Raw genomic sequence first — 144,179 nt, 5'->3', positions numbered from 1 at the left:
TTAAAAGCCCCATTCTCACCTCCACCAATACTGTACTATCCCTTTAAGTTTGTTTGTGGTGGACCTGGGGGTGCATTCCGGGAAGGGGGGGTCTCAATATTTGTCTGTCCATTGTGTACATTCCCCACTAAGTCTAAAACTGGTGTAAAACACAGTGTTCAATAGAATTTCAGTGCTGTTGTTATCATTTCTAATCAATATTAGGCCATTCAGCTGAAAAACAAATTTCCAATAAATACCGGTACTAATTATTTTACCTTCATATAAGTTAGTACATAGATGTTTGTCCAGTGTTTAATGTTGTATATTATCCTAATAATTTAAATTTTGCAAAAATTCTAATAGATTGCTTCTTTGAATCAATTTTGGGGCAAAGTTATATCTCATAAAACTGTTCTAAAGGATTGTATTGTACAGTGAAATCCCGTTATAACGAGTTCGGTTATAACAAGGAACCGCTTATATCGAGGTGATTGCGTTGGTCCCGTTTTCCTTTGTGTGTAAACCTATGGCAGAATGAATCGGTTATAACGAGTTCAATTATAACAAGATTCCGGTTATAACGAGGACAATTTCAGTGCATCATGATAAAGAAAAACATGTATTTGATAGGATATAGCGAGGTTCCATTTCTTGACTTGCTGCTTTCAAACACGGGACAAACGAAACATTGAAAACCAAATTCACGCTATCCATATCTCTTTCCCGTTTAGCAGAGTGCCGTTCCTTCCATGTTTTCTTCCAACCCACACAATAAGACACAGGAATACCTTCCGATATTCCGACTAAGTTATTGAGTATTATTATTTCATTTTCTTTTTTCGCGAGATACACGTGCGTGATAGAAGGTCAATCAGACCACACCGCGACGATAGAGAGAGAGAGAGAGAGAAAAAAAAAATGCATTCAAAAACTTTTCATGTAGTGTCACTCGTGACCAAAAATGGACATATGGAATGCGTGTGTAACTCATCATTATATCCTTTCCATTTTTCGTTCCGAATTACACGTTTTGCTGGTTAGTACATATGAGTGTGTATGATTAAAGCCGAAATTAATGAAATTATCGCGATCCCGCCGGGTGACAGTAGCGTAAAATACTTGAATAACGCATGTTAATCTACTTGAGTCGGTGTTCAGAAAAAGAAACAAACGCATTCAGCGGTTTGAATAGATTTAGGTTTGTTCATTATCATTTAACAAATGATAATGTATATGATTGTGTATGATTAAAGCCGAAATAATTAATGAAATCAATGTGATCCCGCCGGATGACCGTAGCGTAAAAATACTCGAATGATGCATGTTAATCTGCATGAGTCGGCGTTCAGAAAAAGAAACAAATGCATTCAGTGGTGTGAATAGATCTGGGTTTGTTCATTATCATTCAATACTGCATTTCACACAACGAAGATTTTTCTTTCTTTCAGAATGGTCTACGAGGTACAGATTTGCGTAAAAAGGATCACAACCTTCCAAATTCCCTGTCGCATATTTTTCAAGAAGGGATGTACAAAACGCGAAGAGATTTTTGGAAGAAAATAAAGAATGCATTTTTAATCCCTTCAGGTGCAACGATCATACATTGTATATGATTACAGCTGAAATGATTCATGAAATCATCGCGTTCCCGCAGGGCACCAACAGCGTAGAATACCTCGAAAGTTACGGTAAACAACACATGTATGTTACTCTATTTGCGCTGGTGTTTAGAAAAACTTAACAAACGCATATTATACAATCTGATTTTGTTCATTAATCATTTTACATTGTATTTCACAAACGAAAAATATACTTTCAGAATGGATCAATACAAGAGGAAGAGATAGGTTTAGAAAGAATCACAAATACATGTATAATATAGGCCTACTTGTCAAGAACATAATGTGTAACTATTTAATGCATAGAGATTTTCAGAAGAAAAATGAAGAATTAACACATTTTCAACCACTACTTTTTTCCGTCTTTTTTGTATCAATTCACAAATAATTTCCCTTTATTCTCTCAATGATAATGATCCCTAATTGTGTAGAAACAATGCAAAGGATGTTCTTAAGTTTGATTGATGGGTATATGACGTCGTGCGTATGTTTTTCTTTGTTTTTGATGCGTACGGTTATAACGAGGTCATATCGCTGGTCCCACGGACCTCGTTTTAACGGGGTTTCACTGTATTTGGGGTAATGCCCATTCATTGGAAACAAAAAACAACCCCACATGATGATGATGATGAAACAGCATTTACATATAGCACCATTTATACCATTTATCTGTTGAAACATTGAAAGGCGCCTGGCTCCCACAATGTGGCACGCATCATTCATGAAATTGCTTTAAAAGGTAAGTCATCCCTGAAATGTCCCCCTTTACCTTGGAAATACCCATGTAGCAGGGACTGTATGCAGAATAATCACATGTCATGCTTGCGTTGAAAAGTAGTCCAGAGTATACTCGGGCAGGTGTCTATGGGGAATTGCATGTTATAGCAACAACAGTTTTACAGATCAAACTTTGTATTGCTATATATTTTTCATCTTCATTGTTCTCTTTCTCACAGAGCATTGAGCAGATGGAAGAGGCCAAGCTGAAGGCAAAGTTTGGGGGACTTCAAAAGCCAGGAGGTTCACAGTTTCTGCAGAAGAGGCTAAATAAAGGGGTCAGTATTTTGTTGCTTTGCTATTTCTTTTTTTTTTGTCAGTGTAAGTTTGTTAGCAAATAGCTTTACATCTTAGATGAATCTGCTTATAGAGATTTCTTCATGAAAAAAAAAATATGTATATTTACATCACGAACTTATGAGCATTTAAAAGCCATTGATTTCCAATTTTAGATATCCGTAACATTTCTTTTATTTTTGTTCTTAAAAAAGTGAGTTTGATTTGTTGCTTGAAAGATAGATATATATACCAGTTTCTCTTATGGGCAATAAATGTGTTCTGAGCCAGGGAACTTGAATCTCCAATCCAGTGCAATCTTCATTACAAGGCTTCAACAACAGAACAATTTAGACCAAAAAAAAATCAGATTTTTCCTTATTATTTCATTTCATAATATATGATAACCATAACAAAACAATAATTTTTTGAAGGATTCTTTATCTTTGGCAAATACACAAATTGCCAACAGACAGGTCATTCAATTGTATTTGAGGTGCGCGTACACAACTGAACGTTGATGTTGTGTCTGTGGGTTTTAAATGAGCTGCTTGTTGTAAGTCTGTGCGCTGTAAGTGCTTTTCAAGTTTTGATATTGAAGTTGAATTGAATGTTGAGGGGTGTTGCACTTTAAAGAGAACTTTACATACAAGATCTTAGTCAGTGATTGGATGCAGTCCAACGTGCAAGAGTTCTGACCTCCCTATCTTCTACGAACAAAGCAAGCTTTGTAAATATTGTGTCTTCTTGGCAGGAATTAGGTATGACTGTTTATCTTAGGGTATTTAAAGGGCCTAGAGCTTAACATGGGAATATTCTGTGGTTGAGATGCGAAGCAGTCTATTCCGATGTCTGGTCTGGACGAGTGTACATAATTGTATTCATGTTTGGTTGTTTATATATCTTGAACGTCATTGTAAAATGAGGGGTTCATTATTTTAGCACTTTCTGTTGAACAGTTTTATGTTTATCAGACATTACTCTTAAATCTACATGTACATGGCATGTGTACAGTAAAATCTTGTCAGGTCATGTTGAAGCCACAGAAAGGGTCCATTTATCAATGTTTTTATACCCCTGTGGGGTTGGGCTTCTGATTTTTAACAGTTTGAGAGCACTGCCTTGTATTTACACCGGAAATGCACATGTGGAATTTTGATAAACTGCATCATGAAACCCTCTCATTTGTATGAAGCTTCTTCCATATCATATTTGTTTGTGTGTGTGTGTGTGTGTGAGTGTGTTTGTCTGAGACCCCGTTTACAGTGAGTGAAAAGGCCGGGTTTGGCCGCTTCCGAGCCCAGCCTTCATTTCATTGTAAACGCGCAAAAGGCCAAATGCGGTACCAAAATCGGCCTCGCATTTGGCCAAGCTCTGGAGGTAGTCTGAGCCAGCCTCGGCCGCTGCCGGCCGCGGCCGAGCCCGGCCTTTTCTCACTGTAAACGCAAACTGGGCCAAATGCGGTACCAAATTTAGTCTAGGTTCCAGACCCTCTGCCCGTACTATTTCGCTATTCAGAATATTAACACCCTCAACGTCGAAAACTTGTATAGTTTAAGGTGGCTTTGTCCTGCAGAGGTCTTTGCCTTTGGCAAAGGCGGCGACTTTGTGGCCGCAGAGTCCAGTTGGCAAAGGGTCTGGAAACCAGACTTTACCACATTGCCCTCCCAATAATAGTGTTTGTTTGCAAGCAGAGCGCCACTACGACAAAATATTGAAAGGTTTGAATTAAAAGCGCGGGCCAAGCCCGGCACTGTAAACGGACAGAATTGCGGGGCTCGGCCCCGCAATTGAGGCCGGGCTCGACCGCGGCTCAGCCACGGCTTGACCCAGCCCCGCACTGTAAACGGGGTCCTTGTTTGAGTGTAGGCATCAGCAAATCTAAAAATCAGAAAAAAAAAAGATAAAAACCTAGCAGGCCTTGTTGAATAATTAATGCATGTAGATGTACACTGTATGTGGAGTGGTTGGATTCTTGCCAATTACCAATACATTTTACAAATAAACAGTAAACCCTGATTTCTTGGAAAAAAGATATTAGATCAAAGGAGTGTGAAAACTCTTTGGCCAGTCATTAGCAAGGTTTTCCATAGAGTCGCTGAGACAAACACATTAGGTTGCAATTGACATGCACACTACCAGTCCCAGCATAGTGAGAAAACACATGTATGTTGAATGGGCAGACATGTATTGTAACAGCTGGCTTTGTGAGCAAATGTCACGTGAGTCACAAGAGAGCGGCTGCATCGTTGTCAGCAGACCCCCACAGTCATATTTGTGGTGCAGGAAATTGTACTTTCTTCACAAACACTGCTGTTGTCAAATGTGAAGTGACTATCATGTGGCCATGTCATGTGATTTTGGTTGTTCCATTCCTTTCTAATTCTTGTGTTCCCTTCCTCTCTGTACTGTTTTCATGTTATCCCTTCTGCCATGTTTAGTTCTGTGTCGCTGCTTTCTTTCTCTTGAAGAGGTGTCCCAGCAGTAAACAATGAGCTTCATTGTGTGTATTATCTAAAATGTGTCTCATTTCTCTTTGACTTGCCAACATCCAGCAGATGAAGTACTTCGACTCTGGTGACTACATGATGGCCAAGCAGTCCGGGAAGCTGAAGATTCGGCCGGCCAGCGGCAAGCCAGGCATCCCACAGGCCCAGCAACCTAAGCCAACGGGGGAGGCCATCCCCACCGTAGATTCCATCCACCACAGAAAGCCCTCCTCGGAGATCAGCAAGCTTGCCGTGTAAAGGAAGGAGGGGGGTGGGGGGAGGGGGTAACAGGTGCAATCATCTGAGAAGTTCCAATCCCATGAGAAGTTTCAATCCCTTGTCGAGTCTCCCTCCTACCGGTGTCTCTTAAAGGACTTCCTGAGATTAGAGGGATTGTTTAGTTCGCAACCAGTTATCTTGTCTGCTACGTTACTCGCGTGCATGCTCAAAGTTGATCGGGTGCGGAACATTTCTTTCACAGCCAAGTATGGAGGTGACTTGGGTCCATGTAGAAAATTGTATTGTCCCACGCAACGCGTAAATGCTCTTGTATATGTGTGTATACATTTCCATCTGTTTTGTCTCTCCCTCTATCTTGCTCTTCTACTATTCTCTCCTGGCCTTGGTGTTTGTCTTTTTGAATATCCCCCACATTTTTTGCTGTGTGCTACAGACTTCCATTAAAGCCAGTGATATGCACTTCTGCCATCAGTAGGAAAAAAACAACAACTGTGTTTTATGTATCCACTAGTTGCTACCAAAGAAAAGAGATACAACTATCTGTCATCTGATCAAATAATCCTGACTGCAAAAACAAACAAAACTCAAAAGAAAACTGACTGATAGAGTTATGAAAGTTCAAAACCTACTGGTCTGAACATAGAGGTAGAGCCAGGAAGAAAACAACTACCAGTAAAGAATAGGAGCAAAAAAAAAAAAAGAAGAAAAGAAGAAGATGGGGAGTGGTGGGAAGGGGGAATTCTGTCATACATTAAGTAAGCTGTTGTCTACAACTCTTGCATGTATATTGTGATGATATATGGAGACAATGGTAAACTTTCACAGATTGCATGCAGACTGATGTCTTACAACAAGCATAGCTGTGCCACATTGATCTGAATCATTTTCTGTTGGAAGTCTTCAATGAAATATATGTGGAAAGAAAGAAAATATATTATACAAGGAGTATTGAAATTCACTGATTAATGTACTCTCATACTTTCATATTTCTTTATGATCAATTCCAAGTGTTTATATTTTGTAGCTTCATGCCAAGCAAGTCATGAACTAAGGGTAAGCCAGTATGGTAGAAGTACATGTAGCTGCCACTTGATTTTGCCCAGGACAGTAGGCACTGATTCATCCATATATTCACACTATTGGTATATTGGTATGCTTTGAATGTTTAATGCCTTGCTTTTCTTATCTCTTTTTTACAAATAGAATTTGATATGGTATGTCACTCTCACACAATCCTGTGAACTTTAACTTGCATATTGTCAGTCAAATTGAAACAACTTAACAAAGACATGTAAGAATGAGGAAAATTTTGTTGTAAGTTACGTTATAAGTTTCAAAACTTTGTTATATTAATGCCAATAATCTCAGTAGGAAATTTCATTAACTTTTAGCCACTGGGAGGTGGGAATTGCCAACAGATGCACAACAGCCAACTGTGCTAATCCACTTGTCGAATGTAGAGACTGCACATTATATCTGTACCACCGCATCAATATTTGGATGTTATACCTCACATGTAGTGCGTCGAGAGTTCTGTGTGTGTCACACTGTCTTGGATGAGTATAAAGGCTGATGAACAGGATTCACTTATAATTAGAAATGATACTTACACACATACTTTCCATTGACCCCCTGTCTGATGCACAAGTGAGCATTGATGTAAAGTTATGTGAACCCCCCCCCCCCCCCCCCACGCTAACTCCTTCATTAACTACTTAACCCTGCTGTTACCATCAGCCACTTGTTTCTATGTCTTGTCAATAGCATTGTGACATGGCGGTGCTGAGGAAGTTAAGGATAAGTGAGTACTCTTGGGGAATTGTCCAGAGATCGTGTATATGCATCTTATTTTGTACCACATGGGATTGAGACCGCAAGAGGAAGTGCGCTTGATAGGTAAGGGGGCTTGCTACACAGTATGCTTGTTAATTGTGTTTTGGGCAAATTATGGTTGGTACATATGCTTGCCATCAGTGTCATGGTAGAAATCAATGACAGAGGATATCATATACCCCGCCGTATGGTGTATCGTGATCGGGTGCACACAGTGCCAAGGATCCTGCTGGGCCAATTTTGTCACTCTCGTACTACCACGTACGATACATATCCATTATCAGAGATTTACCCAGTCATATAGGTTGTGCGACAGAAGTGGGGAGGGTGTGCATTCTTCCTCTGTCTTGCATCTTATCTATTACACAGGTAAACCATATTTTCATTCATTTCTAGTATAAGACTTACCAAAGGACCAGCAGGATCCACTCTTAGACACAACAAACATCCATACTGTGAGGCAGGCCAATCACCTCCTGCCTGCATTCCCCGATACATGATGCAGAAAGGTTTGTGTAAAAATGTTGTATGTGTAATTCAATACAATAGGTTGTATGGCAGTGCAACTTCCCCCAACAGTCAAAATGATGTTGTGGCTTTGCTTTTGCCACCTTCTTCCCCCTTTTTTAACTTCAATGGAATGTTCCAGTCTGTCTGTAGTTGAGATAATTACATGATTTCCATTGTGGAAATGTGATTGATAATTCTTTGATACTTCGCCCAGCTATGGTCTCAGCGCCTTCGGTATTTTGGCACTGTCACGTTTCTTTCTTGGACTGTTTAGTGGGATGGAAACTGGGAGCCTTGTCATTGACAAGCTAGCAAAAAGTAAAAACAAAGACTGTATATCTGTTTAGACTTGTACATTTACATTAAAGGAGAAAATGGATATAACTTCTATAGCATTCTGAATGTTTATATTTTACTAACAGAGATGAGTGGATCTAGTGTGATGCAATTGTCGAGATTATTTTTAGCAGAATGAGAGAAAACCGAAGTGTACAAATTGGATGTTGTGTGGAACTTGTCACATTTTGATATATCACTGTCTAGGCAAACACTGTCTTTTCAGCCGTGCTTTGTGTTCATGTGTTCAAACGGTCGTCATTGGCTAAACTTGAATGTTGTAGAATCCAATTTTCTGCCAGCATGCTGATCGTCAATACTAGCCTTTCACCCACTGTATAAACTTGTTTATTTTTGTCAAATTTTACCCAATGCCGTGACTGTAAAAGACCAGGGAGCTTATTTGATTATGTACAATGACTCTATAGGTGCAAATGTACATGCAATCAACCTCGCCTCAGTCAAATTCAAAGAGACTTGCATGAATTTTGACATACACTGTACAATTAAGACATGTGTACATTGCATATCCATCTGGGGAAGACTGTCCCTTCGACTAGGCCGAGTTATTTACTTGTGCTTGGTCGACTGAAGCGAGGCTGACTTAGGCGAGGTTGACAGTATTTCCTTAGACTACCGGTACTCGTATCTGTGATGGAAAATGTAACGATTCCAGTCTTGGAAGTCCAGGCTCTTGATTTGATACGTAGAGACTATGACTGCCCCACTGGGGCTTGTCTGATGTTGGGCTGTCATGGCTTGGTGGATAAGACCATGAGCTCTTAATCTTGAGGTTCCTGGTTCAAGTCTGCCGACTTAGGTGAATGTGCCCCTGGGCCAAAACATGTTATCCACTCTACTTTTAATAGTCCTTCAGAATGGACTTAATAGTCAGCAGTCCCATGGTACATAGCTTGCTCATAAGCATTGAAGGATTATCGTAGTGGCCGCATAGAATTACGGGCTAGGTGACCCAAACATCCAATTCAAGCAGAACACGCGTGAGATAGGTCGTCTTGCCGAATTTCAGAAGCAGGCCTCTGCATTCTGTAGTACATTGTAACTTGCTTGCACTTGCTGCCTCACTGAGTGCAGCAAATGGGGCAGCTGTCCCGGGACGCCTTTACGAGAATCGGTCAAAGACAAGTGGCCTTGACACCATGGCAACTGTAAAAGGAAATTGTTGATCGTCTCTGGACAGTAATGTGGGCATGGTTTGCAGACACGGCAAATTTTGAAGTGCAGGTCTGTGATGAAGCGAGACACATGTTCAACGTCTTCTCACATATGCACATTTTCATATCACAAGCCCCAATATACAGACGTTTAAACTTCCATTAATAGGGCTGTTCATTTGGTGCTGTCTCTGAAAAATATCAGTTTTGATTCCATGTGATTTAGGTACATTGTATTATATGTTGGTAAGAATCCAGCAGAAAAAAAAAATATGCTTGGATGCTGTATACTCTTATTTTCTTTCTTTTTAAAGAAAAAATAATAATGTTGCTGAAACATACCAAATGACAGGTGGTCTTGGCATGAAGCAGTAGTCTCCTTAAAATGCAATGTGTATTGTATCATATTAGAAGTGTAAATATAGTATATTCCTGTTCATGATTTGTGGAAAGGCGTTAAAACACTCATTGTTTTGTAAGTAAGATGAATCCAGCAGGCTTGTGGTAAAATGTCTTGTTAAAGGTTGATTGAAAGTGCACAATTAGATCCTGCACTTAATATCTGGCCATGTTGACATCTTTTTGTTGTAAATGCTACTCCATTTTCTCAACATGTGAATTATATATAAGACATTTGCATCGTATCCTTTAATTTCAACAAAGCATCATGAAGATGTTACTGTACACGATAAGCCAGAAATACAAATTGTAAGACATGCCTTCAGTGTATCATGCATGATACAATATGGATGGTGGTTATATATACAAATATACAGTGTATATAAAAGAAGAATGCTTGTTGAAGGAAAGTTTACTTCCAGGAAAATATTATTTTGAATGAATTAAGTAAAATCAGAACAGTGGACCAGAGAGGCTAGAGACAAACAAACAAACAAACAAAGATATTGAGGAATAAAAAGCTGTCTGAACATGGGGAGATTGTCCACCATGGTGTCTTGGAAGAAAGTGTTTGCTCACATGATCCTGATGGAGCATTGCACTGAAATTTGAGTAACTTCTGGGTTGTTTGTATGTTTGTTTGCATTTTTTTTTTTTAAGATTGAATCATCTTTTTTTTCCCCTGAAATCTGTATCGTCATATCTTAGTAGAGTCTAGAACATAATATTTTATGTCATTTTAGAAATATTAGTGTATTGACATGTGTATGAATGAATGAGGGGCAAGACATGACTTCAAGACACCCTCTCTGCCCCGTGATAAATGATGTACCAGAATGTACAATAACTCCCCCAATCTTATTTTGCCCTTGGCTTGTACTGATCTCTTCCCTCTGCTTCACTGATTTCCTGGGAGTAAGTTTTCGTTGAAAGCTGTACAGACTTTGCTCATTTTCCACAGAATTTGTGTGTTAATTATATCACCACATATGCCACCGTGTATGATCATTTCAAATGTGTGTGCATGCACAGATGATTATAATTGTATGTTGTAAAATAAGTTTGAAGAAAAAAAAGCTTCAGTTATGTTCAGTCAGCAGATGATGAAAACAAAAAGAAACAAACAAAAATGAAAGGACACTTTTCTTTTCAGCGTCATTATGTTTGTGTCTGTTTTGTGTGCAGGTCAAATTGTGTACATTTTCTCCTGATTGTATACTGTATAAGAAGGTGAGAAAGAGGAGGAAGAGGAGCATGAGATGGGAGGATGAGGAGAGAGTTGATGCAGTAAGGAAAACTAGAATTATCACTGAAGGTGATTAATACCCCCGCCCCTAGTGTTGCTTTATACTGTACGAGCTGACATTTCCGCAATGGTTTTATTTTCGCGAATTTCGCGAATCGCCTTTGAACCACGAAAATAACAACGCGCGTATAAGTGAGTTCAGCTGGACCCTCGCAACCGCGAAATTAACAACACGCGAAAATGTCCTCCAAGTATCAATTTGCGAAAATATCTGTACGCGAAAATTTCAGCTCGTACAGTGGTATGTGATGTCATGAGGGTAATCATACAACAAAATGTGACCACAGTTGCTTGAGTGCTATGGTAACAGTTGTTTCCACAAGGTTTCGGTAAAAGGTGTGGTTACCATGGCAACGCATTGTCTGATACAAACACAAGGGACATTTTGCATACTAGTAACTACACTTAAAGACCATCATACACACCAAATTTGACCTTCATAGCTTGAATGGTTCAATTTGATACAAAAATGAGTGGTTACCATGGCAACACATTTTCCTTGTGCTAACACATTGGTGTCTTGCATAACTACACCTCCCGATCATCATATATACTGAATTTGACCTTAATTGCTTGAATGATGTGGAAGTTATTCAATCCATAAGGTTTTGGTAGAATTATGGTTACCGTGGCAACGCTTTGTCTGACAAACACAAAAATTATGTGTTCTACATCTATGCCTCAAGGCCATAATGCCTACCAAATTCGATTTCAATTGCTTCAAAACTGTGGAAGTTGTTCACTCCACAGAATTTCGAAGAAAACATGCCGTTACCATGGCAACGCTTTGTCAAATACAAACGCAAAGAGTGTCTTGCATAACTGCACCTATAGATCATCATAGATACCAATTTTGAAATTGATTGCTTAAATACTATGGAAGTACAAGTTCCCTCCATAAGGTTTTGGTAAAATTGTGGTTACCATGGCAACGCATTGTCCGACAAACACAAAAAACATGTCTTGCACATCTATACCTCAATATCATCATTTACCCTAAGTTTCATTTAAATTGCTTCAAAACTGTAGAAGGAGTTCGCGACGCAAGATTTTGCAACAGACCGACCGACCGCCCGACCGACCGCCCGACCAACATCACGGTGATTCCTATTTACCCCCTTCACACTAAGTGTGGCGGGGGTATAATGAATACCCAACATATCAAATCATTTGTGACCATAATTTACATTGCATAATTACACAGTATAAATTGCAGTCATCAAGATACTTTGTGAGGTGTGCGTAGACAAGAGCGTATAGCTCACAAAGAGAGATTCGGAGAAGTCCTGACATTAGTTAGAAGACCAATAACGAAACAGAAAGTAGAGAGGGAGAAAATTTAATACACTGTATCTATATTAAAATTTCAATAAATTTTGTGTTTATTCAATCACAGAAAATGTTAATAAGTAATTCCTTTGATGAATGTAAACAATGTATGTATGTGTTCAGAACCTTGGCATTTGCAAATAACAGGAGTGTCCAGGAGCAGTGTACCGTGCACTCCCGTTATAACGAACACGTTTATAACAAAATTCCGGTTTCAACGAAGTAAAAATTCAGGCCGCAATACTATGCACTCTATATGTATTTTTATTGTTTATTTGTTCGGTTATAACGAAATTTCGAATTTCGAATTCGAAAACTGCCGGTCCCGAGGACCTCATTATAACGGGAGTCTACTGTATTTCAAAAATGATTATTTGTATTGAAGTCAACTTATGTAACAAAATTCGTTATCTTTTTGGTCCATATTTACAATTTACTTAATTTATTAACAGTTCACAGGCTGTGCCAAAGAGACAGGTGAGTTGGTGCGGTCGTTTTTGTCTTCCAATCGGGTACACCGTCCGACAGTATAAACCCGTTTTTGCGGAGACTACTGTACTAAGGACAACCTTTATTATCAGCTCAGGAGGCTCAAAGTCCGCTTCCTCGCTCAGACTGGTCCCATTCCATAGGTCTACCTGGTCCAGCTAAGAGACCACAAAACCAGAAATGGGAATTTTTGAGGAACCATGATGTAATGCAATCAAACAATGGAAAATGTCGACATCTCCGGGATATTGTGTGACAAATATGCACAGGACGCAATGCGGGTCAACACGACTTGCGATATTCTTTGCCCAGTTCGCACAAGGAATGCAAAAACTGCCTGTAACCTGGCAATATACTGTTCTCACTTCAATTGCACCTCTTGTGTTTCTCGTCACATACAACTGTAATTCTTCTATTTGATACAAGATGGTGCGTCTGAAGGAACTAGTATACTCGGCAACGTGCATTCTAGGATTCTTAATAAGTTCTTCGATTGCTGCAAGAAACGGTAACGACATTATTATTTCTGTAATTAGTTCCCTCTGCGTGATGTTGTTGGCCAGTTATAGCAAGGTCGTATGTAATTATGTCATTGTGCTATCATATATATATATATATATATATATATATATATATATATATATATACATATGTTTCACTTTTTGATATAAATCAAATGCCATTGCAGAGGAAAGAGATCAAAATCGTGTTTAATATACTAGTAATAGAAGAATCAACATAAAATTTGTACGGCTATTAGTAAGTTGTTTTAATAACCGCTTTAAAAGGAAGTTAACCACCGAGACGACGAGATTAAAAGTTCATCGCCTTTTCGACCCTTTCGGGTCCGAGAAGGCGAGATCCGAGATCTCGGCTTCTCAACTTATCGGGTCGGAGAAGGCAGTAAGGCGAGATAGTTATGAGATCTCGTCGTCTCGACCTTTTGGGTCCGAGAAGGCGAGTTGTGAGATTTCGTCTTGTCGTCTTTTCTTCTCCGGAGAATTTCAGGCAAGGTGATTTATATCTTCGTGTTGGTCGAGAAGGCAAGAGTTATCTCGTCTGCACAGTGAGCGGCACAGAGCTTTCGTGACCATGGTGACTGATCAATAACAATATAATACATGTATCATGAGTAAAAATATGTGGCAGCAGCGAGCTGTGTCCCTAGGAGACAAAGCATTCATCCTCTTTGCCTACGTTCTGCAGAAGGATGACGAGGCTCAAAGGACACTTTAACAACAACAAGGAAATGAACATTTTTTGTTGTAGTTAAAACAAAACGAAACAAAAACAAAAACATCAACAAATCGTTGTCATCAAGAGAATCACTGGAACTTGCAGAAAACCGGATATGAGGAAATTAAAGCTTTTAAAAATCTAGCGACAAATCAGACTACAGCAATCAAATTTGCGACATTATGTCACTGTATGAAGGATGATAATACAGTTGGAGCCTTTTTATGCACCTTTATATCAAATCTATTGCTTGTCATTTTTTTTTTCAACCCAAGATTGTAGAAATGTATTGCTTTTCAATTTTTATGATAGGTAAAAAATACATAAAGTGTTGCTCGTGATGAATTTGATGTGAAAAATAAATCTTTTTTTTTTTTTTTTTTGGGGGGGGGTTTAGTTTGATCATGGACTTCCATGGTTTGATGTGAGGACTAGGATTAGGGATAAGGGGTATGGTTATGCGTGTGGGTATGTTTTATGTTTGGCTTGGCGTGCAGATATTTCATGGGAGCAATTGTCGCCGGAGCAAATTTTGTGGAACCTGCTCCTACAGCATTTCCCCTTTTTACCCATAATCAAGAGGGCAAATTCTTCCATATCTCTGACATCCACTATGACCCGCAATATGGACAAGGAGTTTATCCGCAAGCTTCCTCGTGCGCGGTGCAGGTTGACGTGGCGGAATTCCCCCTCGGAAATTACGACTGCGACTCCCCTTGGTCCCTGGTCGAAGCGACTCTAAAGACAATGGCTGACTCCGAGAGTGCCGCGGACTTCATAGTTTGGACAGGGTACGTACAAACTGCTGGCCTTTTCAATTCACTTTCTATTCTTCTTCCGACATGTCCGTCCGAGGTAGGGGTAAAACATAGAGAGAGAGAGATTGATAGGAAGTTTAGGTCTCTACCTTTTCGAGGAAAATGATATTGGTCAGCTGAAGCAAAACAGCTTTTCTGCACTTTTAGATTATCTATTAGTCCATTCGACTAATATCTATTAGTCGAATGGACCACTAGACCGCCCCCAATAAATCTCCTGCTGCTTCTCGTCTCGTATCATGGGTTGATCTTTGGCCTTGTTTTAATCCATCCTCGTATTGCATTTATAAAAAATCAAGAAAATAAACGTTCTTTGGAAAGAATTTGTAATTTGTAATCAATGCACCAAGCGATTGGATTCCACCACGATGTGCTGCCATGGCATTAAGATGATTATATAATGAAATAGTCGACCATAAGTCGAAGGTCTTTTCAAGACCTTTTTTCTCTTTATATTTTATTGAATTTAATCCCTCATAAGTCGAATTTTCTCTAAGTCAAAATAGATTCAGCCAATGCAAGAATGACTGATTGCTCAGCGCGATGCGCAAAGCGATTACAATCTTAGAACCCGTTTCTTTCAATAATTATATATTTTCCTGTCAATCTGCAGCGACACACCTGGGGCGTTGGCACAAGACCTCTTGCCCAACACCACAGTCCTCGAAATCATCCAGAACGCCTCCAGGGCCATCGAAGACCGCTTTCCGAACCTCCCAGTCTTTCCCGCCATCGGTAACCATGACAACTGGCCGCGGCATCTTCTGGAGCCCCAGCCAAATGCTTTCCGCGATGCCCTGGGCCAGGTGTGGGCCTCGTGGTTGGCGGACTACTCCGGCGCGTTGGACACATTCAGCCAAGGTAGGCGATTATCATCTTTACTATGTCTTACCATTATCGTTATCATCATCATCATAACATTATCCTAGAATAATGTAATAACCTTCAAAGAGAAATCTACGCAGAGAGAATTTCCTCAATCTTCGTTTATTTTGCACGCATTCTTTTTGCTATTGGCCCCTCATTAGCCAGGTATCACCAGCGAAATGTATATAATTTTAGTACACGATAGTTATTCGTCTCCGCAAGTGAAGGCTTTTGGGCGCTCATATAATTTACGGTAAGTGCATTTCAATATGTTTAGTCTCGAGGTTCTAAACACAATGCGTAAACATCATCGTATGCAAGATTGAATGTGATGTGTATGCCTATCTTTTGTGTTTAATTTTAGAGTGTATGCACGTGTGCCATCATTTTACATTTTGCCCTTTCACAATATCAATATTAATTGCCTATACGCAGGGGGATATTACGTGACTGCAATTAACGCCAACTTGTCTGTCATCTCGCTGAACACTGCATTCTACTACTACAAGGACACGCGCGTCGAAGGACTCGACGACCCGGCGGGACAATTCGTGTGGCTGGAAGAGAAGCTAGAAGACGCGGAGAATGATGGCGTGGTGGTATGTCCTCCACAACCAACTGCCGAACAAACATGTTCTTAGGCATTGTATGATATATTAAGAGAGAGAGAGAGAGGGGGGGGGGGGCTGAGAATAGGATTTTTTTTGATACACAAAAATGCTATAAAATCTTGAGTACAAGGCCTAAATATTTAAGCTTTGATGTACCGGAAATTAAAGCATGACATGAATCGGTATATCATTAAAACAAATCCATTCATTCATTCATTTTCATTCATTTAAGCCTGATTGCATCGTATATCAAAATAGATGATTTTTCCTCTCAACACACAGCGTGTTTACACTTTTGAAAAGATCGTGAGGTATATGTATAACTATTAGAAAATCCTTAACCCTATAATTACTCGATACATGTATATGATAAAAAGTAAAATTCCGAACTCTCTCACTGGAGGAACCAGCCACGACTGAGAACACACAAAAAAAGGACAAAAAGACAAACAAAAAATAGCTTGCACTCTCAACAACAAGGCGACTCCGAGACGTCTTCTCTGACTCCGCGACGTCTCCATTGGTCCTCGCAAGGTCGTGGAGACGTCGTGGAGACGTCTCCTGGACCAGCTGGAGACTGAAAAAAAAAAGGTCCAAAAAAAAAAAAAATATCGAACGTGTTTGATTTCCTCGCGACTCCCCTGAGACCATAGCCGGCTCGTCTCAAGGAGGCGTCACAGGCGACGTTGTGGAGACGTCGCGTCGCGCAGACGTCTCGGCGACCAGAGAGATTTGAGTGTCCACTACGCATGCTAGGTGGACACAATATATTAGCTATGGTCTCTTTGAAGCCAGAGAGATACCCACTTTTTAGTGTCTTGAATATCAAACTATAATGGATTTGTCCTCTCTGCATGCAAGGTCTACATCGTTGCACATATCCTACCGGGCTCCTTGGAAGGGGAAACGCTGAAGTCGTTCCAGCCCAGATTCAACGAGAGATACCTCGACATACTTAGACGCTTCAGTCACGTGATCAAGGGACAGTTCTACGGCCATCACCACTACGATAGCTTCCGGGTTCTGTATGCTGAGGACGGTAGGTGATGGATCAGAGTAACCATTGTTGTGATGCTTCTCAAACAGATTTGCTGTTGATGCAAGTTTATAAGTCTGCGTTCGTTTCATGCAGTTGCCATGATTATGATTTTATGCCACAGAGTTGGAGGTGAGAGGGGTCAATGTTACCATGGGAGTTAGTTCCATGATCTTACTATCAATCACGTTTTATGATAAGAGGCCCGGGTAATACTAGCATGTCATGAAACTTAAAATACCATAAAATAAAAAAACTTGAATGCAAATGATTATTCTTCTCTTGAGCCATCATGTTGCCCTTCAGTGATTGCAGTACATTCATCCCATAACTTACTACTGACTACTGACTTGACTGATTGGAGTTACGTTTTCCGGCATGGTAACATGTAAATGTAATTATGATATAATCAGATACCGTCAGGAAGCATACGGCTATGTAAAATGCGTAATGTATATCCTGCCATTAAGAACACACATACAAGGACATGCACTCACACTCATTCACCCATAGATATTATAATACATTAATGCACTAATACGCACAAGTTCACACACAGCAAAATTAACTCCATCATTTTATTACGAGGAAAGCTCGTGATGAACACTCTAATGACTGAGTTGGTTTGTTTTTTCTCCCAAGAACCTTGAAATGAAGCCGCACTTTTTCGTACTTATTGACAAACCATATTCATGGCACCGGACTCCTTGTTGACGTGCAGGGAACAGTTTAACCTGATCGCTATTCTGCGCAAAGTTATAAGTAGGCTACTTTTTTTTTTGAATGATGGCAAACTTTACTTTCAGAAATAAACAAATTCGGGTTTTGTTGATTTCCCAATTACTATGATACGAAACAACTACACATCGCAAAAAGGATTATTCTGTCCTATTCCATAAACTACAATAACGCTTTTGCCTTCGAAAATAGTTCTGTCCTCATTTGTATCATGGGTTGATAATCTCAATAGTCTTTCAGTTACTTCAAACACGTCAGACCAGCGATTAAAACTCAGCAATGTAACAATAAAAGTGGGGGGGGGGGGGGGGGGGGGGTGAAGATGAAAATGACAGTCATGACAAGACAAATTGAACTTTTGGGCGCTTTATTTAGGTTGCCCTCATCGCTGGATTTCAAAAACCCTAACAATGCTGTAAATCAAAGTAGACGATCCTTTGATAACCATTCATGTGCCTATCAGTGGAGAGGAAGAACAGACAACCAAAATGACATTTGTCACGAATTATGACCTTTTTTTTTCTTTTTTTCTTTTTACCAAACAGGCACTCCGGTTAATGCGTTGTATGTACAGCCATCTTTGACGCCGCGAAACGCCACTGCTCTGGGTCCGAGAAATCCGAGTTTCCGTGTTGTTAGCTACGATCGCGCCACCGGCGACGTACTCGATATCGAACAGTACTACCTCGACCTCGCGAACAGCCAACTGACGTGGGAGCTCGAATATCGCGCCACCACCTCGTACGGCGTAAGCGATCTCAGTCCCGCCTCCCTCGACGCGCTCATCGAGAAATTCTCCGAAGGCGAAGCGGCGTCTAACGAAATCTTTCGCCGTTACCATGGCCACAGCACCGCACTGGCGGACGTGAAAGAGTGCGATGATGATTGCAGACGATATCACTTTTGCGCCATCACCAACCTCGACTACGACAAATACGACGATTGCCTCAGTGGACATGCTGTGAGGAAAGGCGGACAGATCGGCAGCCTTGGAGCTACAATCTTTGTTCTTCTCTATAACTTGCTTTCTTGAACTGTGTGAGTTCACACACGCGATGGACTCGATTAGTATTTTATTGCAATGTATGATCATTATTTCCACTTCAGCTGTACGAGAATCTGACGACTTGTCATCCCAAATTTTCGACGCAATCGAGATCACTCCTCTCAAATGTCATCTCTGTAAGTTAATGTGTCCAGCCTGCATATCATAAAGGTCACATTGGTCAAATCGACTTTGGTTCACTTTAAAGTGCCATCAAACCCCTCATAGTAATAATCGTTGTGAAATACTATCACAGCTATGATTTTCACTAATATCTTAGTTTTTTGTTGTTGTTTTTTGGTGCTCCATTTAAAAGACAAAGAATAAAAGTTTGAATAAACATTTAAATAGATGAATTTAGAAGTAAAGAGAGAAGAAAGATAAAAGAGGAGGAATAAGAAAGAATGAAAGAAAAAGAGGAATTAGAAAAGAAAGAGAGAGGGAGAGAGAAATAAAAAGACATCTACTAAAACTAGTTTTACCGCACCAAATCAGGAGAATCGGGTATGAGGGGTGATGACGTTGCACAGACCCGAAGCTCCGTGAAGAATTTATGTTATCTAAATTTCATTTGCGTTTCAGCATATTTTGATTTTATTTCACCAGTAAATAAGTTTAAAAGTGGAGTAAATTTGAAGCTAATTAGCACTATCTAGATTTCTTTATTTTGTTTGAATTTCAGATTATTTGTGCCAACTTCTTCATCATTTCAACTAATTATTTTTGATTTGTCAGGATCAAACAATAAAATGTAGAAAGGAGAACATTCATCACGCTATATGTATTTTTATCTTACACAGTGCCAATCATCTTGAGTGCTCAGGTCAAACGTTTTTGATAATTTATGTGGTGAAATGATTGTCATTTTTCATTTCTTTAAAAAGCTTAGACAAAATGTAATACAATGTACTTAGTACATGATATGTTGCATGCTTTGATCTTTCACAATATGTCTCACATCCGGAAATGTACAATGATATATGATTTCTTTAGTAGCAAAAACATGAAATACATGGGTAGGGTAATTTTCATTTGTAAGTAGTGAAGCCAAGACAAACAGCATGGTGAAAATGCGAGTGAAATCAGATAAAGAAACCTATGACGAGTTATTGCCACTACGTCATCGTTGTTTGTTGCCACGGATATCTGCAATCTTATTCATGTGATTACACAGTATTATTTGAAATAATACCTTTTTTGTTGCTCATCTTGTCACTTTATCAAATGTCCTTCAAACTTGTTGTAAATGATGTCAAAAATAAATCTCTGCAAGACACGAAAAAGCATTAATTCTCACAAGTGCAAATTACCCAACTGTTAAGGTTTTGTTTGCAATGTTGTTACTTGTTTGCATTTTTGAAACCAACAACCCGTGTGTGAAGAGTTATATGATGAGGATTTATATTTCAGGTGGCTATGGTGTGCGGTATCACTTTCTACTGTTTTTTATCCAAGACTTTTCAACATTTGCATCTCCTGATTTTGCTCAAATAGCTTAATAGTAATACTGTAGAATTGCCCATTTTCCTAGTCCATTATATCAACAAAAACATTCTCAAATAATTAACATACTACTTAATAACACCGCTATGTCAGTATTGACTGATACTCTCCATAGAAACACCATGTAATCTTCTGTACCATTTCATGTTTCCCACACATGTACAGTCAATTCAATTCAATCTAATCCAATCCAATCCAATCCAATCCAGTCCAGTCCAATCCAATCCAATCCAATCCAATCCAACCCAACCCAATCCAATTCAATCCAATTCAATTCAATTCAATCCAATCCAATCCAATCCAATCCAATCCAATCCAATCCAATCCAATCCAATTCAATTAAATTTCACATTGATTAACTGTGTCCGGGCAGGGATTCGTACTGTCAATATATACATGTATGAACCCTTGTACGTTACAGAAACACTGGCACACACAAACACAAACACACAAATGTAATTTCCAATCATAATTAAGCATAGACATTCCTCAAACTCAATCCTTCTTTTGTTACAAATGTTTATCCCTTCCCACTCCTTATAAGAGAGTTCAACTCAGGGGATATAACAGTGATGATGTTTTACCAATCTATAACCACAACTCATCAACACACAACCTGCTCAAACTATACCATGAACACTGAATATACGAGTTAGGCACACTTTTGAACATTAATGATTCACGTAAATGAGAAATATATATTTTATTGAACTACCTAAAAAACAAGGTATTCTCAATATACAAATATCATGTTCAGAATTTTAGAGTTGTCATTTTTTTAATGAATTTGCTGAACAACTTCAGTGCATCGTCTTCAAAGGTGTAGAAAATGAATACTGGCACATGAGGACTGTTACGTATATTTTCTCAGTAAAGATCCAAGACAACTCACTTTCTAGTTCAATGAGTGTGCTATTTCAAGTAAAACAGCAAGGTTTGGTCACTGCACCAGTCCAATAAAATGGGCATATAGGTCTAATGACCACTTTCCCAGACAAGTGTTTTTCTACAATGCCTCATGATATCTTAATTGGCATCAGCTGTTAAGTTGGACCACATTTGAGGAACATGTATCCCTGGTATTTTTTGCAAAACTGCAAGAATTTGTAAAACAAACAAACAAACAAACAAACAAACAAAACCTTCACTGTGAAGGCCTGTACCGTTCAGTAGCAAATAATGGGTTAAATCAGCATTCTAGTATGAGCTTCTGCAACACCAAAGGGCATGTAACTGTCCATAGATACCGGTTTATCCATTTTATAACATACCAAGTGAAACAGAACATTCAGGGGAGTCCCCTTTATGAAAATCACCAGGTTAATTGTCACGTCCCAACTAATCTTTCCTTGTTCAACTCAGGGAATTTGAAGTTTCTTTTACTGCAAGATAAATTTCAGGCCAAAAATCACGGAAAGATATAGGAGAATACAGTATGTCCACATGAAACAAGGAAGATTTTTGGTCTCATACCAAACAACGGCAAAGTCACATACCCAGTCCAAACCAACAAAATACTGTTGAATGACTACTCTTGATACTTGCCAGAATTATCGCTGCATGGTCGAATTTTCCCAGTGACGAGTGCCACATACATGTGTTCTTTGTATACACCAGTTCGCAGATCAACTTCGCGCAGGAGTAGAAAAAAGGTCATTCCTACCGACAGGCATGTTGGTATTTAAATTCACTGGGATAAACATCTGTGATGTAACAATTATTGATGTAATCCTTACATGCTGCTTGCCAGCACATCCACCTGAAAGCAAAAGTGGTATTTGGCATTTGGCAATATCAATAGAAAGAGATTTTTAAGACATGTACATTCAATGCAAAATAATGAAAACGGATGCTTTCCCAGGTGTTAACTGAATGATCATTCTGGTCATTTGGTCTATGCAAGTTCATTCTTTGTTTGAACAAGATTGATGATGAACCCCATAAATTGTTATGTAAAACTTATGCATTATGTCACTCTGAAAATGAGTGAAGTGCCCCTCACTGACTGAAAAAAAAAGAAAGGTAATATGTACCACTGTGCCCGTAAGCTAACTCTGAAATGGCTTATCACTTGATCTCAGTATAGTATAGTGGATAACAATCTAACAACACGCAGATCCCAGATCTGCATCATGATTACTGTCAAATCTAAAATATTTGACAAGAGGTAAGAGTAATGTTTTTCCTGCACGAATACTCTCAACACTTTTCCAATTTATTTCCTGTTTTTGTGTTCAACAGTGCTGCATCATACTATAATGTAACCCTAACATAGAAGAAGATGTTTGCATTCACACATTTGTGGGTATGTTTAAAGAGTCCGGAGGCAACACGTGAGGGTCCTCTGTAACAAGTTTGATTAGCTGGGCCCAACGCCCTCCTTATGACAGGATACCCCTGTTCCAAACTTGGATTTGAAGCTGTCATTGTCTCATTTGCCAGGCAGCAGCTCTGCCAAGTAAGCTCAAAGGGTGTGTACAGTTCTGGTCGAGGTGAGGATTTAGCTTTTACTGTTTTGCGAGATATTCAGAAACCACTCTATAGAATGTCCAGGAGCATGCAATTCTAAGGGGTATCAAAAGTTTATTTGATGAAAATCGGTTTTGAAATGGCTGAGATATCCAAAAACAAGGTGAAACAAAGAGATCCTAATAAAGTTGTGGCATGTCGCCTTTTATTATTATCACTTTTTTGGATATCTCAGCCATTTGAAAACCAATTTTCATCAAATAAACGTTGAATCCTTCTTAAAATTACATGCTCTTTCATATTTTATAAGAGGTTTCTCATTATCTCCCTTAAGAATGTTCAAAACATGAATCCCCACCTCAACCAGTACTGTACAGTCCCTTCAAGCCATTTGGTGGCAGTGACACAATAACTTTGGCACACATAACCAACATCTCCACATATTAATAGAATACAAAAATCTGCATGTGCTTTAAAAAGACATCGGATATCAGATATAAACTGAAAGTCAAGGTTTAGGAAAGCAATATACAAATGAAGACACACTATTTGGATGCTAGTGATTTCGCATTCATCTAATGATATGATATAAAACATAATATATCGACTTGATACACATACAAGTTGTATGTCATTGTCTTTAGTATTGAGTAAATGTATACTGGTGACATAACACTCATCCAGTGCTATAATATAAAACAGGATAAAACATGATACTCTGTATATTCATCTTATCTTCTTTAGTACTGACTATTTGTATACTAGCGACATAACTTTTGTCCAATTCTATAATAATACAAAGCATAATAAATCAACATGATACACATATATTATCATCTTTAGTAATTGTGTATTAGTGACAACATATGATAATTAAAGCATCTTAATATAATAAATCAACATCGTACAAGGATCTACATAAAAAAGTATATTCCATTGATGTTAAAGCTGTCCACATATTACATTTTGATAAAAGTAGTTGCACAAAGAAAATACATAAAATAGACAAATTGTGTATGTACTGTATCAAAAGTTTATATCCCCACAAAAAGTCATTGGCTGTTGCTATGGCATTTACCACAGTAAGTTCTTCATGCACCTATTCTTTCCTGTCTTTATTTTTCTGAAAGACATACCTGTACCTATGACTGGTACAAATTTCTTTCACCTCTGCAGCACTTCATTGCTATTATGCTACAGTTGTATATTCAAGGCTGCATCAAACTCATTCTTTGGCATCCCAAGCAGCATCTGCACCTGTTTCCCCGCCCTATCGACCGCCTCCATGATGTACTCGTTGGTTGGGTCTTCATCCCGTGCTTCATGAGAGAGGATGACATGCTGGGCATTGCGGGCCACGATGCAGTAGAAGAGGGCCTTCAGCTCCACTGCAGGAACCTCGGCGGCGGACATGTAGCCCGAGATGATTTGAGCGGCGGCCGCCAGCTTGTCGCCGGGCGTGGTCTGGGACAGCATCAACTCGGCGACGGTGATGGCCAAGTCGTAGATGAGACAGGACACGGCCACCTCTCCGAAGTCGATGATACCCGACACTGCATAGCGGTCCTTGGAGAGGAAGGTGGAAGGATCACATGCCTCTGAGTCCCGCCCGGATACAATGATGTTATCCTCGTTGAAGTCTCCATGGATGACACCTGCAAGATGGCAGTCGGGAGAAGTAGTGGGGAAGGATGAGTTATATCATTCCTGCACTTCAAAGACCTTGCACTAAGTAAAATCAATGATGAATACACTTTACATAATGCATGGCCACAAATGAGAGACTGAGTATTGACAGGGTTGGTCTTTACATTTTGCGAAGGGAGGAAATGAATTGGTAATTTTGACAAAGCTATCAATCAACATACATTTACACAGAAAAAAATATTCTCAAAATGAGAGGTTAGTCTGAAGGAAGAAAGTAAAAAGAAAGCTCGTTGAAAAATGTGCACAATTGACTGATGATATCATACTGGATAGATGCCGACATCCCACAGGTCTTATCTTTCTCATCACTTTTCCACTCATATAACTTGGATTGCCACATGATCTGTAACGATGTGTGAAAAGATTTTTTCCTTTTCTTTGATAAATAAAAAACAACCTTTTAAAGGGGTTTATTGCTCATGAGCATAATTTTCAAGGTTATCCCTCGATCAAATTTACTGGCCCATTAATCAACAAGCAGAGCAAAGGTATCATCTCTTTCTTCATCCTTCAGTAATCTGAGATACCAGTCTACTTTTCAATAATATACTTGTAATTTGTTCATAGTTTATCTTTTGCCTGTCAGAAATAGAATTATGCAATCTTGGTCATGGCTCTCCATCCCTACGAGTGCAAATTGCAGGTGGTGTCTCCTTGGTTAGATCACTCCAAGAGTATTAAAGGGATTGTATAGCTTTGGTTGAGATGGGGATTCAGATTTTAACTTTTAGTGCAATGTCTAGAAACAACATACATTCAATATTAAATAACATAAACATCTGAAAGAGGAATTGAAATCTATTTGATGAAAAAATGGCCGAGATATTCAGAAACGAAGAGGTCCTAATAAAAGGTAGGACCTACCTTTTATTAGGACAACTTTGTTTTACTTTGTTTTTGGATATCTCTGCCATTTCAAAACCCAATTTTTATAAAATAAACTTTTAATTCCCCGTAGAATTGTATGTTCTGTAATATTTCACATAAGTGGTTTCTAGTTATCTTGCAAAAAGTTAAAATCTGAATCCCCATCTCAAACAAAACTCTGCCATCCCTTAAAAGTTGAAAATTTAACAAAGAATACCTCTGCGGAACTGTGGGATGACAGGCACCACGTGCTGGTCAAACAGGTCAATGGTCTTCTCGAAATCCATCCTCAGCTGGCTGTCCTCTACCAGGCTGATCAGATGGCGCTGACCGCTCAGCTTATCCGGTGACCACTGGCCACTGCAGTAGGTGGACGGGTGTTGACTGTCGTATTCCTCAAAGTCCTACAAATGGCACCAAGAAAGGAATTAGCAAACAAATCAGCCTCACTCAACTGCATACACATCCACACACATACACACAAAACGATATGGCAGCTTTATAATACAATGTAGCAGCAATTAAAACCATTCCAGTAGTCCATTATTTTTCAGGACATGCGGTTACTGCTACATTCGTAACAACTAATGTGAGCAGGGGCGGATCCAGGGAGGACCGCAACCGGCGCACGCCCCCCCTTTATTTTTTGTTGAAACAAAAGAAATAAAAAGAAAAAATGGGGGGAGGGGTGCGTGCGCCCCCTCTTTACGGAATTCCTGGATCCGCCCCTGGTGAGTGCATGTCTTTAATGCAACAAGTAATTTATATCTCGTTATATAACTTTCATATACTTTTGTTGACTTGCTATGGTTAAAAGCTACAGTTTACTCAATTGTATCATGCTACAGTTAACTCAAGGTACACCTTACCAATATCTAATTGTTTCAACTGTTTTGTGTTAGTGAACTATATATGAACATATGCATTTCTAAGACCTGAATATTATCAGCATTTCTAAGAACTGAATATTATAATCATTGTTGTTTACAATACCAGTCAAGAGGCCTCCTAACTGGGAAGGGTTGTTAAAAGTGTTTCCGTAGACTCATGCACACCACCCTACTCAAAACCCAGTGTGTACATTATACCAAACCATGTAAAATCATCCTACAAATTAAACATTCAAAACAACAGGTGATACACACATGCTAAAACACTTCCGAGACAAACCAGGAAATTAAAGGAAAAAAGTGCATGTGTGCATAGAAGATGCAGCACTCGATAACAAGACCAGAACAGTGCGATCCACTTTTGTAATCAAGCAAACTACAACTAACTGGCAATGTTTTGGCTGCACAATCAGAAGAATCTATCTGGGGCTGGTTCAAAATCAACAGTTTTGGAAGGGAAATGAGATCCCTGTGATTACTTCTGGTGATTTAGATGTCATTTTTAGGCAATGTTTATGGATGCTAGAAGGGTTTCAGCCAAAACACATTCCAGGTAAGCAGGCTGTGGTTCTGGTTAGTGTATAGACCCTATTTTTTCATGGGGCGTTTATTTTTGTGAATTCTGCAAGTTGGATGCTACATTGATACTGTGAATTCAACAACAGGCAAAAATAATAACTCTGATCCTGGCATGACTGCGATGTGCACACATGCACTTCTCAATGCATTACTGTACTACACATATGCAAATTTTAACCACTTGTGAAACTGTCAGAAAGTCCTGATTCACGAAAAAATAGACTTGCTAGATATACTGCTTATACAGTAAGTGGTGAAAATAACACATACACAGTGAATTTTGTTACAATTAAAGGGATCGTACAGTTCTGGTTGAGACCTAATTTCAGGTTTCTAACATTTTTAGATGAGATAATGAGAAATCTCTTATGAAATATGAAAGAGCATGTAATTATATGAGGAATTCAACGTTTATTTGATAAAAATTGGGTTTGAAATGGCTGAGATATCCAAAAAAGAGCTATTCTAATAAAGTGTGGGACCCACACTTTGTAAAGATCGCTTTGTTTTACTTTGTTTTTGGATGTTTCAGTTATTCCACACCCGATTTTCATCAAATAAATTTTGAATTCCTCTTAAAATGGTATGCTCTGTGCTATATTATAAGTGTTTTCTTGGCATCTCGCAACAATTTAAAAGCTCAATTCTCATCTCCACCAATACTGTACTATCCCTTTAAGCAGTGCTCCTGCTAAGAAGTTTCCAATTATCAGGTCAGCACTGTATTCGATGTATCTCTTTTCTTTTGAATACCTTTATCACCAAGTTGCACTAAAGAGTTTCTATCAGTGGAGATGGACACTTTTTTAAAGCAAAATCTAGTTTTACAAGGCAATATGACATAAATATATGACAAAAATACCTGTGTCTTTGAGTACCTTGCTTTAATTAAAAAGAAAAAAGAAGAAGACACAAACAAAGAAAAAAATACAAACTGAGCTGTTATCTCGATATTTTCTTAAACATTGTCCCACCAAAGAACCTCTGTTGCACATTCTGGCAAAGTACATCAATCTCTACCCTTCTGTTGATGGAGGCAAATATAACAGGGCAATATAATGAATTGAATGTAAAAGAGGAAGTGCCTATCTGAAAGGGTAATAGATCATGTTGAATGCTTGATCTGGTACTTACCATGCCTCAACTTAAAAATTCATATAATATATGCACACAGGAATAGGAGGAGGTTGTGGGAACATGAAAGGTGTGTACAAAATGCACATACATGTCTATGTACCAATATCTTCCAAGAATCCGAAGCCACTAGGGGGGAAAAAAAATGAAATCACCTAACCACACCCTTTTTGAGCCTACAGTACATGTGCACTGTACTATCAGGAAAATATAAGTAATAATTCAGTTGGTTGCTGACTTTACAAATACCGATATTGCATCCTATTGTGCTGAACTGTTTATTTATGTGTACTTTGGCTTACAAAACAAAACAAAAAAAAAAAGCAGAAGAGCAAAACAAAGTCCTTGAGTTCTCTTAATTTCAAGCAATTTGATTTTGTAGTTGCTTTTATGAACAATTTTTGCCTTTAAAGTATTTAACACAAGTACTCACCAAAGAAATGCATGTGATTGCCTTGTTTTTTTGGTACAAATTTGAAAGTTTAAATAGATGGTTTTTGTGGTATGCCAAGCATATTACAGCAAAACAAAACAAAACAATACAAAACAAACAAAATGATTACGAAAGGTCAATTAGAGGGAAACAATGAGTGATTCACAAAGTGTTGGTGAAGTTAGTTGGAAGCAATGTAAAATTACTAGCCCATATGATATGGTAGTTAAATTGTTATGAATGTAAGAAGATAGACAAAAAGAGAGAAAGGAAAGAGAGAGATACATATAAAATATAAACATGTATATCTGTCACAGAATACCAAACAGGCAAGCACTGCACGTGAATTCTCAGCATACAATAAGATATGAATATGCATGCATTCTATTTTTATAAAGAACAATATCCACAGCTTTCAGAAATCTTCAGCTAAGAATTTCCTAGCTGCACGAAAACTAGAAATGTCGCTATGGCGACTGACGTCTCCGCCATAATGCATGATTCTCCCAATAGGTGTATAGTACAATGTCTTCACAATGTGTGATGACAGTTTCACATAACTGGCAAAATACTGATATGACAGGTTTGTCAGAAATGTCTTGAATGTTCACTTTCCTCAAACTGGGTTTGCTATAATTGTCTAAGAGTGCAGGTACACATATTTGGGGAATTGAGGATTTTTACTTGACTTCTGACTGACCCTGTTACAAGTTTATGCACAAAGACTCCAACTCTCTCGCCGAAAACCAATTTTTGCAAAATCTCCTGTTCTCCCGCTGGAGATTTAATTTCTCCCGCCCTGGCTCTGTGTCTCCCGTTGGAAAGGATTTCTTACTTATTGCTTTTGTATGTTGAAAAAAAAGCCTTTAATAGCACCAGAGAGCATCAAGAACCCTAGGAACTTCGCGCTTAGCACACATCAACTTGGAGTCTCCCGTTTGCAAGGGGTTTCAGGCGGGAGAATCTCCAGATCAGAAGGTGCTTTGGGTTGGAATCTCTGTATGCATTAAGTAATTTTCAAGGTATGAAGAAAGAGTGTAATTACAGTATGAAATAGATTTTTTTTTTTAAAATCAAAATCTGACCTTTGACCCTTAACTTTTGACCTTTGACCTTCTGGCTGGAAATTTCCCAGGGAATCTCCATTAGGCAATACATGTATATATTAAGTTTTAAAACTAATAATGCAAGCATTGCATATACTAGTATATGAGGGAAACAGTAAAATTTTGAGGAGTTGACCTTGACCTTTGACCCCTGAATATTGACCCATGACCCCTAAATTCCCTAGATAATCCCTGCCAGTCAGTACCTGTATGCATATGTACCAAGTTCCATGAAGATACATTGAACCATTTGAGAGAAAAGTGAAATTGCAACATTTTCACCTAACCTTTGACCTTTTGACCTTTGGCCTTATGACATGAAACTCTCTCTGGAGAATCTTTCAGAGTAGTACATGTCTACACTAAGTTTCAATAAAATACCTTCGGGGATTGCATAGATTTGGGGGAAATAGCAATATTTTTAGCATTTGACCTTGACCTTTTGACCTTTGATCTCTTGCCAATGTCACTAAAATCTCCTCAACTAATAACCCCATCATACATCATCCTTGGACCAAGTTTGGCGAAAGCTGCTTCATCCAGTTTTGAGTTATCACGTAATAAGATACATTTTAGGATTTGACCTTGATCTTTGACCTTTGACCTCTGTCCGATTACAATAAAAAACTAATCATGTAATTGTCCTATCATACATCATCGTCGGACAAAGTTTGGTGAAATTTGCTCGATCCAGACTTGAGTTATCGCGTAAATGGATACGATTTCATGATTTGACCTTGACCTTTGACCTTTGGCCGATTTCACCCAAAATCTAATTAAGTAATTGCCCCATCATACTTTATACTTGCACCAAGTTTGGTAAAATTCCAGTCAATATTTCTCAAGTTATCGCGTAAACGAATGCGGACGGACGTGCTACGGACGTACAACCCGAAAACATAATGCCTCTGGCACCACTTCGTGGCAGAGGCATAATAACTCCATGTTGCTGTATAAGCTGTTATTTTCACGATCGGAGGGTAAAATTTTCGTGAATTTCGCAAATCACAGCTGAACTGCAAATTTATCAACATGCGAAAATGTCAAGATGTGCTAAGGTTAAAGTGCGCTTATGAAGGCCTCTGTGTCAAGTCACGTAAACAACATCTCGCGAAAATGTCTGAAACCTCCTCATTCGCAAAGATATCTGTACGCGAAAATAACAGCGTATACAGTATTCACAGAGTGATGTACAAGTGCTATCTACAAGATTCAAAACATGCAAAGTGGACAAAGCATTCACTCATCAGCACACAATCATCTTTGACAATGAATGCATGGTCAATTTATGTTTCTCTTTGATATACAGTAGAAAAGAATTCGCCGATACCTTTACCAACCTTATGAGCTCTGCATCAGCATTTGGTCCTTTTATAGCTGCCTGCTTGACAGGGGAAAAAAAAATGACGAAATAATTCTCTAAAGACCTGGGAATGAATATTGAATTGAAGCACATCAAAGAAACCTCACAAACTGGAGAGACAGAGAGTATTACATGGTATGCATAAGAGGGTAGGGGAGAGACAGTGATTACGAAAACAAACTAAACTAAACACACTGGAGGAAGGGGAACTGCTCCTGAAAGGGCTAGCAAGATTATGAAGTGTAGAAGTCAGCATGATATATTACATGGAGTTTTGGATTACCAGCATTTACTTGCTGATTAGTTGTCAAAGTTAATTTGCAGGATCTGGGTATGCTTTAAATCACCTCACTGTTTTACCAGGAGCAGCCGAGAGAGAAGTACAACAAGCCCTGATTGATCTCACGTTGGACTTCGGTCTTCACCAAATCCATGACCAACCAACCAGGCAGGAATATATGCTGGACCTTGTCTTCACCAACAACCCTTCCCTTGTGAAGAGTTCAAACAGCACACCAGGCATCAGTGACCATGCTATGGTTGTCACAGACTTTGAGATCCTGCCCCACATCGTTAGACAAAACCGGAGAAAATGCTATATGTTCCAGAAAGCCAAATGACCTGAAGTCAAGCAGGATATTACAGAGCTATCTTCAATGATCCAAACTAAAACTCAAAACAAGGAGGACATTGAACATGTATGGTCTTTCTTCAAATCATCACTGTTCAAGATTCTGGACGAAAATGTACCCTCAAGGATTATGAAGGGAAGGAAATCTCTACCTTGGTTTTCCCATAATTTGAAACGCATGGTCAGGAGGAAGAAGAGACTCTACAGAAGGACAAAGATAACACAAAGCCCTGAAGGCAAGAAGAGTGCTTGGAAAAAGTACACAGAGTTCCAGAAAAAGTGTAAGAAATCATTCAAGGAGGCAGAAGAGAACTTCATCCTTTCCTCAGTACTTCAGGGGCTGGAAGAAAACAACCCAAAGCCATTTTGGAGATACGTGTCATCTAAAAGGCAAGATCGCACCGGAATACCTGCGTTGAAACAAGCAGGAAACCTTGTACATGATAGCAGACTTAAGGCCCAACTTTTCCTCCATCAGTTAAAGTCAGTCTTCAGCCACTAGACATTCACCCCTCCTGAAACGCCAAATGTCTCTAGGCCCCGAAAGATCCAAGACCTACACATCACGGTTGCAGGTGTTGAAAAGCTGCTTAACAATCTTAACATCAACAAAGCAGCCGGTCCTGATCTGATACCAAACACCGTATTGAAGGAGTGTGCAGCTGAACTTGCTCCTGGCCTCACTGCAATCTACAGGTCATCATTAAGCACTGGGTCGTTACCATCTGACTGGAGAGATGCACTTATTTCGCCAGTCTTCAAAAAAGGTGACATTCATCAACCCTGTAACTACCGCCCAGTCTCCCTTACATCAGTTATATGTAAGCAACTAGAACACATTATTTGCCGCCATATTTGTAAGCACCTTGAAGATAACAACATTCTATCCACATTAAATCATGGCTTCAGATCTGGCCACTCCACTGAAACTCAACTCCTCACTGTAGCGCATGATCTCTTGCTGGCCCACGATAAAAAGACCCAGATGGACATCATCATACTGGATTTTGAGAAAGCCTTTGACACCGTGCCTCATTCCCTCCTTCTTCACAAACTTCGCCTTTATGGTATAGAAGGCCCTATCCACCAATGGCTCTCATCATTCCTCACCAAAAGACAGATGAAGGTAGTAGTAGAAGGGGAACTCTCCGGCTCAGCAGCAGTCTCCTCTGGGGTACCACAGGGAACGGTATTGGGCCCTCTACTCTTCCTATGTCACATCAATGACTTACCAAATGTTGTCAAATCCCAGATCCGTTTGTTCGCAGACGACTGTGTCCTGTACAGGCCAATCACATCTCAACGCGACCATGTCAGATTACAAGATGACCTGTCCAGACTCCATGACTGGGCACGTACATGGGGGATGAGATTTAACACTGCAAAGTGCCAAGTGATGAGTATTGACCAGAAATCGTCACACTTCTACAGCATGGACGGTCACATCCTAAAGCAAACACCCCAAGAGAAATATCTAGGAGTTACATTATGTGATGATCTGAAATGGACCCCACACATAAACAGTACCACCAAGAAAGCAAATGCAGTTCTAGGACTACTCCGTCGCAATCTCCAATTTTGTCCAGAGCAATGCAAACGAACAGCATACATTGCCCTAACACGCTCGGTTTTGGAGTATGGAGCATGTGTGTGGGACCCACATCTTCAAAAGGACATCGACAACCTTGAACAGGTACAACGCAGGGCTCTCCGTTTCATCACAGGAGACTACACATCTAGGACCCCTGGCTGCATCACCAGCATGAGGCAGAGGCTAAACCTACCCACCCTAGCATCAAGGCAGGTACTTAAACTATCATCCTTCTTCAAAGCGGTCGAGGGGTTGGTCCCGGGTCTACCCATTGAAAATTTTCTGACCAGAACAAGACCTAAAAGAAATATCAAAATTAAACAGTTCAAAGATCACAAAACTCAGAATATTCTTGAAAGACAAGTGATAAACCACGATAAAGGGTTTACAGTTCATCATTGTAACACAGAGCAATATAAACATTCATTTTTTGTGAGCACCCCCCTCGCTTGGAATCACCTCCCAGCAACAGTGATCAACAGCCCATCTCCAGAAGTCTTCAGAAGCAAGATAGAAAAAAGCCACCTTCGTTACGATTAATTTAGTTCGCGCCCTCTCTCCCCGCTGCACTATACCACACGGTCCGGCAGCGTATTGATCCAGATCCAGATCCAGAAGATGTGGGATGGACGGACAGACAGACACACAGATAAACTTTATCATAATGCCGCCAACACCCTTCGGGGGTGAGGCTCAATCTGGTTGAGCCGAAAAGTAATTGCTGTCACTGCTTGACAATATTTACAGCTGCATTACACAGCGCCTGTAAATGTATCAAACGTTTTTTCGTCTGTCATTCACTATTGTACATGACATTTATTGGTATGTATTCCACGTATATCACAATCTTCAAACAGGAGACTTTCAAAGTCAAAGTGCTCTCTGAATAAGCATGCCTTTGTCATGCACATAAACTTGTCCAGTATACTATCAATTTCATAAACTATTGATTAAATCTGGCTTGGGAAGAACTAAAATCTGCAGTTTTACACATCTTTTCAAATTGCATATTAATGTTCATAATTCATATTCATATGGTTATCTCTAGAGTCTGTAACCTTATATTTAGAAGCGTTGTATTTAGGATGCCATTCATTTATAGCACACATCACTAATCATTGTGCTAAGTGTGTTGTTATTACCTCCGCCAAGGGAGGAGGTTATGTTTTCGTTACCGTTGGTTTGTGTGTTTCTGTGTTTATTAGTTAGTTAGTTTGTCCGTGTGCAAAATAACTCAAAAGTAGTAAACGGATTTTGATGAAACCTGCAGGAAAGGTTTAGAATGATACAAGTAACAAATTATTAAATTTTGGTAGTGATCCGGCAATTTTGGGGGAATTTCTGAAGGATTTTTGATATTTTGGCAGGTAGGGTCAATGAACTTGGGAGTTCAGGTTGTGCGTATTTGAGGTTTGCATGCTCGCACTGAAGTGCGTGCTCTAGTTTCTGCTAGGGTGAGGCGCGCCTTGAAGCTGAGGGTTTATGACGTAACAAAGGCTTCTATATTGGGAAATCGGGCGACTTTCAGTACACAATGCTATAAATACGTATGGGTGGAAATCACTGATATCTCTATGGAAGAACTAGATCAGTGGTGGAAAATGAGCTGCATGCTTGGCGGAGGTCTGCGCTCTCATAGTGCTTCTCTAGTTATCAATACTTTCAAGCTTATTGACCGATTCTGTGACGCGCTATGTGTATTTTTGGCATGGGCAGCGCCATTACTGCGGTGTCTCAGCTGACCCCCCCCCCCTCTCTCCCCCACCCCCTCCCTACATTAGCACCGCAAGGAATGAAAGACTGATGTATGGTTGTTTTAGCCAATGGGCGTCTCGTACTGAGCACGCGAATGCTTGCTTAGTGCGCGAACCTTTGTTACAAGTGCGGGATAAACATGTTGCCCGTGGGGTGGGGGAAGAGGAGGGGGGTCGGCTTGGACACCGCAAAATGAGCTAATGGCTGCGCCCAGTGCCACAAATTGTCTGCTGCCCTCAACGAACCCGAATCGGTCAATACATCTGCCTGGTTGCATCTATACCATTTTCATAGCTTCCAGGGTGGTATTGTTTCACAACTGTCTATTTATCCCTCCTTTGCTTCTCTACACCTGTCTTTACCAGTTACCTACCAATAATCTAATTCTTTTAGATTTAATTACTGAAACTTTGTTATATCATTGTTTCATCTTTAACCCTATTCTAACTGGGCTATTTGTTTTTACTGAGGGGGGGTCAATTTGACCCCCCCTTCAGATCTCGGCCGCCGATCGCGCGATCTCCGCGAAATTTTGCCTGAAGATAGAGCTGGATGTCAACTACAAGATTACATGGTCATACAATAGAAAAATATTGCCTTTCTATTTTTAATGAATTAATTATGCAAATTTGTGCATGAAATCATATTTTCACCTATAACTCCATTAAAAAGACTGGAGGATTGCTAAATTTTTGTGTCAGAATTCCTCAAGACACATCAAACAATTTTTGTGTAAGAAAATAACACAATCGAAATCAATTTCTTTTGTTTTTTATTGTTTTGTTAATTTCTTATGTATTTTACTGTTTTTTGGACCTTTTGTTTTCTATTATTTTTTGCCAAAATTTGTTGCAGGCACTTTTTCAGGCTTATCTACACTAGAATTGATTAATTTCAATGGTTAAAAGTTGAAATAATCTAATTTATATCAATTTAACCATAAAACACAATTTGCATTGGATTTGCACACGTTATCATGAATTTGAGCTGTTTTTTGGTTGACATGCATATGCAAAACATTACGTAACTTCAAAACGGTGTACCTGGACGTCGCAAATTTGGTCTCAAAATATGCGGGAGACTTCAATGAAAAAAGTCGTGAAACGACGCGGCAAAATCTTTGCGCTGCAAAATCGTGGCGCGAAACGTCGAGGGGGGGGGGTCAATTTGACCCCCCCCCCCCCCCCAGTTAGAATAGGGTTAAACTGAAAACAAGACACATTTCCATACTGACCAGCTGAATTGAATTTTTGAATTGAAATTATTTGTCACATTTTGCCGCAAAATACAATACATATCCATAGTGCATGGACAAAACATATGTTGAAATCATCAAAATACAATTTGAAGCATAAAAACTAACTACAAAGTATATGCAATGTTGTATGAGCTCGTAAATAAGAAGGTCAAATCTAAATAAATGATGGACTCAAGGCTTTAAGTATATAACAAATAAGAGAGTAAAATATGATAGAACCAACTGAAAGCAATGCTTGTACGTACTAGTTGGTTTCTTCATTTGAGCGCACATTTAGTTTACATAGGAGAGAACAGAATTCTTTGAAACAAAAGTTTCTGTTATCCATTAAGATAAAAATGTTCAATTTCTGCTTTGAATAATTAATCATGATAAACAACAAAGGGGAAAAGAGACAAAAACAAGGTAAAGTGCATCATGTTCAAATACTTTTTGTAAGCATCTCTTTAATACAGGGTTGAGAAAGAATACATGGACATGTCAAACTGGATCTCAATTTGCCTGAATGCTGATGAAGAGAAAATGTTGTTATCAAGTTATCACATGAAATGAAAGTGGTGTCATACCTTTTTAACAAGAAAGATTTTAATCTGCTTTTGAAAATGGGGAGGGAAAGGTTAATACCTGACGACCTCAGAGAGGCCATTCCATACTTAAGGACCATTAAGCTTGATTGTTTTCCTTGGCAAAAACTGTTCTTGTTAGTGGTAAACGGAAAGAATGGCTTTGTGTGGTTGGTTTCTACGCATGGTTTACATAAGACACTGGGGAAATCATCTGTGGATAATTCATGGATAAACACACCAATTTGCCATATTATAAAACAAGAATAATTTCCCCATTTTGTATACTTTATTTGAAAAGATTAAGTTGTTCACTATTCTAATGGCATAATGAAGTATGAGCATTCTATTTCAATTTCCATAGGTGCGAGGCAAGTTCGGGGGTGAAAATCAGTATTTCCAAGGACTCCCATGTCATATATATTCTCGATTAGTTATAATATTCTACACATCCAGAACTTACCTGCGCAAGGGTGTGAAAGTTTGCAAGATGTCTACCACAGTCGTAGAACACACCCGGAGGGACAGGTTCCAGGGAGCTCAGCAGTTGGCCAGGTAGGTAATTTAGGAGAACTACCATATATGAGCTTTCCTTCGCTTCTTCGGGGTCTGGAAAAAAACAAAAAAGGGAAAAAGGAAAACAAACAAAAACAAGTAGAAAATCTTCTTCATGTTTCACATGGGGCAGTAGTACTGTGTGTTGACTGTTGCTAGTCACCTAGGATAAACAAGGCATCTGCATCATACAATGTATGCCCCTTTGTCCAGTGTGTGTGACAGACCATTTCACCAAGTTTATTCCCTGATAAACTCATGTAGATTATGGTAGGATGCTGGAAGAAGCTGGCATGACGTAAGTTTCAAGGGTTGGTACAGCATTGGTGGAGATATGAGGATTGGGCTCACAGTGTATAACTTTATGCGGGAAACCAAGAAACCCCTTATGAAGTTAACATAGAGCATACCATTCTAAGAGGAATTCAAAGTTTATTAGACAAAAATCGGTTTTGGAATGGCTGAGACATCCAAAACCAAAGTAAAACAAAGTGATCCTAATAAAAGGTGGGTCCCACCTTTTATTAGGATTGCCCTGTTTTGGATATCTCAGACATTTCAAAAACAATTTTCATCAAATAAACGTTGAATCCCTCTTGAAATTACATGCCTTTCATATTTCAGAAGAGGTGTCTCATTATCTCACCAAAAATGTTAGAAACGTGAAGTTAGGTCTCAACCAACATTATACGATCCCTTTCAAGTCAAGTTGCTGATTTATAAGAATTTGGAGGTTTGCTCCTTGATCCTGGGGATGTGTGAAGTGATGTCACTTACTGCACATGCGTCACCTGCGACTTTCACAATCGTGATGTCCATTATACATGCATGTCTTATCTGAGGAAGAGTGTTTGAAATGCTGCTGGACAGAGGGGATGGGTAGCTAACATATGACATTCCAGAGCTGATTGTAAGAGGATTGATAAAAACACACACAGTCACATGAATTATATTTATAAACAAAAACAAGATTATACTGGTCATTTCAAAGTAAGAGATACTGACTGTACAACTGCAATGTGAAGCAATACACTATCAACTGTCAACACTAATGCATAATACCTCGCAATACATACTTTCTTGAGGTGTATTTTTTTTTTCTGCCTACAATCATAAAATAGCTGTACAATGCACAATGGTACTATTTCTGCTTGACTGTACACTTTCCCCTTCAATTTACTTTGAGCAAAAATTTCCAACTATTGAACACCTCTGCCCTGATAGAAAAAAGAATACTAAGTTAAAATAGGGAAAGGAACACTGGGTCCTGTAAAACAGCATGGACAGAGCTAATTTGGAAAGTTGGAAAATCCAAGACCAAAATGAATCTTCTTCACTATTTTTACACTTTTATCATGACAGTTAGAATACATCTGACAATGACTTTGAACCTATACAAGTGTATTTACCTTTCAACTGCATTACACTGACGGACAAATATTCATTTCACAGAATTAAAGCCAAATATTCCTTCACTCAAATACAATGCTAGTCATAATATGACATTGACACTGCCGATATTTAAACCTTCTTCCTGACAGCCATGTTTAAGCAATTCCATTTCAAGGCAAACGATTGTACGGGGAAGAAGCACTTACCAGAACCACCATTGTCCATCGCTATTTTTTCCAGGTGCAGCAACTTTCCATGTTGACTTGTGATGGGGAGTGGGCAGCTGAACCCTTTTTGCCACAGATAGGCCATTGTGTTCACAGCCAGCTCCACCCTGTTCCCATCCAGAGAGTCCTTTGAGTTGTAAATCTTGGTGCAAAATTGATCAAACCAAGACCGATACATACAAGCACATTTATGGCAATGACACGTCACCATCATTGATACTGTATTTGAATTAACCTCAACCTGAACCTGAACATATCAGGGATCAAAACTAACTTTCTTGTCTGGAGGCCCATTCGGGTCACTAAAATCTTGAAATCAGAAATTTTGGTGGCCCGAAAAAGATGTGTAGTGGCCTGAAGAAGGTATGTAGTGGCTCAAAACTAAAGCAAAAACAATAATCCATTTTGAATCTTATAGTTGCCTGATCAGGCCATCAAAAGACAAATCTGGTGACCTGGCAATAATTTTGGGGGGCCACTAGGCCATCGCTTTATGTATCAATTGTTTACACATTTTTGCTCTAGTAAGTTTTCCACATATATTTTTCCACTCCACATACATATTTTCTTTGATCAACATCCGATGAAATGTCATCAGTTCCCACCCACCCCCACAAGCACACACTATGACATTTTTTTTTAAATCACAGAATTTAATGATTTATTTGAAAAGGTGCTGGATTCCTATAAAATGTGTGAAAATAATAATAAATTATCAAATAAATCAAAAATTGAACAAAGAAAATGGAATTCCATTAGGATTAGACCCCGAGTCCTCCAGATGCTAGCCATAAACCAGGATGTAAATTATCAATATGTGTGTATTGTGTGTGCTTTACACACACACACTACAATAGCTTCTGACCAAACAAGCATTATTGAGAATTGAGGGTTTCTGGGATGGACACTGTCCTAGGGCTCTCTATTGCTCAGTCGGTAGAGCACAGGGCTAGCATCCACAGGTCTTGGGTCGAATCCCGATGGAATTCCATTTTTTTTTTCTCAATTCTCACTTATAAATTATATGCATTTCTGGTCAGTTTCCTTTTATTTGCACTTCTTACATATTCAAAATAATAAATAGTGAGCTTGGAACTGAAATACCTGGTACCATTAGATTTCAAGAGTAGTGTGTTGGTACAAATCGTGTATCATTGCATTTTCCAACAACATGTACCGTGGTACATACTGTACATGTCTATATGTCTTCAGAAAATATCCCAAATTTCCACAAGATGAAGACAGTTTTGAGTTTATTTGCCACTCTGCAATAAACATTAGTCTTTTAATGACAGATATGGAGTTAAAGCTTTCAAATAAATATAATCAACAACATCACTGTCTGGAGGTCAGATATATGTCAATGGATAGGCCTAATGTTGCAAACCTTGACTCTCACGTGTCCAATACACCCCAATCATCACGAGTGGTTCAACCTCGTTTTATCAGATTTAGAGCAACTACTTATTAATATACAGTGGGTCTATTTTCTGAGCCATCCTTTTTTTCCCCTACACAAAGAAACATCTGGCCAGAAAAGATAAAGTCTTGCAGTGAAGTGCTTTTGCATTTTGCTCGAGAATACCTTGAGAATAAACTGGCTGGAACTGAGCTGGCGATCTCCGTCCCCCACAGTCACTGGTGTGCCAAGGTCGATGAGAAAGTTGCGATCTGCAAAGCTGTTCAATTCTTCAGCCTCCTTAGCCCTGTGGCCATAGAGCTTTTCAAGGAGGCGGCATGCTAAGGTCTTTGAGATGACAGGCCGTTGGGAATTCTCCTCGTCCATGCTCCTTGCTAGGGTCCTACATGCACCAAAGAACCAAATAACACAGTTATACTGTGCTCCTTGTACACAGTTAACTGTGGGAGCTTCGTGTTCGGCGTTCGGGCTGTGTTTCGCAGTTAGCAGCTCTCAAGTCTAATACCAAGGAAGGTTTGTTGGAAACCAGGATATGCTACTCCTAGGGTCTTGACTAAGCAGAAAAATCCATCTGACCGGAGTGAGTTTTTCTTTTTTAATCATCTTTTCTTTCTTTTTTTAAAATTATTATGGCTCTCCCAAGGCCTTTTCTTTGAAACTCAATAAACGTTCCTCGTCCTTCCTGCACAGCAGGCATGCAGACAATTTGGAGATGCCGATCCATAAATGGTCTCCATCTCCATCCATGTCAACGTGTCCCACGTCCACAGGCCAAACTGCTAGCAGGGTAGTAGGCATGCAGCACATCGGGCAATAGCCAATGCCCGCAATGGCCAAGCTACCCCGGGGCCCAGGAAACTACACCTGTCTTCATAGATCTGCCTGGCGATTTGTAAGGCCTCTAAAAGACAGCAGTCTTGACTCTTGTAGCACCCTCCCACTTTCAGCTAACTGCGACTAGCCCAAATGCTTCACGTTTGGGTTTCCACAGAATAACCGTGTTACAACTCAAGGAACACCCTGGGGTTAACTTTCACTAGTTTCAGCAAGCTTCCACTGACACTGATCACTGTATGTCAAACTCGAATATCTTGATTTCTCTATTGCAGCTTCTTTATCACAGCTACGCCCATAACCCCTGGGTGCTCCTTGTACACAGTTATACTGTGGAATGCTTCGCATTTGGCATTCGGCATTCGGGCTGTGTTTTGCAATTAAAATTACTACGCCCAGTGAAAAAGTTTGGACGAAACGCCACGCCCACACTTAATACTTATCATTAAGAATAAGAAGAAAACAAAATAAAGAAGACTAACGTTAGACTGGCTAAAGTAAAGAATTCGTACAGAAACAGAAGATGATAAGACTACGAGAGGATACTCGGCCTCGGATCACAAAATTCACATAATAAACAGTTAAGTTGAGCACACTTGCACTCGCTCGCACTCTACTCTCTATCTCATCTGCTGACTGACGTCGCCTTGACAGTGTGCAGTGATTACCGCGTGGCCGTGGACAGTCAATTCAGAGCAGAAGAGGCACACAGCAGACGCTGTCTTGGTTAACACGAAATGATGTTTTGGACTTGGGTTCATTCAGGCCGTTGATAGCTGCCAACACTACAGTAACACATGTCATCTTCTCACTATTAAAAATTTATTGGTTCTATGTGTACACTTGCACTTGTTGGTCGTTGATACGGGCATCGACAGCATCAGGTTCAACTCATTAGCGGCACCTTTTCTTCTTCAAGCTTTCTTCCGGTAAACTGTGCATCAGCAGCAGCCAGCGCGCACAGCCAGTTGCCGTCGACCGACACCCACCCACCGGCGCGGCGAGCCCCTCGCTCGCGACCGACCGAACTTCTGGGAACACCACACTCGTACACCACACTTCAGCTGCCCTCACTTCACAACGATACGCGATGCACGAGACGCCGCGATGCACGAGAATACTAAATACATTTAAAGGGCCACGATTAGACCAAACGATTAATTACAGGGGCTTGCAATAATCTTCAAGGAGCTAAATCAAAATTAGGTTGGAAAAATTCATTTTAGTTATTTTGTGTTACTTAAAAATATTGATGGTTATTCAACTAGGGGATTTGCATTGTCTATATATAGCTAAGATGTATGAATAATATTATCCGAGAACTATAAAACCAGGGAGGTGGAATGTACCTCCCTGATAAAACTCCCTATTATCAAATTCATTTTCCCGGAAGTAATCGTCTGGCCGCCGCGAAATATTTTGACCTTTGTCACGTGACATAAGGCTTTGTGAACCATCGGATCTCAATTTCTTGAGAAAGGTAAGTGCGAATTTAGAGACTTTCTTGCGAAACCGGCAAAATATGTGTATTTCAGTGAATTTACTCCTTAGATATTGAGCGATCCACCATCTTGAATGATTTTTGATTCGCAAGGTAGGAGCCATATGGAATTTGGTTCCAAAATACGGTCATAAAAGAGATTTTCCGTGAGCCCTACATGTGATGTTTCTCACGTTGTTATTGTTCCTTCTGTGTGTTCGCATGCCGTACCGTGTGTGTGTGTACGTGTGTGTGTGATGGGCAATCCAATGATGTCACCCCGACGTCGCTTGCTTGCATGGCATGTTGCTGGCTACATGGATTCTACAGAAGCGTGGATGGGCGAATGCAAACGTATACCCGGGTATGCAAACTGTGGCTTCGAGCTTCGTGTGTCGTGCCACTTTAAACGGGTTCTCCTATTTAGATTTTTTTTTTTTTTTTTCACTGATGGAGACGGGCCGCCCCGCGGTGTCCTTATGACCAATGTCACTCATGTCCATGATCATAGAAGACGACTTACTAGTTACCTCTAGACGTCTATCTGGGAAACTGTTCATGAAGAGGGCTCTGGAGTCTGGCTCATGAGGATTCCTCCTCCTCGAGCATCATGCTCATGAGCATGGCCGGGGTGCTCATGAGACCCCCGGGCGAGATGCTCATGAGGTCACGTCCCCTGTTCACTTATCATCCATCTCGCATCTGACATCAATATATTGTCGCAAGTTCACTGTGATTTTTTTGTTACATAGACATGTTCACTCTCCATGATGAAAAGGAAAAAAAAATTCTGTCTGCGCTTTTTGACACAAAAAATCAAGTTTCAGTTAACCGATGTGTGCAGCCGCCCAACGAAACACAAGTGCCAGCGGGTTCATTCAATGCAGGGCTGCCACACCTATACACAGTGTTTGTAGTTCTCTGCCTGATCCGACTCGAAATTTTCTGTGTTTTTTTTTTCTCACCTCTCGACCTACGTACATGTATGTAGCTCTCCGTGCATGAATCAGCAGATCAGCCCCATGAAAGCGAGTCTGACATCATTCTACAAATATTTGTAAAGAGAAAAAATCAGAACTAACCCGATCTTGTGCATGTATTCCAAATTAATACTAACGTTAGATTCTATTCGATATTCCACACTGATAGAGTAGTTGGGTACTCGAATTTGTCGGCAAACTAATCACTTTGTAGGTGTTATGGGTTCACTTTCTTTGTGAATGCCGCCATCCATCGGCTATGGGCACCTTTTGTGCAAGTTTCCTGCTGCAGACAGCACGCAAGCCATGCAAGCTGTGGGGTTTTCAGAGTGAGCTTGCGTACGCATGGTGTGAGATTTCTGTACATAGGACGGCTTATGCACTGTCTGCGCTGAATGCCACGGGATGCTTGCATGACAGGCGCCCAAAGGCTTGTGGATGGCAGAATTCATTAAGAAAGTGAACCTGTAATACCTGCAAAGTGATTAGCTTGCTGACAAATTTGGTACCAACCTACTGTATCGGTGTGGATGCACAAGATCAGCTCGGGTTAGTTCTGATGCTATTTTTTTGGAAAGACTTACATATGTACCCCCTGCTAAAATTGCGTGAAAAAAGCTCTAGGTTGACATTCTACAAAAGGGCGATAATTTTGATGGGGGTTAGGTGAAAAATGGGGCGTGGTATTTTTTAGGGGGGTTATTTCTAGAAAAAAAAACATCAAAAAAGTGTTTTCTCTCCTCTCCCGACCCCTTAATTCTCTCTCTCTCTCTTTCCCTTTCTCCTTCTTTTTGTCTCTCCTTTTGACGATCGCCATCTCCAGAGGACTTCCTGCAATGTACCGTAAAGACAAACATGACATACAGTGCACTCCCGTTACAACGAACACGGTTATAACGAAGTAGAACTTATGGTCCCAAAAATTATCGCCGTTAAAGTCTATGGTGCTAAATTCTCTTGTAACGAACATGGTTATAGTGAAATGTTCATTATAACAAAATCTTTTTGAGCGCCATGGACAAAAGCAAAAGAAATGTGCTCCATTATAAAGAAATGCGGATAGATTTAAAAAAAACATAGCGGAACAAGCATTTAAAGATTGTCTCTGCGTAGGCGAATGCTCCACCTCACTCTGCGTTTGTTCCCCGTGTTACGCATCGTTTTTGAGAGGAACCTTCATTACTATAATACGTTTATCTGGAATGAAATAAGGTGTGTTTTTCGAAGGTTTTTATTACGAAATACACAAATTCTGATATACCTAGATGTTCTTTTAAAAAGGGTTCCTTATTACGAACACTGGGGCGTTATTCTGAAGGTTCATTGTTAATTTTATAAGGTTCGTTAATCCGACAATAAAATAAGGTTCTTACCACAAAGGTTTGCCTATACCGAAAATGATAGGAATCTCCTGCTATTCAAAATGCTCGTTAATCGGAACATGGAAAAAAAAGTTTGTTCATTAATTCAAAACTGGAAAAGGCAAATTTAATGACAACCTTCGGAATTACAAACCTTATAGTCTTCGGATAAACGAACCTTCGAAAAAGGAACCTTTGTCATTTTTGAATTGACAAACCTTCGGGATAACAAACCTTATTTCATTTTCGGATTAACGAACCTTCGGAATAGCGAACCTCTCTCCAGAATTAGCAAACCTTCGAAATAAAGGAGCTTATTCATTTTTTGGGATAAACAAACTTTTGGAAAACGAACCTTATATCTCTTCTGGATACAATAGTACGAACTTTTGGAATAACGAATCTTCAGATGAGTGAAGCTTCAGAATAACAAACCTCATTTAATTTTGGATTAAGGAACTATTGGAATAACAATCCTTTGGAATGGTGAACCTTCAGAATAAGGAGCCTTTGGGGTACTGAACCTTAGTTATAACAAACCTTTGAAATAACGAACTGTAACCAAATCCTAAACCACCATTTTCTATAGGGCCTACAAGTACATGTGTTTTGATACTAGGCATGACAGTACAAACAACTTTATGCTCTCTCTTAAATGTAACATTAAACGAAATAATAATATATAGCATTCCATTTGACATAACTTTCCAGTGTATGATGAATATACTTAATAAATAAAACACCTATGCGTAGTTGCGTGTTTTCATCATAATCTGTATTTGTTCGGTTATAACGAAATTTTGTCATAATGAAAGAAAACTGCCGGTCTCGAGGATTTCGTTATAACGGGAGTGCACTGTAATAGATAGAGGAAACATTTTGACATAGCATACTGTCGGGTCCGGGTCTCAAACTCACTATCATGAGTATCTGAGCCCAGTGCGCTCACGATCGTGCTGCATGATGAGTTGCAACAGAGGAAATTCATGAGAAATATACAATGTATCAACTGTACTATGCTCACCGTAGATGGCGCTATTTGCATACTTTCTTCCGAGTCGTCTGCCTTATATTGTTTGCATAATAGGTGCAGTCTCAGCAAATGAAAGGAGACCTCCAGATGATTTTAAGATTTTTACATTTGATCAACTATAAATTAGTTATAATAGGCATTTTCACATCAGCCCTATAAAAATCCAAGCTCGAGATATTTTTTAATTTCCCAAGTCAGAAAATAGCTCGCTATTTCGAAACATCGGGATGATGTCAAAACGCCTACTGAGGACAGAGTTTCAGAATTTATGATAATTGGGATGAAGAATAATATTTTCAAAATTTATAACAAATTGCAATGAACAACGATGATGACATGGTGACAGGGTCGCCATAAGAATGCATGAGTTGGGGCACAACAAAAGAAGAAGGCATGCATAGATTATAAACAGGTGAACTTGCAAGCAAGCGGTATTGTAAGGGAATTACACTTCTACATTTCTGAAATATGTGAGCCTCCTATGTCATCATCCTTGTTCAGTGTAATTTGTTCAAAGTTTTTCAAAGTACATGTATTGTTTCTCTGCTCAAGAACAACTATAAATCCCACAAATCTATTCATGTAGCTGTTGATTTATGTACTACATGATGTAAAATTATGATAATCGTTTGGAATGCCCCTTGAAGTTTCACCCCAGTACAGACCAACCTTTGACTTCTTCTAGTTTTGACTGTTTTTCAGGCAATTGAAGCATTATGTGCATAAAATCAAAACCATAGAAGGTTTATTAATTTATACATGTAGGTGGATAAGAGTCTAATGTCACAGGGAATCGCGTAACCCAGGGGTGCGCGTCACCCTAGGACACCGGGGTGCGCGTCACCCTAGGACACTGGGGTGTGCTTCACCCTAGGATACCAGGGTCTGTGTCACCCTTGGACATCAGGGTCAATGTTACCCTAACACTAACCCTGACCCTAACCCTATAAGTAGGACACCGGGTCCGCGTCACCCTAGGACATCGGGGTCCGCGTAACCCTAGGACACCGGGTCTGCGTAACCCTAGGACTGCAGGATCAACGTTACACTAACACTGACCCTAACCCTAATCATAAGCTGTAACGTTAATATAACCATCAAAATAGAATTTTTACTTTCTGACCGTAAACCTGTACAAATATCTTGACTACTGGCATTCTTCGTGTTGATTTGCATTTTGGTCACGGCCGAGTTGTCTAATAATTGCTGCGAGTTAAAAGTGCAAGTTACCTTCAACAACAAAGTATGGTGTCCATCCATTGCATCAGGTCTTTGAACTGTACATTTCACTAGCAGTAAGAATCTATTTCTTTCATTGCCTGTTGGTACAGAGAACAATATATATAATTGATATACAGATTATGTAGTTTAGCAGGATTTGCGTGCATTAGCATGCGGAGTTGATCAGAAATCCAATCTCTTGAAGAGATGTAAACACTGATTTGATGAGCTTCAGACTTTTTTTGTGTGTGAGACTTCTTGTGTGTTCCAGCAGTAGAGATACAATACAACTCTATGCTTTACTACAATGTGCAATGTATTCAGTGATGAAAAGAGGACCTCACAGTTTTAGAGTGATTGTTAGTGACTGAGGTATTAAAATCCTTCCTGCTGTCCCACCAATGGAGAATATTGCTTGTGAAATGGAATATTGTTTGACAAGTTTTTTTAAAGTAAGTTTTTCTTTTTCTTTTTTAATGTGACATAGAACTTGTGTGTACTGATGTACACTTCTTAAAGTGCATACTTCTAATACTTGAGTGTGCACATGTCAGTATTAATGTTGCATTACTATGACTGCCATTAGTAGAATGTCTTTCCATACAAAGTTAGTGAATATTGAACCGGTACAGTATGTTCAGCTGACACTATGTTTTGATTGTCACTGGCCACCATTTTTGCATCATATGAAACACTCAAAATGAACCTTCATATCGTAAGAAAAATCGATTGCACTGAAATTTTCATTTTAATAACAAACTACTGTGTGTTTTCTAGTGAGTTTTCTGGAATAATTTACACCCAGTGAAGCGTGACAGCCTGTAGAACCGTGTTGTTTTTATGCCTCTGCCACGAAGTGGTGCCAGAGGCATTATTTCTCGATGTTTTGTAAGACATCCTTAAAGTCGTAATCGTCAATTGTGATTACAGAGCCCAACAGGGATACATTTTGTACAAAGTGTCTTTCACAGCCTGCTCTTGTCCTTGTGGGAGAAAGATATTCCTGTAATTTTTGGCATTAACTGAAAATGATAAAAGGGAGAATTCATCGTGACAAGAGGCTGTGCTGTGGAGAAAGGTCGGGAGACAAGCAGTTGTGAGCAGGATCAGACGGTACAATTCATGCAACGTGATACATACATGTCACAAGTGATGCTACATTTTCATTAGATATTCTCTGACGCGTTACTTTCTGTCGTACACAACTGTAGACACGCTGCATTGCAGAGTGTTTGTAAAATTTGTGCATTCACCGTAGCTCCTGCTCCAAAGTGACAAGCAGCATGTGATACAAGTGTATGAATGCATGCTGAGTGCATTATTCATTGCTTTTTGTTACAGCCTGCCATTTCAGTTTGGTGGTATTATGTTTCTTATCTACAGGGCTGTAGGTTACCTATTGCAGGGCTCGACACTAACTTTTTTGTTTGGTGGCCCGATGGGGCCACCAAAATCCTCAATTTCAAATTTTTGGTGGCCCGAAAGAAAAATTTGGTGGCCCCGAAAAAAAAAACATTAAAAAACATTAAAAGTCCTGTTTTTTTTAATGAGTCAAATATCTAAGTTTTATCCAGTCATAGTAAGAATTGGAAGTTGGACATACATCTACTCATAAATAAACCTCAACACACTCGCAACACTCACTCTCAGGCACTCATTCAGTCCTTTTCATCCATCCTTTAAACAAATATAACTGCTAATTTCCGGCGCAAAAAGTTATGAATATAATTGACGTACTTTTCAAAAAATTTTGGTGGCCCGAGGCGGGCCACCAAATTTGCCCTTTTTAAAAATTTGGTGGCCCGACTTTCAATTTTGGTGGCCCGGGGCCACCGGGCCACCCTTAGTGTCGAGCCCTGCCTATTGTATGGCATGGTATTTTAGGGTACCGTAGTTAAAATGGTACATGACTTGTGCAGGAGTTGAAGTGAATCTTATCTTTGATATCTATTTCTTTTTGTAATATAAAAGTTATAGAAAAACCTGTCCCCAAACCAAAGGGAAAGGCATTAACCTCAATATCAGACTTTATAAACACAGCATGTCACAAGAAGTTTTGTTTTGACTGCTTCCTCACATGCTCAAATAATGCAACCATACATTAAAAAAAAAAAAATCATTATTATTAGATGTATGAACCACAATACTAGGACACAGAGTCAATACTGTACATCGTGCTAAGATTTATGAGTCTGTTTTTTTTTTTAATGATATACAGTACATTGTGTACAAGTTACATGTAGTGTGAATACCTTCTACAAATTTGCGTAAGTTTTTAATTCCCTCCCAATTGTCTATCAAACATCAAATTGAGGACCAGCCAGAAATGCAACACATCTTGGCATTATTGCCATCTAATTCTCTAGGGGCCCTCTGATCATGGATATATGTTTTTCAATCTCGTAATATAAACATCATGATGAAGAAAAAAAAAAATGAGTCAACTGTCGGCTTCTGTGTTGACTCTTGTGTACTAAGCCAATATCATTGTACATTCTATCCAAGTGAGTTGTGTTTGGTTATTTTCTTTTTAAATTGCACCTTTCATTTTTCACACTACTCATGGCATATGAATGACCAGCATCAGCCGTATCACATCCCTGTATTATACAACCTTGTATTGATGTCTGCTGTCTTGGGGCTCACTGCTACATGTACAGAGCATGATATTCATTCATGACTGTAAAACAAGGAATGTTCGTGTGCATTTTAATTTTGCAAATTTTGCAAGAGCTAAGATTCGCGAAATTAAAATGCATATGAAAGTTCTTGTCTACACTTCACGCATTGAATGTTAGAGTCAACTCACGAAAATTTCATGCTGCGAAAAAGGCCGTCGGCTCCAATAGGAGAAAATTTCATGCCGCGAAAATATTGTTTTACAGTATGTTGTGGCCTGGGTATTTTTACAAATGTGTCATGAAAGTGAAGAGGGAGACCTGTAGACGAGTGAAGAGTTGTTTCATTGAACATTGTCTGTAGTAATCAGCATCTAGCCGGCTGCAATGCCTCTATTAAAAATGCCTTCCTGTGAAATTGTCTCTCCAGAGAAGACCAGTGTACTTTCTGTCAAATCATGTGGTGCAAGCCTACAAGACGCAGACACTATGCTTGTTTAGATGTAGGCAGCCTTGAGATTGCTTTCTTCCAATTGTGCCTGCCCACTCGCGTGATGTGTAGGGCAAAGCCGCCCGACACTTGCACAAATTTGGTTTCCACACTGCCCCGCATAATGGGCTTGCCAGTGTGTGCCATTTAGTGGCACGTTGTCCGTTTTTAGTCGAGTCTAATCTACGAGTAGTTCGTGAAATGCTTAATCTCCAGGACATGCATTGACACTTCATGCTCATGTCATACTTTATACATTGTTCATGCATTGATATTCAATGTGGCAGCATGCATGCACTTGCATATCTTGGCTGGGGCGACAAGACCTTGTATCAACAAAATGTCAAATGTTCAGGAGAGCAAAAAAAAAACAAAAAAACATGGCAGCCAAAGCACTATGTCAAATGGGAAAACCTTTCCTTTGACATGCCGTGGTGGCTTCATTTTTGGGGTAGGACAACCAGGATTTGGGCAGGACATCACTTAACAGATTATCTGACCATTAATCCAAAAAAGTCATTTTCACCCAAATTTGAGATACAAGATCTTGTCACCCTGGCAACGATATGTCACTTTTTTTTTTCTTCTTTGGTCATGAGACTGGATTATGTACATGTACTTCATGCTGCCGAGCATACAGTACGACACACATTTGAACGGTAGTTTGTGCGTATGTTGCACATAGTTTACAAAGGGTCCATTAAAGTTGCTAAAAAAATTAGCTGTGCCAAAATTTGAACATGTTTAGAATGTTGTCATGCATTTCATGCCCTGACCAGCATCCTTCCGTATGTTGCCAGGAACGTTTCCCGCATTTTGGCACTTGTACGTTCCGGTGCGCAAACCATGCACAAACCTAAGTGCATGCAGGTTTCGGGGTGGCTCTTCTCTCCAAATGGGTCCAATAGCTGAGTGATTTGGAAGAAATTGAGTCAAACTTTGTTGCATTTCCAAATCAATGAAGACAACATGGTATGTTCTAGCTGTGTGTTTGCTTATTCATCATGGCATTAAATCAGCTGAACTCGTGAATCTCAAGAGCTTTAACAGTGTACACAGTGTAAAGAGCTGTATGTCAAGGCCTGTTACATGCCATTCTAGTTTTAACCCTGTGTGTGCTTTGAGTGCAGACAGAAAACATGTTTTGTTTTCTTTTTGTTTTCTTCTCTCTGACAAAAGTAGGAAAATTTTTAAAAAATGATGTTTTACACATTTTCAGAAGATAACTCTATCAATCAATCATGACTGTCAAATTGAATAAAATATCCTTACAATGTACCAAGTAAGTGTCCTACATATATCAACTTGCTCTCAAATCATTACATTTCTTTTTTGTAACAATTCAAGAAGGTATGCATTTCAAGTAATGGGTACAATATAGTGTACATGTACAGGCATATCTTTCATGATGTATATCCAATTATTGTAGAGTTATGATTTAATAGTGAGTACTGTGGAATGCAAGTTACAGATACTTATGCATTGACCCCGTAATATTTTGTTTTTGTATTTTGTAAATCAGCATGCAGAGTCTTCAGAGATAATTAGTAATTTGCTTTTCTTTTTCCTTTGAAATAAAGAGTGTGATTTTGCATGAATAGTAGGGTATGCCTTCTTGGCAAAGACATTGAAAACAAATGCTGGAGGGTCCCTGTGAATTTATTGGCACTGCTTACTGTTGGTCCGCATCAAGGAAGCCCTGCTCAAACGGGAGGAATGCTTTATCTCCTGAATCGTATAGATCAAAGAAGGCCAAATGTATGACACAGCTCCACAAATAAATGTGGCTGTCAGGGTAAACAAGCCCAACAAGAAAGACAGTCAGCCAAGTTTACCATCTACATTGTACATGTAGCTCTGCCATGGTACTGTCTTACATTGTTGATCCCTTATCAATCAGCCACACACACTCATGTTGTACCATTCATTTCTCTTGATAAGTCGAGTTGGCAAGTCCACATTGCTACAGTAAATAGCAATATATTGACATGAATGATTGTGTAGCATTTTTGCTGCGTGACAAGACTTTACTGTAACTATTTTAAAAACATTCCCCCCCCCCTTCCTTTTTTCCGACCTGCCATGCAGAAAACTAGAGGTACATGGCATACGTTAAAGAAATTGTAATTTGCATTTCCTAGATACATTTTGTATGGGCAGTACACTCAAAAGATCTCATTTGGATTAGAGTATGCTTAAATAATGCACAATTTTTCATGTTGTGTACCCTGTGATGATGACATACACATGTAATATATCATTTATTACGAAAGATATGATATTTGGCTTTTCAGGATGCATCAAATACCCTACTCCTCTACTGTTCAGTTTAAAAAGAGCTTTCTTGTAGTTTGTTTTATACCTTGTGGGTGGTAAGGATTTATTTTCAGTGCTGTTTTTAGCCATATGAACCATCATGTATGTCTGTAGGTTAATATGCCTTTAATATGCTTTAGCTATGAATGTTTCATGAAAGATTCTTGGTTTAACATGGAAATGGGCTTTGAACCCATTTTGTGAAGAGTCTGCAGCTGTTAAATTGTCAATATTAGATAATTATGCCTTCTGTCATGGGAAATTCTAAAGGCTGCATACTGTGCATATAATGGCAGGTCCCTTAGTTACCACATGCCCTAGTACACATATTTTATGTAACCATGGTTTGACAGAATAACAAAACCAATGAATTATCTTCATTCAAAGATGTTTTAATCGACTCATTTGATGATAAAATTAAGTTGCCCTTTAATATGTCTAGATGGAACTTGATAACTATGTAATGCTTCTAGATACAAAATTGCTCAATAGGGTGCTTATCAATCTTATATTATCAGATATCTGAATTGATTGCCTCCAAAATGTTTGTAGCTACCCTGATCCACTGTAAATTTTTCAGTGCAAAAGACCATGTATCCATGTTTGTGAATACCCGCTATTGCCCCTGTGTGGAGCATTCAGTGTGCATTCTTGACTGTACATGTACTGTTCATGTACATGCATCCTTGAATGCACACGGCATTGTGAGTGCACCTATTGATGCGACACAAGGGCCTCCAACGTAACATGCATTTGCCGAAGAAGGTCAAGTTGAATGGTGGCATTCCATCATTGGCACACATCACTGTGACGTAACTCCATGCATACAAAGTATACATCAGCTGCACCGGACACATACAACAGGGTACAATGTGAGAGAGCATTTTCCCACCGGTCCTAAACCTACGCCATCCCCCCCCCCCCCCCCCCCCCCCCCCCATACACCAGCTCACGACCCTCTTTACTTTGCATCTCCCCAAGATAATATCAATACCGTAGCCTCTGGTGAACTTGGGGTTCATGGAAGGGTGGTTGGCCTTCACCACATGACAGAGGCATGGTCCCTTAAGAGCTGTTCACTGCCGGGTGATGCTCTTGACAGGAAGAATATCTCTTTGATTGTTAGGGTGTTGCCTCTGGGATAGTTCTTGACCATATACCCATTTTTATTCAACTGACATTGAAAGGTACATATTGGCTCTTTTCTACCCCACCCCCTGCATAGTGTGTGTTTTCTGTAGGCACAAACCAGCATCAACTGCTCACTACGACATTATGACTGATGACAATTTGTTTGTTTGTTTTTGTGTTCTGAGTGTCCGTAGATATATTCACATGTGATTATGTGTGTATGCGCTGTTTTTGTAAAGGTCTGTGTACAAATGTATCATAATGTTTTATGGGTATTTATTACTGTAAAACACAATATTTTCGTGGCATGAAATTTTAGCGAATTGGAGCCGACAGCCATTTTCGCGGCATGAAATATTCGCGAGTTGCCTCTTACATTCAATGCATATAGTGTAAACAAGAACTTTCGTGTGCATTTTACTTTTGCGAATCTTGGCTCGTGAAATTTGCGAAATTAAAATGCCTGCGAACATTCCTCGTTTTACAGTAGTCTCATATGTTGGTATGATGAAACCATAATAGAGTAAACATGCTTGTATGGGCAAGGGCAGTGTTGGCTTCATTCTGCTCATTGTACCAATAACTAACCCGTTCCTGTTTTATATGAAGGTAGTGTATTATGAAAACTTTTGCCTGGAATTTCCCCCCTTAAGGTATGGAATGCTAAGTATGTCATTAGCAGATGGTCAAAGCATTCTGAATGAAGTATTTCCCCTTATGCTTACCCTCCTGGAAACATGTAGCGCCTGCCTTGCCACAAAGGAAATATGAACACATCCAGAAGTTGAAGATCGTTGTCATTCAGCATGTGACTCCATGGGAACAATGTACCCATGTCAATCTCTCTGGGTTTTTTTTCTGAATCTCTTCCCCTCTGCAGACTAATATTAAGCTATTTGTATATACCTGCTTTGTATATACCTGTATATGATGTCCTCGATGGGCTCTACACGGGGCAACACACGGTCGGGTGGACGAGGCGACAAGTCCTCCCAGAAGTCCTCTTCACAGACTGTCACAGCCAAATCCACACCCACAGAGCCACAGCAACCTGTTGGCAAAAAGGTGAGACTTGCATTCAGATACAAGGTGTGCAAAATCCACAGAAGGTTGATGTTTTTCTGTTAATGTTGTCACTCCATATTTTGCAATCACTTCCAGTATTCTTCCGACACTCACCTCATATTCATAATCATGCTTGATATTTTGTATTGGAACACTGAAGAAGGTGCAACATTTTTTCAATCCCTAGATTTACAAACTCTGATTCTTTTTTTTTCTATATTTACATAACTTGGGCTTTGGTTTTCCTTAATAACTGTGCATTCATATTATCATAATGCCAATTTCATTACTGATGTAACAGGTTTTGCACTGAGATTTGATAGTTTCCCATATGAAAGCAATGTTGAATCAATGGGTAAACTATTACTGTGAACCCAGGTGGAATTTCATTACACATTACCACATGTTAAATCATGAATGCATTTGTCCGTTTCTGCTCTAGATGGTAGTGATATTTTGCCAGTGAAATTTAAGCACACATTCCTAAGAATCATTGTAGTTGTATTCATTTCATTCCTGCTAATGGCATGAAATTGTATGTTTATCATTACTGGTATTTGTATGATTTTGGGTGCAGATGAATGTATACATTGTTAACTTCCATCAGTTAGGTTTTTATTCTATAAGATTTCCTAGCATTTGATAAGATATTCTCATTATGTAACATTGTCTTTATACATTTTGTATGTTGTTACCATCATTATTATTACCATGAAGAATACCTGCATTACCACAACATCATTGGGAATCCTTGAGAATTTGTGTTTTCAAATATTTAGAGCCCAATTTTTAAGGGTTCTATTAAAAATTGTCACATCATAATTAGAATTTTGTATGAATTGAAAAAAAAACAAACATGTTTTCTTTCAATTCAGAGAATTGCCACAACATACTTAAATCATACACTTCTGGTAGGGCTATCTTGATGTAGCATATTAATTTGCATTCTCTATTACATAACTTTGGGGATGGTTATTGCCTTGCTGCTTTCTACCATGTAATCAGGTCAAGCGTAAAGCATGTGTTTATTGGGGCTATAAATTATTCATATTGCATGCTGACTTGGTCTAATAAAAACTCATTTCAGGGCAAAATCGGTTGAAGTGATGTGACAACTTCCCTTTAAATGAGCTTAATAAATGAGCTTGTGATATTTGGGGTTTTTTTTGCTGAAATAAGAGTAAGATTCATGTTAGATGAAGCAAAAATTATAATGGCATGATATGTAAAGCTCACTGAGCCATCCCATCTCATTGTGAGGTTCACTTCTACAAGTAACACTTGTACATACATCTCAAGCAGAATAGTATCCCCTGATTCAAATGCTCAACATGATTATGAGATACATGGTATTTTATTTTCTGCTCTGTGTATGCAAGTAGGATTCATAGTTCTTGCTGGTAAGTAAACTTCGAAGATTGTAGCATTGCTTGCTTAGACACTCAGAACTTCAAGAGCTCCAAACTGTTGCTTACGGCTCACTCTGATAGGGTCATTACTTTCTTTAAAAGAAATAGCTTTAACTTGTTGTAGAAGTCTAAAAGGTTTAAGTGTGATCACCTCTTTGCAGGCAACCCAAGAGCAGATGCGAATCGCCCAGATCATTGCCGACCCCAACACAGTAGACAATGAAGTGATGACAGAGAAGGTAGAACAGGTGAGTTCCTCATTGTGTGTACACATGTACCTATGCCTGGTAGGCTCAACTACATGTGAACATTTCTAGTTTAATAGCATTGTGCCTTTGGACAATCGTGCTGTTGTTAGTGATGAAGGTGTTCATGTAGCAACATGCTTGTAATGTAAGCAGAAGAGCATGAAATTATTGAGCGAAAGTGGCTGTCACAGTAGAAGCCTATACCTAATGCATACAAAGTAAGTGTCAGTACAACACTATATTTTGTAGCTTGCTCAGGGCATAATGGCTAGCTAACACCATAAATGTGACATCATTGTCGTGGTTATCTCATTGTGTTGTTGTTTGTTCACACGTACTTTGAAACATACAAACACAAATGCTTGCAAAGATACATTGTATACATGATCACTAGGGTGTACACCATGAAGCAGGATGTTCAAAGTCTTAGTATCCATGATCTCTGGTGCAGTGGCAGCATTTCTTTGAGGTTAACCGTAAAGCAAAAAAAAAAAAGAAAAAAGATAAAGGATAAACAAATTAGATGTAACATTCGTCAACTCAGCAGGAAACCATTTTGAGGTGCCTGTGCTGTTAGTTTACGCAGTCAAAATGGAAAAACACTCCCCGTTCAGGCATGTTATGTGGAAATCTAAATGATTTATTTGCTCCCAAACAGAAGTTTGTTGACCCAAACAAGGAAGTTTACTTACCCAAACAAAAACGTGGTGAAGTCAGTCTATCATGTCAACCAACGACTCTCATTCTGCATATTATTTCTGGATTCAATTGAATTCATGAATTTTCATCAGTACTGTGACTGTCTTTCTGTCCCAAATCCCAACTTCATGCAATTCATCATGCATGTTTCATTTCACAATAGCCATAGTTCTGGGAAAGATAGCTTTTCTTTCATCCATCATATGTAGGCTCCACAACTTTGATGCGCAGTGAGTGATGAATCTCTGTCAAAACAGCTCCACAGGACTATTTGATCATATCATATTACTTTGCAAAAACAAGGGAGAACATGCTTACACTGTTGGTGTTATGTGAATTCAGAGGCATGCATAACTTCTTTTTTTTTTGTAGTTGTCAGAATTGTGTTTCATCTCAAAGACTGCATCAACTGTATTGAAGAACGGTCATACAGATGATTGAGAGCGAGATGTTGATGCCATGTAGATCATCCGATTTGGTTGTTTGCTTCTCAAGTGGATTTGGCGTCCGTTATTTTGCCGCCCGTGGCAAAGCAACAAGTGACTCAGTATCACCCAATATGAGAAAATGTGACATTGTGATTACATGTTTACAGGAGATAGACTCTCTATCTATCATCCGTATAGGGTAACTCCACCCCCCCCCCCCAATTCCACCGACTTCCATGATCTCAGATGGACACTACACAGACATGTGCTACAAAACATTGTTGTCAGCAAATGCCAATTATGCCATACTTGCATTTCGTACTTTTGTGATAATGATAGTTTAGTATTTCTATGGTAACAAACAAGCAAATTTGATTTTAATCAAATGCGTAAATGCAATGTAAATTTTTGTACGCAAGGCAAAGGTAACCCCCCCCCCCAAAAAAAAAAAGAAGTTCCTGCCAAGATTTTGATTACCAAGAATCATCTGTCTCTGAACATTTGTGTGAGCTTAAAATAACTTGCTGAAGTTAACGATGATGCAACTCCTTATCAAAGCCATGACAATTTCATCAAATATGAGATATTCAGTCATGCTGTGTAAGGCCCAATAGGTCATTTAACCCCTTTATTGGCATCCTTCTCAACTAATAGAATAATCCAAGGAATCATTGTTGTAAACATGGCATTGTAATGATTATTCTCAATACAGAATTAGTTGATGATCGTGAGTTGAATACAAATGTACATGTAGACAAGCCTAACATCCTCTCATGTATTATAAAATGTAGTCCGTTGATTTTGTTTGATGTACAAAGGGGTTTTGTGCAACATTCAAGAATGGGATTCTAGTGCGCATGATGTTAAACTAAAAGTCTTTAACAGTTTGCATTCATATTTCATTGAGCTGTGCACGATTATTTTTCATCTCTCATACTGTTTTGAATTTTAGTTCACTTTATTAGCATGAACTATTTGAAGGAAAGAAATCTTCATGAGTCCATTTGCAGACCTATGAACCAATTTTATTTCTCATCCATTCATGTTATTTGCAAGAATGGCAGTAGGTGAAATATTTTAGACAGACTCACATGGTTGGTAGCCCTGGTCTTGACAAATTTACATATCAACATATGCAGGAGATTTCTTGAAATATTATAAAGACTTCCCAGATTCTTTACAAGTTGCACAAATGTCACAAACAATGGCAAGGGATTGCGCCTTGCTGCGCACCTCTCCCATGCAGTGAGGGGTAAAGAACCAGATCACTTCTGAATGGCAGAGCTTACACTTTGCTCCGACGGCATCCATTCTTCTTCCTGCATAAACACTCACACCTCGCCCTGAATGTGTGGTGGAATTGAATACCCGTGCATTGTTGCAGTGTGGTGTATTTTTTTTGCAGCATAATGCGACATGGTGTGGGATGTGAACAAGTGTAAGGCCTGTGCAACAGTTCTGTGACATTATCCATGGAAACATGAGGTGTCGGATGTGCAAGACAAGTATGCATGACCTGTAAATGACCCAGGGTCTCGACTGGTCAAACGTTTGATTTCACATGCCAGATACTAGTGGTAAGATGATTTTTTTTTTTTTTTTTTTATTCCATACAAGCTTAGCATACCCACACCACCTGCTGTAGTGCAATATCTGTGTACAAATCATGCATTACCCCCACTAACCATTTATTTAGGAATAAACATGAAAATATTTGCCACCTGCAGATCAATAGCATCATTCCATCAAATAGCCATAAATCTGTCAAGATTTTGAAAAAAATACACATTTTCTATTAAATGTAAAAAGAGATATGCTAGGGGTGTAGACACAAAAAATATGAAAGCACTTTCAGTTTTAAGGGGGAAAATGACTCACTGAAAAAGGTTTTAAAAACCTTACAAATGTTATATTCATTGGTTCTTCATATTCATTAACCCTAAACTGTAGCTGAGGGTCATATAGATTGTGTTTGTCATTTTTTGAAGGGATGCTTTGCCCTTGAGACAAAACATGGTGCCATTAGTGAATTTTCACATCATGACAAATTCTACTGAGACTTATGGATTATAAACTCTTTTTGATACAGAGTAAAAAAAAAAAATACTGAACAGTACAATACATGGAGTGATAGCTAGGCCAACTAGTTGCCATGACAGGGGAATACCGTACTTCGTATTGATGCAGTCCTCATCAAAGCAATTTGACAAGAACCAATTTCTGGTGTAGAGTTCTGGCTCACTGCACAGCACGAAAAGGTTGAAAGTAATTAGTGAAATTGACATCTCGCTCTTCTCAACAATCAAAGTGTATTTTTACCCCCGACATTTTAACAGTAGGTTTCTTAACTATAGTGTAGCATGATACATGTATGTCGCATGTAAAATCACACTTGCTATGAATACACAACATGAATAAAGCCATGAGGTTACTGTTTACGCCATATATTTAGCGAGTCTAAATTTTCGTGAATCGGGACTTCGCGATGATTTTGCGAGTGGTTAAATTCACGATCATGGAGCATACTGTACTGAACAGAGATTATGTGTACGTCACATTCATATCGGGATCAGAGTCATTATTTTTGTGTGTCTTTAATTTCGCGAATAGTACCTGGCTCTTGAAATTCGCGAAAATAAAAACCTCATGAAATATTCTGCGTATACATTGTATACTATCCTGGTTCTTCAGGCCGGGAATTTAGGACTAGCTTTGAAAGAAAAAACAAACAGCATGGCAATACCGATATTTGGTATTGCATCAGCAGTATGCTCTTTATTCACCATTCTAACCTATGCAAAAACACCTTTTTATCAGTGATACAACCTTTGCTCTAAAAGCTTATGGAGAGATATAAGTGCAATGTAGACTGTGAATGCAACCAAATGTGTTTGGGGGAGGGAGGGGAGGGGGAGATACAGCAGGATTTAAATGTGTGCATATGGTAGTCGAACAACTGTTGTAACAAAATTTTAAACAGACCTAGTCATATCCCTGAGGTAAAACACATGTTAATTTTTGTCTTACATATGTACAGTTGTTCATTTAATTTTAGTATATAGGCACAGAAAAAACAAAAGTGCCAGCACTATTAAAATTGTTAGATAATGGCTGACAGATACATGTACCAGTGAATATGTATACTACCACTAATGGAAAGAACTGGTACTGTATTAGTTGCTAGCACTAAGCCATAAAACAAAATGTGACAACCCTTCATCTTATTGTGAGTGGTTGGATTATTGGATACAATGTAAGTGATGAACATGATTATGCCAGGACATACACCTAGTGACACAGAATTCATGTCATGTTGTCAATTGTGTAATTATGTATCACCTGATCTCCCCCCCCTCCCTCCATTAACACTGCTCTTTGATGTCAGAGCCCACCCCATTCTGCAGGTGTTGAATGCTTGATCAGCCCCACTTTAGGTTCTTGCCTAAGCCTGAGATACATTTGTAGCTTAAAGGCCTGTAATTGCATCACCCCACCTTCTGTGAGATTGTCTGTTTGAGAGTGAGGTTCTGAAAATTGGTGTACTTTTACTCTCGGGAGATTCTATTGTGCTTTGCATGGAGATCAGAACAAACTTCTGAAGTGCAAGTTTGAGTGTGAAAGCTTCTGCCTCATCTCCGACGCAGTCAATATTGTTCACAGAAGACATGCATGCATGATATTCAAGGATTCGAGGAGAATATCAAAGTACCGATTCTAAGCATAGATTTCATCAGCCGTTTAGAGCACATCTCTACTGTGCTGCAGTGATGTGCTGGTGTCGCCAGTGTCCGCAGGGGGTCTGTGGATGAGACGAGCAGTCGCGAGAATGCAGCCTGGTGTGAGGAACGGTAGTCCTCACCTGGCGGTGACCCCCGAACGTCCAGGGTTGAGTCAGTTTGGTGAATCAGGGAGGTATGACACAGGGCCTGGCTTGGAGATGGGGGCACTGTTTGTTTTGTAACTGTCGCCGTGCAAGCATGCCCCGCAGACGGCGAATGTGGAAGGGAAACACGAGAGATGATGTGTCGGGGGGCTGGTCAGAAATTCTATTTGGCAGGGTAATGAGACGCGGCCACTCGCGCTAATAAGCGTGCCAAGAATATATGCCGTGGGTGTATTACATGACTGGAATGCATATTGGGGATGGCATTGCCAAGCAAATGGGCTCATTTGGTTCAGTGTTGGTTCAATGTTGCTATTTATGCATTGGTGCAGATGTCTTTTGCTGCATTTAAGAAAGTCTGAGGAGAACCGAATTCACAATTTGCTATAGTCTAATACAATAATTTAACAATGTTGATTTGACTTGCAATATAGTCCTATCAGGGATGCAGATGTTTTGGGGGAATAGAGGGGAGGGGCATACTTTGCATACATGTATTCACATCCATTAAATTGACTGTTATAGTATCTGCAAGTGTAGTAAAGAATGTCAAGTACTTGATTGCAGGCTAGACAGTCCTCCTTTGTCGTGGGAAATTGAAGCTATTCTTGTATCAGCGAGTCATCTAAAATAGCGTCACATGGACTTGTAGCAATAACTACTTGTGCCATTGTTTAGAAGAAAGTTTCAGTTTTTAATCTTTTTTGAATTACAGTACTTCATAGTAGCTTTACCCCTCTAAGATTTTTTTTTCCATAGGAAGTACAGAAGTGTATCAAATACCTGTTCTTTATACATATGTAGATCCTATCAAAGAAGTTATTGGAGTAGAATGTGATTGCTACTCGCAGCAAAGAGAATTCCATCATGTCACATGATCAAGATATGAAATATATGGTGCCTGCATGACACCATGTGATGATGATCCTATTACAACCTCTTTCCCCAGATGTTACTCAAAGTTCTACATGTGTGCAGTTCAAGATAGTGTGAATGATTTGGGTTTTCCAAAGCTCTTCAAATCACAAATTGGTACTGGGTTTGTTTGAAGAGGGATAGTGCATCAGGGTCAAAAAATCTTTGTAGAATGTTTCACTTTTGCTTTCATACATATGTAGACATAAGGACAGAGCAGCATGTGAAGCAACAACAACAACAGAAAAAAAAGTGCATAGCAATTTCTGTAGAGTAATGCCTGTTGAAAAAAAATAAACAAACCAAAAGAAAAACAATAGAAGACCCAAACACTTGAACGCTACTTCTGTGTTGTTTTGTTGCTGTAAACTTGTCCAAAACAACCTCTCAGGGTCAGAATGCAGGATTGATACTGGCAGTGCAATGTGCAGGGCAGGATGCTGCTTATAAAAGTTATAGGTCGAGCAAGGAGCACAGTACTTGAAAAGGGAAATCCCCTCTCAGTGAGCAATATACATGTTCTCTGCCCATACAGCAGGGGGATTCTTGTCAGTGTCTATTCATGTGCACACAGTGTAAGACTACAATGATTATTCAAGAGGTACACGTAGGCCTACAGTGTACGCTGAGCAGGAATTTAATGCACATCCCAATGTCTTGGGAGTTAAGAGGAGTTTAGACTCTGTAGAGTGGATGGGTAGGGGATATGTACATGTAGTCATCCTTGTCATATTGTACATTGTACGTTTAAGGTAAATGGTATGCTCTTATGTAATTGTAAGTATATGTAGGTGATATACACTCACTCTGATGACAGCATTGTGATTCATCGAAGCGCATATGTGTCATACAAAGTATGGAATATACACTTAAAAGATTAGGGTTAGGGTTAGGGTTAGGGTTAGGAGTTTGAGTTAGGGATAGGATTAGGTTCAGGATTAGGATTAGGATTAGGGCCAGGGGAAGGGTGCGGGGTAATTGCCCAGGGGGTAATTGCCCTAGACCCTTAAAAGACCATGCTTTTCAGACATGTCAACTTCTCATTTATGCCAGTAAGTTTGGTCAAATTCAACTCGCTGGCTCAGGCAAGAGCTTTTGTGAAGTTCTGTAAAACTGTAAAATCGTACATAAAGTGTAACAGTTGTGTACCATTACCACTGTACAAGTACATTCTCTGCTGATAGATGCATCATATGAGTCACACAAAAAATAATCTGCTAGACCCTGCATTCCATGAAATCTGTTCATGTGCCGTTGAACGTCCAGATTTTTTGGGGTTTTTTTTTGCACAAAAGAACACACTAGCCTGATATTTTGCTTTTAAGATATATTTAGAAAATGTAATAGAAGCAACATTAGAATTCCATGTAATCCTGAACTGAGTATTAGAGTTTGTGTACCATGTTTTTGTATTTGTCTTTTTTAGTGTGTGTGTGTGTGTGTGTGTGTGTGTGTGTGTGTTTGTGTTTTAGTTGTAGTGTCAATAGTATTGTCAGCAGCATGTTATTCAGTGGGAATACCAAACTCATTTTCATGGAAGCTTTGCTGCAGATTTGGCAACCATTTTACTGTTGAACCATACCTATGAAAAAAAAAACACCATAATATTACTTTCTCCTTGTGTAGATGCTAGAAGGGAAATCAGAACATTGTAACCAAGTATAGTGGGCATTTCTGCACTGGGTACATAAAGCTTCACATGTACAATGGCAACTTAAATCCTGGCTTTACGAACATCACTTTTCTACTTAGATAACAAAGGCATACATGTCTGACCAGGCTACCGATGTTCTTCATTGTCATTGACATGTACATTGTACTGTAAATAAGTGTGTTTCGAGGTCTTTTTTGGACAACAGCCAGTGTATGCTTCCCTGGATGGTTATACAACATTGTTATTTTCCACTTTTTTATTCCTCCTTTCTCACTTTCTCACCCCTACCCCCTTCCTATTTCTTTAAAAAGGATACCGGTAACATGTTAGCAGTCAGTTGTTTACTTCTCTTGAAATATCAGACTTGACATGTAGAAACACAGTTTATGTTTTGTTAAGCTGGTAACTTCTATGTAACATTATAATGTTCCAGAGTTTACCTCGTGAACATACATAGTGGTGTTTTGATAGATTACAGTTGCCTTGTGTAGACATTCTGTAGACAGTCAAAATGTAAAATGATGATTACCAGCTGTGAGGATGAATGTGCCATATTGTACAGTGTACCTTACCATGAGCACTGATTCTGATGTGACATCCGTCATATGTTTTGAACAATTACATAATAGCTATTTAACTCCTGCCTTTCTATTTGGAGAATTTATCATAAGCTTTAATCATTGAATTCGTTATTATAGAGGATCAACTTACATGTACATGCTGGTTCCATAAATAAGGTGTGCTTGTACACTGCACCTTCAGTCAAATTTTAATGAACAGTACGAACATGTGTACAAATCAGCATTTTGGCCTGGAAGCAACAGTGGAGCAGTTGTCATATGATCATTCAAGTTTGTGGAAGACCATATCCGGTGTTTTGTCATACTGTCAGATATGTGATATGGCACAGCCATTGCCACAGATATCAGATACATTTTTCCAGACCTCAAAGAGAAGAACCTTCCCCACAAATACAGTATACACATGTAAATATTGTCATATTGTTACAGAATTGTTCCCTGTTGTTGCCTGAAAGATGTGTGCCCCGCAGTGCACATTTATACATTCAAGCAAAGCCACAGGACACAGTGTCTGCTTCTATTGTTGTGTTTCAGGAAGTTTGTATGACATGTTCCAAATCAGAAGCAGACAGTTTGCTGCAGTGTTTGCAGTTTTCATGAACTTGTACTGTGCCAGCACAACCCCCCCCCCCCCCCCACACACACACAGAGCCATCAGTGTGTATTGCAATAGAAATAAGTGCTCAGACAGGGTATGGTTACAACAGAAGATTTTCAAAGTGTAAATGTGCAGGACATTATCCAAACATAATGACATTCAATCCACCTTTTCACAGTGGGTAATCCTGATGAATGATAGGGAGTTGTAAATACATTACCTGTGGGCTGTTACTGAGCAGGGGCAGATATAAGTCACTGTAAGAGAAGTACAGTTGTTCTTGTCATGAACTCTTTAATACAAGAGCCATATAAATAGGCATGCACTGCAGCGCTCGGTCTACTTTGCCAGATGAAGGCCAGCAGAATTCGCAGCCGAAACGTCGTACGCATACCTTGTGTTTACCTGGCTTCGTGTGACAAACGATTACTTTATTTTCTTTCAGATTCTACCACGATGATGAACATCTTCCGTACTATTAACTCTTTAATAGTTACACAAATGGGTCTACACTGTACACTGTAATGAAGACAACATGAATACAAAATTTAACTTTGTTTTTAAGCGGGCCAAATTAAAGTTTAAAAGAATTGTGATGAATGTACACTGTGCAATGCATGCTTTCATAAACCATGTTATCGTGCTGAATACACTAGCTCACTTTCCTTATCACTTAAGGGATGATATTCAATGTAGATTTGGGTGGGATGGGAATTCAGATTTTAACTTTAATGCAAGATGATGAGAAACTACTTATGAAATATTAAAGAGAGCATACAATTCTAAGAGGAATTCAAAGTTTATATGATAAAAATAGGTCTTGAAATGCTGAGGTATCAAAAAACAAAGTAAAATTAAGTAGTCCCACGACCCACCTTTTATTAGGACCTCCTTGTTGTTGCATATCTAAGCCATTTCAAAAACAATTTTCATCAAATAAACTTTGAATTCCTCTTAGAATTGTGTGCTCTTTCATATTTAAGAAGTAGTTTCTGATTATGTCCACCAAAAGCTGGAAATCTGAATCCTCATCTCAACCAAAACTACCATCTCTTCAAGCTGAGATTTCCTGACACTTACAGCCTGAAAATAGCGATAACACGAGCCTTCTCCTTCCCTCTCGGTCCTCATTATGTCACACTTGCCTTAAAGTGGAACATTTGCATTGTTGCACCCAAGTTAGTTGTAGCTTACAGCTTAATCAAGTTTTTGTGGGGGCATAAAGAATGGAAATATAGGGATGTTTTGCCAAGTGCCAGGAACACATAAAAGATTTACAATGTACATTGTATGTTGCACTTTGGGGGGAAATCAGGGTGCAGAGGAAGTGTAGAACGGACATTTTGAACATGCATACAATAACACTTTTCTGTTCAGGTAAATGTTTGCAAAATGAGGCACACTGTAAGTTCATGTGGATTTTGTCAGATCCTGTGATCACTGCACTTTGGCTTGTAATCACTTGGTAAACTTCACTCCCAGTGGTGAAGAAGATGATTAGACATTTATTTCTTTGTATATTGTATTTTAAGTTGTAGTCGCTTTAAGGACATACATATGTAGCTGTGAATTTGACCATAGTTGTTAAAGTACATGTACATTGTATGGCTACACTTGTAGCCTTTGCACATCCATACCAAACACTCACTACAGATCAATATTTCCTTGTCTTCAGTGTTAACTTGTATTCTAAGGGATGAAGTATTGTGTAGAGTAAGCAAGGTGCTATAAACCAACTTGCCCACTTGCCCTGGGTTCAAGGAACATCAGGGCAAGTGGAAGAAACTTTTTTTTTTTGTATGCTGTCACCTGTTCTACAGTTTATGCCGTCAAACTTCTCTATCGTTCTTGTTCATGATTATTTCTGGATGCATGTTAAGGGGGTTAATACTTAAAATCATTCTGTAAACTATAGGAATATTTTCTACACTAATGTACAATTGTACTGGATGTCTCATTAATGAATGGTTGTGTGGTTTTGAAGGTCATGATTTGGATGTATCTATATCATGTAAGTTCAGATCTTGTAAAGCCCATGAGTATCCATGTCATGTTACACGAAGCAAAGAATCCTCATCAGAGAACCTCGATTCAATCACACTACACGTGTATACTGACATTGTATATTGTACCTTATGCACTTGTTTCTTTGTGTGTTTTTCTCTTTGTACAGGTGCGAGAGTTGACCAACAGATCAGAGCATGAGGTGATGGTGGCGCTTCACGACAGTAACTACGACACAGAACAGGCCATCATTCTATTGCTGGAGAGTGAGGAGGGCAGTCGGGTCAGTACGAAGTTTCTATGGAAACCAGTTATATGCGACAGTGAGAATTACAAAAGCACACTCATTAGTCTCATATTCATATCTGTGGCTGTACAGACTTCAGATAATCTCTGTCCTTGTATGCTTGTATACGAGTTCACTGTGTACGGTCCTAAAAGAATCTTGATTTGTTTTGACCCCACCCACCTCACTAAAAAAAAAGGGGGGGGGGGAAAGATGAATGAAATGAAGCCTACAAGTAAAATCTTGGATATTTACAATAATTGTAATGTCGTGAAGACTAGATCAGATGAAAAACAGCTTAATGCGTGTGAGTTGATATTTGAGGCAGTTTTGCAAGAAATGTGATTTGAGTCTGACTTTGCACATCACAGAAGGATGAATGGGAGACGATCAGCAGCAAAAAGAACAAGGGTCGTAACACGGCGCCATCTGCACGCAATTCAGACTTCAGCAACAACCACGACAAAGACCACAAGGGGGACGACGACCGCCGGGAGAGGGGCGGGCGGGGCCGCAACCGGGACGGTCGGGATAACAGGGACGGGAACGACAAGGGCGGTGACAGAGAGGGCAGTTTTGGTCGCGGACGGGGGCGAGGAGGGAGGGGCAACCTGCCGCCTAGAATGACCAGAGGTGAGTGGAAGTGATTTGTTAATCGCTGTGGCATAAAAAAGTATTTGTCATTGCAACTGATTGACAAATTACCCTACATCGACGCAAATAAGCACTGAATTGGTCAGTGTTATAGTAGTAGCCATGATAAAAATCATGGGCGTACGTACTCCAGCAGGATTTGAACCTACGACCTCCTGATCTCCGGACAGGCGTCATCTCCACTAGACCGTCCAGCTTTCCCCCGGCAGCAAGTGTTGGTTCTAATCCTTATAGCATGCTGCGGGTACTGCGTAATTATTCAAATTCATGAAATTCCTCCGTCGAGATGTTTTTTTTTTTTTCATTTCAACTGATTGACAAATAACCCTACATCGATGTCGAAGTAGGGCAATTTGTCAATCAGTTGCAATGAAAAAAACATCTCAACGGAAGAATTTCATGAATTTGAAAAAAAGTATTTGTCATTGATTGACTGTATTTTGTGTAGTATATTATGTGTTGCCCTTTATTTCTGTACCAGAAACATCCTCGCTGCTGTCCATTTTTCTCCCTTTATTTCTTCATTAGCTCTTTGGGCACAGATGCAGGAGTCTGTGTGTTTTGGGTCATACCCTCATTGGGCAATCTGCCCAACGTGTTCATTTATAGAAGTGTTCATTTATAGGATAAGTCAAGAATTATTAAAGAGTCCATCAAATTTGTTTGCATGCGTGCCAAACCTCATAAGATTGGTATGGTGCATGCATCAAAAAACTAGCTTCTACTTGCCATTGTGTCAATATAAGTAGAACATAGTCCCAAGTGAATTGTGACATGACATAGTGGCATAACTGGTTGGAGAGCAGTTTTACCTTACATTATTTTTATCCATCTTAGTCAAGGATATAGGAAATGGCTTTCAATGACATTGCATTTTAACCGAAAGTGAAGGTTTTCGTGCTTGGTATTCATATGACCAAAGATGTAGAGAGAGGATTTTTAAAAAGATTGCCTTCTCTTATTTCTCCCCCTCTCTCTCTCCTTTCCATTGCATAGTGTAGAATATCCTCGTAGAAAAACAAACAACTCCAGTCTCATTTTTTGTGTGACATTTAGCAGGATGTTCATGTTCTGCTTGTCATCCAATACTCTGGCTTAAGTAGTGAGAGACAGTCTCACAGTGTATATTACTGCTGATGGGCTTTCAATGACAATACCAAAATAGACGAGCCCTGGTAATTGGTTTCCGGTGGTGGTAGCCAATGGCACATTCTCTTGTAGCATGTTGTAGACCACAACAAAACATGTTTGATTGACTCAATGACAACGGCTTTGAACTTGTTGTCCCCTCTGTTGTGGTTGTTAGGGTCTTGTCTTTTCAGATTGATTAACTCTTCATGTGCCACATTCGCACGCCCAACTCAGTCGACGGCATGCCAACTTCGCATATTCTGCTCAAACGCACAAACCCGCCCAAACCGATCGATAAATCGCCAAATGTCACAATACAATGAAAGCGTTTCTCGCGATTCATTCCTCCCACATATAGCTTACATATTATGTGGGGATTTTCCAGAAAGCGGTGTTCCCTACTGGATTTGCATGCAAATTCTAAGTTTCCGTTACTGTTTTCCGTTCAAAAGTCATGCCTTTACAGTAATGTAGCTATTGGTCATTTGAAAGAAAAACAATCATAGAGATGACATAAATTTACACCAAAGCAAAGCTTCACATTTTCTCTACAACTTATTTCACTACATTTACAGCTTAACAGAAATCTATAAAAGTAACATAGATTTAAAAAAACCCAGAATGTTTTCTCAAAGCATGACTAGGTTGGTGTCTCAGAATAATGTGGCTCACAGGGGTTTCTGCCATGGCACATAAAGAGTTAAACACAGCTTTCTTCTCACGTTTGTCCCAAGTGATGTTGAGTGAATGAATGTGTCGGAAGGTAACTCTGGTGTGCTATCTGAGTATATATCTGCAGACCAATGTTGGAGACGTGTGTATAATGTTGTAATCATTGTGTACTGCGGGATTGTACCTTTGGGTTTCACACTGTCACATATGGGACTTGCCAATCAATGTTGTACTGCAGCACAAGACCTGTGTATAATGCACATTGTGTTTGAGTTTTTGCCTATAGCCAAGATAAACGGGGCTTCTGGAGAAATGTCACAAGGATGGATCACAATGTCAAATCCATCAAATATAGAACTTTTCCCCTGTCTGATCACTCTTGGTGTTTAAATGCAGAGCAATGACCTACTGGTCACTTTGATCTACAATTGCTTTTTTCTTTTCTAGCCAGTCTAGTTGAGCATGCTGGGGATTTACAACTGCCTATACTAGTAGATTGTTCTTTCATTTCCAACATGTTTGTTACATGGCTCTACATAGTAATAGCTTTTGTAAAAAGGAAAAATAACCCCAAAACTAACGATAGTCGGAAAGCTTTATCAGTCTGTTGTTGCTGTGATACAAATACTAGGTGCAACATACGTGACGACGGAATTCTTAGTTTGCTAATGTCCCCAATCATTCAGCCCAATTGTTTTTCGTGACATGCATTGTGCCAAGTTATAAATCTACAGAAATATGCCGACTACCAAGTGGCATTAAGGTTGCAGACTCTGTAATGAGATCTGGAATATGTTGCAGAAATGTTTGAGCAACATGGCACCAACATTCCTCAGAACAATTATCATAGATATAAAATGCACTGTGAGGGATGATGAAAATAAAGCCTTCTCAGCTCAGCTGTCTCATCCGGAAAATCATCTCGACCAGGAGTCTAGCATTCTTGGGATAAGCTTTGTGCATTAGATTATGGTATGCCCCACGATGATAAACTACGGATATTGTCAGTGCTATCGTATAGGAATACATTAGATGTGTGTGCGGTTCGTTTTTTGTTTTTTCGTTCAGGGCGAGGGCGAGACAGGGACGGTGAACACGATCGTGATCGCAACAGTCGCAACGAGTCTGGCAGGGGGCGTGGCCGTCGCAATGCAGGTATGTGGGCTTTCACCGTCATGCCGTGTTACTGAAGAATCCAACAATGTGAATAGAGTTTTTTTATTTCTTCTGTAGGAAATTATTTGCATAAAGTATACCTTTTAAAGATTATACTGACGGTATGCAGTCAGGAGTATATGAGTGGAGGAGAATATTTTGTTGATTCATTTTGGACATAGAAATTTTGTCAAAATGCCCCAAACTTTTTAGAAACCAAGGGGAAAAGAAATGAAATGGCATTAATTAATAGTGGGGTTTGCTGCAATCCAGTCGATCTCATGTCAGTTAATCCTGCATGTAAACATCTGAAATCTTGCCTTATTTATGCTGTAGATGGTGTAGTTTGCCCTTCACATTTAAAAATTTGGACACTAACAAATGCTCAGGCCAAATTCTCAGTAGTTCATATACAGTGTATGTACCTCAATTCCCTCAAACCTTGAGTTTTGCCATTGCTACCTGTCTTATTTGAATCTTTAGCTGAATCTAGATCTATGGAAACATCAGTAATGTGTTTACTACTTTTATTTACAGAAATGAATGGTCCATCTCGACGATCAAATCGTGGAGGAGGTGGTGGTTCGCGGTCATTCACAAATTCTAAATTTGGGTAAGTTTGTGTATCTTGTGTCTTGCCAAGTTGGCATCATTAGTATTTCCAGGACTTCATCTGTCTTTTGTACCCTAACTTCATGCAAGTATTGTTGTGCCATGGTACTTGTCGTTATTTTTAAGATACACTTGGTAAAAATCACTGTATGAAGCGTGCACAAGATTCTTCCCTTCAGCATATTTAGTAGGCCTCACTGAAAGCCCTGATGGTGTCATTTTCATTTAATTTCTGTTCTACAGACTGTTTGTCATATGTCATTGCATTTCTGTCTTTTGAAGGATGTCTGTCATTTGTTATTGGGTTTCTGTTGTATCCGCACCAAGTTTGCATGAAACTGTTGTCATTCTTTTAATGTTTTGTAATGAATAAGAGAAATATGCTCGGATACAAAAAGGAACTGGAGCAATCTTTATTTTCTCTTTGTCTCTATGTGTAGGAATTTCCAAGAGGAGGATGCATTCAAGTCGACAGATAACGTATGGAGAAATCCGCCAGAAACAGAATGTGAGTTTAACAGTATGGACGAGTAAGCTGATAAGATGTGCAAGTATGAAAGAACTGTCATTTTTCAATAGGATTGATATGGCACCAAACTTTGCATTTTCCTTATTGCAATATGGATGCCTTTAGGCGCATCAAACAGACTTTTTGTTCAAATACCCACCAGTGAGATCCTTGAGGTAGACAACCTGCAGACAACACTTCCATGAGATTTTTGGAAGAGGTTCATTTGATTTTGGTAAATCTCTATTGGAAGCAAATTTTCACCTCTTCAGCCTGCTCGCACGTAAACGCTTATGTTATGAATCCACTAATTTATGTAATCAGCGCTCTGATATTTTACTCCTTACAGATTATTTGATACAAGTTACAAGTGGGAGAAAGTTGTCCATAGTCCTTTGTCCATTCATGGCCTGGGGTAATTTTGTTGCAAAAATCATTGCCTTGTTCTCTTCTTATTGACAATGCTGAGGTCTACTATGTATCGTATATTAAAAAATGCCAGAGTGGTTAACTTCATTACATCTGCCCTAAATCGGAAAACAAATGTTTTCAAATCCCGCCTCGAGACAAAGATATTTAACTGTAATCTTGTACTATCCATTATTGATCCATGGAGCAGTTTGAATTAAGAGATATTCATAATTCTCCCACTGAAATAAACAATGTATGCAACCAAAGTAGACCTCATTGTAAAGTGGAGAATTCATTCCACCTCATGAAATACTAAGAATTAAAAGTAAACAATTGTGATAGAAATCTATAGTACCAAACCACAGATACGTGGTTTCTGATATATCAAAACAAGCCTCGTAAGATCATTAACATTTTCTATTCTCAAATGTGCAGCCTGGGACGATGCAGTTAACTCGAATACCCAGCCTGCCACTAAGACGGGTGACTGGGCCACAGAGGAATGGGGGACCGACGATTGGACGGGTGATGTGAGTTGACCCCAATGATCTCCTCCCTAACTCCCTAACTTTACTTCAGCAGCTGGCGATATACTTACTTCAAGTGCAGGGGTTTCTCTGTTTTGTTACCTCTGCCAAGGGAGGAGGTTATGTTTTCATTACCGTATGTTTGTTTGTCCATGCGCAAAAGTTGTAAACGGATTTGGATGAAACTTGCAGCAAAGCTTGAGAATGACGCAAGGAACTGATGATTAAATTTTGGTAGTGATCCTGAAATTTTTATGGATTTTATGAAGGATTTTCGATAATTTGGCAGGTAGGGTCATTGAACGTGGGAGTTCAAGCTGCTCATTTTTTAGGTTTTCATATGCGCACTAAATTGTGTGCTCTAGTTTCTGCTGCCTAGGGGGAGGCGCGCCGCACAGCTGAGGACTGATGACGTAACAAAGGCTTCTATATTGGGAATTTCAAATCGGGCAATTTTCAGCATAAGTATGGGTGGAAATCACTGATCTCTATGGAAGAACAAGATCATTATGGAAAGTATGAGTAGCTGCGTAGCGGAGGTCTGCGCTCTCAGAGTGCTTTTCTAGTTTTGTTTTGTTTTTGTCTATAGTGGCACTATGCTTTAGTTGTTGAAAATAAAATCATAGACCTGTATTTGACATGTTGGTCTGTGGGTAAAAATGCTATCCCAAAATGGTAATTGTGTAAGATCGTGCCCATAAGGTGTTTGCTTGTCTTTGGATTCATGTCATTATGACTGTGGTTTAATGATAGCATCTTCAGAGGTTTTGTGCCTGGTTATGAGTTCTCAAAGATCAAATCTTGCATTTCATCAGTACACATCAAGGCTAGATTGTAGAAAGCAACACAAAACAATACAGAACACATTTTTACCTGCGTTAAACAAGTTCTTCAATTTTCTAACGGTGTTGTACACAGTCCTCCTTTCATGTTCGCAATAGACTAGAAGTATGGCATTGTAAGTAGGGAAACGCTTTTGTTATTGATGTGTGTTTTGATATATGTTTCGTGCCTCTTTATAATTATTATTTTCTCCCCCCACCCCCTTTCAGCTGACGGAGAGTCAGGTCTTCACCCCTTCCTCCAATCCTGTGCCGCCCATGCCCCTGGATCCCATCACCAACAATCCACCCCAGATGCAAAACCCTGTAGGACAGCCCCCGTCAACCGGCCTCCCCAACCAGGGAATGCCCCCTCCCCCGTCCCACTCCATGGACGTTCAATCTTCGTTAGGCACCGGCGGCGGGATGGGTGGCAGCAGCCCCATGGGTAACAGCGGCGGAATGGGCGTCGGCAGTGGTGCCGGCGGGATGAAGGCGGGAGGCAGCATAGGCCAACCCCCTGCCAATGCCGTGAGGCCGACCCCACCCCCAGGGAACATTGGACAGCCGGGCGGGGGCATGATGCCGGGGATGGGTCAGCCCCAGGCCGGCATGGTGCAGCCGGGTGGCAGCATGGGGCAGCCAGCGCCTGGGATGAGTGTAGGAGGGAGCCTGAGCGGGGCAACCGTCATGGGACAGGGAGTCAGTACCACCATGCCTGACATGTCCAGAAGGTAAGGAACCACCTGTCAAAAACATTTGCAAGATTTGACCAGGGGTTCTTGACAGTTACAGGTAGAAGAAGCACTCATGTTGTGTGGTATGCTCTCAGGTTTTCTGTCAGGACTGCATATGTATAATATATCAAAAGGTTATCATGGTCCAGCATCAATGAACCATAAACTTTTTTCCCTGCAGAAAGTTTCTTCCAAAGGAAAATGGTCTCTTTGTCCCAATACTGTATCTAACATTTGCTGCCTGCCATGGATGAGTAACATAAAGTATGAAATTAGAACATGAATTCTTGTTCTCATTATGAAATGTTTGTGGACTAGACACTGTATAAGCTGTTACTTTCGTGTACAGATATTTTCGTGAATGAGGAGATCATAGACATTTTCACGAGTTGTTGTTTTCGCGAATTGGCACCGACGCTAACATTAATGCGCTATCACCCAAGGGCATTGAGACATATTCACGTGTTGTTAAATTCGCGATCCAACTGGGATTCGCGAAATTCGCGAAAATCAAACCCTTGCAAAAATAACAGCTTGTACAGCAGTTTGAGTGCTGTTGATTCATTGCTTGCTCACACCTTGGTCAAAACTTCCTGTTTGACAGCATTGACTTGGCAGCGTTATTTGGCAAATCGGTGCAGCCCCCCACCACATCCCTTGGAGGTGTGAGTGACCAGTCCAGTGCCAGGGACAGTAGCAGCAGTGTGTTCAGCCAGTTCAGGGACCCCAAAGCCCCACCCAGCATGAACTCAATACCAGGCTCAGAACCACCAGGCAAGCCAGCACAGCAAGTCCAGGTGAGCTCGTCTACTATTGTATTATGATATTATGCAGGTTGTCAACCTCTTCCAAGAGTGCAAATTCTGTTTGTCTAGCTTATTTGTTCCACTATTTCTTTTTGTATTGGCTAACACATGATGTGTTTGTAGCAGAATGAGATTAAACAGGCAGTTGATGAACTTTTGTCTTTGGTTATTCTTGTCATTTGAAATTAAACATTTAGATGTTGGCAAACAAGAGTTGCACTTTTGATATCACTGAACCCAGGAATGTTATACAGAGGATTAATCTATTACTGCATTATGTTTTCTGTCAAATAAAGCTTAAAGTAAGTGTCCATGTGTCACTATGAAGGCAGCTGAGAAGAAGTTGTCAAGTAGAGTGGGCTAGCTTTGTCAGAAAAGTCTTCCTCTTTAGGTAACATACTTGATGTCATTTTCATTCCTGTGACCACAGATGGGTATGGACCAGTCACAAGGTGGTAGCCAGATGCCAGTGACCACCAGGGCACCCACCCAGTCCAAGCCCGCCCGGAAGAAGCTGCCTCCGCCCTCCACCAAGATCCCGGCCTCGGCCGTGGAGATGCCCAACTCGGCCCGCAGTCTGGGCACCCTCGACGTCCAGTTTGGCGCCATGGACATCGCCATGGACCCGGCCGTGTCGGACTTTGGGTTGTCGTCGAGCTCCATGCCTTCGTCCGTCTCGCTGTCATCGACCCTCTCCTCGACGGGAGGACTTGCCAACAGTGCTTTCAGGTACAGAACATCATCCCCAGAAGCTGTGTATCGTATCCGCAAATCTTACATTTTAGGAGAAGGAGTTGGTTCTCAGGGGTGTCCTGAAAATTTTCTCCTCGGAATTCTGTTTGTGTTGTCTTTTCTTCTTGGTATATAATGCTGTTAGAAATCCCCTACGTGCTGTTGCCTACAGCCAGCAGAAGAAGTTTCCTTTCAGACCTATGTATTACCTGCTTCCGTTCTGAGACATCTTTTGCTTGCCTTTTATTGATAGTAACCTTCCTTTGTGAGGTATGAGAGGGCCTCAAGCACAAGTGGGCTTGTTGATGCTTGAAATGAGACAGCCCATGTCCTAGATTTTATAGAGGCCATTTTATAGTCTTGACTAAACAAAATGTAAGAACAAAAACATGATATAAAATATTAATGTCACTTTTAAGTCTTGTAAGGTTGAGCATATACAAGACTGATGTAACAAGAATAGCTGTATAGTTCTAGTAACCATCAAAGTATAAATAATGGGGGGGGGGGGGGGGATTTCAATGGAAGGTCCAGCAGCATTGTAAGTATGGGACTGTAAGTGACAATATAATAAGATAATAAAGATAGTTCTGCTATATGTTTGTTCTGCATGAATTTGGACAATTGAAATTTTGATTCTCACCAACTGTTCTCATACGGGCTGCTGTGCATTTATGACTCAATTCATGGTCGACTAAACAGAGCAGCTCTTGTGAGATTACAGTTGAGGAATGATTCAATGTTCATGCTATTAACTAATGAGGATTCAGCTTTTAACATTTTGCAAGATATCTAGAAACCACTCTTTAAAATGTTAAAGAGCATACAATTCAAAGGGGGGAATTGAAAGTTTATTTGATGAAAATTAGTTTTGAAATGACTGAGATATCCAAAAACAAAGTAAAAGAGATCATAATGAAAGTCGTAGGCTGTTGCATTTTATTGGGATCGCTTTTTTTTTATATCTCAGCCATTTCAAGACCAATTTTCATCGTATGAACTGTGAGTTTCTTAAAGAATTACATGTTCTTTCATATTTCATTAGAGGTTTCTCATTATCTCACAAGCAAACACAGAAAAACCAAAACTGTACCATCCCTTTAACTTTGCATGGTCATTTTTCATAAGGCACAGAAGGTTATAAACAGTCCTATCACAGGAATATTTCAAAACTTTAACTACTATGTAGTATTAAGTATTTACTTGTCTTCTGGCTCAACAGTGTCAATTCATCTGGGACCAGTGCAAACCATATGCCGTATAGCAAGAGCAGTGAGCCTCCATATGCTACGTCGACAGGCATGGCGCCAGGAGGTCTCACCAGTACAGTCAGCACGCCCTCTAGTGTCTCGCAGCAGTCATTGGACCAATCGCAGCAAAGAGCGCCGCAACACTATGGTCAGAGCACGCAACAGAAGCAGGTAGGTTCACGTTGCGACACAGCAATCTCTGATCATTTGCAGGCCCATGCTGGCCATTCGTCAGTAGAAGGCAAGAGACACTTTGTGCTCTGATGTTAATTGTTACACAACCAATTGTATGAAGATCTCATTAGTCATTGGTGCATACCCATGTTACTCCTGCCATTACATCAGTCAGCAACATTAAGATTACCTTGTCAAGTTTGTGACCATCAGCCTCCTGTTTGGCAGTGAAAAGAAAAAAATGGATTTGCAATCATTTTGTGTGTGTGTGTGTGTGTGGTTTTGCTTTATTTCTGATTTTGCTTATGATTTCAATAAAAGCTATGATTTGTTTTCCAACAGCGTGCCTGGGGGAAAACTTGGGTTTCTTGTCTGATGGTTTTGTTGTATTGTTGTATTTTATTTTCCAGATGACACCGGAACCAATCCCCCTACCAAACCAAAGTGACATCAAGACCAATACATACCTCAGCTCACAGAAACCCACTTCAGCACAGTCAATGGACAGTGAGTATATGCCCACCCGATTATGTTCTTCTTTGTTTTGAGTGCCATAGTTTCAGGGAAGGGGGAGGGGGAATGAACAACTTTTTGTTCTTCTGTACAAGTTTATGTAATGTAATTAGCCCATGTGTGTATGTTTGGATGCTCCTGGCAACTAGTTTTGTCTTTGTGATTGTTGCATTTTCAACAGAAGGCCCATGGCACCTGTGAAAATTGGCATTACCAGATTTCATCTGAGTATGGGTGCTCTTTTTATGCAGTGAAATTCTTGTGAAGTTTTAGTTAAGATATCAAATATTCAAATTAAAGGGGTATGATGGTTAAATCAAAAAGATGAGTGTGTGAATGTGACAACAAGCATAAGGTCATTAGTCCTGCAGGAGAAACGAGAGGTGTGGAAGACAAAATGTAGCAAAGTATATATGTACACAATACAAATATCCTGGAATTCAAAGACAAAAATGATAGACTGTAGGTTGAATATCAGAGTAATAGCAAACAGGTGGCACCCCAGCTCCATTATGACCAACCATTATGACCAAAACTTTCATGTGTGAAATATTTTGCCGTTCCCACTGTAAATAATTCCTATCAACCCACCCCTTCCACCTCCCTTCATACATCTGCCATGCAGACAAGGACAAGACAGCGTCGCAGCTCTCTCAACTAGCCAGCCTATCCTCCTCGTCCGGCTTTGGCCTCTCCACCAGCCAGTCACTAGGTGGCAGCAGACAGGTAAGGGAACACACACACACTCACACACACACAAAAAAAGAAAATTAATCCAACCCAGTTTGAATGAGTTTGTTCTTCCCACGAATGTGAAGACCACCACTCTTTGCGTGCCAAGCTTGTGAGTAGACGTTGGTTTCATTTCACATGAGGGAGATCTTTTTTATGCCTCCGCAACGAAGTGGCCGGAGGCATTATGTTTTCGGGTCGTCCGTCCGTCCGTCCGTCCGTACGTCCGTACGTCCCGTTTTGTTTTTGTTGATATCTCAAGAACCGTGTGGTGGTTTTACATCAAACTTGGTATGAGGGTATATCCTTGGGGGATAATACTTTGTGTGGATTTTAGGGTCACAGGGTCAAAGGTCAAAGGTCACAGGTTTATTTTGTGAAAAAAAAAAATTGAAATTTCATGTTTTTCTCCATATCTCGCAAATGGTTCAAGGTATCTTCATGGAACTTAGTATATATGCTTGTATCGATGGGCAGTGATTATCTAGGGAAGTTGGGGGTCATGGGTCAAAGGTCAGGGGGTCAAAGGTCAAGGTCAACTCCTCAAAATATCACTACTTTCCTTAAAATGCAATAGGCTGAAGGTTTTTTTTAAAAACTTGATGTATGGCATGTATTACCCAATATATATTTTTTGGGAAGTTTCTTGCCAAAAGGTCAAAGGTCAAAAGGTAAAAGGTCAGTGAAAGTGCTAAATTGCACTTTTTCCTCCATATCTCGAAAGTAACTCAAGGTATCATCATGAAACTTACATATTTATGCATGTTCAACCTAACAGTGATTCTCTTTGGAACTGTGAGGTCAAAGGTCAAAGGCCAGGTTTAGATAATGCTATTTTCCCATTTGATACTGAAATTATACTTTTTCTCAATACCTTGAAAATTACTCAATGCATAAACTTATAAAAGGGTCAAAAGTCAAGTAAAAATCATCAGTTCCCCAAATACCTGCACTCTGACATTTTAATCATTCATCCAATTGAACCTAGTTCTAGGAAAGTGAACATTCAGCACATTTGTGTCAAACCTGTCATTTTAATATTTTGCCAATTGTGTGAAACTGTCATCACACATTGTCAAGACAGTGTACTATAGACCTATTAGGAGAACCATGCATTATGGCGGAGGCATATCAGTAGCCGTAGCGATATATCTAGTTTGTCATTTGATGAGTCCGTAAAAGCACATGTTGGTCAGTAAGCAGCGAAGAGTGGAGTCATCATCTGCATTTTATATGAAATAATTATTGCCATAAGTGGCCGTAGAAGTTACTGCTGCATGATTGTAGTCGTAGAAACCAGAAACAGCTTCAAAGTGTATTTGGGTCTGAGGGAGGAGAATAGATGCCTGTGCCAATTACATTTTTGTTATTGTGGAAGGTGCTGGTGCTTGCTCATCGGCCTCGTCCTTTACCAAGAATGTATGCAAGTCCAGCAGACCAAAGTGATGTAAATGAAGCTTAAACTTTCGTTCTACTGAATATGCAAAGTTTGATGATAATGGTGGAAACACTGATTGGTCTGCATCTTGTTCCTACGTCATCTTGTGAGGGCTTATTTCATTATTCGTCCTTGACCATGGAGTAGAAAGGGTCATTAGCATGTTACATATGTGGCTCCCTCAGTGGTGTAGAATGGAAAGTAATGCTAAACAGTGTTGTTGCAAAAGTTCTATTTGTGTTTATAAGGTAGAGATGTGCAAATGGATTTTAAGAATGATGATTTAGCTATTCAAATAAATCACATTTATCAGTTGCCATAGAAATAATTCACTGAGTTGTAATCAGCCTGATTTCATGATTTTAGCCGGGAGGGGGTGTTGGAGTTCTTGAAAGAACTGGAATGTCAGCTGGTAAGACTTGCTGTTATTCACACATTCCAAATTGTCTGATCAAAGAAGGACTTTTATTTGTTTGTTTTCAGTCAAATCTGAAGATGTGAGAGTGATTTTCAGTGTGCTAATGCAGTCCTACGTTTGTATGTTTCTTGTGTTGTATTCTGTATTAAAAGTGTGCTGACTCCCCTTGCCCATTGTGGTAGCATGCACCCCATTTTCATATAAATATTGCTTGTAACGCTTTGTGGAGAAAATCAAAGTCCATTGAGTTCCTGACCAGTGTGACTTTTGCTCACTTGAAGGTACCAAACTCCTACGGTTCGTCCAGTATATCAGTGACATCCAGTTCACAGTACCAGACCTCTGACCTGTCCAGTGGGTCCAGCGCCTTCTCAACCCCCATGGGGTCCTCTGCCCTATCCAGCGGCCTGTCCTCAGGCCCCAGCAATATCGGCTACTCTTCGTCATCCCAGTCGGCCAGCAGTGGGCTGACAGGAGCGGGCAGCACACACCAGTCGGTCACCGTCGCAGGAAGTAGTCTATCGAGCTCGGGTCATCTCGCGGGAGGGCTGAGCGCCAGCAGCAACGTGTCGCAGGCGACAACGACGTTGTCCAGTTCCAAGCTGTCCGGTCTTGACACAAGGCATGCGCAGGTCAGTCAGCAGCACCATCAGCAATTGTGAAAAAATCTTCCTGAGATTTAGGAAGTTCTTGCCTCACATGCATGTTTGTAATGGTTGTTGATTGAAGTACAAACCTTACTTGGTCTCTCATGATCATGTTTCATGGTAAAATATTGCAATGAAAGTGGATTTGTGTTTAGAGTTGAATGTAGCTGTCACTTATATTTGTAGTTGCTAAGAAAGGGAAGACCATGGAGTCCTTTATTTTTATCACGAAATCAATTATGAGCTCATTTTCACAAATTACATGCAATATCCTGAAGCCTGGTTGAATTTGAGGTTGATGTAGAAGTGACTAGCATTATGTGACTCTTGTAGGCAGTGAACACTTTTGTTGCTTGACATATAAGAAAGATGACACTGTATTAAATGTGAGGTTTCTTTGTCTTCTCTCCTCATTTTAGTCCTCCCTCAGTTCCAGTAGTTTAGGATCGGTATCCACCAGCCTCAGCAGTGCTTCATCCACTGGGTCATCGTCAGCGACGTCGGTCACGTCATCGGTGCTGTCATCCACGTCGCTAGGGTATCCAAGTCAAAGTATCACAGGATCAAAGACGTTATCACAAGGATCAGGTATGGATTACTGTCATTGCAAGACAGAGACTACGCTGTGAATCTTACCCTTTAACTCAGGAAGTAAAGTGAGACTTGAGTAGACCTCGCAGACTCGATAGATGTGTGAAGTTTGAGACTTGTTTTCTTCCTAATCTCTTATGGTAATGTCATCTTGTGCCACTGTAGCTCAAAGTATTATCTCTTACAAAGGGTTCAATGATATTTGTAGAGCATTTTTGGGAAGGGTTCTTCACCCTTTCCGGCAAGCACAGTAATCAACGCCTCTCTTGACAACCAATGTAACCGTCAAACAGTTCTTTGACAGAACAAAAGATAGACAAACATTAAACATTTATTATACCCCCGCCAAACGAAGTTTGAAGGGGGTATATAGGAATCAGCGGACGGTCGGGCGGTCGGGCGGTCGGACGGTCGGGCGGTCGGGCGGTCGGTCGGGCGGTCGGGCGGTCGGGCGGTCGGGCGGTCGGGCGGTCGGGCGGTCGGTCCGTTGCAAATCTTGCGTCGCGAACTACTTCCTCAGTTTTCAACCGATTCCCATAAAACTTGGCACAGATGTGTGCCTTGGGTTGTAGATGTGCAAGACGTATTTTTTGACAGTACCCAAAAGTACGTTGCCATGGTAACGGCATATTATGGGCAAAAATGGGTACAAATCTTGCGTCGCGAACTCCTCCCACAGTTTTTGATCAATTTTTATGAAATTAGGTACAGATGTTTGTCTGAATATGTTAATGTGCAAGACACATATTTCCGCAGTGGCAAAAAGTGCGTTGCCATGGTAACGGCATGTTATTGGTAAAATATAGGGCAAAATGCTTCATGGCAAAACTGCTTCATCAGTGTTCTTCCAATTCTCATGGAATTCATATTTAATGTTTGTCTTAGGATATAGGTCAGCATGACACATTTCTTGACAGTGACAAAAAGTATGTTGCCATGGTAACAGCTCACATATTATGAGCCAAAATGATGGAAAATTTTGTGTTGCAAACTACTTCCTCAGTTTTTGCCCAATTTCCATGAAACTTGGTACAGATGTGTGCCTTTGGTTGTAGATGTGCAAGACACATTTTTTGACAGTACCCGAAAGTACGTTGCCATGGTAATGGCATATTAATGGCAGAAGATCAAGGAAAGATCTTGCGGATTTAACTACTTCCTCAGTTTTTTGACCAAAGCTTATGAAATGTGGCACACACCTTGATCTTGGTGGGAAGATGTGGAAGACATATTTTTCGGACGTGTCGGAAGCTGCGTTGCCATGGTAACGGCATATAAATGGCAGAAGATCAAGGAAAGATCTTGCGGATTGAACTACTTCCTCTGTATTCGACTGAAGCTCATGAAATGTGGCACACACATTGGTCTTGGTGGGAAGATGTGCAAGACATATTTTTTGGACGTGTCGGAAGCTGCGTTGCCATGGTAACGGCATATTAATGGTGGAAGATCAAGGAAAGATCTTGTGGATTGAACTACTTCCTCAGTTTTTGACAAAAGCTTATGAAATGTGGCACACACAATAGTCTTGGTGGGAAGATGTGCAAGACATATTTTTCGGACGTGTCGGAAGCTGCGTTGCCATGGTAACGGCATTTAAATGGCAGAAGATCAAGGAAAGATCATTCCTTGGGTAAGACTGTCGTCACGGGGCGGGGGTATTAATCACCTTAAAGGGGGTGGCTAGTAACCGATCAGTGGGAATGCTGAGGGATGATTGTTCCAATCCTTGTGGGATTCATTTAAGAGTACATTATGTATCTACTGTTGTGTGAAAATTATTTGCTTCAGAACAGTCTCATATTCAAGTAATGTGCAGATTAATGCCCCGTCACTGACCAGGGACGCTTACCTGGCAGCATTAAACTGCACATTACTTGAATATGAGACCATTCTGAAGCAAATAATTTTCACACAAGAATAGATATATAATGTACTCTTAAATGAATCCCACAAGGATTGGAACAATCATCCCTCAGCATTCCCACTGATTCCCACTGATCAGTTACTAGCCATCCCCTTTAAGTGATATTTCTAGTTTTAAATAAAAAGGAAGAAAGAGTGATATATTACTTGTCGCTGACCGTACCCCTGACTATCTTCTCGTCACTCTCATTGCAGCCAAACTGCCACCAAACTTGCCCCCTGGAATGCCGTTCATGTATCACCCCAACCTTATTGGTGCCGGCTTTCCACTCGTCAACACGATTGTGAGTATCTGGTGTCATGAGGGTGGTAGGGTTTGTCCGTATGGTAGCAAAATTTGTTGCATACAGTCCGCAATTACAGCTGTAGTCTGTTTCATTAAAAACAACCATGAGCGTAACTGTAACGAAAAAAACTATAAAAAAAAGAAAATCCCCTTGTCCCTTACTGAGGAAGTTCCTTGACAAGTCTATTCTTTTCGTCTTTTACCCGTTGTTTAGGCAGGGATGAACCAAAACGACAAATTTAAGAGCATCATTTGAGAATATTTTTATCTCAGTCAAAGGAGGAGGTTATGTTTTCAACCGTTGGTTTGTTTGTCCATGTGCAAAATAACTCAAAAAGTTGTGAACGGATTTGAATGAAACTTGCAGGAAAGGTTTAGAATGACGCCAGGAACAGATGATTAAATTTTGGTAGTGATCTGGAAATTTTTACAGATTTTATGAAGGATTTTCTATATTTTGGCAGGGTCAATGAACTTTGGAGTTTAAGCTGTGCATTTTTTAGGTTTTCATACGCTCACTAAAGTGCGTGCTCTACCTTCTGCTAGGGCGAGGTGCGCCACACAGCTGAGGGTTTATGACGTAAAAAGACTTCTACTATATATTGGGAAATCGGGCGTTTTTCAGCATGCATACATGTGGGTGGAAATCACTGATCTCCATTGAAGAACAAGATCATTTGTGGAAATTAGCTGCGTGGCAGAGGTCTGCACTCTCAGAATGCTTCTCTAGTTTTCATTTGGTTTTTTTTTTTTTGGGGGGGGGGGGGGAGGAAGGGGGTTAGAGTTTAAGCATCGTTAAGCAAGATGTGTCTCTTATCTAAACTTCACACACACCTGTTCGAATTTTATGTCAGCCTGAAGTACCTTTTCAATCAGGTTCACCTCTTGTGTTCTCACTCTTTGCCCATATGTGCAACTTTTTTTTATTCCTATGCAGCCAACACATCAACCCATGTATGGTTATGAAGATTTCCAGATGCAATTGTCCAGATTACCGATGGTAAGTGCAGGATGCCCTCTTGCTGGGTGATGACTTGCTTTACAAGCCACCCAGAAATGTTGATGCATTGCAAAGATTGGGGGAAGAGTATGTTAACATTGTATAATGTACAAGAGTTTTCTCTTTTTTTTTCCTATTCATCATTTCAGTTTAAATGTATATGTAGATTTGCGTGAATGCAGATATACTAGTAGAACACATCTTGCCATGCGGGGCCGTGTAGTGTGTTTCATGTATGATTGAAGTGGAGTGAATAACTGGCCAAATGAAGCTAGTCTTCACACTGCTCTGCACTGAGAGGGAGCTCACTGTGCCCCTGCCTTTCCCGCTTGCCTGTCCCAATGTATTGTGCCTTGTGTTAATGATAACATATGCCAAGGCTTATTGCTGGGAAGCTACAACTGTTTGTGATGCTTGGTAGCTGAAGGAAGTTATGCACTTTAAGCAAAATAGTTTAATTTTAGTAATGAGTTACATTTTATATGATTACATTTTATCTGCTTACAGTGTACATATTCAACAGTGCATGTAGAGTTGTTATAATCTCACCCTTCTTTCTCCCCCCCCCCCCTTCTGTGTTGCAGCCATTCCAACAACTGGCAGCCACAACGCTGAACACTGGTCGGGAAACTAATTCACTGGGCAACACGGCGTATTCAGTCACGGAAGCGAGCAAGTTTCCGAGGAACGATGCTGCCTCCCCCGTAGCAACGTCGTTATCGACGCAGCAGCACCAGCCGTCAGCGGGATCAGCAATTGGTGAGGGGATTCATGGCACATCTTTGTTTCTGTCTATGTGAAATGTCTACAAGTTTATCAGAAGAGGTCTCCTTTTGCATTGGTGTAGCTGTGCAAAATTCTCACATTCTTATTACATTTTTTCTTGCTGAGTGTCTTGATTGAGCAAAACATAGCCTGTGGGTAAAACATGCCTCAATGCAAACTTGGTGGGAATTAGAGTGACTGTGAGCATGAATGAAACATGGGAGGTGTTTCATAAAGGTGTTCTCAAAGTTACGAATGACTTAAGAACGACTGGGGATCAGTTCTGATGTGCTATACTTATCAGAATTTCCATAATTCAGCACGAGAACTGATCACCAGTCGTTCTTTAAGTGGTTCGTAACTTTAAGGACAGCTTTATGAAACACCCTCCAGGACCTCTTTTCGTCAAGTGTTGTACGAACAATTAAGACTTGATAGAAGTACAGCTACTGTGGTTTCTTCAGAGCAGCATCCAAGCAGCTATAAACATGTGACGTCACTGTGGCATGGCTACTGCAATGCATGATGATTGCAGCAATAATCTGTTTGTCCGTGATTACACTGAGTAGTGCCAGACCTACTATGGCTTAATGTGCATTTGTAACTGATGGAAAGAAAACATACCATAAACATATGTACTTTGAAGGAAATCCTAATGGAATGCTCATATCTCTCATCATGATTATAACTATGTAGGTGTTGTGCAAGTCTAGCATTCTTAAATGATATGTATTTCATTTGAATTACTTAAAAGAGAAAATGACCAGAGCTCCATTTTCAGTGATCAGACTATTAAAACGGTGTCCATTGCTCTGCCTTCCACCTCAGCTGGCCAGGGGGCCCATCACCAGACCCAGACCCAGCAACAGACGCCCTTCCTCAACACCACCTTGCCCCCCGGCTACGCGGGCTACGGCACCCTGCCATACTACCCCGCTGGTCCGGGTATGATGCCTCCCGGCCTGCAGTACCCAGCTGTCTTCCCTGCTGTTAGTAGCGTAAGGCCACACCCACTTCTGCATGTTCTTCTGAAGCCAGTGGCAAGGGGGAGGTTAACGAGATATATCCGAAGGGACTCCTGTTCCGAAGACAACTGTCTTCATAATGATAATGTTGATATAGAAAATTCATATTAATAGCACCTAATACAAAATGTGTTTGAGCACTTTACAGATAAAGACACTGAATTAATATTTGACAATTAAAGAAAACAGACGTATACATCAATCACATGACACTGTTTCGTATTTATCTCTAAAGACTATATTTATATAACTACAATGAAGTTGCATAGGTTTTTGAAGCAATATAATGTTATTGACACGTATAACTGTGTTTTTGGTGGATGAGGCTGTGGAGTGAATGCTATGACATACAGTTCCATGCATCGTAGTATCTTTGGCTTGAATGCCAAAATTATGAAGTAGATGCCATTAAGTATGACAGAGGCAGTCAAGTCGGCCATGCAGATTCGATGTCAGCAATCATCTTCACTGTGTCAAAGGTGCCTGACTTACAGGTCAGATTGACAGTCCACCATCAGTTTGTTTACCACAACAAATCTAACGCTCCATCTCAGAGTCAACGTTGCTGCGAGACAGGTGGCCAGGATGCATATTTTTATCTCCTGCATTTTTTTTTTTGCTGGCTCACATGAGAAATACATGTACAATGTCTTATCAAGTATTGGAAGGAATATTGTTTGTGAGCATGTAGTTGTTTGGCATATGATTGAGCGATGGGTAAAAGAGAAATAATGTGTTATAGTTTCCAAAGTAAGAAGCAGAAGGTGGTTATCTCTGCAGACCTTGAGGGGAGTGAGTCCCTTCTGGCTCTCTCCAAGCTATTTCCAAAATATTAGGAGCAGTCTTTCCTCTGAGTGACTTTTGCATTAACTCCTGCTCCAACTTGTTTAGGTCCAGCCGACGAACAGAGGGCAAACGGGTACCACACCACACTCCGCCTTCCAGCAGAGTGGCTACACGCAGCCAGGGTCGCACAACGCTTACGGCACAGGTACAGACAGTTAATCACTTTTGAGATGCTATTTAGGAAAAAAAGAAAATATTTACAGAGCGATTTTGTTTTTGCTCTGCTCGTGGTGAGTCACTGATATTTGCTAATGGATTACGCATCAGATCTTATGACTTGTGTTAGCAATAAAGTTGCAGAGATGCTTGTTGCTGGTCAAGAAAAATATATTTCCTTCATGCATATATTTCCATCGTGCAAGATGATGGAAATATATATATATTTCCATCATGCAAGATGATGATGATGATGATGATTTTTTTTTTTTTGACATGATCATAAACCTTTTTACCTGAAATGTCAATAAAAATGCTTCATATAATCTCTTTCCCCAATTTGGCACAGATTATTCAAAGGTTCCACAACGTAGATATGTACTTCCTGCAAAGATCTAAGCATGTGCCTAAGTTGTAGCTGCGGGAAATAGTTCAGTGAGATTCAGTCACAGCTTTAGGAGAGAGGAGTGTTTGAACATTGGCTGAAGTGATGTGATGACTCAAAACTTTCGTTCTTCAGATAATAAACCTAAATCTGGTGATACACTTTGTAGTCCCTGATCAGCCATATTTTGTCAGTTTGATTTCTGTTGCTCTTCATCGACATAACACAAGGCTCAATCTCTTTAGTTTGGGGATATTTTACACAGAATGCTTGATAAACCATACAGAGATTTCAACCAGACACGGGTTTTGTCTCATTTTCGTTGTGAAATGCGTGAAACAGATAGATCTGTAAATTATCATGGCATTCACTGTTTGTGTAACCAACAACTTTCCCCATAGCAAGGGCAGTTCAGCGTTTAAATCACACTGTGGTGAAAGCATATTCGAAGGGGGAGGGGGGTAGGAGGATTGATTATATGTTATTGTGAGGTGGCTATCGATTAGCAGCATCTTTCAATGGAGCGTCAACCACTTTTCCTCATGCCTGGTTCAGGTTACGATGAGCTGAGCCAGACGCAAGACTTCAGCAAGGGCGGCTACTCCGGCCTGTCGCAATCACAGTCCAAGGGGACAGGAGTCACAGGTTAGTCACCAGCGCCATGCTGGTTCTGCAGTGCCTTTTGACTAGTCGTAACATGTTATTCTCTTGACGATTCATAGAGTCCCTTAGTATGACTATAGAGTGAACTAATCCTAACCTTTGTGGTTCTTGATGCCAAACACTCCCTAACCTACAGCCAGAGTCATTTGCCCTTATGAAAGGAGATTGGTCATCACGTTTTGACAATTCACATTTTGCACAGGTTTCTCGCTTGAATGAAGATTCAGTTGCCTGAAAGACTTATAGTCATATCATCCTGTTGCAAGAACATGTAGCATTAACAGCTAGAATTTTCAAATGCATTTGTCTGATTTTGCTACGGAAGTAGGCTTGCATGCGAAGTAGTTGTGTATTTCTTGAACTCCGCATAAGAAGGGAACAAATGCGATGAATTCAAAGCTGCTTAGATTTAAACAAAAAAAGAAAAGAGAGATTTATATTTGTATATTGCCTCAAGTGTAGTACAGTTGACTCAGTACTAGTTGTGAGGCACACTGCAACTTCATGTCACTTTGAAGTTTAATGACATGAAGGATTGTACAGAATACCACCAGATGAAACAAAATGTGAACTTCAAGAAATTCCAAAGAGTTGTCACATCAGCATTTTAAGTGACATGTGCCTACTCTGTATGTCTTCATGTTTTGGTATTGCACCTACGAAAAGAATGAATATAAAATCACATTCAAATTGTGTTATATCGGACAGCCATTGATGCAGCAGTGGAATGCCAGTGCTAAAGTAACTTTTAATACCTTCGAGAACATGGCACATATATTATGTACTCCAATATTATTGTCCTACCGTACCAGTGAATGTATGTGCTAGGATACAGACCACGATGTAGTATGTTTTAGCATTTGTGAAGAAGTTTTCACATAAATTTTGTTTCATGACCGAAACAACGTGGCAAAGGGTTTTGAGACCAGTCTAATGTCCATCATCTTTGTAGATTTCTTTGGTAGATTTCCCCCCTCCCCAACCTCTCCCCCCTATTGCTATCATGGCATGCCGTGTGTGACCATTCCATATATCAAAGAACATCATGGTATTTTTAATGGATGCAGTGCTGATAGCTTTACGTAGAGAGCTCTTATCTTGTCTTTGTAGTGGTGCTTTTGCATTATGACAAAATCCTGTCAATATATCGATACACGACTTGCTGTGATAACCGTGTGGTTTTTTATTTCACAACTAACACTTTACCGTTTCTCTTTCTCAATCTTCTCCCTGTTTCTCTTTACTCTCATCTCATCCCATCCATGTCCTCTTGTCTATACGTCACATCTATTCCTATTATCAAATCTCACTGATTCTTCTCTTCAATCCTGGATTCTCTCATACTCAATCCCTTTTCTCTGTTCATCACTAAATTCTGCTCTGGATGTTACCTCATCCCTGCTTTAACTTTTCTTACCTATATACATTCTTACTGCATTCTCTTCTCTTCATTCTACAATCTAAATGTATCTGAATCTAAATTCTTACATTTCAACCTGTCGCCATGGTTACCTGCATCTCTCATTCTCTCTCTCCATCGATCCTTCTGTCTATCCTGCATGCACTGCATGCACTCTCATTTTTCCAATCTCTTATTCTCTCCTTCCTTCCCCCTCCTCCTCCCCTTCTCCCCCCCCCCCCACCTCATTGTAATGTGCATGTACATCACCTGCCTGAAACCTGTCACGATGCATCCATTGCCATCTTTTGTCACCCGTCCTTTTCCTTCAATGGTTGGGGTCCTGTCCCCCTTCTCTCCTTCCCCCCCCCCCCCCCATCCCCTCTGAATCCCTTGGTGTCTCATCTATTCGGCCCTATTGATACATCGATGGTGCAACACTAGCTGCCAGAGGTTCAGGTACATGACACGGAATTCGCCATTGCCACTCGGCAGTAGATTAACAGTACCAATAATTCTGTCGTTGCATGTTGTGTGCTGTTGAGACAGCCACTGGGAGATTTCTCTGAAAAACAAACAAACAGTAGGCAATTAAATTTGTTTTGAGGGGTTGATGACATGTAAACGCCTCTTGCATACATCACTGGGATTTTGTTTTTGTCTCAAGTATCATCAATCAATGACAACGTCTTTGCTGTTATGACACTACGTGTTAGGATAGTCTGACACTAGTAGGTGAACTTTTTCTTGAAGAGAGAGAGAGAGGAGAGTAAATAGATGATAATGTTTTAAGTTTAAAACTACAAGATGACAAAACTGTGGTGTCACCCACTTCAGTTTCAGGTATGATAATGGTAGTTATATGAATGATGAAGATTAATAAAGAGAATGTGATTGACATGGTCATGTTATCAAAAGCATGTTCATCCCTCATATATGCTATATTTCTGTTTTGGCTGTGGATGACTCAAAAATAAGGGGGGAAAAAAAAGGATATCCTAACTGGTGTCACACATGTGTGCAGATCATCATAGCATGGCTTGCCTGTTCGAGAATTGCCTTCAAAGTAGTTTGTAATTGCATGTGACCTTTACGCAATATCATTGGGGAAATCATTTCTGCCATGGGAGGCCTGTATATGTTGTATGACACTACGCTCGATGATAAGACTAATAATCTGATTTCTCCTCTTCTGCATTCCTGTTGTCGGTGCAGTGTCCGTCACTTCGGCCTCAACGGGTCCCACAGACCTAGCCGGCTCCTCGTACCCAAGCAAGTCGCACAACCAGGCGTTTGATAACAAGGGCGGGTTCCACACGGGCACGCCGCCCCCGTTCAACTACCAGATGACAGCCGTCACCCAGGCGGGAGCTCTGAACCCCGCCGCGGCGGCGGGCGGGGCACCCACGGCCTACCACGGGCCCTTCGTCCCCATCCTCCCCCACCACTCGGCCACCATGCTGGCCCACCAGCTGCCGGGGGACAACCAGGGGGCGGGGTCCACGGGTCGCTCGCAGGGAGCCGGCAGCCAGAGCAGCAAGACCAGCAAGCAGTCCTACGGCACCAACTATTGGCCGTCCTAAGCCAGTCAACCTCCGATCAGCGTTTGGAGGGCACCACATCCTCTGCAGTGGGCCCCTCCTCTTAACCTGACCCGAGCTGACAAGGTCCCACGGATTCTTGGTTACTTCTGCCCTCCATCAAATGTTCAAATGAATTCCTTTGATAGCTATCTATGGTGATTCATTGATGTTTTTTCTTAGTGATTAGATGCCCCCTCCCCCATCAATGTCCAAATTGCTTGCTTTCTGCTCCATGATGATATTCAGTGTACTTCACGCAGCAATTCAGCTAGTGCGATATGTTCTGATTAATTCTCTGCTACCAAAGAGTGTATCAATGCATCTGTTTTTTCTTCTCTTTTTTTTTTCATTGCTATTTCTTCTGAATAGGGTGTGTCATGCATGGAGGCCAACATTAGATGATATTCCCCCCCTTGGAGAGGGGACAAAGCGTTAAAGTTTTACTGCATGCTAAAATCAATGTGACCGGGCTAGCATTAAAGCTGAAGCAATATATGATTTTATTGTAACATATTCTAGTAGTATTTATGACAAAACATTGTGAGGCCCATCTGGTTGATAATGTATAGTTTAGCAGCAGGTGGCTCGAGAGAGTGGCTATACATTTTTCCGTCACCGTTGTTTGCTTGCAGTTGCCATTTAAAATTCACACCTGTGCCTGGACCATGTGAGCGCTCTTAGTACTACACTTCCATTTTGAGAAGTCGAAAGTCGTTTCCAGTAATCTCCATTTGCCCCGCACATTGTAATATATGACTCGAGCAGTTGAACTGACTTTTTGAAGTGATAAAGTGAGGTGATCTCATATTGCCGTTGATATTACAAGCACCATGTGTAACATGTCCATGTCTTCTAACGCACTTCTAGAAGGAAACAACATCTTGTCTGAAATATTGAAAAAAATGCATCATCTTTTCCTCTTGATCCTTCGTAGTCATGTGCTTTGCTCCTTTCCTGCGGGCAGTAGATGTAAGTTAAGTGGAATATTTTGGCTTTGCCTTTCCAATATCTAAATCCTGTACCATGTGAATGCAGACATTTTGCCCGCGTGCACACAATACGTAGGTTTAGGGGACTATGCAACTTTTTGTGTCATTCATGCTAGTGATAAAGATGTTGTTATTATGCCACAAGTCATGCTTCTAAAGGATGATCAGGTGTTTAAATTTGTATCCACCTCATAGCGCTGCATGGTGTTCTGCAGTCATAAAGGCTTGGTGTCTCTGCCATTCATTACCCGATGTTATTTGCCCCGGCAAGAATTATTAGGGATGGGCTCTGCAGTAGTTGACGCTCATGCTGTCAGACAGGAGTGTTCAGATGAGTTATGATGGGAGGGGAATGAGATACTATCTCACAGTCCATTTATCAACCTGTTCGAAGAGAGAAATTTTGTGAGGAAAAAGCTTCAATTGAAATGCAGCATATGGTCATATTCTCAGAGATCCAAAGGTCTGCGTCATTGTTAATAAGAGGCATGTCAAAATGTACTGACTATTTCCATTATTCTGCCGATTAATTTCCTCCTGGAGGGATGGGGATACGGCGATGCTCTCTCAATCCCCGTCTTTTTAAAAGTATTTCTGGCCCCTGAAATCATTGCACTGTTTGGTGCCGTGTCTTAATAAAATTCCTCCCAATGCGTGACTCGTGAATATTGCGGAATATCTGTGGGCGCAGTCCAGTCAGTATCCAAGTGTGTACCCGGTAGGGCTACGTAAATTGAGCCTGTGTTGTAATTCTCGTAGAATCTTGCACCCACTTCCTTTCTTCCTAATGCTTCTGGTGTAGCTGTGGGTGTCTGCCAGTGTGGCTTGTTGCTTGCAGATGAGGTGCAAACACTTTCATGGGATGTTGTGGAGTTCTGACCATTATTAACGTGTGCTATGCAATCACATATGAAAAAGAGATTTCTTTGAAGCAGCATTAGGATAGGAGAAACTTTCAGCTCAAACACTTTCAGCCTGATAGCTACAAACCACACATTTATCATTATCTTTTTTCTTTTTATGCTCCATTTGTATGTGTTTTTGTTTTTCGTGTGGCTAGATAAAGTGACCCCACTGACCCCCCCCCCCAAAAAAAAAAGAGAATCATCAACAGGAGAAATTATGTCCCAGATCTGTATACGTTATTGAGCGGTGAAAGCTACATCAGTTTGAGAGGCTAGAGCTCTTTGGTTTGGGATTTATTTACCACGGTCCCCTCCGTCATTAGTCTGTTGGTAACAGAGCAAAAGAAGGTGCTGTCGTGTGTTTCTGTGAATTCCGTATGCGCGTAGGACATTAGCTAATTGGCTTGTTTTGGCAGTTCATTTCTCTCGCATCACTGTTAGCTGCGTAGTGTCTCTAGTGCGTGATGGTGTGTGTCAGTGACTTTGTGCACAATGATCTATCTCTAGCTAAGTGTTGACTTTTCTTTCTCTATTGTGTAAGTTACAAAGTTAGATTTTTCCTTTCCTAGATACTGACACTCTCTAACCCGGTACAAATATTTTCCAAGGAGCAAACTTCTGCCACACAGACACACATACTCAAAAGAGAGAAAATATCGCAAATCTGTGAATTCTGTGAATCTGTGAATTCCTGCATATGGGCTGTTAGACAGATCGCCGAATCAAGCAGATTTAGATGCAAGCATGTATGGATCAATGCAATGAGCGTGTGACACGCTCAGATTCGTGTGTAAAGAGAGAGTTGACTTTAATGTGCCGTCTTCACCGAGACTGAAAAAAAAAGGCAGAAATGTGTTATTTCATTTCTGAACTCTCGTTGGGCAAAATCTGTAGCTCTTCATGGATGTAGATCATTATTTATAATGGGTATCACATCAACTAATATTTGTACAGTTTGTCAAAGTTTTCTCTATCTAGGAGGCTATTCTGTTTTTGTTTTATTTTTTTTCTTTCTTTCCAAGGAAACTTTCGTCGACGCGAAAGATCCTTACGAACTGGGAAGGGAGAACGGACACAGCAATTACATATCGTCGTTTTCTATTTGTCATTGTGAAGTGCATTTGATTGTGTATAGACCTAGAAGTCTTTATATGAAGTCTATGTTGTGAATGGATTCAATTTTTGGGGGGTGTAGAAATATATGAAGCAGACCCTTGTCAATGCCCAGGGTAGATATTTTTTATATTATCATTATTGGATCCTTTCTACTCTTGGGTTGGCAGTTGTACATTAACTCTATGACAAAGTGTAATATTATACATGAGAAAAAGATACTGTGTTATAGCGTGTAGGGATGAATGTAACATTGCACACTCAAGAGATGTGTCTATTTTACGTTCAGGTTTCTTTTTTTTTTTCTGATATGTAATAATGCCCTGTAAATGAGATTTAAAAAGAGTCTTGGCTGTAAAAAAAAAAAAAGATAATAAATTGTGTTTTTGTCTCTTTATCATCTGGCTCGCATTCTGTGATTTTATGCCTCTTGTGTGATGAACAAGGTGCCTGTTTTTATCAGACCATCCAGGATTTTACTTCAAATTTGCCCAAAATTTTCCACACGACATAATTTCAGACTGTATGTATGTACGTGTATATGTGTATAGTATATATATATATACACATAATCTGTGTGTGTGTGTGTGTGTGTGTGTGTGTGTATATATATACTGTAAAACATGATATATTCGCGGCATGAATTTTTCGCGAATTGGAGCCGACGGCCTTTTTAGCGGCATGAAATTTTCGCGAACTGGAACTGGTATTCAATGCATACAGTGTAGAAAAGAACTTTCGCGTGCATTTTAATTTCGCGAATCTTCGCGCTCGCGAAATTCGCGAAATTAAAATGCACGCGAACATTTCTCGTTTTACAGTATATATATATATATATATATACACTTGTATATATATATATATATTTATTTATTTTTTTTATATATATATACATACATACATACACACACACGTACACTAACAGCGAAGAATTGTTCTGCATTATATTAATTTTTCCACACATACCTCAAGAGAGAATAAGATATAAAAATGTGGAAAAATCTTTTTCTCCTTGTATTGCCAAAAATTGTGGAAAAAAATTCTCTAAGGTTTATTTGGTTGTTGTAGTCGTTTGTTTGTTTGTTTGTTTGTTTGTTTGGTGTGTTTTTTTTTTTTTTGGGGGGGGGGGAGGACCAACTAGAATACCATCTGTTGATTGGTTGTCTCTTGGCTGCTCATGGTATGGACCTAACCATAGCTGTGACTTTGCTTGCACACTAAAACCTCCTCTCAATTTCTGTGAACGTGAACATGATATTCCGGATCACCTTCTGGGAAGAATCATCTTTTCTCTCTTGAGTGCGCTCCATGTATACAACGGAGCCTCTGTGTTAATGCATGCATTTTTTTTAAATCAAAATACATGTATGATTAAGGGACAATGTGTCATGTTCAGAATTTGTTATTTTGGTCTTTTTGGTCTTGATGCTTTGAATGCTAGTACAACTATTTTGTTTGTGACATTTATGACAAGACATGAGACAAGAAATTTGATATCTTTCCCAGTAGCCCATGTTGGATCATAACAAATCATTAATTACACATAATATGTTTACCACTCCACCTTGCAAAATGGAGCCAAACTTGGTAATCTAACCCAGCACAGCAGAAGAAAACAGACCAAAGAGATACTAGGGTGTGTTCTGAAGTGACTGTATTTTATTACTACATCACAGAAAAACATGAGTGTGGTCACAAACATAACCAACATAATCAAAACTATAAGACATCAGCACCATCCAGAAAACTCTCGCTGTATCTTTACAACTCTGGAGGGATTAGTGTAGACGATCTATGTACAATGCACACTTAACCTGGTATTGCTTGCCATATGTTGCTTCCAAATAAAGACGTTGCAAAAAATGTGTAGACCCACAAAGTTTGTGACTCTTGCACCTGACATTGAAATCTTGTTGATTTTCTTTTTTTGAATGTCGAAAGTCTAATTCAACATGTTTCATTCAAAGCTTGCACACAGGTCTGCTGCGGCTTGCTGGACATAGCACTAAATTGTGCATCCCCTACGGCCTACATAAACACTGCTACTTTTGGACATTATGCTCGTGTGTGATTAATACAACAAACACATCCACCAAGTTCAAACAAATTCAAGAAACTGAAATACTATGATCATCAAGTCATAAACTTGTCTCCTGTTTTGGGTTTTTTGGTTTTTTTTTCACCGGAGATTACTGACACTAGGATTGTCAAGAAATAATGATGTCGATTGGAAATGAGTTGTAACACCAGTAGACTTGGGTATGTACATTGTACCATCTGCATGGCAAAATGAATACATCGCGCCCTGCGCATTCATTCAGGATATTCTACATCATTGCAACTAACACCTCTAAACTTTTGACTTCTAGCATTGAACATTATACATCAACAAAAGTTGGTTAACCCTGTCAGCTGATTACATTCCTACCAACTTTGACTATGAACTGTGATCAAAATAATGCAAAATTCAACATGGTTTCTACATGTGCTGATATTGATTTGTCTCCTGCCCAACGGCAAAATTCTAACTTTTTGTCATTGCCAGGAGCCCTGACGCATGTAATGTTTTGACTACAGATCAACTACAGCTCTACTGATCTACTGATCAATTTGGCCAGGCTGGTTGACTGTACATGTGCATAAATTGTCATTAATTACTGAACATTACTTACGTAGTGTCTATTAAAAAAAGAAAAAAGAAAAACAGAAACAAAATAGGCGTTGATACGTGAGCTCATATGTGCACGAATACAAAAAATGAAATATCCACAAATTGTTACAATTCTTTCTTTATCCTTCAAAGTCACATGATATAAAGACTGCCTGGTGAATTCCCCACTTCCTTGGCCCGGTACTTTTTAACAGAAACTATGGGAAAATAATGAGTTGACCATAGTATTGCATTTTGTTATCACATTCCATTGAGAAAGATAAGGGCGTTAAGTGCCACTCACCCCTTGGCGTTAGTGGCACCTTAACGCCCTTGTCTCTCTTAACCGACGATGGGGACCCACATTAAATTTTCAGTAACCATACCACAAACGCATAAGATCAGCTGAATGCCGACCTGCCAGAAAAATTGCAGCAGAACAGCAGGCTACAGCAGGATATAGGATATATCTACACTCCTGCGTAACATATATACAACAAAGGAATACTTTCAGCCTTGCATACGCACAAAATTGCTCTCTCTCTCCTTTTCTTACATTCTCTCTCTCTCACTTTCCCTTTCATTCCACTCTAGATTGCACTGAATTATAATCTATACATTAAGATAAATTTTTAAGATAAAACTCTGGTACAATGTTGTGATTGCTCCATACAAGATAATAAATACACTATTTACAAGACTCATTGGTATAATACTTTGTGAGTGCAGTACTGTACACACTTAAATGCAGTACTAAGAGTGGTCCATGGATTACACATACGTTACCTAGTACATCTACTAGTACTACAAATTATTACAGTACTAGATGTACCTTTACAAGTACACAGGTGTTCACAGTTGTAGGTATTCATTATATAACATGCATGTCATGAGTTGATCCATTCTTCTTTATCAGAAATGCATGCAAACAAGGAACTTTATTATTTTTTTAATCGACTACCAATTCAAGAAATAATTTCAGTGTAAGTGCTGGTCTCTCTTGATAACACACATATCCTGTTGCAAAGTTTTTATCATTACTCAGAATTACATTGGTATTGTCTTAGGATACCATTACGTCATTCAAAAACAAAACATTGTTTTGATGACTTCATAATTATTATGAATCCTTAAACTATCATTCACATACTGCTGATCATGAACAGTACTCACACATTTCTGTAGCACTGCCAGACTCGGGCATCCTTTCTACGTATTATGCGTGATTATTCACCACTGTAATATGCAGTGTACATCTACAATGCGCACTTCCATTGTGTGTGCTGTGCAAAGCCTAAGCCAAAGGCAAAGACTGATGACTCAGCTGTTGGCTATGTTTTAATAATTTTAATAACATCTTTCATGTGGCATTTCTGTTCCATGTAGATTTTCAGAGACTTGAACTCAATTCAAAATACCAGTTAATACTGGAGCCTGTGCAGTGTGAAGTGGACATTGCATTAAATAATGGTGGAACTTGAAATATGGTACACTCAAAATGAAGGCATCATCACAAAATTGAATCTTCTAAACGAATTAACACATTACAATATTTCTTCTAGTACTCATTCAAAAAATAGTTGTGTTGTGCTTTATGAGCGTAATACTTGTAAATGCTATGTACATCAAGTGATAAGATGAGTTAAGATATGACAACATCTATTTGTGTCCATCTGCTCTCTCAACCTGGCACATGGTATCATATTGCACTGCATGTCACTGACACCTCGAGAGTACAAATATCTGATTTGTATTTGAATAATGTATCATGGGGAAACCAAAGCATGGAGTTTAATGCTTCAAGCTTCACAAATGTAATACTCGTGTGATATCTTGCAGAGTTGAGTGTGCACAGGCATTCTATTACCATGCTAACAAATCTGGAACTCTTACCAATGCCCTGGAACTCTACCAGTATGATTTTTGTTGTGATACCTCAAGAGTCCTTAATGAGAGTCGTTCCTGATTCAACTCTTGGGTTTTTGCTCTTCTTTACAAAAAACTCCAATTACAGAGGCTCATAGATAAGAATAAAAATATGAATATCATAAGATCTGTTGTTCATTGGGAACACAAAATAACTTCCCTGGCTTGACAGTATCACATTTGAATTTGACTGACACCTGTACAACCATGACTTGTCAATCTAGATTTGCTTAATAGTATCACTGTGTGACTAGATTCACTTAATAGTGTCATTGTGTCACTGTGCAGACGCCTACATCCATACACATAGGCTTATAGGAATACCATACTACTAGAATTGTCTTAGTCGAATTAACATTGCACACAAAACATCGGAGTGATTCATAAAATTACATTTCCATGTGACCTGCAAATTTCCTTGAAAAAAAAAAATTACACATGAGTCACAGTGCATTGCAAGTATGAATTCAGAAAACTACATTAATTCATGTTTGAAGGATTTGCACCAATCTATTCTTGTCTAAATATTATCCAATGTCCGATGCTGACCAATAGATAGGTAGTTTTAGAAGTCTTTGGTTGAGGCAATATATGTTTGCGCAGTTCAGATTGGACAGTGTTTAATCAACATCCCCCAATATGTCGGAATCTTTATTTATTCACTCTTAGCCATGAGAAACATGCTGAAATGTAGAACTCAAGCAGCTTATTTGATATTGCTGGAATTCTACACCTTTCTACCATTTCAAAATTCACATTAAAAGTTGAACAAACCTGACTGAGAATGAGTGTGACAAAGAAAAGAAATTCCCAGATCAATCTATTAGGAATATTCTAAAAATCTATAGCTCATGATAAGAGCATAAGCAGTGAGTGCGTACAAAACTGCATTGCTATCAACACCGAATCTTTGAAGTCACGCCACCACTTCAATCTAAAAATCGCAGCAATTATGTGTTTATTCAACTTAGAATAGTACTTCCTCTTTAAATCTGTAAAAACACAAAGCTCACATGTCCCATGTTCATCAAATGAAATAGATAAGCTGACATTTTCTTGACATTAGATGGAATATCTACGATAAGAATCTATTACAGTACAGTGTACGTTGTAGCTCACACACAATCAAGCTGCTACCTCTTGATTCAGCAGACACTACAACGGCCTCTTGCCCCACCCTCTCCCCCCTCTCTCTCTCTCGTCACACGAGGTCTCCCTTGTCCAGGTCAAACTTGGAGCGGAGGACGCGGACGGGTTTCCTCTCGCTCTCCTCCAGGCACGCATCCTCCTGCATCTCGTGGCGGTGGGAGAGGAGGGAGCGGAACCCCGCCTCGCTCAGCCCCAGGTGGGACTGTAGCAGCCGCGCCCAGTCGTAGGAGAAGGAGGCGATGGCCTCGTGGTCGAAGATGGCGTCGTCCAGCCGGTGGAACTCGATGAGCGGGTTGAACGGGGGTGGGCTGGGCGGGGCGGCGGCAGGCGGGTCGGCCACGGCTGGCGCAGTGCTGGCGAAGGATGGGATGGTCGCTGTCGGGTCGAACATGGGGATCGACTGGGGCTCGCCCGTTGGGAGGACGGGAGGTATGTCAAGGTGGTGCTGGAACCACGCCTAGGTGATCAGGCAAAGTAAAAAAAAGAGGAATATAGTAAAAGGTGATCGACCGATGGTTCCTCACCCTCCAAATTGCAAAATAGTTTTACCTCAGACATGTTACATCAAGATGGAGCAAAAGCCATACTACCCTCCTAAGTGCATTCTGCACTCTGGTATTCTAATATACCACATTTTGTGGTGAGCGTATCAAGTACATGTGTACCTGGTATTCATATTTCACGTCCATCAAACCACACCAGTGAAACTATACAAGTGTATCTACCATGAAATGTAGGATATGGAGATTAAATATGACACACTAAATTTTGTGCTGGATTGCACAACTGACACAAATCCTACATGAATACTTCAAACAGATCTTTCAGGGAAATCAAAATATGTTGTTTGACCTAGATAGAGATCACTGAGGCAATGTGAGAACTTTCATCACACCTGCTGTCTCCCAATACGAACTACACTTGGAACAAGAGTTCAAAATTTGGTGACCAGTATCATTCATCTGAGAGGGTCATAGATTTCCAGCCTCTATCAACGATTGCAACAACTTACCAGATTATTTTTGAAGAGCTTGTTGATTTTCAGCAGCCCAATTGTTCCTGGAAGAGACAGACAGAAAGATGTATGACATTTGGGTAATGCTGCCTGACACAGGAGAGTTCCACTCTTCCAGCCAAGCAGGAAAGAATAACCATGGATATGGGATCAGTCCACACTACACCTCGCTCAAGCAGCCATTTCTCCCTCTCCCCCTTCCCAGGGAAAAAAAAAAAGGAAAAAGAAAATCATGGCTATACACAATATTTAACTGAGAAATATGCAAGTACCCCAAACTTAACCAGTTCTGTGACACATTCTATCCTTACCACTGGTGGTTTGGGTCACATGATCAGCCTGCAGGGCGTAGTACTCCTCCAAATAGTCCAAGTTAGTCTCATCCCAGCTGTAGTTGGTCAGCTGACCCAGTGATCTAATGGAAAATGAGGGCAATACAAGTGTACCATCTCTTGGCAGCTCATCTTGGATGACACATACATGTACAATGCTACAGGAAGTATTGAGCAGATGTCATCAAGCTTCAATCATGTTAATTGTCAGGATTCTTCTCATTTCAACAATTCACTGGTTGATGAATACCACATGCATGTGACAATATCACATATTTCAACTGCATTGGATATCTGGATATTTCTCTCTTCAATAATTTAATGAACTGTAAAACCCCAGTGAGAATGTCTCCATCATTATATTCAGCATCACCAGCAAAACTTACAAGACTGTCTAGAGTCAGTCCGTTAGTCGAAGTAGTCAAACACACAAAAGCCGCCTGATATAGTCAAGTGGTGAGGAATACAGGTCACAGTCAATGAGTTGACTTTTTCTTGCTCTGGCAGACTAGGAAACTGCTTACGAATTGATAACAAGTAGGTCTCAAGGCTTCTATTCACTCAAGCTAGTGGCAAGATAATTCTCATGGACATCACGTGTGTGCAGGAGAGTACGCCTCCAACTACAAGCTTGCAATGGATTGCTCACAAACAATTTTTTTTCTACTTGCATTCACGCTCAGTGTGCACACTCACTCGTTGCCAAGGTGATCGATGATGATGTCAATCTGCTCCTGCAGCCAATCAGAGTGGAGCTTGGTGAAGGTGTGGAGCGGATTGGGCAGCTTCTCCTGCGTGCCTAGCAAGGGAAAAGCAAAAACAAAACAAGGAGACAAGATTCGAATAATGTGTGGAGCAAGAATTTCTCAACGAAGCCAAAAGGCACAATGTAACACCATGATTTGTAAACATATAAATCATTGAGTCCTGTTATATTATCATCTAGTGGACATACTAAATAACTTTCCTTCATATTGTCGCTGGGGCGACAAGACCTCGTATCTACAAAATGTTAAATGTTCGGGAGAGCAAAAAAACATGGCAGCCAAAGCACTATATCAAATGGGATAGCCTTTCATTTGACATGCCATGGTGACTTCACTTTTGGGGTAAGAAAGCTAGGATTTGGAAAGGACATCACTGAACTGACTATCTGGCCATTAATTAAAGAAAGTCATTTTTATCAAAATTTGAGATACAAGGTCTTGTCACCCCAGCAACGAATTCTGTTTCTGTCACTCTAGTTTCTCTGTTCTTTTTATTTATTTATTCATTCATTTTTGGTTGCATTCTTGCATCGGACTTCATAATTGTTGAGTGAGACAATTTCTTAATGAATGGGATGGAGATGTACTGAAAAAAAAAATTGTGGTTATTTTCAAGTAACCTTCAAGACACAAAATATGAAGTTAACTGCCAGGCAAATTCTTACTCTTGGTCTTTGTTTGCATTTGTTTTTGTTTATGAACAGAGTGCACATCAGACTTCCACAAATGTGATGTCTGATGACACACAATTATCTAATTATGGCAATGCAATTCTGTTCCTAACTCACCTTGATTCCCACCCATCTTTGGTTAATCTTACACAGAATTAATTCACCATAGACGTTTCCTTTCTTCATCCCTTCCTGTTATTAATTTGGGAATGACATCTCTGGAAACTTATCATCCAAGAAAAAGATGAACAGACTTCCCCAATCCCTACTGATCACCTTAGCTTTCAAGGTCAAGTTTAAGGGAATCATCTGAATATCAATTAAAAAGCTTGGCAAATTTATAACAAAGCGCAACAGCACATGAAGGATTAAATGCCTTACTGTGGTTTGACGTTGCCGTTAGCGACAGAAAAGCATATTCTCCTAGCTGTGCAAAGGCCTTGATCCCTGCATCTGGAATGGAATCTCCCACGATCTTCTTTACTTCTGCCTCATCCGACAATGTGGCCGACACACAGCTACCTATCACCTGTACAGGATGGAAAAAATTAGATTGCAACAACAAGGCAAGACTGTCCTGTGTTAGGATGTGACTCTTTGCAATGTTTCACAATTTTACTAGATTATAAACACTTTTCTCGTACTTTACTTTTTGCTGCAAAGGCATGAATTTGAAAAGAATTCACATCTTTACAGCTGTCGCCTAAAACTACTGACCTGAGATTGATATCATGGCTCTCTCGGAGAGAAATGACAAGAAATTATGCCTCGACGAGATGAGAGGCGAGACAGAAACACAACCGTTATCATGTTCATCATGAGATTTTGCACCGAAAATTTCTGACCATGGATGATAGATATTGACCCCAGCAGGTGCCAATCAATCCCAAACCAGGGGCTGGGGGGAAGAAGAGGAGCCACACCCACCTGCAAGCCGACACAGCAGTGGGCGGAGCGGATGCTGTTCTCCCTCAGCTTCTCCTGCAGAGAATAGAGGAAGATCTTCAGGGGCGTCGGCAGGGCGATGCAGTCCTCCGCGATGCTGGACAGCAGGAGCTTGAGGGCGGCAAGGGTGGCATCTTTTTCTGCGTCGAGACAGAAAGCGATAGATAGAGAGAGAGCATGAGGCAGAGAACAAATTTCAGCAACGCTCACATGGAATAGAAATATCTCTCTCTCCCTGATAGGGCAGACTTGAAATGTATCAAAAGTGGTAGGGCACCGATGCTGATATAGATATTTTTGACAGCATTAGAAATCTTAACTCTTTTGAAGCAAAGTTGCCAAAAGATGGTAGGAGAGCAGGATTCGATTCATCTGCATAGCCTTTGCACGACCCAAGTTGTCCAATTGCTAACTCCTAGACTTTGTATGTAAGAACTGAATCCATCACTTTTTGTATGGCTAGCAACAGCTTCAAGAAGAAGTATGCAGAGTCAAAATATCTCTTTCTGATGGGAGAATAGCTGAGCATCATTTGATTTGTCAACATGCAACTATCATATAAAGGTCAATCAAGCCACACACTACCTGTTATACCCCTCATTTGACAGTTTCCCTGGTGATTTTCATCTTTAATTTTTCATGTGTGATCTCGCACACAAATGGTGTACATCAAACTCAGAATTTGCTACAAGAACAAGTGACAAATGTTTATATCGATACATCAATTACATAAATTTCTATGTATGTTGAAGACTGTACACCTCTCTGAGATCTTTACTTCGGGTGTTTTCGTTTGTTTGTTTTTTTCAACGATTTTCATCTTCAAGGGGTAATTCCACAGTGAAATGAATGAATACATTACCCAACTTGGAATAAGACAATTTTGATATACATTGTAACATGCATTTCCCATAGACACCTGCTCAAGTGTACTCAAGTCTAGTCTTTGACGGGTTGATATACAGCTGTAAGGGTGTCCCCTGCTTCGGAGGCTAAATGATACATCAGCTCACCCTGCTTGAAGGTGCTGGCGGCTGCTGTTCTGTGCTTGGGTCGGCAGCCACAGGGGAGTTCCCCCAGGGTCTCTAGAAATCCTGTCATCTCCACCACGCTCCTCTTCTTCAGCAGCACCTCGGCGGCCTGGCAGACGCCCCTAGGGGTCAAGGGAGCAATTGTGGTCAATTTGAGGAGCATTCAGTTATCGTTTGTCATTTCTGCACTATATTACATCTATCTCTTCCTGCTGTCAATAAACTTTATGTCAATATTTTGTTGTAAAATATCAAATATTATTTGCAGAAAGTGCAGAAATAAAGTCAATTCTGAAATATGGGAACAAAATGAAAAGAAAAGAAAAAGACCGTCACACTTCATGACATACAAGTTGTAGACCATTGACTAATGTGATACACTATACTTTACACTAACAATATTCTTGACATATTTAGCATAAAGTCACAATACATAGATGCTGTAAATTTGACATGAGAAAAAAAAGATATATTATGTAACATATGTTTTCATGGCAAAAGACAATAACATGGTACTAGCTACATGCAATACTGCACTTGGCATGACACTATAAGATAATTTATATACCTACTCTCAAATTCTAAACTACTTTGCTTGCTCCAATGATATAATTATTTTGTGCAGAAGTTTCATTGCAAAGAATTTTGCCAAAGACATGAAAAGCAAAAAATAAAAATAAAAAAATAAAAATAAATAAATTATGATGCAAAGGACAAAGAAGCCAATTTACCTTGTAATAAAGGGCTTGAGGACAGTGAAGAGACAGGCAAGCCAATCTGGGACTGAGGTTGTCTTTCCAGGCAGACTGTCATAGCGGAACATGGGCCAGTTATCCTGCCTGTTTGAAACGAACAATACATGAACACTACAATGTACAATGTCTGAAGAAAACTACCACAATGTCTCATTCATTTCCATCAAAGTGTTGTAAGGAAGGTTTGTTTGTTTGTTTATTCATTTTTTTACTCTGTTTTCATCTTCGTTTTGCTTGTTCATTTTTCTTTGTCAGACCACACACTACACATGAGTTATGCATTATTTCAACAAACAATCTTGCTTATGAACGCAGCAAATTCTTACTTCAAGGAATACCACTGAAAAGCATGGCAAAGCATTGCACAGACAGCAAACACATGCTGCTGAGGTGCAACAACTAAAGTTGTGTTGAATATACCCTGTAGAAACATTATTTCTTCTTCTCACCAATTTTGTAGTTGAATTGTATTTTATATATATAAATCATGCATACTGAAGCTGCACAATAAGAATTCCCAACTTTTTTTTGATGAAGGAAAAAATAAAAGAAGAAGAGAACATTCTACCATCTGCCAGACTAGGCATTCAGGCAGGTGGCCATTCATTTAATAGTTGTCAGGCAAAGTGTTTTAGTTGCCCTGAGCAAACACAGCAGGCAAGCAGGTTTGCAGCATCCCAGCCAAGATTGATGCAACTTGGCTGCGAAGCCAAAAAAAAAATGATGAGGCAGGTTGCAGAAGCTGTGGCTGCACATCTTGTACGGAGTCAATCTTTCCATACTTTCAGAAGAGATAATTAACCTGTCTCTGACAAACTCATCCTAGTTAAAGTTGATAATGTGGGCTGCACACCTTGGAAACACTCCATTTCATACAATGTAAATATTACACAGAACATGAAAAGTAAGTGCATCCCTGATGAATGTATACCAACCACATTTGGGGGAGCATTTCAGTTGTAAACCATGGACAAAGCCACACTGTGCCACATCTCTAGATGAAGCGAAAGTCGACACATTGACACATCAAAGCTCACCTTTCAATGACGGCCATGAGTACGGTGCCGAGGGCAGTGGGGTGGTCGTTGCACAGGATGAGGACATCGATCAGGGGCTGCAGGATGGTGGAGACCTCGTAGCGGAGGGAGCCCCCAGTGTTAGACATCATCAGGGAAGCCAGGAGGGCGTCCCGAGACAGCAACGTCTGCATCACAACCGAACCAAGTTACAGGATTTACTGCTTTATAGATTACAGTAACATGGCCAGTTTTGACTTTCTTTTGAAACATTTCTCCAGAGAAAAGAAACTCTGTCATTCAGTGTTGGTTGCTATATTGCTGACATTCTTTTCATGCAACTTGACAACAACCTGCCTAAATTCTTGTAAAGTTTGATCATGTCATATGTTTGTTACTTTTAGCTAAATCATTGTTTACTTTGATCATGATGAAAAACAGTTATCCAACAAAAAAGCAATTGATATAGATAAATCAATGACTACAAAACATGCTAAGATAACAAAAAAAGCCCCTGGGGCGAGGGGGGGGGGGGGGGGGAGGGGGACCAACTACACATACTCCATCAACATACTCACCTGGAGGGTCAGACCATGCTTAGGGGCTGGCTGGTGGGCTAGAAGCTTGAGGAGGATGAAAGATGCAATCTTGTCAGGGAGGAGGCTCCACCTGAAACACACAAACGCAGCATTGAATCAGCATCATTACCATGGCAACAGCTCTTACCATACTCTATGAGGAGGTACTTCTGAATCAAGCTCCAACAGAGTACATGTAGTTTACGCTTCAGGAGTGCCATTCGAAGAGTCAAACGGAAAGAACTTCAATTCTTTCCTTGGTCAATATGTGGCTGATGTATATCCTTCATTAACAATACTGTGAAAATACACTGCCTTTCAGTACACATGTAAAAATGTGTCATGTTATTCATGACAATACTAAATCATAGAACGATATTCAACACAAGAGGTCATTGTTAATATAAACTGTTGTCTTTGATTATTAGTTTGGTCACTGCAAAAATTAACAGACTCTCAAAATCTACTCCTGAAATTGGTGTGAAAACATTATAATGGTTTGACTAGATTCATACATTAAGATGATGGTACTCATCTTTTCTGGTAAAAGAGCCTATAATTTGGGCAAGTTTATTGTTGTGAGAAACATCTGTGCAATTAAGAAAAAATTTTGAAGATTCCATTTTACCCCTGCTCGAGTTGGTCAAACAATCCAGGCCTGATCCAGGCCAGCCACAGCCGCTGGTCACTCAAACCATTCCCATTCCCGTTCCCGTTCCCGTCCTTCCCCTCTCTCCCCGAACTGACGCCCCTCTGCACCGAGGCGGACGCCTTCCTCTGGAATCCCTTCTTGAAGACCTTGTAGAGGTCTTGGAGCGGGGAGGAGACCACGCCCAGTGCCGCCAGGAGGCAGGTGGCCGAGTTGTGGATGCTGAGGGGGGCGGAGTCGGAGGGGAAGTGGGGCGAGCCGGAGAGGAGGGAGGGCGGGGACAGGAGTTGGAGAGGGGTGCCGCTGGCCGACCAGAGATGAGTCAGTGTTGAGAGCAGGATGGAGGTGATGTCAGACCTGGGATATACAGAATGAATGAAGTGAAAATTAAGCCCAGCTTGGGAGAAGAAGATACTCATTGTTCACACAAAAATACACACACAAACACACAGTCACGCACAACAGATATTGATGCTGATGACTTGACTGTCATGTAATAGGTAAGTTCCTGAATGCAGAATTAATCTAATACATTTTGAAAAGTTTCATGCATATTCTCGCTTCATCTCAATTTCCATAATCTGCAAAAACAAAAATATTGAAATAAAAGAAAGTGACAAAATTTTAATACTTGACATAAACTCAATAAAGTTAAAATAGAGCAAAAATTGAAATTTCTAGTAAAAGGTGAAATATATAATATGTTCAGTTAAATCATTGAAGCTACAATTGTGATAGCATCAAAAAAAATTCCAGTAAATTCACTGTGATGCAACTCTGTGATTGCGAATGGCCCTGAGGGGGATACCTAGAAATCAGTTCCAATACAAAATTACACTTGACAGAGATGATTTTATTTGTGGCAATTTTCATAGGTTTTGCCCTCCTGTTATACCTCCTCTTACCATTTTGAAAATCAGAACAACTGGAAAATTATTTTTCTTTCACAAGTTTTTCCAGGTCACTTTACTTCAGAGGTTCTGTCATTCTTGATGCCCAGATCAAATGAATGTTGCTATGGGAACAAGAGCTGCATTCCTGCTAGAAGACTTTTTTTTTCACAAAGCTCATGTCTTCATCTCTCCAAAGGGGATGGTGCTTTCCTAGAAGTGTATTTTCTTTTTTACAGTTGCTAAACCCACCTGAACTGCTGCGTTCTCTTGTAGGATGGTTGGGCCCGGCTGTAGCGGTACGACAGCTGGGTGAGAGACTCGCTGAAGACGGTCGCAAACACATCCTGAGCAACGGCCGGAGGCGTGAAGGAGAACATCTCGTACTTCAGGCGCTCCAGATACAGGTGCCACATCTGGACAGAATAGGAGCAGCGCTCATCCTGGCCAAGGAAAACAACCCAAAAAAAATCAAAAAAGGAGGAGGGGTGATACTCATGATACAAAGAGAAGCTTTGTGAATTCCATTATACAGGTTATATGCCTTTGTCGGATGAACTTTGGGTGATTTTAAAAACTTTGTGTTTTCCTTCTGATTGACAGTGATGATCTGGAGCTACTTTCACAGCTACGATGACTATAATTTAGTGTGATGCCTTCCAGTAAGACTTCTCTGACATAACAGAAGGGAGAAACTCATGAGACAAAGAGAAGCTTTGTGAATTCCATTAATACAGGTTATATGCCGTTGTTGGATGAACTTTGGGTGATTTTAAAAAGTTTGTGTTTTCCTTCTATTTGACGGTCATGATCTGGGGCTGCTTTCACTGCTATATTGGAAAATTGTTAAGTGAGAAGCCCTTCCAGTGAGACTTCTTGATATAACCACAGTGAAAACAAAGTCATGTGAATATTGTGACTACACGGCAAACATTTCTCAAAACAACTAATAAAGAAATATCCTCAACAGAAGGACTTTATTATACAATAAAAGACTTCAAGCAATCTCAAAAAATTCCTTCCATTTACATCACTAGACATCATTTTCCAGTTTTCAACACATCTGGTTTCTTTATCCATGTTGGCTTCTCAGTATATTGATTTTTCTTGTCAAAAAAAAGTATGCCCTTAGCAACTGAAATATACCCATAGTTTGACTGAGCAAACAAACTAGCACATAACTAACAACCTCTTTAAATTCCTTAGCTATTCATGGGGAGAGAAACAAGAGATGAGCAGATTTTTTTTTTTTAAACAATTCTAAAAATCAAGAAAAAGTTAATAATATTCTGATGACATCAGAATATGGTAAGAACACAGCAAACATGAGAAAACTCACCATTCTGATACTTTAGTGATTTGTACCTTGGCATTATCATACTTTATTTCCTTGAATGGCAGGTGCTGTTGGCAGTTATAAAATTCAAAGTCCCATTTCTTCTCTAGAGCCTGGCACTGATATATCAAGGTGGGACACATTTCCCTGTTCATACTACCTACCTCAGATTTATAACTGTGACAACTTGTGCCTAGCTAGCAAAGCTATCGTATACATCTTTGGATCAAGTTGTGATAGGTGTGTCGATCCTAAATGATGTTGCAAAAGAGTCTGTTTACCTACCTCAAAGAACGGTCGCTGGTCGGCCCAGTGATGGCTCTCTGCATCGTGCAGTATAACCGTTGAGATGACGGTGATGTGACTTGCGATGACCTGCTGTCTGATGATGGTCTGCAGCTGACCAACCTGCTTCTCAATGCCGGCCAGTGAGCGCCTGTAAAAAGCGGCAGAGAGCAATTTACCTCTATAGCCCTTAAACTTTGAGTGTCAGTGTATGGCACACCTTAACAATCTCTTTTAACACAGAGCCGTTTACCTCTATAGCCCTTAAGACATAATTTACCATTTGCAGATGAAACAAAAACCCAGCATTAGTGCTTTAAAATAGTTCTAAAATATGAGTTAGGGATAGAAACACCCAAGGTAAAAATTTGAATCCGTATTATCGATGTTAAGTATTGTTAAATACACAAAATGTGAACAATAGTTATAATAAAAATGTTTCCAGACTAAACCGTCTAGAGTTATGATTTGTTGAGAAAAATACTGGTATCTCCTAATATTTTAGGCTTTATTGCAAACATTTCATATGGTAGGATGTTTTGTGATACAACAGACCTACACATATACATCAAATGTGATATCTTGAACATTTTTAAATCAATTTTCCCAAAGGTATTTGGCACACCTTGTCATCTAATATAGTCATAAATAGAATTGCGATGCCCCCTTTATCTTGGTGGATGGTTCAAGAAGCAACGGGAAGACTTTGAACAGCATTTGACCCTTTGGGTGCCAATATTTGGCACACCTTGTCATTAAGTAAAAAGTAGAACTGTGATGCCCCTTTATCTTGGTGGATGGTAAAAAAAAAGCTACAGGACTTTGAATGCCTCTGTAGTTAAGCACAATCCTTTCATTATGAAAGGCTCTAAAAAGAATGATGAAACTTCTTTGCCAACCTTGACGTGGTTTGAACATATGACATTCCAGGGCGTATTCCCTTTTAGTGTTCCCTCTGTTTTGATAAGTTACAAAAGAGGGCTAAATTTCATTTACTGTAAAAGTGGTTTCTTTTGCGGTGGTTTTATTTTCGCACTTTTCGCGCTTTGAGGTTGAACCGCGAATTTAACATCACGTGAAAATGTTTTGAAAGTCGCGCGAAATTAACCACGCAAGGAAATGTTTTGAACTCGCCGCTTGTTACAACGCTATCTATATATTGTGCACATGCACACATGAAGATTCCGCGCATTGAGAGTATTGATGGTCAACACACACACAGCGATACCGCACAACGAAGGTACGAGCATGTTATAAAGTACCCGAGAGACGGGATTTCAGGTAAGCCTGCATTTAATTTTAATTTCTATTTAATTAATAAAATAATAATCGGATTATAGTTTGGGTTTTCATGTGCAAAATAAAACAGTTTTTGCTGACTGTGAATTCACAGATTTTGCTGACTGCGAATTTAAACACACGCGAAAAAGTTGGCACCAATGGAAACCGCGAAAGTATCTGTATGCAAAAGAAACCACTTTTACAGTAACCCGTTCAGGATGAGCTGATTTTGCTATAGCACTCATTTCCCACAGACACCTGCCAAAGTACACTCGGAACTAGTTTTCAACAGGTTGAATAAGCTAAGGTCCCCAGAAAGAGCAGCTATAGCACTGACAATGCCACCCTGACTATTCTAGAACTAAAAGAGCATCATTACGAAGCTATCTCTCCCACTCCCTTACTTGGCATCCTCCTCCTGCAGCAGTCTCTCATAGCGAGCTAGCTCTTCCAGGACCCAGGCGGTGGAGGACAGGAGGACACAAAGGTCCTTGTTGGCCCCCTGCTCCTCACTGGCCTGGCTGTAAGACTCCAGGAGCTGGGAGGTTACAGGAGAAACAGACAAATCATAGGGTATGACATCACTCAGCTGGTAAACCAAACTTGGGAGTAGCTTGTCACAACACATATAGCTTGTTATGAGATGTGAGACTTTCCTACAAATAGCCATTAGCAATGTTGTAACAAAAGTAGTCCAGGTTAGGTGTCTCATGCTTGACATTTGTGGTACATTGGAACATGAAAAGAAAAGAAGAGAAAAAAAGCAAAACATGGAAGTGAACCTGTTGCAAAAACATGAGACTTTTTCTTTTTAGATACAAGAGGTAATGCACATTTAAAAATTAAAATTATCCCGCATAATGCACGAAAATGACTCAGGGTAAACAATGGAAAACATATACCTTTAAGAAAAATGAATAGCAACATACAAAAACAAGAATTGCTGAGTTTGACAAGTCTACCAGATATTTGGTATGAACACAGCATTTTGCTTAATGTCTGTCTCTCTCCCAAAACATCATAAGCAAAATCAGCTGAGCAATGCTGGTAATTCTCACCATTTAATAGGAATTCATTATTGTAAAGGCTAGAATCCTGGTAGTGAATTTTCAGTTGCTATGGCAGATTGGCAGATGCTTAATTGATAAGTTGCTTTTGGACTAGGTATTGATACCATGTGGTTGTGTTGCACAACAGGTGGTATAGTCTTGTCTAAAAACTTTGATCCTAGGACAGGCTAGTACCCAGAAGGGACAAGTTCCACTGCAATTTCCGTCATGGTAAACCAATTAGTTTGTAGAGTTCAACTCTCATAATCCCATTCATACCAGGTAATCAGAAATCTATGTCATCCACTGGAGTTACATTAATTTGCATCCCCACTACCCAAGCTCATGTCATTCTCTTGCCTCCGTGGATCAGACGTTTGCAAATCATGAGAGCTTGCGAAAGAGGGTGGCAATAGCACATCAATCTTCCTACCTTGGTCAGATGCTGAGCGATTTCTTGCATGGAGGAAACCATCACCTCCACCACAGCGGCCCGGATGGGGAGGAGCACCTTATCCGTTACCGTGGTGACCAGGGGCAGCACCGAGTTGACGAACTTGCACGCCAGCGCTACACTCTGTCGCACAAAAATCAAGGAATGGAAGCAGGCAATAACATCAATTATGAGGCCTTGCAAGTGAAGAGAAGTACTTAACAGAAAGGTCATCTTGCCAAAAGCTCTGATCTACATATTTCTATTATGCTGATAATGCCATCTCCAGATCATTGTGAAACATATCTAATCCACCAAATTGTGCCGCTGCATTAGAAATAGGATGCACACTAAGATGTGAATGAATATGTATATACAAATATATATACATATACATAAAGGTACATATATAGATATATATGTCTCCCTCTCAGAAGGCATAAATGAAAATGTTGTCGGGGGTGTAAATCATGCAGAGTTTGAAATGATATATCACTTTTGCAGCAGAAAGGTATTCCTGGAATTTCCTCCATCCAAAGATTATTAATCTCTCATCTCTACTATCTTTAATATCAAAACATATTATAAATACTTTTATTTTATATGGTATATTCATGGAGAATGTGAAACTTTCACTCCAATGAGATATTCTATTTATAATATATTTGATTTATGGTACACAGAAATTGTAAAATAATGATCTTACCTGGCATGTGAAGTAAGGCTGAGTTGGATTTCCTTCATATACTGGATATTCAAAATGTAGAAATAGGAAATAATGACAGAAATATATCAAATTTCAAACATTTTTTTTTTCTTGGCATCATTTTAAGCAACGCTCAGTATCTAAACTATGGCCTCATGAAAACTGCCTTTAATTCTAACCAGAAGAACTTGGCAGGAAAAATTTTCTTTGGTGCACAAGGAGCTCACCATTTCCACTAACCACTGGCCAATATACTTTGGAGCCATACTCAATCAGCTTCTTACAGTACGTACACTACTAGAAACGACTAGCTATGATGTGATTTGTTTTTGTAGACTAATTGTAAAAAGGTCAATTGGAAACAAAGTTTCTATGTCTTTTCATAGACCAATAAAGCTGAATCTGAATCTGATATGAACCTGATTTCACACGTCAATATGGGCTTCATGATTATGATACCACTGTTCTACATCGAGTTTGTGATTCATATTTAAAGGGAAAATAATCAAACGATCAAAATATCATACATTCTTTGGACTGAAGTGGGCACTTGTTCCAGGCAACTTACATTCAATTTTATGCAAAAGCTTCATGAAATGATTCTGAATAGTAAAACTGTGAAATTCCTACTAAGAAAAATTCTTCACACATTACAATATGTGCAAAAGCACTTTACAAGTGAAATACCTCTCCTTAAATTTGCTATTGTACCATGTGTGTCTAATTGAGAGAATTTAAATGAAGATATTGTTCCTGTCATTAGTGGCGCTGTAATAAAAAAACAACAACAACAGAAGAGTGAAATTACTGACATTTCATCCATCTGTTGACTTCACTTTGAAGTTTTGTTTGGAATGCTTCTCCTGCTAAAATAACCCTTCACATGATCAAAAGTGGAGGTTGACCATGGAACTCACCGCACTCCACAATGTTGACCTTCTTCTCCGTCTTCATCCTTTCCATCTCGCGGGAGCATTCCTCCTTCAGACCATCCTCCGCCAGCTTGGTGATGCTGCGGATGACCAGGGAGGTGAAGTTCTCCAGGAGGATGGACCAGTCCCAGCAGTTCTTCTGTAGCCATCACAAACATCATTGGGGATCATAACGGTTCATATTTTTCATATCATCAATATCATCATCATCACCATTATCATCATCATCATCATCACTGCCATCATCATTAATGCCATCATCAACATCATCATCATCATCATCATCATCATCACCATTAGCATTATCATCAGATGCAGCTACAGCAGCATTGTCATAGATGACATTGATACCATAATTCTCGTAATGATAATTTGAGAATAGAAGGGAAGGATATCATGATTACCCTTTAGGTCCTTTTGAGAGACAAAAAGATAAGTAGTGTAAAACATGAACAAATTGCTGCTGTTGTGATATTCATTTACACGAAAGTCTTCAAGAGGAATTGAAACTAAATGTAAAGCATTTTTACTTTAGGTGAGTTTCTAGCCCAAGTATGTTTACACACAAAGCTAGAAAACAAATAATTTGAATAGCGTATGTCCAATGGAATATGGATTTCAAAATAATTATCTACAAGACTATTGCTTTAATCTCCAGGAAAGTGCTGAATTTCAGACACTCTGATAAATGGCAGGCACTCCTTTTAATGAAGTGCCTAAAAGGTAAATATAGATTTACAGTACCTCCGCTTCAAACATAGCCTTACCTGCTGAGTAGATGTGTCCAGGGTGGGGCTGGACTTGTGCTTGCTATAGTCAGACCCCACCATGCCAGGCATCACACCAAATGGGGGCGGGATGGCCTCAGGGAGAACGCCCCTCCCTGTGTAGTCCGAAGGCATTCGGATCTCCCGGGCAGAGCCGCCATCTCGATTGTGCTTAAGGACTCCTGCGAGGAACAATGAAAGAAAACAAATCACCCGATGATGATGGAGATATTTAGCCTTCATAATACACTAATGGTACACAGTGCTTTCTCCTCCATCTCCTCTTTTCTCCTTCAAGTTGAAAAGTGTATCTTCCATTTTTGTTATAGTTTCATGTGAATTTGTTAGATAATTTCCCTCACTAAAATCAGGTAATGATTGCAAGGGATCATTTCTAACAAGCCTCTTGTGTGCTTCTCATGATCCCATTATTTAAGACATGGTATGATAAATGCAAGTTTGAATTTATAAATGCTGTTAGTATGACTTGAAAGGGAAATAAATGAATGGTAAATGGTAAGATGATGCCATGGAGATATGCTTCACCTAGCCAATGCCTGATAACGCAAGCTGCAAGTTGTGTATGGGACTTCCACACCAAGAAAGACACAGCTGAGATTGAATCAGCCTCATGTTTTTTTGTACACTATATGTCATGAATGACTTAAGAGAAAGTGGTGTCTCAACCATGCTAGAGGAACTGAAATGGGAATCTCCTGAGCACTGCCGAGCCTCATTCACATCTTTTTATTTGAAGTACATGAAATAGAAGCATCATACACAATTCCTAATCGCATACAATAGAAAGATAGCGAAAACTGACACATTGTCTGACAATGGACTTGGATAAGCTAGATTTAATACATGGCTGACTTCACTATTGAGAATTCAGTGCCTATGACAGGCACGTAATAGAATATTCATAATCGTTGCATCATTTCACAACTACATTCATAAGCCAGCTAATAAAGAGAAAGTGTTGGGGTCATCTATTGAACAAAATTTGTAAACTTCACAACGATCCATACCCCGTATATGCTCTCTCCCATGAGAAGTGGACTTGAAGAGCGCCCCCACATCCCTGGTGGCATGCTGCGCCAGCTGGGAAAGATGTTGACTGAGGTTGTGCAGCGCAGTTGCTATGGCGATGAAATCCTGTAGATCCTCTGGGGTCATGAGAATTTTGTCTACATGGAATATATGGGAGCAAAAAAGGAAACAGTGAGTTATCTGTCATTGATGTCCACAAGTATACTTTAATATACTTAATACTACAAGGAACAGCTTTGAGAAGATTGTAGAAATTTGATATGGGAGACTCCAGGGGAGCAATGTTTAAGCTTCAAATCTAAAACTTGATTTCTGGGTATGTTGAGATTACAGTACCTATTAATGCTTTTGCCCATATCCATGCATCATCACCAATGAGATGTCAGGCCTACTATAAAGCATGACCTTAGCCCTGATAGTAAGAGATTGTCCTTGGTAAAATATGTTGATACGTCCAAAAACAAAAACAAAGTTCCATGCATGGACCACACATCATTTGCACACACCTGACTATCACTGAGAAGCTCAAACTTCATATGTATCTACACCTAATCATCAAAGACAAGTTTTTATATCAGTTTTGGCTGCAAAAAATTTTGTTTTGATAAATACTGTAGTGGGGATTGATATGCACAATCAATGTACATTGCAGCATAATTCATCAAACATGAAAATAATGACCGTTTTCAACAAAAAGCATCTTGGTTGTGTCATTCATTCGGTCAGTTTATAGCATAGATGAACTTGACAAACTAAATCTTAAAAGAGTCATCATTCTGCCAGTTGTTCAACTATACTGAGTGCAAGCCATTTCATGGCAGGCCAGATTGAGATGCGGAGTAAGGCATGCCAGTGGGGTATGTGATGTATCGTCTGGTAATACATCCTAAACTGGGTTGAATACTCCTTCATGCATGTCAAGTCCATGACTGGTATAAAAGTGGCTTGAATTTTCTTCACAAAGCAAAGATGAATCTTATAACAATTTTCTATTTTGTACAAAATATCATGTAAACAAGTTTGTTCTGTCCAAGCGATGTTTCATTCCATTTAAAGGGGATGGCTAGTAAATGATCAGTGGGAATCAGTGGGAATGCCCCAATAAGGGATTGGGGCCGTTAACGATCGCCCCGTCACTGTACAGGCATGCTAACCTGGAAACATTAAACTGCACATTACTTGAATATGAGACCATTCTGAAGCAAATAATTTTCACACAACAATAGATATATAATGTACTCTTAAATGAATCTCACAAGGAATGGAACAATCATCCCCCAGCATTCCCACTGATTCCCACTGATCAGTTACTAGCCATCCCCTTTAAGTGATAAAATCAATGTACCATTGAAATGCAGTTACATAGTGTTATTTCTGTGTACATAAGTTTTAATCAGATCATGGCAACTATAGATATCTTTGTCAGCATTTGAGGATCTGCCAGAAAGAATGTGTTCAAGTTACAGCATTGTTAGAATTCAGTGACAACTGACTGCACAGAAGCACGTAACAAAACACACGGCACCGTCGGCAGCAATGGACCTGATGATTATCATCTCGCTTACTTTCTTCTGATGATTTCTTCTTGCCCTGTTCCCTGCCCCCGAGGTCATCATCTCCTTTCAGCCAATCGCTAGCCCCAATGCTCTTGGTCGCACTCCCGTTGGAGGAGGCCCCGCCCCCTGGCCCCACCCGGCTCTTATCCCTCCGGGTCAGGTTTACCCAGGCCTCCTCCACACGGCCCTGCAGGTCATCCTTGAGCCGGGAGAGGTAGATCCCATGGGCAGCCTCCAGGAAACTCACCTGAAGAGAGAAACCAGTAACTAGGATTATAATGATGGACAGAAGAATACTCTTTACAAACAACTACAGACTTTCCTGAAAAGCTAAGAATAGCCTTCAAAAATTGCATTATTTATATGCTCATAAGTTGATATCTAATTTCATCTTTTTCACAACTTTTTTTGTTTGTTTTTAAACAGTGGCTCTTTCTGTATGTTCTAGTAACATACACACTCACATACATACTGACACACACACACACACCAGCTATTCAATCACAATGGCAATGAGAAAACTAACCTCGCCCTCAAAGACGTCGGCCACATGAAGGGCACATTCCTCCTCCATCATGGCGTGGAAGTGCAGAGCGAGGGTGCCCAGGGTCTCCGCCAGGGACCTCAGGGTGGCCCTTGGGCGGGGCTCGTCCAGTTCCATGGCAGCACCGCCCAGACGGTCCTTGAGGAACACGCCCACCTGTACAGCAGGAAGGAGAAACTCATTTTGAAGCTCCCTGTGGAACTTTTGGGTGACATATTAAAGTGGCATCACTTGGGTAACATATTTCTTCTTTCTTTCTATTATAGTGCATGCCTTCAAAGACTCCAAATCCCCTTGTGCAACTTTTACGTGCAAGTCATATCACTCATGCAGATTTTATTGTTGAGTTCCTTTTCTCTTTGTTATCATTGCATTCTGTCGCATATTTCATAGTTGCTTGCAGAACGTCCCTAGCTGTTATGTTTGTATCTGTTTATTCCTTGAAGGCAAAAAGACTGCACACGCTATTACTGAAAGGGAATAATGTGGCTCTCCTTACCTTGTCTGCAGAAATGGTTTGATAGCTGGCCCACACCTCCTTAATGGGATAGAGGATGCAGAGACTCTGTAGACACTCGACCCGCTGGGCACGGGCCATGCTGGACAACGGCCCAGGGGTCACTCTGGGCCCCGGCAGCTCTATGGACTGCAGCTTGTCCAGAAAGTGACGCTTAAGCTTAGAGCGTATGTCCTCCCATAGAGTATCGTTCTCCTGGTTTTCGGACAGATGAAGAAGAAAGAGAAATTATAAAAAAGTCAGAGGGCATTCAAAATGAAAACTATGAGTTACACCCTGCTTGTTTACATAATACAGGAACTATCTACTGTCTGACCAGTGCCATACTCGATGAGGCTGAAGGCCAAATGGAATATGGCAGCAGACCACAGATATTTTCCCATATATTAGAAGCACAAGCAGGGGGCAGCGCTATCACCTTTTGGTGTAATGTCATGAGTAAGTTTTTGAAGAAAACATAGACTCCTAATTCACATTTCAGAAACTTTGGTCTACCCATCACTTGTGCTTTCTTGTCTATCTTTCAAATTAACTGCTGCATGCAGTGCTGCTAGGTAGTAGCTAATTGTAATAGTTCAAATGAGCACAGCTGTGATGCAAGCAAATGAACATCATGAACAATGCTTAACACAAAATACAATGGGGGCAACATCCTTTTTTACAAAATACAAGAAATATTATGTGGTTGATTTTTCAGAGCACTTCCATGTTTTGTTTGTTTGAGCACTTTTTTTTTTTTTTCAGAAGAAGATATTTCAAGATTCTCTCAATTAGGGGCTCTGGGGATTAAATATTCCTTACTCTCAGTGCTTTGGGGTCCCCTGGGGGCCCATAATAACAAATTGAGATCCTGTCACCCTTGGGTTGCTACCGCCAAAGTTTATTGAAAATTCATGTCAGGGTTTTCAAGAAGAAGCTGAAAATGTGAAAAGGTTAAGCATGATGCATGCCAGAGGCCAGACGATGAATGATGACAATAGTTCACTAAGCGGGTCAAAGGAAAAGAAGTCAAGACAAAAGAGAAGATTCATTCAATGAGAATTTGGTCCATGTTTAAACATAATTAACATTAAAAGTTACTTTCAGTACCACCATCTTAAGCCATTCCTCATGGGAACCTGGTATACCGGGTTCACAAAATGAACACCAAAGTATACCTCAAGTCCAATCAATATCACATAGTGGATCTACTGTTTGATGACACATGCAGTTCACTGTGGAAAGGGAATCACATACTGCTTGACTGCTTTCACACTGGCAGATTTTTACCAACCTGTCTGTTCTTTGTCAATGGACCTGTCAATGGACAGAGAGAATCTCGTTTGGGGGCATCTAAGGTTCTTAGAGAATTGAGGAAGGAACCGATTAGAAAGAGGTCTACATGTGACTAATGACACATCGCATAAGACATTATCACCATAACTATCATGAAAGGGGAACTAAACACCTCAAAATACCAAAACTCAAATTACAGCACTTAATTGCACACGGTTGCATATACTAGAACATAAATTGCATGAATTCTTTCAAAGCAGGCAAGGATAGTGAAACAAACAAGTGTAACACAGCATCTGTCTGCCATTTCTCATAGAGCAGCTCAGAATACCCACACAGCATTGGAAATTACAAGGGAATCACTTTGCTGCAAACCACGATGGCTGGAGGTACTGTTGTCATGATTTTGAGTGTGCTGATGACTTTATCATACGGCCACTGGGAACAATCACCATCTCCATCGCCTCTCTCATGTTCCACCTCTGGCTTGGATCCCTCACCGCAAGCAGACTGCTCTCACCTCAACCTCTCCGCCGTTCCTCAGAATCTTCCTGACAACCTCAACAAGCTTGATTTATCATACAACAACATTGCAATCATCACCAATATTTCATTTGCTACATACGGAAAGATCCAAACTCTGCTCTTGCAATGGAACGTGCTGCATCAGATCGAGGGGAAGTCGTTCGAGCCCCTCCAAGACTTGAGAGTGCTTGATTTGAGTTCCAACAACATCAGCCAACTTCCAGACGCTCTCTTCCATAAGAATTTCCACCTATCAATCCTCGTGCTGTCCCACAACAGACTGACCAAGATCCCAAATAACGCTTTCGGGTCCATCAGAGCCTTGCAGTACATTTTCCTCAGCCACAACCTGATAACAAATATCAGTTTCACTCAGTTCTCCTCCTGTAGACACCTAGCACGGATTGATCTCACCCTCAACAAAATCACGCATCTTCGGAAAGAGAGTTTTGCTCCCCTTGGAAACTGTTACATCAAAAGCCTCATCCTGGGCTACAATAACCTCTCGAAGCTCCCCGAGAAACTCTTCTCCCATTTTCACCACCTAGAAGTTCTCAATTTGAATGATACGGACCTCCTCACGTTCGACATGAGAGCTTTCATGGGGAATTATACCATCAAGCAGATGTGGATCACCAATGCAAACATTCACACGTTACTCCCACTCACACACAAGGGTCAACATCTAGACTTTCCTCATGTGACGGGAATTAGTCTGAGGCTAAACAAACTCTCTCAAATCCAGAGCAACGCATTTTGGGGCTTTAGAAATCTGCGTTACTTGGACCTCGAGCGCAACAGGTTGACCTCAATCACTAACACCTCATTCTGTGGACTGAATTCACTCATCTACTTAGATCTGGCACGGAACCAACTTTCACACTTGCCTCTCCATGCGTTTGCCTGTATCAAGAGCCTAAAAACTCTTCTACTGTCCAAAAATGGCATTGCAGTTCTGGACATCGGTGTATTTCATGGCATTCTGTCCCTACAAACATTGGATCTCTTCTCAAACAACATAGACAAATTTGCTGGTCCATGGGATCTGGGTTCCTTGCGCACACTGAACATGGAAAGCAACAGATTACAGTCTTTGAATGAAAATACATTTGCAGGAATGCCCCGCTTACGTAAAGTCAACTTGGCAGGAAACCAGATAGGAACCATTTCAGAAGACACATTCATCAAGCTCACATCTCTGGTATCTATCAATCTGTCCTATCAAGTGTACCTCACATTAAATGGTGCCTTTGCTGGATTGAGAAACCTCAAATACCTGGACCTGAAGATGACACGGACTGTCTTTCCATCACTGCATCAGTTTACAACTGCAAGATCTATGAGAATGCTAGTCATGTCAATCACAAGGTTGAGTATCAGGGACCTGGTAAGTGAGCATCAAAATTCATCTCTCTTCACTGGGTTGGAATCGCTAACATACCTCAATCTATGGGGAAATAACTTGGAAAACTTGCACAAGTTCCCGTGGGTGTTCCAACCATTATGTGAACTGCATATAATTGACCTTGGCAATTCTAATATCAAGGTTTTAACACAAGGGATGTTCTCTTATTTATCATCCCTGAAAGAACTACGGCTACATTTCAACAAGATCCAGAAAATCTATCCACAGTCTTTTGAAAAAATTGGGAATTTGCAGAAATTGCTCCTTCAGGTGAATATGCTAACTCTGTTTGACAAAAATCTACTCACCGACATGCCGAATCTCACAAGTTTGTACCTTCACTCAAATCATCTCACTACGATTTCTGCAAAGACATATATGCCTCAGACTCTTGTGCGCCTTGACATTTCGAATAACCCTTTAATTTGCGACTGTAACCTGGCATGGTTCCGAAACTGGCTCCATGTGGCCAACGTTGATGCTTCTCCCCATAATGAAACCTCGTGTTCACAGGCATCCTTCAAACAACTTGTGAATCTACCCCTTGAAGCATTCCATCCAGGTGACTTTTGTGGAATCAACACACTACTCATCTCTGGACTCACATTTGGCAGTGTCACAGTTATCCTGCTGGGGCTTTTGATTTATAGGAAACGATGGTGGCTGAACTACAAGATTTTCCTGTTGAAGCTTTTTATCTTGGGTTATAAGCAACAAGAGGAAGAAGACCTACAGGCAGTTGACTACGAGTATCAGCTCAACATCATGTGTCAGGACGATGATGATGACTGGGTTCATGACGTCCTGAGACCTGCACTGGAAGAGAGGATGCCCCATCTCGAACGGGTTGCCTATGGCGACGAAGCTCTCAGGGCTACAATGTACTACATTGAGGCTGTCCACCACGTTATCGAGAACAGCTACAAGACTGTCCTGTTGCTTAGCAGCCGCTGTGCTGATGACGCCTGGTTCATCACAAAGGTCAGAGTGGCTCTGGAGCATGTGAATGAAACAGGACTTGACAAAGTCATCCTGGTATTTTTGGAGGACATACCAGATGAGCGGCTGCCATACCTGGTAAGACTCTTTCTGAGCAGAGACAGGCCTAACCTGCTCTGGACTGAGGACCAAGATGGCCAGGATTTGTTCTGGGCCTATTTTGAGAAGTGCATGCGGACAAATCCACAGATCAATCATGTTCTTCCAGTGTAACTGAGACCAAAGAATCAACCTGTTGTGGTCTCTTGTCAATGCATACTATGCAGTTGCAACAGTTACATGTATTTCACTTTGATATTGAAAATTCGAGTTGGGCCTTACAAACCTTTCATCTGTTAAATTAGTCTATCTTCATATCTCTTCAACTATTAATCAGAAGGACATGAAATATTAATCTTTGCATATTTTGAATGAAATAATTCTCTGATACAATTATGATTTTTAAAATCCATAGACTTTCCTTCTACTTTTTTTTTTTTTTTTTTTTACTCCAGATTAACTTTGATCTTGTAAATTTTCTGTGCATGTAAGTATTTTTCTTGTTTACCGTCATTTATATATTTGCTGGTACATGGTATCTTCTGTAATTTCCACATGTAGATGGATACTGCATGTTCATATTTTTTAATGTGTGTATATAGCACATATAATATAGTCCACCATGTCCACTTTCTGCACCTCTTGAAAATGTGTACATTGACTTGCCTTCACTATCCGAGAAAACCAGGTTCATGCATCACAGTAGGCAAAGATTATCAAGTGTCGTCTTAAGGTTATGGCTGAATATGATATGTGACTGCCCAGCTCAAAACCACAAAAAGAAGGCCAAGATTTGGTTCCCACTTTTCTACACAGCTTAAAAGAGTAAGCTCTAAGCTCTATAATGATATGGTAACTTGTTAAGATTGGACCATCCCAACTCATTAAAAAAGTGACTGAAATATGAGAGAGTAGGGATGTGCAGTTTCATACAAAAGGGAGAAAAGAGGATTTAAAGATTATGGTTACTCAGGTGTGTTGTGCAGAAGTATGTTGTATCAATAAAAACGTATCCAATTTGTAAATGCAATGCCTGTGCAAATATCTATACACTTGGATACATGGTCAAGAAAAACTGCTAATAGCTCAAGTTTGGTTTTGTTTTAAGCCACCAAATTTTGAAAGTAGAAAGAGAAAAGATTACTCTCCCACGTTAGACAAACTTTGAGTCAGCCAGTCGCATTTTGGTCCATTATAGAGAATCCTAATCTGCCACTTAATGTGAGTTTTGGGCTGGATGCTCACATATGTAACCATCCAACTTCACCCTTTTCTTTTACACCAATATCACACCTTTATGAGCTGATTCTTAATGCAAAATTTGAGGATGTAGTTAAGCATAAAGGGAGAATTGCTAGTTGAAAATTAAGCTGTAATGCATGTTACTGCAGATAACAAAAATGTTTGAGTCACGTTTTGGTGTGCTGTCATTATGCCTAGCCACTCTTTGAATACGAGAAGTTTAAATTTCTTAAACCTACTCTAACCCTATGGTGTACCGCTCATTGCTAACATATAGGATAGACACCAAGGGTATTAAGTAGTATGTAATATACGATGTATTATGCTCACAGAAAACTAGGTATCTTTAGGCATTCTAGCATTTGAGTGGTATTTATTCATGTTTGCTGCAGAGAAGTACATGTAAATTTTTATTGCAAAGAATCAAATCCGAAATGATGTGCACTCATTAGGATAGGTAGAAAAACTGGCTCCTTTCTGTATGCTGTAAGTGCATGTGATTACTTACATATGTAAATCATATATGTGACCGTGCACCACAAAACGAACAAAAAGTTGCACACATTGATTTTGTGTGAGGACTGAATATAGGTGAAAAGGGTCAACCGAGCCGAGGTTGACTTTTTCATATTTTCTGAAAGAGCAAGTCTTCTTCTACATTATGCTAAAATTTGGGATCATAAAACGGGCAGGAAAGTGTGCTTTTTAGCAATTTTTCTGGAACATTATTTGGCAGAATAGTGTAAAAAGTGTCTTTAGAGTCCCATTTTCATTTCTTAAAAACCTTGTACACACTCTTCACTTTCAAGTCCTATAACTTTTGAAAGGATAACGCTACTGCTTTGAAAGCTGGCACTAATTAAGGACAGAATGTGTTAATAAGGCATGATCAATTTCAATTTAATCTGACTATCCCTTCATTGTTGTTACTCCGGTGGTTTACATCCTGTATTTTGTCCCATTCATTGCACAGCCAGCACGGCTCGGTAAAGATTAAGCGCTTGAATAGACACTGTACTTCAGAGCCTCTTTTGTCAGTTCACACTTTTCCTGAGTGTGTGCCTTCTTTCCAATATTTAGATAGGTTTGGAGAGTCAAATTGGTTTGGGTTATACATCATTTTAAAGCTAAAAGTCTGCTCTTTCAGAATATGCTCTTAACTAAAATTTCATGTCTGGCGACTTTTTGTTTGTTTTGTGGTGCAGGGTCACATACAGATGGTGTCCAAAAATTGGCAATTTCTACTATAAAATGCACACTTTTGAACCAATTCTATGTACAGTATAATATCTCTCTCACAATGTGACAGATTACCAGAAAATACCTCACCTGTATTTGAAACAATATGGAGATGATATCTCTAATCTTCAGTGCAAAGGTTTCTCCAGAATCATAAAAAAAGAGTTATGCTTTTATACATCATTGAAAAATGAATGATACAAAGTATAATCATTATAATTCTACGAGCATAGCTCATTGATATATAAAATGCATAATTTCATCAACTTGGGCAAAAAAGATGGGGATTGATACAAAATGTACAATTGCAGTCGACTGAAAAAATGAATTATGCAGAAGGCCTCCACTGGAGAAACCGGTGTGGAAAATTACAAGAGACCCAGTTTGGAGAAAATTTGATGATGTATTTTTAATAAGATGAAAGCGTGAAAATTGGGGACTAATTTGGTACTGGCCCCAAGGAGGCCACCTTGGATCTGCCGTAAACAAACTCGGAGGTACATTTACTAGTGTAGTTAGTGAAAGCATTTCTAGTATTATAGAAGAAGTTTTTAAATCTTTTTATTGAAAGTTCTCTAATCTGTGAGTTCTGAGCAACCGCAAGGGACCTCAAGTAGGACATAGTGCACATTTGAACTGGAGATTCTATCACCCTGGCGATAATATCTGCCAAGTTTGTTCAAGTTTTGACGATAGATGCATTTTCAAGCAGAGGAAAATGTGAAAATCGACCCCAAATTTGAACCCCTCCCCCACTTGGTCCTAATGAGGGTACCCCTGGATCTGCCAAGAACAAACTTGAAACTACTTTCACTAAAGCTTACTCACAGCACTAACTTTGCTCTATCCCTTCTGTTTCTGGAGAAGAAGATTAGTCAATGATTCCTAAATCTCAGGGCTTTAGGGTCCCCGGGGGGCACTGAACAAATTGAGATTCCATCACCCTTGAGCCAAGTTTGGCGAAATTTTGTAATTGGGTTTTCAGGGAGAAGCTGAAAGTGTAAAAAGTTTGCACACGGCACATGCCGGACGATGAATGATCGCAATAACTCATTTGAGCCTTCAGCACACACACAGGCAAAGAACTCACAACAAGAGGAAAAAAAAAAATCATTTCATGAGAATTTAGTCCATGGTATGTATAAAATGTCTGTAGCATAAGTTACGTTTAGTACCCCATCCTAGACCTTTACACGTGGCTCGTGAAGCAAAAAGAAAATGAAAATCATCACCATATCTAAATCTTATCATTAACACATACCACATTCATGTGAAATAATGCATATGTGCACCACATTACACAGTAACTTGTACAGCGCTCTCTCTACACTTGCACAAAACAAATATTAGCCGTGCCAGTCTCTGCACTGCATGTATGTCAAGGAACTACATAGGCAGCATTCATGGTATCATGAACTCACATGCAGGGTCTTTCATCATTTGATATCTGAATTGCTTTATCTTAGAGAAATAAACATACACCTACATGTCTCCAGCTGTAGACAAACATGTTTACTCTTATAGTCAATCAGCAAGGAAGACATTAAGTTAAGAGCTAAAGTTTGTGTGTCCCTTTTGCAACCCTGAAAAGTTAGATTCCTTTCATAAAGCTGGTACATTGTTGAGGTAGGCAATTCAGATCTTTCCTCAGAAAAATAAATCTGAGAATTTCTTTCTGATGGAGTAGAAAAAAAAAGTTTTTTCAGACCTTGAAAAAATTCCTATCATTATTCTCTGTACAAAAGGGGAGCTGTTCTTGAGTGATCTCGGGTTAGTTTTTCATTTCTGTTTTTTTCAAAAACTCTGAGGGGTGCTAACAGTTTTCAAACAAATGTTGGGAGACATTCTTTGACCAAACAAAATGTTGTGATGTTTGGAAAAGGGAAAAATACGACCTTTAAGTGATGACATCATTTTTATATTCCACATCTTCATTTTATTCTATGCCCACTCAGCTCCATAACCCCCCCCCCCCAAAAAAAAAAAAACAAAACAAAACAAGAATCATTTTGTCTTTTGTGACAGTGTCAATAGTAAAGACAGCTGCAATGACAATATCTAATGGCAACATAACAATATCTGATGGTATGTGTCTTGCCATAGCACTGTGCACCAGCTCACAGTAGCAAGACAGATTTGTTCAAAATACAAAGTTTACAATTACACACCTTTTCTGACCATAGACTGAGTCTTAGAACATTGTTAAATAGCAATGGCAATATCAATCGTAAGGTGTTATTCTTTGAGAACCATCTTGCAATTTTGGGTGTGCTCATTAGTCAACGTATGGTGCATAACACGAGATGTTGTGACACTTTTTTTTTCAGATGTCTTTACTGTTGATGTCATCACAAAAGGCAAGGAATTCTCAGGGGCAGAGTTTAGTGAATAAAAAAATAATTGACAAATAAAGTGATTAAAAAAATAAAACCTGTGATGCTGTAGTAAAATGGATTGTGGCGTAGTTTTGTGACGTATTAAGCTTTGCGGCGTATGTAAACGTTACCATGACTTGTTTTGTTGCGTTGTTAGCAAGATGCAACAACAATTACAAATAATATAAACTTTGTTTGAATAGAAAGAGAAGTCAGTTAAGTGAGAACCAGTGAGGTTACAGGACCCAATGACTTGCCTGCAAATATATCTGAATTTGAGTTTGTATACATTGTAGTTGCGATTAAATGACAGTTTGCATCCATCAAAGAAACTGTGACGAGCCTCCATCGAGCTACAAATTGTACCTTAGTGTGTGTAGGCCTATGTGTGGAGCATGATCACTCATCATCAAATCTCAACTTCATACAAAAGTGTATATCTTGATCAAAACATTTCCAGAATTTGTGATTTGTAGACCTTTACATATCAACATATGCTAAAATAAATTTTGAAGGGACCATTAAGTTTTTTTTTTTTTTTAATTAGAGGTGTATTTATAATGATAAATATATATTCTTACTAAATATATCATTAGATTGCAAGAATATATCACAGGAAAATACATATAGTGAGCAAGGTGCTTGCTGTGTCCACGTACACTAAATATCCTTATGTGTAATTGGGTGTGTTGCATTGTGGAGTGTTATCATTATGTCCTCAACACTTTCAAACAATTTTCCATCAAAGCAATCTAATGTTGTTTTATGTTTTCTGTTATCCCCTTTCATACAACATAAAAAAATCCCTGAAGAAGCAAGCTTGAAAGAAAACACACATTTGGACGATTTCCCTTTGAAACATCATGCGACTTCTCCCCAGTGAGTGTGTTACAATTAAACTGACGATACCTGTTCCAGGGAGTCGCCGACAGTGTTGATGGACAGAGTGCTGGCAGCCACGTAGCTAGGCTTCGGGGCCCTGATGGGAAGGCCTAGCCCTTCGTGGGATGCCAGGCCCAGCAGCTGTTCAAAGATCAGCGACTCCGAGTTGGGATGACTGCTGGCATGATGGAGCTATGGAGTCACATTACATGGAGGAGGGATGGAGAGATAGAGAATATTAATTGATATTTAGATCAAATGCCCATCAAACATGTCCACTGATTTGCCGTCTTTTTTTTTTTCCTCAAAATGTTTCAACCATGGACCAAACCCTAATCATAATTCATGGAATGCTACACAGACTAGGCTAACGAGACAGAATAACTTTTGATGTTATTGTTGAATGTTTGCAGACACCACACAAGAAAGACAAATTTGTATTCTCAGGCAATTTTGTGGTATCATAAATCTAATACTATTGAGAGCTGCTCGATTAAAAAAATGAAGACAATTTTTATTTTTCCCCAGAAATACCATGCACTGACACTTCATGCTTTTAAACCCAAATAATTTACAAATCTGGAATAAATCTACTTTGATGCACTGTGAGTTCTGAATGAAGCAGCACTTACACTTCCATATCTGATCTTATCATTTTTGTTTTCTCTTCAGATTTGTTTTTCTCTTCTGGTTGTACGTTTTTTGTTGTTGTTTTTTGGTTTTTTTTTTTTTTTTTGGGGGGGGGGGGGGGGGGGGAGGGATTCTTTTGAATGAAAACTCACAATTGCCTTGAAGAGTGTGTTAACATCCTCGGCATCTGGTGTGAGGCAGGCACACTCTTCCAGGACGGGAGTCTGGATCAGACTGTCCATGGCGTCTTTGATGTTGGTATAGTTGTTGTCAAGGGAGAGGCTGTTGGTAGCCTTCACCAACTTCTGAAGCGTCTCTTCAATTCTGGAGGAATTAAAGTACAAGGTTTACTCTACAAATTACAATCGCATACTCATGACTTGCACAGCTCAAATGATTACATTGTTCCTAAATGAGGCTTATTGCTCTGCAAACAAATTAAAATAAAGTCTGGTGGCTGACATCTCGCATCAAACAGATGGTTGCTCAGGTAGGTTGACTCTTTCTTATTATATCATCACTAATTTTCTGGAAATCTTCTCATCTGTAATTCATGTACATTAACTCATACAACAAGAAAACAATCGACACCTTCTTCAAAAACTTGATGAGGTCAAATTTTTGGACATGTAGATTTTGTTTTTTGTTGTTCGAGAACATTGTAACAAGTTATTAATATAGCTGGTTTCCAATACATGCTGTATTTTAAAATCCACTTGCCTTGCATGATTATACGTATTGTAACGAAAATGTATTTTTGACATAACTTACAAAATGTAACTGTGATCCCTAACATTCCTAACTACTCACTTTTTGTCATTTTGACTAAGCTGTTCATCAATATCAGCGATGACAGTCTCCAGATTGTCCATGCTGGGCATGCCAAACTGGAACATTGCCGTCAATGAGGGCAGCACACACTGACGAGACATAGTGCAACGTTTCCCGTCTTCCCAAACTTATTCAGCCAAAGCAGCTCAAGCGATGACTGGACAGACCCAAATTGTCCGCTCCAATCTTGATTGGTTGAATCTTGATTGATGAAGTACAGCTGTGTGAACGGAAAAGATGAATTGTAGACACATCTTCATAATATACACAGAATTTTAGTACATCATCTATATAAAAATCTTTGCCTTGTACATACTATGTACAAGGCAAAGATTTCATAGTATAATCATGGAGCTACTCAATTCATGAGACCCCATCTCAATCACATTACAATGCCTGTGTGGTAGTTTTCTTTTAAAATCTCAAAGATGAATGGCACCTCCTACCAAGATTTACAAAATGTATTAAAAGTTTACAGAACATTCTCACAAGAAATCATCTGCATATTTTTGACTGAAATGGAAAAGCTACATCTTACATGATGGAATTGGATGGTTAAAAACATCATTTGTTTTAATCATGAAAATTGATAAAAACAATAAAAATAAATAAAATTTGAGGTAAGAGCAGGTAGCTTAAATTGCATACTGAATGTGGTAAATACCTGAGATTATTGACAAAGCCTTCACCTCCAGAAGTCCAAGTACAGTAGTTTTTTCTCAACTAGATCTATTTTGTAAGATGTACTAAATGATAGCATGCAGGAGTACTAGACCCTATCTACATTATAGGTCTATCTAACAATAATTGGTAAAGAGTCAACATGTTTTTCCTTTCAAGGTTATAATCTACTATCATTACAGTCTATATCCAATCCTCTGAAAGCCAGGGTTTAAACCTTTTTTAATTAGTTAAAATTTGTTCTTTAATAGAATAAATCATTTTCACTACCATCTAAATCTTATCAGGACATTACCTTGACGTGGTGTAAAGATGACTGTCAGTAGTGTCAGTAAATCTAAACCTATCGCAGATCTATATTTCACTACATGGCAGTACAAAAGTATACTGTTAAAGACTGAAATCAAACACAGAAGTTATTTCTGTCTATTTCTATGGGGAGTATTTAAATTCATCTAGACTCACAATCTAGAAATCTAGTTAAACGTCTAACTTAGTATGTATCACCATAAAAATAGAATTCAGCATTGACTGATGACATCTGAACCAAAATGTAAATTAGACCTCTACACTAGATCTAGATCTGCTGGTGCCCGTTGCATAAAAGTTACAATTATGGTAACTTTGCCATCAAATGGCAACTACCATGGCAACAATACTCAACAGCCAATCAAAATCAAGAATTCCATGGAAGTTACCATTGATGGAAAAGTTACCATTATTGTAACTTTTATGCAACGGGCCCCAGACCCTACGATTCCTAGGCATTCTAGATCTATTTATAATTATTTTGGGTATCTAAAGGAAGTTCGGCAATTGTGCACTTTACGGCCCTATATCATCAATGCGAGATTTTACCCTAATCGAGCAGTGCGTGCGAATTCAAGTACCTATCAGGCACCGTGGGTTCGACAGCGTGTCTTCCGGCACTGTACTGTGTGCATGTGTGTGAGATTTCCCATTGGGATGCAGTCACTCTGTGTGGGTGTGTGAATGTGTCAACGTGTGTGCGTGATGAAAGCACTTACGGTACGCCACACGGTTGCTCTAACGCCCTTCCCTGCGCTGCGCAGCGTGATCGAGCGTGAGCAGACCTTAGACAAACAGGGTGCTGTATGTGCATTGGCACACAACGGAACGCAATGAGTGATAAACTTCCGTGCTGCAATCATGATTTTAAATGAATGAATTCTGCGTTATATCTTAAGCAGGGGATCACTGATTAACCTATTGCAGAGGGCATATGTCCACTCGTGGCCTTGGCGAAATTATTATGTGAAATGATAATAAAAATTCCAAATCTTAGTCTGATAGTGTTTATTTTGTCGACACAGTTACCCATTACCGTTTAACGATCCCGACCAGAAGCCATGCGAAGTGTGTATAGCTACCGATTTACAGGCAGTCACTACATGGACACACACACACAAGCCTCGCCGGCGTGGTTGGTTTGCATGATTTGTGATGGGGTCGGATCGGGATGGAAGAAGCAGGCATAAAAACATTCACATAAATGTTGTGGCGAGCAGGCGCAAGCAAGGATGTTCAAAAATGAAATCTACTGACCCGTGTATTGTATCGCAAACTAAGGCCAACTTTCACATACTTTGTGCCATGATCATGGCAATTTTCTGCGATAGGGCCTAAAGCTTGATAATCCTATATTAATAGGGCCATAAAGTGCACAATTGCCGGAAGTTCAGATCTAAAAATGTGATGGCTTAATGCCATAAATACATGTAACAGTAACATTTAATCCTATAACAGTTAGACCTTGGCTTTATGATTAGTCTAATGTAGATCTATGTTATTGTTAGATTCTATTTCTATATTGTTTGGTATTATACTATTATCTGTACGTGTGGAGCTGAGGGTCTACTTCATATTTACACTGTTATAAATTTGTGCATAAAACCTGCTAGCACTTAAAAGCTTTCAGCTGGAAAGTAAGTAAGTATACGGAAGAGAGCCATAAATCAAAATGTCAAAAAATTAAATTATATAATAAATAAAAAAAAAAACTCCGGACAGACAGACGGGTTTTTCCGTCTAACTGAATGTTAACATTTAATAGAATCTAGTGCAACGTTGCATAGTAGGGTAGGAGCAAGTCCCTAGCTAGGCCTAGATAGTAGAACGCCGAAGGAGAGACAAAAAGTGGGTGGTATTCTTTCTATTAATGTAACGTTAGGCCTAGCTAGCGCAGTCAGTCCGCAGCGTGAGCGAAAACGCACATATTTATTCAAGTCGTATGCACGGCTGAGCGGTGCTTGCATATTAAATGAGCAGATACATGGTCATGAATAAATCCGTGTAGAACGAGTATTTCTTGTCAGTTTTCGACACTTTTAATATCGACTGAAAGAGAAAACATTAGCAAATATGCTCATGATCAAAATAAAACGGAAAAGAAGAATATAGAATATCAAAATCTCTCTCGAATTCGGTATTGTATTCAAAAATATTCCTTCACGTTTGACGCCAAAAAACTAACCTGAAATCTTTCATGCCCCTCTAAAATATGGTGAAGACTATGTCCGCTAAAGTATATAGTATCACAATAAGGGCAAGTTTTCTCATCTTCATTTCAATACGGGTCAGGAACTAGCAAAATTCAGAGACATGTCTAGCGTCGAGTTTAAAAAGATTATCCTTGCGTTCGCACCGGAATTCTGGGTCTGTGATTGGTCGAAATCTGTCGCAAGACGCGGCGTATCGCATCGCGTAGTATCCATTGGCTGCTGACTCAATGCTGTGAGTTCAAAAACTATGTACATGTATCAGATAGAAGTGTCATTGATATGAGTAATAGCTGAATAGTGTACAATTGAGTTGGAGGTAATTTGAAAATGAAAGCCTATATTAGTTTCATGAAATCCATGATTTTTTTAAATGTTAGGTTCCAGATTGTGATCGAATTCTCACTCTCTACATTGCTCTATACAAAACTTGAACTTTACACAGAAACCAATGATGTGTATGTGAGTGTGCACTTACAATGACCCTGAACAATGGACCTGGCTGCCACCTGTCCCGAGCTCTGCTGCAAGGCACATGAATGCTTTATCAATTATTCATGTGGATTGCCCTGAGCACTGCTAGTCTGAATTCTTGACACAGGGTGAAATGCATGCACATGAAAGAAGTAAGCACATGTTTCCATGTGCTTGCACACACCACATTTCAGAATGAACAAAGACTAGCTGCGATAGTTAGTGGAATTCCTCATGAAGCATTCCAATCCTGGTCATTGTCCACGACCATTGTCTGGGTATCAACAACACACTCCACGCGTGTTCATTCACTACCCCACTTCCGGTAAGAAAACATGATTTGCCTTGTTTTCAACAGCAAAATTCACAACCTTAAAAATAGTGCCCCTCTTCGTTTTTTAATTGATCATACTCGCTCAAGTTTCACGATTGTGAAATCGAAGAAATTACGGAGATCTATTTTCAATACCAGTCAGGAACTAGCAAAACATCAAACTATGATCTAAAAGCTTCTTGAACACTGGCAAAATAATCGTTTAATTTGATGCTAAAATGGACTACTATATTGAAATCAAAAATAGGGAAATTAGGTATCAAATTAATGAGCATAATCAGCTCTATAACTAACCGCAGCAGCGACCCCATACGGACAAATACGTACCACAGCGCCCCGCGACGGGGTTACTCTATAACCTACCCAACCAACCATCCTGGGTCAAACAATGCACTGCGAAAGCTATGAAAGCTGTTATTGCGACCTCTGCAAAAACTCTCGCAAAGTATCGCGAAATTTCGTCAGTCTCAAGGGCACAAACTGCGCAAACGTGATTCTAAATAAAATTGTCGTTCGTGCCTCATTATCGCACGCGCTGCGGACTGACTGAGCGCCTAGGGAAAACCACCAGTTTTCTGCAATATCTACCCCACCAATGGCAATATGTGGGACTGAGTATGCGCTATCTGCAATAGCAGCTACAAAAGCTTCGCACTTTCCGGCAGAAACCCTAAATAATATTTCAAATCGACATAGATGGGTACAATAACACCCTGGTTACCTACCTAATGACCTCTTGGTAAAGAGATATGCCAGAATTAAGCCAATTCCTCTGTACCACAGAGCTTGAATTCATCAGCTCCTCGATCGCGCATCGTCGCTCATCTCTGACGTCATGTCCGTACCCTTGGCTACGTCTACGAGAGCTCCTTTGAATTCACGCTTTTCCTTCTATTCTGCTTATTCTCCCCGGGGGTTCTCCCTGATGTTCTCCTCGATTGTAATGTTTCTCTCCCCCCCCCCCCCCCCTACAACATTACTTTTCGTGATACATGTACCAAATGATTGTTGTTGTTATCAGAGCCGGTGCAAGGGGGGGGGGGGGGGACGGCGGCTTGGACCCCCCACCCCACTTTTATTTGCACAAAAATGTAAGAATATAGGGTCTAACCACTTGCGGCCCATACCCACACCTTGATTTTTTTTTTCTATTCCTGGAAGTTGCATAAAAAAAAGTGCGGGTAAAGCCTTTTTCCCCTCCTTTTTTTTTTTATTAATAATCTTTGCTTGTTTGTTTGTTTGCCAGTTTGTTTGTTTTTGTTTTCGTTCTTTGTTTCTGTTTGTTTGTTTGTCTGTTTGTTTTTGTTTTTGTTTTCTTTGGTGTGTTTTTTTCCCCTTGCTTGTTCGCTGATGAAACCCGGAAGTGGAGCTATAGACTGCCCCCACACTTTTAAATACGCGACGCCGGTCCTGGTTATCTATGGGTGCGTTTATCAACTCTTTTTCTCGGCAGAAACAGGTTTTCCAAACAGCTTTCAGGGAATTTTTACGAGTTGATAAACGCAAAGCTGTTTTGAAAGCCCTTTCGGAAAGCCTTTTCGAAAGCCGCAAATTTGTGGTTTTCCAAACAGGTTTCCTAAACAGGTTTTCAGAAACCTGTTTGTAAAAGCCTTTTGAAGTTGATAAACGCAAAGCTGTTTTGAAACGGCTTTGTAGTATTGTAAAATGTACTGCAGTTATACGAACAATGCACGCCTTATTATGACCTCTTCTCCTCGAGTCGAATTGCGCAATGCAGCTGTGCAGCGACAGGCCAATAATATTATCCTGTTCGCGAAGAGTTGATAAACGCAACTATTTTGAAAGCCGTTTCTAAAGGGCTTTGGAAACGGCTTTCGAAAGGGCTTTGGAAACTGCTTTTGAAAGCCGTCAGGGGAAAGTTGATAAACGCAGCCTATGATGTAATGAATCGCTGCTGTATAGGCTTACAGGCATATAACAGTGGGTGAATTTTCAGTTCACTTCAGTGACATTTATTGTCATCAAATATAGGTTTTCCCGGCCAATTTCGCACTTTTTTCAGTCCATTTGATAGAAGGTTCATTCAATTTAGCAAATATACCGCTCGTTTAATCATCGCACAGTCTGTCATTCAAAATTACCTTTTGCAACTTGTGCGTTCAGTTTAGCATTTCGATCAATGAAATTTGCACATGTGGCTTTCAAATTCGTAAAAAAAAAGGGCTTTCAAATTGGCTGGTACTCTACGTTCATTCAAATTCGCCACCACTCGCCGAAAAGGGTAGGCCTATACTTGAGTTATTCAATTTCGCGAATGGGCAGTCAAATTCCGAACATTTTCGTACAAATTAACGTCATGTTATTTCTTTCTAGAAGAGGCGAGAACATTTAAATGTGTGCATTTCTTTGTGACTTTTTGTTTCATCCACACATGACAGTACACTGTTAAGCAGTAAAAGTATCCTTTTTTGACCCGATATAACTCGAGTTTGTTGTTCTGTGACTCCCCTTTTCTTTCATACATATAGGCCTACATGTACCATTACTACAGATTTACTTCATCTTCTTACAATCATGACAGCACAAGTTAGATACAGACGTATATCTCAAGAAGACAGAGAGAGAATTATAGGAACATTGATGATCATAACCTTGACTTATAGAACTGGCCGACACACTCGGAATAAAGCGCTCAAAGGCCAGATAATCTTCGGACTGGGAGACTCAATAAGCACACTGAAATAAAAGCTGTTGCCAAAATCTCCAAAATAAATACGAAAATATGAAGTGTAATGATGCTTACAAAACAATAACTATGTTGTATAAAATAAAGAAAGAAACAAAGCATAAACACGTGTGCTAAATTGACTGCAAAAGATGTTAAATAATGGATGCCCCAAAATGAATTCGAATGAACGAGCGCAGCATATACGTGATCACGTGACCATATTATCATTCTAAATTGAATGAACGAAAAACGAAATGGTGCTTGTTTTATGAATTTAAATTGAAAAAGTGTTCATTAGAATGAGGTTAAAGGTAATTTGAATGCTCCAAAATGAATTTGAATGAAGAGATCATTAAATTGAAATACCGAACATGTCATTACGCTAAATTTTGCTAAATTGAATGCAGCAATAAGGAATTGGACTGACAAAAGTGCGAAATTGGCCGGGAAAACCTATATTGATATAATTTAGTACAGATATTCCACAATGCGACCAATTTGAACATACTGGGGACACATCTCTACAAGTAAAGAACTTGTGACGAGTTTATTATGTATAATAATATGCGATAGCAAGAAAACATATTAGTAGTTAGGAACAAAAGCAGCGACAAACACTGACGAAGACAGAAAAGAAGACAGGGACATAGGGCCTGCATTCACGGACAGTGACCGGGGACGCAAACATGGACTTGTATATAACAATAAAATAGGGGTATGGGACATTGTTAACAGACGTGTAAAATTGAGATTATCGATGGTGTTTTATGGGCAATGGAGGACAGCCATCAGGCAGTATACAAAACGATTCATATACAGTTAGAGTGACAGTGGAAAAAATAGCAACATATAGGCCTATACACTCATTCAGAACATATAAAACAGAAGATAAAAACGACTTCTGGTATGTCGGTCAAACAATGTCATCATCATTGAGCGCCAAGTTGTTTAAATTTGGTCACGGAAATACAGGCAGATACATTGGCAGTGATAACCGAATGGGGTGATGTTCGTTTAATCTGAAAACAATTAATTAAGATTTGTTATTCCGAAGGTTCGTTATTACGAAACACACAAATTTCCTATACCTAGAAGTTTGTTAATCTGAAAATGAAAGAGAGTTGGCTAATTCGAAGATTTATGTTGTTATTCCGAAGGTTCGTAATTCTGAAAAAAAAGGGGGATCCACCGGGATTCGAACCCAGTCACCTCTTTGCAGGATTGTAGGGCAGTCACTCCTTTGCAGGATTGTAGGGCAATTACCCCCCTGAACAATTGCACAAGACCCTTTCCCTGACCCTAACTTTAATCCTAATCCTGAATCTAACCTTAGACATAAACCTAACCCTAACTCTAAACCTAAACCTAACCCTAACCCTAATCTTTACAATCCTAACAGCCCTATAATAATATCACTAATCATGTATTTAGATATTAGGGGTAATTGTTCTCCGGGGGTATTATTATATTTTTGTATACCAAAAAATCTTTAAAGTATTGGTCCTATGTATTGTGTACAGGCCCTATATTAATCATATAAATTGAATAAATGCAAACAAATATGGATACTGATCAGAAATTCATGATTGCAAATTAGCAGGGAAAATGAGATTCCATCGGGATTCGAACCCGAGACCGCCGGATATGTATTATACGCTTTTTAATTCTTCTTCTTTTAATTTTGTCATTGAGTAGGCTCTGCCACTTGTCTCATGCGTTCGCAAATTGCAGATAATGTTTCGAGAAACTTTGAATTAAATGGGAAAACGCTCCATTATGATGTATGATCGCTTGGCATAATGCCTATATTTCCTACAATTATTTTCAGAAGTGAAGGACGTGGGCAAAATCAAAATGAAATACCATACGCATGTACCCAAAAAGCTCCCTTTGATTTGTGCACCAGTCATGCAAAACAAAACATGTTGACGTCATCAACAGTAAAGTCGGCTGAAATAAGCATCACAGTGATAATATCACATTTTACCTTCAACAAAGCACAAAGTCACGATATCAAGACAGGTTTCACGGAATAACCACACCTCAGTTCCTTTGAGCAATGGTTAGCATTGCCGCATGCTTGAAAAATGTTTCAGGCAAGAAAAGGTGGAGTTGCACTGAATGAAACATGCCTTGCTATTAATGAACTGGTGATACGTGTTTGATAAGGCACACTGGCAATACTAATTGCGATGCATAGTTCCGCTGACCTTACTATTGATGACACCACAAAAGGCAGGACAATATTGTTATTATGTACTGGTGTTGGTTGCGCTTGAGAATGACAAGATGACATAGTAAATAAAAAACAATTTTTGGTGCGTATTTTGATCAAAATTTTCCTGAATAAAATGGGAAGATAATATTCACACAACCGGGTGTCATTATTGAAATATGAGATTCACAAGGCCGGAATTGCTTGGATGCTATAGAGGAAGTCTCTAAATGTTATCTGTAATATTAATTGAAATGCTGTTATAGATATAGAAATGTGGAGTCATTAAAGTTTTGAGCACGATATTATGTCACGGAAGATTTATTTTACCTTATAAACTACTTCAGAAACTTTCAGATCAATAACAATTTCAAATTGAATATCCCTCTTCCTCCTTCAGGGAGGTATACGTTGCGACCACAAAGTCAAAAGCGCTAAAACGGTTGTCTTGAAAGAAGTGGAATCTCTTCCCAATTTGTGCAAATTTATGCGTAGGTTATCAGGGGCGGATCCAGGAATTCCGTAAAGAGGTGGCGCGTTTACAAAATTAAAGGGGGCGCACGCACCCCTCCCCTTTTTTTCTTTTTATTTCTTTTGTTTCAAAAAAAAAAATAAAGGGGGGCGTGCGCCGGTTGCGGCCCTCCCTGGATCCGTCCCTGGTTATATAGTATGACAATTGAATGCTTGTAGCATTCCACTATGGCTTTGATGTTCGATGTTCCAAGCCGCTCTTCCATAGACGTTTGACATGGAGACCAACAAAAAGAGGTTCTTGATTTTAAGAATTGTATTTCATTCTGTATTTCAGAGGAATTGCTGAAATCCTGCATGGAACGTTCTACATGGTAATATATAATGGAATAAATCCTTTCAGTTTTTCTTCGTATCCTCTTGTTATCTATACCTCAAGACTAAAAAAAAAAAGACACATTAGTATCTTATAAAAGTTATCAGTTAACTATCTTGCATGCAGGGCACATTTTGTGCATGATTTTGTTCACCAAGTTAAGTATATCTGAATGCGAAATCTTTTGGGTTATGTGATTGGCTAATGCATGTTTTGTATACATGTTTAGTAGAATTTTACAGCTAAAGAACTACATTTTTAATGATTTTTGTTCTCACATGTCCTGTTCTCTACACAATAGAAAATGCGGCCAAAATTGTGGGTTTGTATATAGGGACAGCGAATTGCTGCCGCTTGGTTTGTTGTGATTGAGCACTTAAAAGGGAATCCACCCAAAAATAAATAAACTTCAAAAGAAAGCGAAAAAAAAACCCTGCAGAAAGTAACAGAAAGTTCCAAAAATGACCGAAAAATCCGATGAAAAATAAAAAGATATATGACATTGATTATTGATTTTTTTTATTTAATCCGGAAAACATTTCTTGACCAGTCCTTATGAATATTCAAACGAATGAGATGATGATGTCATGCCCTTACAATTTTTCATTTATAAAAGTCTGAAAATTGTTATTTTCAGCTAATACAGGTAAAACATATTCCCATTCCAAAATATATCAGAGGTAACATTGTTCTTTTTATTTTCGGTGGTTTTAAGGCAAGGTTTACATTTAAACATTATTCTGAAAAATTATATTTTTGTCACTTCAATATGTGAAATGAATAAGGATTTGTGAGAGCGTGACATCCTGAACTTGCTGATTTGAATATTCATAACGACTGGTCAAGAAGCGTTTTCCGAAAAAAAATAGAAATTGCAGAACGTCATTACCTCCTTATTTCTTATCAGATTTTGATCATTTTTGTACTGTAATGTTCTGCAGGGATTCTTTTCTCTTTCTCTTAAAATTTATACACAAAAATTGAGGTGGATTTCTTCTTTTAAACAGAATGGCGGTCTTTTGTCAAAGCAAATCGTTCACACATTTGCAGTATAGAGCACATAACTTCTCGGCGGCACGAAGTAAAGGTACAAAGGAGAGGCTCTTGTTTCTTTTCCTTGTCTCACAGCTCCCTGGTTTCACCACACCCTGAACATTGTTTTCACACCCCAGTGAATTTCCCGACTTGACCTTGTCTTCATCGTCTGTGACGTTTGCATTCGTTTTTGTCTTCGCAATGCAACTTACCGCAGCGGAACGGGGTGGGGGTGCCTTCTCCCCCACACACATTTCTGCCTCCTAAAAAGAAAAAAGAAAATCGGAATTGCAAAACCACAACTAATTCGCATAACAAAGTTTGTTCACAATCACCTATCGTCGTGGTAATATATTTTCCTATCATCACTCCAATATGCCACTTGTGATGTTTGTGGATCAAGTAGGCCTATGGAAGAGTCCGTGAATTCACTCAGGCAGGTGTTGAGCAATGCACTGCTAACTTCTTTCCATCAGGAATGAGCTATTATGATCATTCACTTCAGCACTTTTGTTGAGCTTACTTCGAGGATAAGCTCGTAGTTAAGTATGGAGCGCCAAGTGTCGCATAGTCTGTTTCGTCACGAATTGTTTGTTTGTTTGTTTGTTTGGTTTTTTTTTTCGTTTACAAGTGACAACGTCAATTTCGTGGGCGAAATTGTCATTTCGTTGACGAAACAACAATTTCGTAGACAAAATTTTCATTCTGTTGAAAAAAAAAAAATGTCCGTTGTCAAGAAAAAAAAAATCGGCACGTATACTGTCATTTCTATATGCGAAATGACTGACTTCGTGAAGAAAGAGACCATGCGACACTTGGCGCCCCGTACTTAACTACGAGTTTTTAAATTGTCTTAACTCTAATGACACTATGTGATCCTGCATGAATATTGATATTTTTGGTAGACAGTAAACTTTATCCCGATTCCGGTTGTGAGACTTGTAGTTTTCGATGTTGGACAGAAGAGGGGAAGTGCACAACAACATTATCAACAACAAAAGAACAAACATTGAAAAAAATCTAATATATAGGCCTATTCGTAAAGACATATACCCAGTTTTTCAAACACCTGTGCAGTTATACACCCAATTTCAAGATGTCTGCAATGACCTTTGTCGACATTATGCTCAGATTGTAACTGAAATGTAGTTTATACGCGCAGTTTTCGAGTTCCATGCATGCTTACTCGTATAAATACATTGCATTTCATATCTCTTGCCTTCTGAGCGCATGTGCAGCTAATAAAGTTACGATGCCAAGCGTTCAAAACGGCTATACATGCAACACTCTCATATATATATATATATATATATATATATATATATACTACGTATGCGCGCGCGCACACACACACACACAGCTATATACATAATAGTTTACGTGCATTTCTTCTTCCGTTTGGTCTTAGTTGGCTGCTGATTGTAATTAGCCCATCTGTAATGACTGTAGTCGCTAGCCCTATCATATACGTATAGTGTAAATTAATGGTCCGCGCATCGTTGCGTGCACTCGTAGCCATAACCGGAACCAACCACTATTATAAAGAACATCCCCGCAGTGAACATTGTTTTTACAGTCCAGGAAATTTCCCCATACTTGACCTTGTCTTCATCGTCTGTGAAGTTTGCATTCTTTTTCATTCGGTCTTTTTATAATGAATTATAATTAGCTCCTCAGACATTGTGAGAGTCACAGTCGAGTGCGTATTTGATCATAACTCGTTCTTCTCTCACGACATGAGGATGTTCAAAGTTC

At 39.7% G+C, this 144,179-nt stretch overlaps 5 protein-coding genes across 7 annotated transcripts in view; 3 read left to right on the top strand and 2 right to left on the bottom strand.

The window, feature by feature from the left end:
* Nucleotides 1–6,090, top strand: part of LOC139720337 (alpha-endosulfine-like) — an 8,551-nt gene extending 2,461 nt beyond the window's left edge. The window contains exons 2-3 of one of the 2 annotated variants that reach the window (XM_071631701.1): nt 2,558–2,656; nt 5,213–6,090. In XM_071631701.1, the coding sequence (XP_071487802.1) occupies nt 2,558–2,656; nt 5,213–5,401 (288 nt within the window). In that variant the 3' untranslated portion in view covers nt 5,402–6,090. Of the gene's footprint in view, nt 1–2,557; nt 2,657–5,209 lie in introns of both variants that reach the window. The other variant, XM_071631700.1, reaches the window with a different exon arrangement.
* A 6,942-nt stretch (nt 6,091–13,032) lies between these two features.
* On the top strand, nt 13,033–19,363 carry LOC139720336 (acid sphingomyelinase-like phosphodiesterase 3b). Its single transcript, XM_071631699.1, has 6 exons — nt 13,033–13,268; nt 14,577–14,787; nt 15,428–15,675; nt 16,117–16,280; nt 17,154–17,331; nt 18,612–19,363. Exons 1-6 carry the CDS (start codon nt 13,187–13,189, stop codon nt 19,097–19,099), a joined length of 1,371 nt encoding a protein of 456 aa, XP_071487800.1. The 5' UTR covers nt 13,033–13,186; the 3' UTR covers nt 19,100–19,363.
* A 4,914-nt stretch (nt 19,364–24,277) lies between these two features.
* On the bottom strand, nt 24,278–47,146 carry LOC139720367 (hydroxylysine kinase-like). The gene is made up of 8 exons (XM_071631734.1): nt 47,112–47,146; nt 42,293–42,508; nt 40,720–40,936; nt 39,114–39,276; nt 37,424–37,569; nt 31,130–31,180; nt 25,875–26,061; nt 24,278–24,738 (listed from the first exon to the last, which is right to left on the bottom strand). Exons 1-8 carry the CDS (start codon nt 47,144–47,146, stop codon nt 24,278–24,280), a joined length of 1,476 nt encoding a protein of 491 aa, XP_071487835.1.
* Nucleotides 42,853–92,723, top strand: LOC139720348 (uncharacterized). Of its 2 annotated transcripts, XM_071631714.1 has the most exons (25): nt 42,853–42,868; nt 54,899–55,083; nt 56,654–56,740; nt 67,672–67,785; nt 68,160–68,421; nt 71,314–71,400; nt 71,938–72,013; nt 72,453–72,520; nt 73,367–73,461; nt 74,511–75,013; nt 75,621–75,813; nt 76,253–76,551; nt 77,777–77,975; nt 78,389–78,485; nt 79,117–79,217; nt 81,361–81,711; nt 82,146–82,314; nt 84,439–84,527; nt 85,467–85,529; nt 86,114–86,288; nt 87,123–87,292; nt 88,211–88,310; nt 89,262–89,351; nt 91,213–91,227; nt 91,984–92,722. In XM_071631714.1, the coding sequence occupies exons 2-25, from the start codon at nt 54,946–54,948 to the stop codon at nt 92,349–92,351; spliced, it is 3,909 nt and encodes a 1,302-aa protein (XP_071487815.1). In that variant the 5' UTR covers nt 42,853–42,868; nt 54,899–54,945; the 3' UTR covers nt 92,352–92,722. The 2 variants fall into 2 exon arrangements, with proteins under 2 accessions (XP_071487815.1, XP_071487816.1); XM_071631715.1 differs by lacking the exon at nt 91,213–91,227 and having other exon boundaries at nt 91,984–92,723.
* An 8,412-nt stretch (nt 92,724–101,135) lies between these two features.
* Nucleotides 101,136–131,731, bottom strand: LOC139720335 (uncharacterized protein KIAA0825-like). The gene is made up of 25 exons (XM_071631698.1): nt 131,610–131,731; nt 130,952–131,123; nt 130,197–130,361; nt 120,171–120,383; nt 119,654–119,827; nt 119,137–119,374; nt 117,550–117,708; nt 116,522–116,703; nt 115,728–115,893; nt 114,823–114,854; nt 114,117–114,260; nt 113,039–113,172; nt 111,354–111,504; nt 109,985–110,175; nt 108,822–109,199; nt 108,194–108,284; nt 107,637–107,803; nt 106,576–106,683; nt 105,827–105,966; nt 104,796–104,953; nt 104,250–104,397; nt 103,127–103,229; nt 102,410–102,513; nt 102,096–102,142; nt 101,136–101,540 (listed from the first exon to the last, which is right to left on the bottom strand). The coding sequence occupies exons 1-25, from the start codon at nt 131,729–131,731 to the stop codon at nt 101,136–101,138; spliced, it is 4,092 nt and encodes a 1,363-aa protein (XP_071487799.1).
* Nucleotides 131,732–144,179: the final 12,448 nt, after the last annotated feature.

The sequence above is a fragment of the Diadema antillarum genome, unplaced genomic scaffold (assembly GCF_040938485.1).
Source record: "Diadema antillarum isolate AM-2024a unplaced genomic scaffold, OU_Dant_1.0 scf00000127, whole genome shotgun sequence".
NCBI lineage: Eukaryota > Metazoa > Echinodermata > Echinoidea > Diadematoida > Diadematidae > Diadema > Diadema antillarum.
The sequence above is the reverse complement of the archived record's forward strand: the minus strand, read 5'-3'. Positions and strand labels throughout refer to the sequence as shown.

What these genes read in the sequence shown, in the direction of transcription:
- LOC139720336 (XM_071631699.1), top strand. Translation starts at nt 13,187, where the DNA reads ATGGTGCGTCTGAAGGAACTAGTATACTCGGCAACGTGCATTCTAGGA. An exon ending in GTTGGACACATTCAGCCAAG is followed by an intron (nt 15,676 to 16,116) that starts GTAGGCGATTAT and finishes GCCTATACGCAG; the next exon opens with GGGGATATTACGTGACTGCA. An exon ending in CGGAGAATGATGGCGTGGTG is followed by an intron (nt 16,281 to 17,153) that starts GTATGTCCTCCA and finishes TCTGCATGCAAG; the next exon opens with GTCTACATCGTTGCACATAT.
- LOC139720367 (XM_071631734.1), bottom strand. Translation starts at nt 47,146, where the DNA reads ATGTCCAAGGGTGACACAGACCCTGGTATCCTAGG. An exon ending in ACAGACCCTGGTATCCTAGG is followed by an intron (nt 42,509 to 47,111) that starts GTGAAGCACACC and finishes AAATGTATTTAG; the next exon opens with TATTCTCGTGCATCGCGGCG. An exon ending in GATGGACAATGGTGGTTCTG is followed by an intron (nt 37,570 to 39,113) that starts GTAAGTGCTTCT and finishes GTTTTTTTCCAG; the next exon opens with ACCCCGAAGAAGCGAAGGAA.
- LOC139720348 (XM_071631714.1), top strand. Translation starts at nt 54,946, where the DNA reads ATGATGTCCTCGATGGGCTCTACACGGGGCAACACACGGTCGGGTGGA. An exon ending in TTCCACTCGTCAACACGATT is followed by an intron (nt 84,528 to 85,466) that starts GTGAGTATCTGG and finishes ATTCCTATGCAG; the next exon opens with CCAACACATCAACCCATGTA. An exon ending in TCTTCCCTGCTGTTAGTAGC is followed by an intron (nt 87,293 to 88,210) that starts GTAAGGCCACAC and finishes CAACTTGTTTAG; the next exon opens with GTCCAGCCGACGAACAGAGG.
- LOC139720335 (XM_071631698.1), bottom strand. Translation starts at nt 131,731, where the DNA reads ATGTCTCGTCAGTGTGTGCTGCCCTCATTGACGGCAATGTTCCAGTTT. An exon ending in ACTGCTGTGTCGGCTTGCAG is followed by an intron (nt 104,398 to 104,795) that starts GTGGGTGTGGCT and finishes CATCCTGTACAG; the next exon opens with GTGATAGGTAGCTGTGTGTC. An exon ending in AACGGCAACGTCAAACCACA is followed by an intron (nt 103,230 to 104,249) that starts GTAAGGCATTTA and finishes TTCCCTTGCTAG; the next exon opens with GCACGCAGGAGAAGCTGCCC.